The sequence below is a fragment of the Lynx rufus genome, unplaced genomic scaffold, assembly GCF_022079265.1.
Source record: "Lynx rufus isolate CCGP_SWC_20201006 ecotype Redwood Valley unplaced genomic scaffold, mLynRuf1.p SCAF_7, whole genome shotgun sequence".
NCBI classification, from domain to species: domain Eukaryota; kingdom Metazoa; phylum Chordata; class Mammalia; order Carnivora; family Felidae; genus Lynx; species Lynx rufus.
Genome location: NW_025814889.1, coordinates 130,800,460 through 130,940,397, shown reverse-complemented (window position 1 = coordinate 130,940,397; position 139,938 = coordinate 130,800,460). Strand labels below are relative to the sequence as shown.

Genomic DNA, 139,938 nt, shown 5'->3' with positions numbered 1-139,938 from the left:
CTCCGATGAAAATTTCCAGACGAAAAGATAAAATTCCCACAGGAAAGACTCCCTGGAATGTATAAGTGGAGACCTCTGTTCGGTCAAAGGAACCCCTGACTCATGCCGGTGAATTTTTGGAATCTTCTTTGGCTTCAGGGGATGGGGGTTGGGGCATTGCTGGCATGACTGTGCACCTACTGTGTGCCCGGGGTCACTAGGGGCTTCTGCCTACAGTGGCTAATCTTCCCCATGAGCCTGTGACGTAGGTGGGGTTATCTGTCCATTTCACGGGTGGGGAGGCTGAGACTTAGGGATGCAGGGCCTCCTGGCTGCACCCTGCCCCAGTATGTGTCTTCGTCCAGTCCCCTCCCTCCCCCTGCTGCCCACCTTGGTCCTGCTCTGTCCCACGGTCCAGGTTAAGGGGGTGGGGTGGGGGATTTTGGAGGAAAGGGAGCTCCAAGAGGCGCCCAGACCTGCCTTGGGCCCCGCTCCCAGCATCCAAAGACTGCCAGGGTGTGGGGTGCTTGAGGAAGAGAGGAGTGACCTTTGGCATGCTAAGGGTGGGACCAAGGCCTCCGCCCAGACCCCTTTGCCCCACTTGCTGGCTATTCTGAAACCACATTTGGTCTCAGACTCACTGGGAGGGGAGACTGTTCCGGAAGGGACCTCGACCAGCTCAAACCTCCCACTCTGCTCCTAGCCAAGCCTCTCAGGGTTGCTAGGACAGCCCTGCAGGGACCACCCCTCGCTGTCCTCACCTGCCCCCAAGGGAGGCGGTGAGGTGGCGAGAGCATGGGCCTCTGAGGGTGGGTGGGCCGGCCTCAGTAGTCGGGGCCTTACCCCTGACAACAGCCCCTGCCCGTGAGTACTCTCATTCCCGTTCAAGCCCTGGGGGAAACGGGCCCAGAGAAGTGACACTTAAGGGGTCACCCTGCTGGTAAGTGGCAGAGCTGGGATTCAAGTGTACGTCTAGCACCAGGTCACATGTGTTTCCCACACCGGTGCTTAACGGGAACCTCAGGGGACCCGGTGGAATCCCGGGTCTGCCTTCGCCTCTCTGTGTGGCCTCAGCTGAGCCATTGCGCGTGGCCAAGCCTCAGCGTATTCATCTGTAAAATGGAGCGACATTACGTGTAACGAATCACGGGGTTATCCGTTTAGCGTCTGTCTTCCCCGCCTGGCTGTGATCTCCCCGAGAGCCGGCCCATCTCTCCCACCGCTGTGTTCTTCGCCATCAGCACAGCTCGTAGCGTTCGCTTCTCAGCAACCCTACGAGACAGCTGTGTGCCATTGGGCCCATTTTACAGACGAGCAAACCGATTCAGAGAAGCGAAGCGTTGTCCGAGGTAAAACGGTAGTGTAAAGGTTGGTGAGCGGCAGAGGTGAGACTCACCCCTGTCCCCTCAAGCAGGTATGACTTCGGACATCCCTGCTTCAAGGCAGGGTTTGTGGGGGAGAGCACCCTTTGGCTTCTGTCTCAAGCATTGACTGTAGGTTGGGCCAGGAGGAAACTGAGCTCCAAGAAGGGCAAAGGCCTTACGTTCCTTCGTGTAGCTCCTATCCTTATAGCCTCAGCGGGTTTGGGCCCCCAGGCCGCCTTTAACCCTGTCCTTCCCCCCCCTTTGCCTTCTGCTGCGCCCAGGACTGGATCCGGGCCACATCCGAGGCTCAGTCAACATGCCGTTCGTGGACTTCTTGACCGAGGACGGCTTCGAGAAGAGCCCAGAGGAGCTGCGTGCTCTGTTCGAGGCCAAGAAGGTGAATCTGGCCCAGCCCCTCATTGCCACCTGCCGGAAGGGAGTCACCGCCTGCCACATTGCCCTGGCCGCCTACCTCTGCGGCAAGCCCGACGTGGCCATCTACGACGGCTCCTGGTTCGAGTGGTTCCACCGGGCCCCCCCGGAGACCCGCGTGTCCCAGTGGCAGCGCGGGAGGGCCTGAGCGGTGGGCCTCCGCACTGGCCAGAAGCTCCCGTCTGTTCAGCGACCGAAGCCTGACACACAGCGCGTACCTCGTCGGCAAAGGAGACCGACTAGGTTTGAGAACTGCCGGGCAAAGCTCTCCTTTCCTCCCAGACACTGGAATAAACCGCTTTTTCTGAGGAGCCGTGTTTGCCTGCCTCTCTCTGGCTTCCACCCCGGCCCCCTATGCCCGTCTCCTCCGGACTCCCTAGAGCCCATCGGGGCAAGAAACCTCCCGAGCAGCCCCTAGCTGGGGAGGCCGCCCTGAGGGTGCCACTCTATTATTTAGTTCTGGCAGAAGAAGTCGCCTGTTGTCTCCCATGTCCGGTGGAGCACACGGGGACCCACTGGGAAGGGGCCCCAGGAGGTGGAGAGAAGTGAAAGCAAGGACAGCCGGGCACCAGCCCCCTCCCCCTCCCGGTGTAGGCCCAGCCCTCTGGGGGGTGGGGGGAGGAATGGTGGAGGGGGCATCTGGCCTTCCAAAGAAGGGATCGAATGGGCGTCACACAACACAGGCCCTGGGGCCTCTCAGAGGAGGTGATGCTCAGGGGCGCCTGGGTGGCTCAGTGGGTTGAGCGTCCGACTTCGGCTCAGGTTATGATCTCACGGTTTGTGAGTTCGAGCCCTGCGTCGGGCTCTGTGCGGACGGCTCGGAGCCTGGAGCCTGCCTCGGATTCTGTGTCTCCCTCTCTCTCTGCTCCTCCCCTGCTGACGCTAATAAATACACATTAAAAAATTAAAAGAATAATCAGACTTGCTGAACGAGGGGGGGCACAGGCCACCCCCACAAGGTCAACCGGTAGCCCCCTTGGCGTCTGAGCCCCCTCTTGGAAAAGTGAAAGAAAACCCTGTGGTCCTTTTGACTAAAGGTGGTTTCAGCGCACCCACACAGAGGAAATCAAGTCGCAAGATTGATTACTTCCAGATCCCAGCCGTGGGTGGGGTGGGGGCGGTGATGAGCCAGGGGAAGGGCTGGGTCCTCTGTCCCAGGTCCTGCGTGGGCAGGAGAGACGCAGCAGGGCAGCGAGTTCCCATTAACTCACAGGGTGGTTGGGGCGGAGGGTCCTCACTTTTCACGGGCTCAGCTCTAAGTGGTTATTTCAATATGTGCCCCGGGAAAGGCAAAGGCGGAATTTGACACGGGAATCCTAAGCTCAGGTCCTTATCTAAATGTCCAGACTCGGGCTGTGAGGAGGGCTGTCATATTGTCAGCTGTCTTACTGTCTTGGTAGTGCCTCAGGGTGGCTGTTTCCTCCTTCCTTCCTTCCTTCCTTCCTTCCTTCTTTTCTTTCTTCCTTCCTTCCTCTTTCTTTCTTTCTCCCTTCCTTCCTCTTTCTTCCTTTCTTTCTTTCTTCCTTCCTTCCTTCCCTCCCTTCCTCTTCCTTCCTTCCCTCCCTCCCTCTTTCTTCCTTCCTTCCTTCCTTCCTTCTCTCCCTCCCTTCCTCTTTCTTCCTTCCTTCCTTCCCTCCCTCTTTCTTCCTTCCTTCCTTCCCTCCCTTCCTCTTTCTTCCTTTCTTTCTTCCTTCCTTCTTTCCTTCCTTCTTCTTCCTTCCTTCCCTCCCTCCCTCTTCCTTCCTTCCTTCCCTCTTCCTTCCTTCCTTTCTTTCCTTCCTTCCTTCCTTCCTTCCTTCCTTTCTTCCCTCCCTTCTTCCTTTCTTCCTTTCTCTCTTCCTTTCTTCCTTCCTTCCCTCCCTCTTTCTTCCTTCCTTTTCTTTCTTCCTTTCTTCCTTCCTTTCTTTCTTCCTTTCTTCCTTCCTTCGCCCCCTTTCTTCCTTCCTTCCTTTCTTCCTTCCTTCCCTCCCTTCTTCCTTTCTTCCTTCCTTTCTTTCTTCCTTTCTTCCTTCCTTCCTTCCCTCCTTTCTTTCTTTCTTTCAAAGTAGGCTTCATACCCAGTGCAGAGCCCAGCATGGGGCTTGAACTCACAACCCTGAGATCAGGACCTGAGCTGAGATCAAGAGTCCGACACTTAACCGACCAAGCCACAGGAGGTCTGTTTTCTCCTCTCAGCCTCATGAGCCTAGGCCTCACCTCCTGGAGGTTCCCTGCTGCCACTGTGCAGCCTTCCTGGGCAAAGACAGGGTCATGGAGGGCCAGGGGACCGAGTCTGTCAGTGACCTACCGCAGCCCCTAGCCTGACGGTGAGGCAGGTGGGTGCTCAGTAAACGCTGAGGACACTGGGGTGTCACGCTGGGTCAGGCCGGATGCCTACGGAGTCTGCGCGGAAGAGGGCTGGGACTGACCCCTCCCCCCTCCATGCTGTCGTCCTTGTCATGCTAGCTTTGGGTCCTTGATTGGAGCCTCGAGTGACCAGAGAATCCAGCTAAGGCATGGCAGGTGCCCTGACCCACAGCAGCTGCCACAATAAATGTGTGCGAAGCGGCTAAGTTTGTGGTAATACTGTTAGGCAGCCTCAGTCGGTGGAGCCGCGACTTCGGCTCAGGTCATGATCTCACCGTTCGTGATTCGAGCCCCGGGTCAGGCTCAGAGCGTGGAGCCTGCTTCGGATTCTGTGTGCGTCTCTCTCTCTCAGCCCCTCCCCTGCCTGCGCTCTCTGTCTCTCTCTCTCAAAAATAACATTAAAAAAAAAAAAAGAAAAGAAAATACAGGCAGGAGAGCAAACCCAGGAGGCGAGGGAGGAGGCAAGAGGTCTGGACTGGGGGCAGGGAGAGATGTGGAGGTGGCTAAGGGCGTGCGAGTCTGGTGTACTTGGAAGGCCTTGCTGACGAGTGGCTTATGAGGTTAGCACCCGGCTACAGGCGACGTCTCTCTGTGGCGGGCAATGTGCCAGGCATTTCCTGAAAGCGACTTCGCTCAATCCTCACCCTTGTCCTTGGCGGTGAGCTGTCTCTGTTCCACACCTGAGGAAAGTTCAGCCAAAGAACTTGACCAAAGTCACGCTCTTTTTTTTTCTTTTTTTAATATGTATTATTTATTTTTGAGAGAGAGACAGAGAGAGACAGAGCGTGGGAGGGGGAGGGGCCGAGAGAGAGAGATAGAGGGAGACACAGAATCCGAGGCAGGCTCCAGGCTCGGAGCGGTCCGCACAGAGCCCGACGCGGGGCTTGAACTCACGGAGATCATGACCTGAGCTGAAGTCGGACGCTCAACCGACGGAGCCACCCAGGCGCCCCACATTCACGCCTTTAGTATTCAAGTCCCTTCTAAACTGTCAAACTCCTATACATCCCTCAGAGGCCAGCTCAGATGGCCCCTCCGAGAGCCCTGACTCCTTTCTCCAGACAACACTGATCGCTCTACTTAATCCGCTGTGGCTCCGAGAACTTTCTTTCCACCTGATGGCATCCGAGCCCTCCGTGTGTCACATGTGCGGGGCTCGGGAAACATTTTGAGTGGAGACAGAGCAATGCTTGAAGGCCCCTCCTTCCCCTTCAGTACCGGCTTCCCCCCGGCCTCTGTTCCCCTGTGGGGGCGCAGGGGGGTGGGGGGTGCAGGCCCTCTGAGGTAACAGAGCCCTATGTATAGCGGTCACCATGGCGACTCCAGTGAACAGTGGGGGAGGGGGGCCCCCTGGCACCCAGCCAGTGGTCTTCAGGAGCGGGTCTGCCGTGGGCATCTGTGCTCCTGGACTTCAGCTGACATGAGAGAGAGCGGAGAGGTGAGGCAGGGGCCTGTGAGGTGGGCCGGGGGTCTCCCGGGACCCAGGATTTCGCCGTCCCTCTCTTTATTCAGGGCCGCTCGTGAGGGAAGAGTTCCCCGGGCCCAACCGGACCTCCTTCCCCGTCCTCCTCGACTGACGTCTCTTGGGACCTTTCTTTCCAGATCAGAAACCGGCAGGGAGTCCACACTTCTGTTCCAGCCGGTCCAGGCTGCTATGGACTGGGGGTGTCGCTGGGGCAGATAGGACACTGCTGCGGGCACATGGGCGGGGGGAGGACTGGGATGGGGGGTGGGGACGGGAGCAGACGGCTCACTCCAAGGAGGCAGAAGAGGTCGGGCTTGGGTTCGGTACCACTTGGCTGAGGTCCTATTTCTTTTCTGAGCCCCAGTGTCTCCATCTGTGAAAGAGGGTGAGTTAATACTTTCTCTGAACACCTGCTTCCTTATGAAGACGGATTAATCTACTAAATGTAAGAGTGCGTAACAGATGAGCTGTATTAGTTATCCCTTGCTGTGTAACAAATCACCCCAAAACTTAGTAGCTTAAGAACATTTTTTTTACAAAACTTTTTTTTTTTAACATTTATTTATTGTTGAGAGACAGAGAGGGACAGAGCACGAGCAGGGGAGGGGCAGAGAGAGAGGGAGACACAGAATCCGAAGCAGGCTCCAGGCTCTGAGCCGTCAGCACAGAGCCCGATGCGGGGCTCGAACTCACGAGCTGTGAGATCAGATGCTTAACGGACTGAGCCACCCAGGCGCCCCAAGAACATTTTTTTTTTTTTTTTTTTATCTTACAACTCCTTTGGGCCAGAAATGCAGATGCACTCCCATGGCGGCCATCTCTCAAGGTCATTCACGGTATATAATCAAAGTTCAACTAGAGGAGGACCCCTTTCCAGAGCTACTCATATGGTAGGGCTCCGTTGCTCACGGATTCTTGAACAGGCCTCCCTCAGATCCTTGCCAGGGGGGCGTCTCCTGAGGTTAGCTCACAACATGGCCGCTGCTTCTGTCAGAGTGAGCGAGCCAAGAGCCTGATGGAGTGTGGACAAGACGGAGTCGCAATCTTGTACGTTCACTCTCCGAGTGGCATCCCATCCACTATTCTGTTGGTTAGAAGCGGGTCAACAGGCCCAGCCCACATGCGAGGGGAGGGATTATACAAGAGTGTGAATACCCAGGGACAGGGTCCCTCGGAGCCATGTGGACTGCCTACCTCAGTGGCCCCTCCAGGCCCCAATAATATACATGCCTTCTTTTAAAAAAATTTTCTTTTTAATGTTTATTTATTTTTGAGACAGAGAGAGACAGAGTGTGAGTGGGGGAGGGGCAGACAGAGAGGGAGACCCAGAATCCGAAGCAGGCTCCGGGCTCCGAGCTGTCCGCACAGAGCCCGACGCGTGGGCTCGAACCCACGAACCGCGAGGTCGTGACCTGAGCCGAAGTCGGACGCTTCACCGGCTGAGCCACCCAGGTGTCGTCTGAATTTTGGCACCTGAAGAGGATGAGGTGTTGCAAAACCATCAAGTTCTGCCTCTTTTGTGTTTAACGGTGGTTCCTTCAGTGTTTCTTCCCTTGTGATACTTCACTGGAAGCAACAGGAAGAAACCGGGAGGCACCTTCCGTGCCTTTGCTTGGAAATCTCCCTTGCTACCTCTCCTGGCGCATCAGTCACATGTCCCGCTTCCCACCTAACTGTCAAGGACAGTGTCCCTAAGTCTCCTTCGCTACCTAACGAGGACACGTCTTCCTCCAGGTTCGAAGAACACGTTCCTCACATCCTTTCGTACATCCTCCAAGCCCAGGTTTCTACTCATTATCCGTTTCAGGCAACTGAGGCCTTTTTCCATCCCGTTCCTCAAACTCTACCCACGCCCCAACCACCGCTTGGTTCGGAAGCCACTCCCACAGTTTTAGGTTATTTGTTACAGCAGCGGCCCATTCTCGGTACCGGAATCCACGCTGGCTATCTATTGCTGCGTGACAAATGACCACAAGGCGTAGTCACTTAAGACTATGTGCTTGACAAAAGTACAAATTTATTCTCTCACAGCTTCTGGGGGTCTGGATCCGGAGTGTGGCCGGGCTGGGGCCTCTGGCTCAGGGTCTCCCACGAGCTATAATGAACGTGTCCGCTGGGCTGTGTTCTCATATGAAGGCTCAACCAGGGAAGGATTCACGGCCATGCTCATTCGGGTGAAGGGTCAGGTGGTTCTTTGAGGACCATTGGACCAAGGGTCTCCGTTCCTCATGAGCTGTTGGCCTCTCCCCGGGGCAGCTCAAAACATAGCAGCTGTTTGCGGCAGAGCAAGGAAGCCGAGAAGAGCCAGAGAGAGAGAGTGTGAACGAGACAGAAAGCACTAGGGGCCCCCTGGGTGGCCCAGTCTGTTGAGGGTCCGACTTTGGCTCAGGTCACGATCTCACGGTCTGTGAGTTCGAGCCCCGCCTCGGGCTCTGTGCGGATGGCTCAGAGCCTGGAGCCTGCTTCGGATTCTGTGTCTCCCTCTGTCTCTGCCCCTCCCCCACTCATGCTCTGTCTCTGTCTCTGTCTCTCTCTCTCTCTCTGTCAAAAATAAATAAACATTAAAAAAATAAAAGACAGAAGGCATTAATCTAACACCTGCTGTCGGCTCTCCTGTGTTGGCCAAGCCGATTCCCTTTGCTCAGGCTTGAGTGACCAGCTGTTAAAATGGACACGTTGGAGGGAGGCAGATGGTCACCAGGACGGGGGGGCCTGGGGCAAGGCACCCCGCAACCAGGGGCCTTCTGGGGGCTCCCAGGGGAGCACAGGGTGCTGCAGATCGGGGAGAAGTGAAGGAAAAGGCAGCAAAAGGCAAGAGCGAGGCTCGGGGCCTCCAGGCTCTTTGAGAAACGTCTTTGGGGCCCCGGCATTGGACGTGACCGGGCTTTCCAGAGAAGGCAGAGTGGGCAGGGGTCCAGGAGGCAGGCCAGCGGGGATGGGGGGCTCACTGAGTACCAGAGAGCATTGGAAACAGCAAGGAGCGGCCCTTGGGTGGGGGCCGGACAGATGGCCGCGGGCCTTTGTGTTCAGCTCCAGCTCACCTGCCTCTGCAGAGACTGTGTGTCATCTGAGACGACCACATGTGTTTCTTGGTCAACAGGACGAAGCTTGGAATTACTTGTCCCAGAACAAGAGTCCATGGACCTGAGCCGCCGAGCAGGTAGTACAGGCTGTCCTGGGATGAGTTCCGCTCGGGCACCCCGGGGGCAGCAGGGAACAGCCCCTTCTCCCCTCTCTGGGTCTGGGTCTCTGTCTTGCTTGGGTCTCCAGACCCACTGTGGGGCCCTGACTCCCTCTGCATTCTGTTTGAAGACAGAAATCAAAGGCAGGGGGAGGAATATCGCTGGCCCCTCCCATCCACCCCTCTGCTGTGTCCTGTCTGCAGAGCTGGGGGGATGGGGGAAGTGTGCGCCCAAGGGCAGGGCTGAGGGACAACCCAGCAGGGGCCTGGTCGGGTGTCCAGAAAGTACATGCAGGTCCTGAGCGAGCCCCGTCCAGGGAGTGGTATGGCCCAAGGAGGCGAGAAGGGAGTATCCAGGCATGACGAACAGTGTGGGCAAAAGTCTAGAAGTCAGAGGGCTGGTGCTTTGGTGGAACCTAGAGAAGCCGATATGGCTGGAGAGGCTGAGTGGGGGCCTGACCCCTGCATTGGGGGCTCTGCCCTCAGGACAAGAGGAGGGCTTTCAATGCAGGCGTGACTGGGTCGGGTCAGCTCTGAGAGGTGCCCCATGGTGAGTGGCCTTCCAGTGAGATCGGGGAGGACCCACCTGCTGGAAGCTGTCTCCAAAAATCCAAGGACCCTGGCCTTGTTCAGTCTGGCTTGGATTCCAGCCTCTCCCAGCGAGGTTCTGATGCAGGGGCCGGGAGGGCCCTGGAATCCACAGATGTGTAACGAGCGGGGGTGCGATTCTGATCGAGGGCCAAGCTGGGGAAACGAACCACTGACCATTTGACCCTTACTCTGCCCATTTTACAGCTGAAGGGATGGAAGGCTGGTAGAGTTACAGTGAGGTCCCTGAAATGCCAGCGACATTCATTCATTCATTCATTCGTTCCTTCTTTCGTTTGTTCATTCATTTATTCATTCCACAAATACGTAGCTCCAAGAGGACAAGGGTTGGCCCTTTAGTTCACTGCTGTGTCCCCAGCGCCTGACCTAGCACCCGACGCGGTCCGTGCTCCCTCGGTGGATGGTTAGTGAATACCGGCTCTCTGAACCAGGGTCCGGCGAGTGAAGCTCTCGTCACCCCAAAGGGCTGGCAGAGGGTGGGCAGGCAGTTCCGCTGTAACTTGCGGATAGATGAGGCAGTCAGGGGCTCATCCTGGGAGAAACGGGGGAGCCCTGCCCCTTGAGTCCTGAGCTCAGCATCCTGTGCTCAGCCCCAGGCCCCCCACGGGCAGGAGGAGGGGCCGTGGTTGATGAGGTGGGCGCTGAGCGCACCCCATACTCTGCCTCCGCTCTGTTGAGAAGGGTGCCCGTCCCCATCCTCGGCCGTCCCCAGAGGCGCGCCCATTTGTTCGCTGGGGCGGAAGCAGGACTGGATGGAGGGAAGGCCATCTGGTCCGGCCTCAGGAACAGGTTCTCCCTCTGCCTTTTGTGTGGATGACAAAGGAGCAAGAATGGAAGGGCATCTGATTTCACCGGTGGGGGGCAGGAAGGAAGGCAAGCTTTTTCTAAAGGCGCTGTGGCCCCAGAGAAGGGTCTACAGCTCCTCATGGTGGGGGCGAGAGGGGCTTACACGGAGCACCACCACCCCTTGGTGACGGCGCCCCGCGAGAGTGAAATGAAACCCCCAGTGACCGGGGGTCAAAACCCGCTGCTGTCCAGCGGCCTTCTCTGGAAAAGAAGCCTGGAACATTCTGAATGCCCACCCGCGGGGCAGCTGCGAAGTCCTGCCCAGTTAGGTCTGTGTCTGCCGCCGTAAGTCAATCCCCCAGGCACAGTGGTGCGTTTTTTACCAGCAAGTTACAAAGCAACAGGGAGAATCTGGTCTCCTTTGTAAACAAAAGTGAAGCAAAACTATGTATCCTTAGGAGGGCTGGAGGAGCCGTCTAGAATGCTTTGGAGGGAAGCTCCCCGCACGCATTTGCAGCCGGAACCTGGGATTGAAGACTGGGGAGCAGGGGTGAGGCTGAGGCTGTGTGGAGAAAGGGAAAAGCCCAGGGTGGTGAGACGTGTGTGCAGCCTGCGGCCAGGCCAGCCTGGGGTGGGTGTCAGGGAGGATTCTTGGTGAGACAGCATTTGAAGGAACCGAAGGGTAGGGTTTTGACTCCGGGAGAAGGAAGGGCAGGCCTTCCAGGTGGCGGAACCAGCCCGAGGGGGGGCGGGGGCTGGGCGGTGGGGTATCACAAGGTGGGGGTGGGGCAGGGGCCGCCGTTTGGTGGGAGCCAGGGGTGGGTGAAGAGTGCGGGCCTGCGGGCTGGGACTAGAAGTCCGGGCCAGAATGTGCGGCTGCTGCTGGGAGAGCCTGAAATGGTTGGGGTGATGCCACCTGCAGAGTGAAAACAGCAGAAGGAAGTGGGGGTTGGGGGGGCAGCTCTGAATGGGGAGCAAGGACCTGGCCCCTCCAGCTCCATGACTGGGCCAAGCCAAGGAAGCCCTCTGCCAACTTCCCTCTGCCAAGCTGCTGGCTTTCTTCACTGGATCGCTGTGGGGTTCAAAGCCGGGAAGAGAACTAATCAAACGGAGCTAGGTTCACCAAAGCGCGGAGAGGTCAAGGTCACACACGGCCAGGCCTCAGGGCTGCAGCTCCTGTTGTCAAAACCAGTGTGGGTTGGGGCGCCTGGGTGGCGCAGTCGGTTAAGCGTCCGACTTCAGCCAGGTCACGATCTCGCGGTCCGTGAGTTCGAGCCCCGCGTCGGGCTCTGGGCTGATGGCTCAGAGCCTGGAGCCTGTTTCCGATTCTGTGTCTCCCTCTCTCTCTGCCCCTCCCCCGTTCGTGCTCTGTCTCTCTCTGTCCCAAAAATAAATAAACGTTGAAAAAAAACCAAAAAACCAGTGTGGGTTGATCCTGTCCCGTGGGAGGCCTGGCCAACGGAGCCACCGTCTTCCTCAGTCTCTCCTGATTTCTCACCTGTGCTTCCGCCGGCCGCTGTGACCGCTCTCTGTCCCCGTCCCTTTGACCGTCCCTTTGACGCGGGCTGGCTAGGTCCGAGGACCCGGAGAGGTCCCGCCGGGCCAGCCAAGAGGGCCCTTGGCTCTGCACGGGATGGAAATGAAACCCAAGCCGAGAGGAAGTGAGAGCAGAGTTTATTGAAGATGCAGAGAGAGATGCAGAGGCAGACAGAGTGTCCGGGAGGCTCGGAAAGGAGAGGAGAGGGAGCGTCGTTGCCCCAGCGCCGTCTTCCTCCCTGTCCTCCACTCTGCATTTATCTGTCTCCTTCCCTCCCTCCCCTCCCTCTCTCCCCCTGTTCAGGTACCACCACTTTGACCAGGGCCCATCTGAACAACGAGGGAGGCCAGCAGGACACGGACCCCTGGAGAACTGCCTGCAGCCCTGTGGGCACCTCCAAGTTCAAGTACCAGGCCCCAGTCTCCCCACAGCAGAGCCTGTACCGGGGAGGCAGCCCCCTAAGGCAGATCCACTTGGAGGAGGTCCGGCCTCCACCCCCAACGGCCATCAGTAGGGACTCTCTGTCCTCGGGGTTGGACCCACAGTGTGGGTCTCCGAGGAAGGCAGATTACAGACCCTCCTCGAGGGAGAGCAGGGCTTCTATCCGAGAGGGGGCTCCGCTGTGCCAGGGACTGAAGGAAGGTCCCAACGCGGGAGCCCAGGACCAGAAGAGCAGCGTCATTCCTGACAACATCCGTCACAAGTTTGGGAGCGACATGGTGGACGAGCTGGTCTCTGAGGAGCAGGTATCAGAGTGGGCACAGGAGGCTGAGGGCGGCAGGTGGGTTCAGCATGGGGACTTAGGGGGACCCCCAAGGAGCCTGCCCTCAAGTACAGAGTCTCTACAATAATATCATTAACGAGTGCTGGCTGTGCACTTGCCTGTTCTGGCCCTCACGGACTTTTCAGCGTTAAGTCTGGTGTTCGGATTAGATGCTTTTAACTGGGACCAGTCTCCTGAAGGAGACCGCGTTGAGTGGATGGAGAGCACTGGCTGGGACTCAGAAGATTTGGGCTTGAGCCCTGGCTCTGCCCCTGAATGCTGGGTGACTTTGGACAAGGTTACTTCCTGGGTGACTTTGGACAAGTTACGTCCCCTCTCGGGGCTCCGGTCCCTACATCTGTAAAGGGAGGCAGCTGGACGACATCGGGCTGGCAAACGCGTGACACGCATACCACACCGTTCATATCCTGCACACGGCAGACATCGCTAGTCGATGCCGGCACTGTTCCCCACCTGATACATCATTCAGTGGAGTCCCTATTGATCAACTGAAAAGTTGGCATAAAACTGCTCTTTCTGGTCAAACGCTAAGAGCTCTCCTGGTCTGGCGTTTTGAGAGATATTTTCTTTTCTTTTTTTATTTTTTTTAACGTTTATTGTTGAGACAGAGAAAGAGACGGAGCATGCACGGGGGAGGGTCAGAGAGAGAGGGAGACACAGAACCCAAAGCAGGCTCCAGGCTCTGAGCCGTCAGCACAGAGCCCGAGGCGGGGCTCGAACTCATGGACTGTGTGTGAGATCATGACCTGAGCCGAAGTCGGACGCCTCACCGACTGAGCCACCCAGGCGTCCCTTGAGAGATGTTTTTCAAAGCCATCATCTCGACCCTCACATGGTGCGAGTTATGGCTTCTTTTTTGAACAGATGGTACAAGAGAAGTTCAGGGAGGTGCCATGAGCCACTTGGGGTCACAATCAGCAAGCGGAGTTACAAGGATCACAAAGGCTGTGGGCCGGGCCCCCCTCTGCTTTGTCATCACAAGGTGTGGTACCCACACCCACCTGCTAGTCTGGGAAGTCACAATCCCAAGCGTCTTGAGGACCTTGCCCCCACCTGAGGTTGGCTCTATGATCACTACCTGTCACTGCCCCTCTCGGCCTCGGAAAGGCGTCACTTCGCCCTTTGATCATCATTGTCCTGGGCCTGAATAGGGACCTGGCTTTTCTGTCTAGCTTTGACACAACACAGATGTCACTGAGCCAGCAAATATCAGAGCTGGAAGCTACTTCAATGACCATGCAGTTTGGCCCCCACCCCCATTTTTTACAAGTAGGGAAACTGAGGCCCGGGGAGAGGCAGAGACTCGCCCGATGTCAGCAGCTGGGTTATGGCGGAACTGGGACTCCCACCCCGGTTTCCTGGTTCCTCAGCCAGTCTGAGCCTCGGTTCCACGCTACAGGAGGGGGCTGGCCCTGATGAAATCTAAGGGGCCACCCAGAGCTGACCTGGGTGATGCCTCGGTTCTGGGGGCTCTGTGGTTCGCCAACTGTGACAGCAGGGCGAGTCCTGCCCTGAGGCTCGAGTTCCTCACGTATAAAAGGGCAGGAAGAATATTACCTTATGAAGACCTCTCCTGACGGTGTATACACTAGGTGCTCAAAGCAGGGAAGAGGCTCTGTGATCATTACCGTCTCCGATGCCCGTGTGGCACGTGGGGACGTGTGAGTGGTGGAGGGCCGTCAGGTCTCCCAGTCCCTGGCCCCGGGCCTGGTTGAAGGCTGCAGGGTAGGGGTGGGGTAGGAGGTGGCGAGGGCAGGGTGAGAGGGAGGAGGAGTTGGAGGGGAGCTAGGGGGCTGACCCTGCTTCCCCGGTCTCTTCCTCACTCGCCGCGCAGGCTCAAAGGGCCACCGGTGAAGGCTCTGAGGGCCAGAAGAGGGCCAACTCGTGGCCCAGCAGGACCCAGAGTCCCGTGGGAATCAACGCCATCTTCTCAGACTACTATGATCTGGGCTACAACATGCGGTCCAACTTGTTTCAAGGTCAGGTCAAAGGGCAAGGGTGGAGGTTGCCAGGCATAGTGGCAGGGGTATTCACCTTTGGGGTATTCACCCCTTCCCGGACGCCTATGGGCTCTGAGACCTAGGACTCATTCCCAGGGACACTCATTTCACAGCCACCAAGGGCCCTCTCCGGGCCAGGCCCCGTGCCGCGTGCTGGGAATGTCCAGGCTCCAGGCACATCTGTCCTCCCCATGCAGACGACCCATCCCAGTTGGCAAACAGTCCCTCACTCCCTCTGACGCCTCCTGTGTCCTAATCTGGTCACAGTGCCGACAATATCGGGCTTCCTAGGTTCAAAGCTCAGCTCTGCCACTCCCTGGGTGTGGCCTCAGGCAAGATCCTTCACCTCTCTCGGCCTCGGTCACCTCTTTGGCACCGTGGGGATAATAATGATGCTGTGGCCCTCAGTGGGTCAGTGACAGGATTCTGAAGTGCCGCGTGAAGCCGCTTGGCCTGGGGCTCCAAGTGAGTAGCTGGTAGGCCATTAGTTTTCCTTCCAGTGCGGGTGGTGGCAGCACCAGGGGGACAGGGCCGGTTGGAGATCCGGACATCTTACAGGGCTGCTAAGGGACAGCCACAGTCATGTCTGTTGGGGGGCAAGAACTATTAGCTCATTTCACAGGCGCATCGGAAAGTTTTCCCAAGACCTCTCAGTACAGGAGGTAGATCAGAGCTCACACCCACGGTTTTCTTCTGCCTCCAAAGCCCCAGTCTTTCAGGTCCCCTCCCCACCGGGACCCTGTTCCCAAGGGCTAACGGATTGCTCAGACGAGGGTCTGCTCCGCGGCCATTGTGCAGGGGGCTTCTCTCTGCCCCCCACGTTCGAGTTCGGCCTCACTGCCACATATGACCTCTGTCTGGCCCTCTTCTTTCCTCCCTCTGTCACGCCAGGCCCTCTTCAGCGTCCCCAGGGCCTGGCAGACCTCCTCACTTGGCTCCGATCCCCGTCACCCAAGGAACCAGACAGCCACTGGAAGCCTTCCTGGCTTTTTCTTTGAGCCTGGAGGAGGGGTGGTGCTGGGGGAGGGAGAGAGAATACAGCTCAGCTTGTCCTCTGCTCCAGATCTCAGGGTCCCTGCCTTCCATTCGTCTCTGTAACAATAATCACCCATCGGCACACACACCCTTGTGGGGTAATGTCCACACAAAGGGAAAAGAATAGTATAAAAAGCCTCCGGGCGCCCATCACCAGCCTGAGAGACACAGCCTTGGCAGGGCTTGTGCTGGAGCCGCTCCCACCAGCTTGCACCAGCTCACAAGAGTCCCTTGTTAAATTTCCCTTAACTGATTGGCATCGCAGTGCTATTTTACTATTTTATTTATCTATACTCCGGAAATTGGCTAGGGCCGTCCAGTTGGGCTTCACCTTCAGCACCAACTCCCAGTGAGCTTTGCCCGTGTGTCCCTTTCGTTTCCACTCACTCTGTCTGCCTTACGCTAGCTGTTCCAAGTTGTGGTTGAACAAGAGCGAGGGAGAGGAGGGGGCGCCCGGCTGGCTCGTTCAGTTAAGCGCCCGGCTCTTGATTTCAGCTCAGGTCATGATCTCACGGTTCGTGGGTTCGAGCCCCGCATCGAGCTCTGTGCTGACCGTGAGGAGCCTGCTTGGGATTCTCTCTCTCTGTCCCTCCACCAATCATGCTTTCTCTCTCAAAATAAATAAATAAACTCAAGAGAGAGAGAGAGAGAGGACGTCAGAAAGGCAAAGAGCTGGGTGGGGAAGGCCGCCAGAAAGTCTTTCCTCTTGAGGGGTTGGGAAGCCAGGGGAGGGTCTCAAGCAGGAGAATGGCATGTTTTGACTTAGGTTGAAGGACCATTCTAGTTGCCGTTGAGAACTGTGGCAGGGTTGCTGGGGCAGAAACAGGGAGACCGGTGAGGAATTGACTATAAAGATCCAGGTGGGGCAGATGATGGTGGCTTGGTCGAGGGAGTAGGGCTGGGACCCTGCACAACTCGGGAGGCACCATTGTGCAATATGGCGGCCCAGGGAGGCCAGGCTGAAGGTGGCCTGATGTACTAGGTGCCTGGGTATCTGTGCAAGCTAGAGCACGCGGAATATGTCAATAAATGGATTTGGGGTGTAGGAGAGAGGAATGAAGGTGGATTCCAAGGTTTTTGATCTGAAAAGCTGGGAGGATGGAATTACTATTTCCTGAGAGATAGAGTTCCAGAAAGACTGGGTTGAAGACATCCTACCCCGTGTAAGTCTTAAAGAAAATCTCTTACAGAGTCTTCTAAAATATTTAGTTTTGCTTTTCACACTTGGGTCCCTAATCCCCCTGGAGTTGATTTCTGTTGTCAGTGAGAAGTAGGGATTCCTGCTTAATTCTTCCTTTATGTGGATTACCAATTCTCCCAATACCTTTTACTGAATAGTCCCGCCTTTCCCCCCCAGTGACCCACAGTGGTTCCACTGGTGTCCACCAAGCTTCCACATGTGCAGGGTCAGTTTCCAGGCCCTCCGTCCTGCCCACTGTCCAATGTTATGCTTTTAATGACCAAGGATGAGAGGTATTCCGGTATCTGGTTGGGCAGGTATCAGCCCCCCTCTCCATCACGACTACCAGCATTAAAGCCTTGGCTAGTCTAGGTCCTTGATTCCTCCACAGAGATTTTAGAAGCAGCTTGTCTATTTCTACAAAAAACAAACAAAACAAAAGCCCTTTTGAGATCTTAGCTGGAAGTATGTCGAATCTATAGCCTCAAATTAGGGGCAATCATCTGCTTTATGATAAGGTTCCCCCACTCTGTGCTTCATTCTAGTTAATTTCCTTGTCTATATCTTCCCGCTGGCCATTTTGTCTTAGCTGCATTTAATCTACTATTTTCCCTGTCCCCTGAATGTGCCTTTAAACATTCAGATGCTAATTTTCAAACTTAGAAGAAGAGAGAACAATGAAATGGCTACATGTCGCACTCAGAACCCAGCTTTGACAATTCTTAACACGTGGCCAATCTTGTTCCATTGTTTCTCCCACCCACCCGTCGGCCTGCCCTGCGTTATTTCAAAGCTAATCCCAGACCTCTTGTCATCCACTGAACTTAATTTTCAATTACTATATGTTTCATTTTCTGAGGTCCCATTTGCTTCTTTTCCTAATCTATTCTTTCTGGGTAGTTTCTTATTCTTTGCTTATTCTTTTTGTCTCTCGTGACTTGAAACATTAAATTCATGTATTTCCCATCCTGTGACCGATCATTTGAATCCTTGCTATCTTTGGGGATTTGGTCCTCTGTTTGGTGTTTCTGCTGACTTCTGATCATGGTAACTTATTTCTTTTGTGTGTGTGTGTGGTTTAACTGTACGCATAGAAATACATTTTCTGAAAAATGGACATATTGATTGCCCCATGCCAGATGCTCCAATGAATCTCCAGTAATGTGTTCTTCCCAATCTTGCAAGAAAATGTTATTCCTTTGGATAGAGGAAGAGGCCAAAGCTCTGAGAGGTTAAACACTGGCCTGAAGTCACACTCCATGAATGGCAGAGCTGGTGTTTGAACCCAGGCCCGCCTCCTCACACCCCTACCTTCCACAGTCCACCATCCATTGGGGAAACTGACATCCAGGTATGAAACCCTGAGTGCCTGACCTCCGTTGACTTGAGGCTTCTGGGGATTTCTTTATGGGGTTCCACAGGGGCCTCCAAGGAGACGACGAGCCTTATGAAGGCCTCCTACACCCCAGAGGTGATTGAGAAATCAGTGAGGGACATAGATCACTGGCATGGCAGGAAGACGGATGATCTGGGTATGTGCGGGGCTGCGGTGAGGGAGGCGGGCGCTCCCCTACCTGGGCAGGGTGTGTTGGCCCCAAGGTTGGGAGAGAAGCCACAGCAACAGGTAGAGCTCTGGGGCGGGCCTGGAAGAGGCATGGATCACCGCTGGGGCCCCGGGGCACTCCAGAGATCCTGTGGATGATCTGAGCTGGCTCCTTGCCTGCTCTCTGCAGGCCGGTGGCACCAGAAAAATGCTATGAATATGAACTTACAGAAAGCACTGGATGAGAAATACGGAGAGAAGGGCAAAAGCAGAAGCTCAAAGTACTAGATACGACCGAGAAGAGGTGCCTTCCACTCCCGAGAAATGGCAAAGAATAAAGAAAGGCACCCGTCTGAATGTTCTCTTTGTGATGCCTCCCTTTCATGTTGGGGTGGGGGCTGATGTGCGGTGCTGGAGAGGCCAGCTGAGGGAGGAGGGAAGCCCGGAGGGCCCAAACTCACCCCAGACCTTCCCCTTAGACACGCACCCCTTCCCTCCTAATTCCCGGGCAGGATGTGGGAGCCGAGCGGTAGGCACCCATACCCTGTGGGAGGGGCCTCACAGTGGTCCCTGCGGGAACTGAACCTTGGATTGCATCCCTAGCTGAACCCCGATTACTTCCAGACACCCATTCCTCCCCCAGGAGCCCCTGGACTTGAGAAGAATCAGACATGCCCCTCCTCCGAGGCAGGGGTGGGTTTGATTGATCTCAGGGTAAGTCTTACCCCTCCCCCTACACACACAAACTGATTGGCTCAGAAATGGGCGTATGACTCAGTTTGGGCCAATGAGAAGCAAGGAGAGGCGGGAGCGCCCGGAGCCCTCTGGGAAATTCTTTTCTCAGCCCCGGGAGAGCTGGGGGAGCATCCCTCTCTCGAGCTGCCGTGTAGAGGGAGGAAGACGCAGGGCAGACCGCAGCTGGCAGACAGTCTGGGAGCGGGGTGGGGGGGAATCGAAGACGCCGCGGCACAATGTGGGTTGTCCGCGATCTCGCTGAGCTGCCCCATCCCCCTGGCCGGAAGCCGCCGCCTCTGGGCTTCTTATCGTTGGAGCCTGGGCAACTTTGCATTGTTTAAGCCAAAGTCATCCTTAACCAGTCACGATCCCCGGAGGACCTGGGAATTGGGTTCCCAAGGAAGAGTCCCCCCCCCCCCCGAGATGGGGTTGCAGGTTAGACAGTCACGTCTGCCAGCTGATCCTGAAGTTTTTTTTGTTTGTTTGTTTGTTTGTTTTACCTGGTGGGTCCCCAAGCCAGCAGCTCACCCCACCCCGCATGTCACTAACGTGCACTCTCTACACCTGTCCCACTGGGCCATTACTTGCTGTGTTCCAGACCACCCTCAAACCTAGAGGCTTAAAACGACAAGGCTCATCTGTTTGCTTGGGATTGTGCAGTTTGGCTCATTTCTGCTCCGCGTGGCACCTGCTGCGAGATGGCGGTTTCTCTCATGAGCCTGGGGCCTCAGCAGGGATGGGCGCCGTCGCTGGGGGGCCACCCTCCTTGTGGCCAGCTTCGGCTTCCTCTTGACATGGTGACTGCGTTCCAAGCAGCAGCCTTCCAAGAAGACAAGACCCTGATGTGTAAGAGCTTATCGCGTCTTGCACAGGCTTGTTAAGGTCCCTGTGGTCAAAAGGACATATGGTCCAGCCCAGACTCGTAGTAGGAGACTGTGCAGGAGTATTGGTATAGACAGGAGAGGTTCAGGGGGATTCACCACGATACCAGACTGCCTCAGTGATCGTCATGCTTTGGACGAATGCAAAGCAGATCCCTGCCAGGAGGAGCGGGGCCGCAAAAGGGAGAGACTTCTTCAAGATCAGATTGGACCAAGGTGTTGTACCGAAAGTGAACTTGACTTGATTTAATATGATTGGGTACCTAATGATGTGCGCGGTGCTGGGTTCGGCTCAACCTCTTTGCCGGGTACCGAATTTCTACAAGGCACTGCTCTCATGCTGGAAAACCAGACTTCGTTTTTACTGAGTCGCGACTATCTGCCCACCACATGTGGCAGCTGAAAAATACGAGCCATCCCGAGTGTTGCGACGATAGCGGACCCCATACGATTTTGACAGAGAAATTATGACGTGCCAGGTGCCTATGATTATATGTCAAGTGTTTTACACACATGATCTTTTTCATCCCGACACCAGTCCTCAGAGCGATCATCTTTATGAAAAAATGAGGCTTGGAGAGGCCAAGTAAATTGTCTGAACTCAACAGGAAGCTGGAGACAGACACGTTAGTATATGGACGCTTAGCAGTTTTACACAGGGCAGCAAGAAGTCCATACGGGGCAGAGGAAGCACAAAGGAGAGCTTGGGATGGGATGGGGCTGGTGGTCACGGAGGGCTTCACAGAGGAGGTAGCTCTTGAGTCTTGGCACATGAACAGGTACGTTAAGGTGGACTGGAAGAGGGGCGCCTGGGTGGCTCAGTCGGTTGGGCGGCTGACTTCCGCTCAGGTCATGATCTCGCGGTTTGTGAGTTCGAGCCCGGCGTTGGGCTCTGTGCTGACAGCTCGGAGCCTGGAGTCTGCTTCGCATTCTGTGTCTTCCCCTCTCTCTCTCTGCCCCTCCCCCACTCATGTTCTGTCTGTCTGTCTGTCTCTCTCAAAAATAAACATTAAAAAAATTTTTTTAAATAAAAAAAGGTGGACTGGAAGAACCACAGGGTTCGAGACAGAGGGCACAGTGTGAATACAAACCCAGCACGGCGTACTGGGTCGCCCACACACCCTGGGTGTCTTATTAACCTTGGACAGTAGGGCTCCCAAGGTGGGGCACAGAGGCCAGATGGGAAAGGCAGACGGAGAAATCTGTGCCCGGATGGGGTTGTGCCCTGGGGGGAGGGGGGCTCAGATGTGAGACCCAGCCCCTTCCTCCATTAGCTCACAGTCTAGCCAGGTCAGAAGGGTTAATAATGACTGAAGAAACCAGACAGAAGAATATCGCCAGGGATCAGAGAGATACGCACAAAAAGTCCTTGGGCTGGCAAATATTAAAAAGCAAGTGTAAGGGCGCCTGGGTGTCTCGGTTGGTTGAGTGACCGACTGACTCTTGATTTGGGCCCAGGTCATGATCCCAGGGTTGTGGGATTGAGCCCCGCCACACTGAGTGTGGAGCCTGCTTAAGATTCTCTCTCTCTCTCTCTCTCTCTCTCTCTCTCTCCCTCTGCCCTTCTCCCCTGCTTGCACCCTTTCTCTCTCTCTCCCATAAATAAAATAAAATAAAATAAAATAAAAAGCAAGTGTAGGTGAGGTGGGACCCCTCATACACGCAATGAATTGTGAGCACAGAACAGCAAGGAAGAATTTAGCAACATTGAAGTTCTAGCTTACAGCCTAGAAACTCCCATTTCTGTGTAGCCTGGAGAAGCTCTTACATGCACACAAGGAGCCCCACACAAAGACACCCATTGCTGCGTTGTGTGCACATTACACGTGCGCCAGCAGGAGAAATGGACAGATTGGGGGATCCATAGCAGGGGAAAGACATGACCCAGGTCGTCATACGCCAGCGTGGAAAGATCTCCCAGTATGTCTCCGTGGGTTTTGGAAACGACGGTCTGCAGGACGAGCCCTTCAGTATGACATACATCATTTGTGCGACCTTCAAAAGGTACACGCGGAACCGTGTGAGTCCTTGCGGACGGACTCAGCGAAGAGCAGGGGAGGTGGGTTGGAAGGATGCTGCGACTTTAGCTTCACATGGCATTGATTCAGCGCTTTTCAGATGCTTCGCTTTCTGGATAGCTTAACATTTTTTAAGCTTATTTTTCAGTAATCTCGACACCTGAGATGGGGCTCGAACTCACAACCCTGAGATCAAGGGTCGGGTGCCCTTCCAACTGAGCCGGGCCAGGCACCCAGTTTTGCCTTCTGTAATTGCAAGAGACACCCTCCAAGAGAACGCACATGCTAGAAAGTGTGGCGGAGTAACTGAATGCTGGGGAGCTGATTTAAAGTCAAGCTGGCAATTTCAGTTTGGACACAAGTGAGACATTGTAACAGATTTCATGACTTAGCCTCAGTTAAAGATTTCACCTCAGATCAGGAAGAGGAACTCTTTGAAATTAAACATGGAATATTCTGGAGACAGAGAAGCTGTAATACGGGCAAGATCAGACATGCATGGGTTTTCTTAATTTTTTAAAAATTTATTTTTTACCTAAGGCGTTTATCCCACTGGTGCTGTTTCCAACACTGCTCTTTGTGCTTCTGAGGCCCCTAGACGGTGGAATTCACAGTGATTCTTTAAAAAAGAATTTTTTTTTAATGTTTATTTTTTGAGAGAGAGACGGAGCATGAGCGAGGGAGGGGCAGAGAGAGAGGGAGACACAGAATCCAAAGCAGGCTCCAGCTCTGAGCTCTCAGCACAGAGCCCGACGCGGGGCTCGAACCCATGAACTGTGAGATCATGACCCGAGTGAAGTCGGATGCTTAACTGACTGAGCCACCCAGTGCCCCCCATTCACAATGATTCTTAAGTTTCAAGGAGGTACGGGGACCAGGACTTTCATTGCATTAATTTACATGGCGGAAAAGTTATCCATTCTCTAATCCTTGCCGTCTCATTTGCTCAGAGGGATTCAGAACCATCTTCATAATTTCTGTTCTATCCAAGTACAACCTGAAGGAGGACCTAAAAAAGCAAATTCTGAGGCTCTTCACTCCAGAGCCAGTCCGAGACCTCGTAGAGCTATTTTCTTAGTCCGGCCCGCCCCCTGGTGGCAGTTTCTCTAAATTGCAAGCCGAGTCCTTAGGCTTCATAAATCCAGGAACCTAGAGATGATCAGGTTCCTTCCATCTTTCTAACCACGCCTCTTTTGCCCCTACCCACAGCTCCATTCGCAGATGAGGAAACTGAGGCCCCGTTGAGTGGATATATGTCCAATCTGAAAGCAAACCGTCCATGTGGCCAGCTTTGCAAATCCAAACCGTCAGAGGCGGCGCGGGGTGGCAGACAGAACCTTTCCCTTTCTCCCTCCAGGATTCACGGCCTCTGCGGTAAAGGAGGGGCCAGCAGGGACTGCGGCAAATGCAGAGGAAAATCCAAATGCGGGTTTGTAGTCCAGAGGCGACAAGAGACTTTGCAGCCGAGGTCTGTGTAAAGATCACCTGAGAAAATGCACGCCCAGGACGTGGCGTGTAATCAATGCTCGCTCTTTTCTTTCCATCAGGTTCAGGTTTTGGGGAACACAGCACCATGCTGATAGGTGTTCTGTAAAAAGTGTCCCCTTGTCACATGAGTTTGGGTTATGCTGGTTTAAATAACGCTAAACAGGTTTCTTTTGTGCAAGACTTCTTAGAACCTGGAATGCGCTAGAATTCATTGCGTCGCTCCAAATTACTGCAGGCAGGGTTCACTGTTCCCCCTGGTGCCCGGCACAGAAGGAGCAAGCCACCGACACCTGTGACGATAATAATGATTTTATTAAAATTGCAGGTTCAGAAACCCGGGAAGTCAGCCCGGAAAGAGTAACCCTGTTTTGGGGGGGGGGGGGTGGTGGCGGTAAATGGACCGATGTGTGAACCGAGACGCTCATTGTCAAGGTTCCTGGAGAACTGTGGCCGCCTGTTCCGTCTGGCCAACCTTGCAGGCATCTGACCTGTCATCAGGTAATCAGAGTGAGCCTGTCCTCGGGACAAGGACGAGTTTTACAACCGGTGCTGCACAAGGCGGCTGAGTGAGGGCCATCCCAGCCTTCTGCTCACTGGTCTGTATTGCTACCTTCCCTGGTTTACAAGGAAAAGGATGGTCCACCGCAGGCAATGGCCGGGAGGGAGGCCTGGGCCTCTCCTATTCCCAATCTCCTTCCAGTGGGCTGGTATTTGCTGAACACCTACTATGTGCCAGGTGTGTGGCACCATGGGAGAAATGGCTATGAGTTGTCCTTTGTGCAGAGGGCTCCCAGGCTGAGGTGTGATAATGGGGGACACAGATGAACCTATCAGCAGGGAGGGAGAGGGTCAGGACAGGACGAGGGGAGAAGGCGCAGCACGGGCGGGCCCCCAGGAGCTGTGATGTCCTGCTCCAGGCCACAGGACACTTAGGGTGAATATCGCTGGAGCCCTGGAGGAGGGGGTGAGGGTCCTGGTGGGGCAGAACATTCCAGATCTGAGGGAAGGGGATTTGTGACTGCCGGCCTTGCGGAGGTCCGAAGTGAAGGGTTCCACTGCTGCTTATTTGCCCCTGTTAAAAAGAAAACCCCAGGCCCAAAATGGAGTCACTTACGCCAAGTCACCAAGGGGGGGGGGAGGGGACGCTTCATACTTCACTTAACGCCGTTCCAGCCTCCCCCGGGGGCTCTTCTGGTCAGCACCGATGAGGTCATCAGTCATAGGGCCTCTCCATCCCCCGGAAGGAAGATGTCATCTGCGCACCTGCTCTGCTCTCTCAGGGAAGGTGACCTTGTCTGAACTTTTCTTTCTCTTTTGCCAATTGCCCCCGCCCTGTTTCCGCCTATAAAGCCCTTCCGTTTTGTACAGCTCGCCAGAGCTCCCCTCCATCCGGGATGCCGGCTGATCTGTGAATAAAGCCAATGAGATCTTGAGATTTACTCAGCTGAAATTTTGTGAGGTTTATTTATTTATTTTTGAGAGATAGGAAGAGAGAGAGAGAGAGAGAGCAGGGGAGGGGCAGAGAGAGAGAGGGAGACAGAGGATCTGAAGCGGGCTCCGGGCTGTCAGCACAGAGTCCGACGCGGGGCTTGAACTCACGAACCGTGAGAGCATGACCTCTTCGGACGCTTACCTGGCTGAGCCATCCAGGCGCCCCTCATTTTGTTTTTTAACAGGCCCCAGCTCAGTCCCAGAGCTCGTTCCCTCTGGTTCTCTAGGCTCTCAAGCCCTTGTGATTGTACGGTTCTTCCTTCGCTTTCTCTCCACCTCTGGCTCCTAACGGATTTCCCCTAGGTTCTGTTTTGCCTTTCAGTTGGGTCTGTTTCACCCCAGTACCCAGGGTAACTCCCCATTCCCCGGCCCCTTTGCAAATGTCCAGCACAGAGAAGTTGAGTCACTGGGGAGACCGTATCTCCCCCGACTGGAGACTCACACCGCAGGTGGCTCCACTGGGAACAGTAACCGGCACTGATGGCTTTCCTTGTGTTGACTCCCTCACGGCACCCCTGCAGCCTACGTAGGAGCCTTTACTGTCCCCATTTTACAGATCCAGAAGTGGAGGCACAGAGAGGTCCAGTGATTCGCCCCAGGTCACACAGCGAGTAAGTGCCAGAGCTGAGATTTGAATCCGGGTGGTCTAAGCCTGAAGTCGATGCCCTTGGCCACTAGGGCACAGGGCCCGACTCAGTGCTCTGAGCAAGGGTAAACAGTGGCTTTCTCAGAATGAGTACGAGGCTTCCGGAGTGTGCGTATAAGGAATCCAGACGAGGAAGTTCACGCAGAGATTTTCAGTATTTGCTGCTGGTCTCTAAATTCTTCCCGACGGTGACGCGCCAGCGATGTTTTAAAGCTGGGGAAGGAGGAGGAAAACCTGAACAGCCTGTGGTTTGAGCGAGCGCCGGGCAGTGTCTGCGAAGAAAACTCACCCCGGGGGGGCGTTTGGGGGCAACCAGACTGTGAACTGGGAGTCTCTAGACCACGGGCTCCCTCCCTAAACAAGAGCACAGGGCACGAAGTCTGGAAGCCGTCGAGGGACCCCGTGCCTTCTTATTTAACGCATGGGGAAACTGAGGCACACAATAGCCAGTGAAGTGGTATCTCAGTGACCTCGTGACTCTTGCCCTCTCGGCTCGGGTCTGGCAGCGCTGGGACCCGGGTCTCAGGGGTCTCCCTCCAGGTGCCGGCTCAGCCACCGAATGGCTGTGAGGTGCTGGGCAAGCTACTTAAACCTGCTCCCGGCCTTGGGGTCCTCATCTGTGATGGGACAGAGAGCCTCCCGCCCAGGGCGGCTGTAAGGGCCAGAAGTGTCCCTGAGCGTGGCGCCCTGTGGTCGCGCCTGGCACAGAGGAGGCGCCCGATAAATGCTGTTGTCTTATTCTTGCCCACATGCCCTTGCTCCCCAGAAATCATTAAAGACGAAAGAAGTGGGGCCCCTGGGTGGCTCGGTCGGTTGGGCGTCCGACTTCGGCTCAGGTCATGATCTCACAGTTCGTGAGTTCGAGCCCCACGTCGGGCCCTGTGCTGACAGCTCGGAGCCTGGAGCCTGTTCCAGATTCCGTGACTTCCTCTCTCTCTCTGCCCCTCCCCTGCTCGCCCTCTGTCTCTGTCTCTCTCTCTCTCTCAAAAATAAAGAAACATTAAAAAAAATTTTTTAAAAAAAGAAGCAAAGAAAGGAGAAAAGGAAGAAACCCTTTCAGTTGGGAAGCAGAAAAGCCGAGAGAGAGGACGGGAAGGATGCCCGTAGGGTCAGAAATCGGATCCCCAGGCCCCCTTTCTCTGGAGTGTGAACCAGGCTTTGCCTACAGGAGACACATAAACACATTACCCACATACCGGACAGTCCTCGTCCGTCGTCAGCTGGCCGAGCAGAGAGACATTGGAAACAAACAAAAAACCCAACACAAAACACCTCAAGAACAGTCCCTGGGAGCAGAGCCCTGATGGCGGGCATGAGCCTTGGAGGCGGCCTCAGAGTTTGGGGCGAGGATCTTACGAAGCCCCTTCCCGGGAGAGGCCGGTGGGGAAGGGAGAGAGAAGGAAGCCAATGAACAAAGTGTATGTTATCTGGTAAGTTACGGCTCCGACGACTGGAAAGAGCTTCATTCTCCCCAAGGAGCTCTGGATGCCGTGTGGACCCCAGACGTCAGAATCATCCCACCAGGGGTCGTGGGATGGGAGCCCTTCCCAGGGCGCAGGCTCCCTGGCACTTGCAGCCTTCGGCAGGTCCCTGGGAGGCCACGCAGACCTGGGGGCGGAAGTCAGGTCAAGGGCCCGGAATGGGAAAGGGGGCGGGGGTGTGGCGTCAGAGGTGAACAAAGCCAGACATCAGTTAACAGGGGAAAACACAGACTTTGAAAGGGAGATCGGGGGTGTAGGGAAGAGCTCAAATGACAAGTTACAAAGGGCTGGTCAGCGTAAATGCCACCAGGCCAGCTTGTCTGCTGGGAAGATGGGATCCGGTCCTCCCACAGAGACTCGGGGGACAGAGGCTTCTCCTTCCAGATGACTGCATTTCAAAGGAATGGCTTTCAGGTCCCAGAGAAAGACACTCTTGGGCCATAAGAGATCCAGAGAGGTATCCAAGGGGCCACAGAAAGACCTACAAGTCCAAGTTCTTTTTAGTGAATGCCCTGAGAAAATGAGCAGAGGGCCCTATGGTCAGGTGTTGGCTAGAACAGTAAGTTCTGGTGGCCCTGAGCTTGCCCGGGCTGGCATTTCGGTGGGAGCCTGGGCTCAGCCTGGGGACACGGACTGATGCTGCTAGAAGCCACGTGAGAGCTTGGTCAGGTCTCCTAGTGCAGGGGTTTGGATGGAGTTGTTATATGCTGCGAGTTCTTTCTGTTCTAGAACACCTGTTAGGGGTCGTGTCATGGGTGTTCCCCCGGCAGCCTCAGCTGGAGACCTGAGGCTCTCGTGACCCAGAACACAAAATCCTGCTCTCTCTCTCTCTCTGTCACACACACACACACACACACACACCATGCTCAAACATACACAGAATCACCTAAGAAAACGTGTACTTGCATCACACACACGCTTGTACAGGCAGGTACCCATCAACACGACGCATAGTGCAAATGCACATAGTTGTGCACACACACACGCAAATGCACGGCATACGAAAGCATCGCTAACATGCGCACATCCAAATACAAGTGTGCAAGCAGGGGTGGCTTCTTGGGGACACAACCTAGAATCGGAAGGGCCCCACCCCTGGGGTAGGGCTCCACGGGTCTGGTTTTGAAACGCTTTACCAGTGCACACACAGGCGTTCTGTCTTGCTCCGTCCTCCGGTCTGGTCTTTTCACAGGAATTTCCCACAAAGTTCCATCCTCAGCCCCGAAACCAGTTGTCATAAAATGAAACCCGAACACTGAAGCTGGAGGGGCCGTCCCCGCAGATCTGGGTTGAGGTGATGTCCGTCATTGGCCTCAGGGTGGCAGCACCGAGCTGTCAGGAAGGAAGAGGTGTCTGCGTGGGGGTGGTGGGGACAGCAAGGGAGCGGGGTGTCCCTGGGGACGCTCCCAGCATCTGCCCTTCTCCAGAGAGCACGGACGGTTCCCGAAGCAACCCCTATTTTCATCCAATTCACGTCTTCCCCTTGATTGTAAAGATTTTTTTTTCCTTTTTTTGTGGTCCCTCAAAACTTTCTGATTACAAATGCAACGCGTTTTATTACAGAAAATAACACACACGCAAAAGCAAACATCACGCATAGCCTGAAACCCTTTGGTTCTTCCTGTTTTAAGGCTGTGAAAGGAAGTGACAGTAACTCATAACCTGTGAGATGGTGGCCTGAGCCGAAAGCATGAGTCGGACCCTTAACCCACTGAGCCACCGGGGGGCCCCATGAGGCGGATTTATTTTCTCCCATGGTGGCATCCTCATGAGCTATGTGGTCTCTCCCCTTCACATCCCTTAACGATGTCTTGGGCAAATTCTCTAGACCTCTGTCATTTAAAAAAAATTTTTAACGTTTATTTATTTTTGAGACACAGAGAGAGACAGAGCACGAGCAGGGGAGGGGCAGAGAGAGAGGGAGACGCAGAATCTGAAACAGGCTCCAGGCTCCGAGCTGTCAGCACAGGGCCCGACGCGGGGCTTGAACTCACGGACCGCGAGATCATGACCTGAGCCGAAGTCAGATGCCCAGCCGACTGAGCCACCCAGGCGCCCCTCGCTGTCTGTTATTTAAAGGCCACGTCTGCCCAGTCTTATTCTTGCTCCCTGAAGGCTCGAACCCTTGCAGGGAGAACCAGACAGGGAGGGTCTTGGTCCCTTGGTTCCCCTCACCGCTCTCCTCACGCTTCCAGCTTCTCTGACCTCTTAGGGTGGGAGGGCCGGAGAAGGGTGTACCTCTTTACCGGTGTGTGGGGTACACAGACGGATGGTTGGTCTCTGGGACTCGTGGCTGCTTCTCGGGCCGGCTCTGACCCGCTGTTGGGGCCCTCTCTTGGAGTAGGGGTGCATGCTCTGTGGGTACATCTCCACGACACGGGGTCCCGCCGAGAGGATACAAGGGACTCAGTGAGTCCCCATCCCACCTCTGGTCCCGTCCTCTCTCTTAGAATACCCCAGGGCCTCTGCCTGCTGGGGCGTCCTCACCCAGTGGTCTGCCCCCGTGGGTGGGTTCTGGGTGGCCACCTCAATCCCTTCCTAGAGTCTAGGTGGACGTTATCCACCAGACAGGGGGTACAGACAGCCCCACTGCACCCACCACCATCTCTGGTTCTCTTTCCTCCTTGTTGGCGGTTCAGAAGGCAGAGCCGCAAGTTCCCCACCATCTAACTGGGGTGCGACACGTCAGTCTCCCTGTCCCGCAGGCACCCCCAGCCTCAACCAGTGGCTCTCCTGGAGGCATCCTCAGCCGGCTTGCAGTGGTGGGAAGCAACCCCCCTTCCCCACAGGGAGAGAGGGGGGAAGAGCCACAGCTTTTCCAGGTGGCCAAGCACTCCCCCCATGACGATCTTTCCATCCTCCCCCCCCCCCCCCCCCCGGTGTTTCTGGGATGAGGGCGGCAGGCGGGGGAGGGGATGCCAGAGTGCATCGCGTCGCGGATGATTTGGAGTTGCAGAACCCAGAGAGGACATCTGGCCGCCATCGCTGGTGACTCTTTTCGGATGTGGGGTCCTTGATATCTCTCTGTCTACATTTGGGGGAACGAGATGGGATCATATACGAGAGTCAACTTGAAACAGACTGAAGACTTAAATGTGAGACCTGAAATTAGAAAACTGGAAGAAAACATAAAGGAAAAGCGCTTGACGTCGGTTGTGGCGACCATTTTTTGGATCTGATACCAGAAGCACAGAAAACAGAAGCAAAACTAAACAGGGGGGGTGCCCGGGGGGCTCAGTTGGTTGAGAGCCTGACTCAGGTCATGATCTCACCCCACTGAGCATAGAGGCTGCTTCAGATTCCCTCTCTCTCTCTCTCTGCTTCTCTCCCTCTCCCCCTCTCGTGCGCTCTCTCTAAAATAAAATAAATACAAAATAAAATAAATAAAAATAAACAGGTGGGACTACATCAAACTGAAAAGCTTCTGCACAGCAAAGGAAACCGTCCAACATATATAAGGAACTGTTACAACTCGGGAGCAAAGCCAAACAAACAAAAAACCAAAACACCCTCCCCCCCCAAATAACCCAATATAAATAACAAAAACCAATATATAGATTTCACTCCATATATGTTCCAATAAGTAATTATACATGTGAGTGTGTGTGAAAAGGAAAAAGAAGGAAACAAAAAGAAGGAAATTCTGCCATTTTTGATTATGGGATTATGCTGCCAGGAGGACATTATGCTATGCGACATAAGCCAGAAGACGCAGAAAGACAAGTATTCTATGATCTTGCTCATACGTGGAGTCTACAAGAGCGGAACTTCTAGAACCAGAGGGGAGAGCGGTGGCCAGGAGCTGAGGGGTCAGGGCGGGGAGTGGGGGGGGGAACGAAGAGAGATACAAACTTGTCAAAGAGTACAAACTTGCAGTTAGAAGAGGACTAAGGTCTGGGGCACCCAATGAATAGCACGGTGATTGTAGTTAGTAACACTTTCTTGTAGACCTGAAATTTGCTAAGAGCGTAAATCACAGTGTTCTCACCACAGGCGGGCGCACCCACACACAGAAACTACACGAGGCCACGGATGTGTTAACGAACCCGATTGTGGTGATCATTCCATCATGGGCACACATATTGAAGCATCAGTATTTCCACACCTTAAAAACCACCGTGTGCAAGCTGATTCGGTGCGTTTCTTATTTGTCAGTCACAGGTTAATAAAGCTGGGGCAGGACGCAGACGTTGGTGTGATGAGACGCGGCGAGGCTTCCTGAGGATGGAAAAGCCCGATGCCGGCAGTCATCTGGGGGCACGGAGCTGTAGCGCGGATGTGCAGCTGCACAAGACGAAAATATTATCTCATGAGCACGCAGAGTGCTCAGAGAGGAGACGTCTTTAGAACAAGTTCCTAACAGGACGTAATTTGCGATGATGTGCCGCGCTTGGGAACTGACAACACCAGCTGGAGCTTTCAGGTGACCCCTCCCCCCCCACCTCCCACAACCTCCGTAGAGACGCTGGGGGGGGGGGGTCAGGGGCAGGTGCAATTCACCGTTGGAGGACAGAAGCTACGAGACGCTTGGCATCAGCAGCCCCAGAACCCCTTGTTCTCTTTCGTCTGTCTCTGTCGTTTTCCATCAAACAAACCACGTGCTGTAGAGACCCCTGGAAATGTCATTCCTGCTTCGGTGGTGAGAGGGACCCCAGCCTCCTTGAAAGGCTCCGTAGTGGTTCTTCTCTGCAGGCCGGGGACCACAGTGGAAGATGCTGTCTTGGAGATACGCTCCCTGCATTCAGTAGGGGTGGGGGCGGGGAGGGACGGTGGGACTCAGGTGCAGTGGAGGCCGAGAGAAAGAACTTGAAAGGTGGCTGTGGTCAGCACCATGGGAAGCGGAGATGAAACATGAAAAGCATGGTGTGGCCTAAGCGATCTTTAGCAGGAGTTAATGGGTCACGGTGCACTTAGGACTGATACAGCTGGGCGACTCTCAGGGGTTTCGTCTGCATAAGTGACAAAATTCTTAGCGGACAGAGATGGCACGTGGGCCACGTCTCTAGGAGGTCCTGCTCCTTTGACCAGTTCCTAGAAGCGAGCCAGCTCACGGACCCAGAGCCCCTCGAGGAAGGACTCTGCCACATTGCCAAAAATGCATATGGTGAGAGCTTTTCCTTGCCCTTCTCCACAGGCACTGTGCGCTGGGGAAAGGGAGGTACCCAGACATTCTGAAGGTTACCTGCTCCAGAAACAAGGCTACAGTTGGGGCTGCCCTGTCGTACTGGCCCCAAAACTCCGTTCCTGTCCCTGCAGCGTTGGGCTTTGCTGGCTTAGAGATCGTAGTTCCCAGGAGAAGAATGGTTCTAACGGGAAATCAAACAGGGGTTCTGTCGACCTGGAAGCGGAGACTGCCACCTGGCCTTTTGGGGGGAATCTCATACCAACTGAACCCACAGGCAAGAAGACAGGCACTGTCCCCTCGGAGTGATTGGTGGTGATACCAGGGGGAAGAAGATTGTTATCACACAATGCAGACCGGAAGAGGAGGGACCCAGGGTATTGTCCGCAATGCCCCTCAATGTTACACGCCCAGGGTGGCTCAGTCGGTTAAGTGTCCGACTTCGGCTCAGGTCACGATCTCACGGTCTGTGAGTTCGAGCCCCGCATCGGGCTCTGTGCTGATGGCTCGGAATGTGGAGCCTGCTTCGGATTCTGTGTCTCCCCTTCTCTCTGCCCCTCCCTGCTCACGCTCTGTCTCTCTCTGTCTCTCAATAACAAATAAACGTTAAAAATTAAAAAAAAAAGAGAGAGAGAGAACGGCTTGGGGTCACCCTGCTAGGTGAAGAACCGTGTGCCCAAAGGGCTGGCCGAGAGCAAGGAAAACACAGAATGGGTGATGGAAAAGCAAACAGACATTACTAATTCCCGTTATGCTCACATGGCCAGTTGCAGAAAGGAGGACTGTGCAGCCGTTTTTCAGTCCCCCCTCCCCCCTTTTTAAAGGAAACGATACTTCATTTTATTGCTCATGGAAATACTAAGAGTGTTCTGATGCACCTGCAGGCACAAATGCAAGTCAGTTTTGATTGACATGCATTTCTTTTTAAGGGATTCCCCAGAGACAGCTTCAGTTCCAATGAAACACTTGCCTCGTTCAGGGGGAGGCGGCTCTTAAAACACTGGTGCCTTGCTGTTGGAAGTGTTTTTCTCTTTTAAAAAAAAATCTTTCCTTTTTCCGCTCCTCTCTGTCTAACACAAAGTATTTTTGATCCCACATTTATGTGATTGGATATTTAAGGGAGTTGTGACTGAGCTAAGAAAGGATCCGGGATAAATGGGACTTTGGGGGAGAGAGTGAGCGCGGCTCTGTTGGATCGACAGACCGTTGGCTCCTGGTACGTGGAGGCATGACGTCCTCACTGCCTGTTTTTGGAAGTGAAACACGGGTAAAAAGGATATGTGTGTACCCAGGCGGACTGTGCCCGGCCGTCTGAATCACCTTGGCGTCACCTCCAATGCCACTGAGGTGTCTTGCTCCGGCTAGAGAGGTCAGGAACTACAACTCCCAGAATCCCTTTCTCAGGGGTGGGGTCCAGGATTAACGTTTGCCCCTGAGCCACACGAGATTGAAGACAAGGCCTTGCTCTTTGGAAGCAGATGTGAGTCACAGTTTCCGGGAGAACTCTCAGAAGCCATCCCCTTGGTGTTTGAGGCTGGGATCTTCGGTTATAGCTTCTGTGACCATCGCTGTCTCTGCTCTTGCATAAAGTATAAAAGCCTCCAATTCTTGTATTTAATCTTTCACGCTCAAAATGCATATTTTGGGTTCCGTTTTCCTGACTGGACCCCGGAAAGCTTGCTCGTACTGAATACCTACCATAGCATAGCTTCGTGTGCTTTTATGCTAAACATAATCTTTTTTTTTCAAGTTTTTTAAAAATGTTTTATTTATTTTTGAGAGAGAGAGAGAGAGAAAGAGAGAGAGAGTGAGAGCAGGGGAGGGGCAGAGAGAGAGGGAGACACAGACTCAGAAGCAGGCTCCACATTCCGAGCCATCAGCACAGAGCCCGATGCGGGGCTCGAACCCACGAACTACGAGACCGTGCCCTGAGCCAAAGTCTGATGCTTAACCGACTGAGCCACCCAGACACGCCTTTGCTAAAGATATTCTTTGATTGGCTGCAAATCTTCTCCTCCCCAGCAGTGAGGTGGTCAAGGAAAGAAGGTGGAGGCAGGGGAAAAAAAAAAACAAAAAACCTCTCGATCTGCTACGTTTTTATCAGGCTTTTGTATTTCTTCTGTAAGTTGCCTGCTCATCTATTGTCTTCTAGATTTTTGCCCTTAAAAAAAAAATTTTATTTTTAAGTAATCTCTACATGCAACTCAGGACTTGAATTCAGATCCCTGAGATCAAGTCATTCGCTCTACCAACTGAGCCAGCCGGGCCCTCCTAGATTTTTTTCCCTTTTGTTTTTAAATTTATTTTGTATTCTTTTATTAAAACATTTTTAACCTTATTTATTTATTTTGAGAGAGTGAGAGAGAGAGAGAGAGAGAGAGGTAAGGAAGGGCAGAGAGAGAGGGAGATAGAATCCCAAGCAAGTTCCGCATTGTCGATACAGAGCCCGGTGCAGGGCTCGAACTCAAAAACCGTGAGATTGTGACCTGAGCGGGAAGTCAGGAGTCAGACGCTTAACCAACGGAGCCACTCGGGCTCCCTGATGTTTTTCCTTTTTAATTTTATATTGCTTCTTTATTGTTTTGTGGGGATCCTTTCGATAACGTAATTGTGATCTTTTGTGGGCCACATCTATCGTGGAACATCGGGAAGGGGGATCCCCCTCCCCCAACACACACACACACGCACACCCACTCTCTCACACACCCGCTCTCATCCACTGACACACTCACACCCACACTCATCCACTCAGGCACACTCACCTTCACTCACACACTTACTGTCACTCTCTCGCACACTCTAATTCACTCTCATGCTCACACACTCGCTCTCGTCCCCTCACACTCACTCGCACACTCACTCGCTGTCTCACACACATCTCGCTCACACATATACACTCCCTGATGTCCAGGGAGGAGAGGAATCCTAACCCCTCTCCCCGTCATCTCCCTCCATTCGCTCTGTCTTTTTCCCTGGGGAAGAAACGACACAGAGTTCAGGGGAGCCCACGGGGGCCTCCAGTTCCCTGGGGACACCTGAAGCCCCAACTCCCCCAGGGATCTGTTCACGCGGTACAGAGTCCGGGTTCAGGAAAGAGACAACTAGACCTCCCTTTCTATCTACCGTGTGTCATCAGAAGTTTTTCCATTTGCGTTATTGACCAACTTCCGGTCCTTCGCGAGGCTAACGCTTTGCTCTCCACTTGTCCGGATTCTTCATGCTGCCTTTGCTTTTTGGTTTTGTTTTAACTTCCTTCTCAGTGTCCTCCCCCACGACACACGATCGCGTTGGGGCAAAACTGGCCCAAAGCTGTTTTCTCTTAGGGTTTGGGGTTTTTTTTTTTCCTTCAGCCTTTTTTCAACAAGCATTATTTAACCATTCGCAACATGTCGGAGAGAGTTTCTAGCACTGGGATACAATCATGTAACACCCCCACACAGATTCCCTTCCCTCGTGAACTGGACACACCAGTCATATTTAGAAGGACATCCCCATCGGAGGTTATAAAAACAGTTGCCCAGGTGGCCCGGTAGGTGAAGCGTCTGACTTCAGCTCAGGTCATGATCTCAGGGTTCGTGAGTTTGAGCCCCGCGTCGGGCTCCGGGCGGACAGCTCGGAGCCTGGAGCCTGCTTCCGATTCTGGGTCTCCCTCTCTCTCTGACCCTCTTGCGCGCGCTCTCTCTCAAAAAGATAAGTAAAGATTAAAAATTAAAAAAAAATTAAAAACAGTTGTCTGTATTTTCTTCTAGTATTTTCACGGGGTTCCATATTTTTAGATTTTTAGCCGATTTGGAAATTATTTTTGCAGCTGCCGAGGCAGGAAACCTAACTTCCAAATGAGAGCTGACCATCTCAACAATTTGTGTGTGTGTACAATCGGTCTTTTCACTAGGATATGAAATGGCATCCATTGTCTTATAGTCACTCCCCACATACGCCTGGTTCTGTTCCAGACTCTGGCGGGAGGTGGCCTTCTAAAACGGTTCCCCGGGATGCCTGCCTCCTGCTGTTCCTGCCCTTGTGTGACCCCCTCCCCTGGAGGCTGGGCGGGGCCTGGGGACTTGCTTCCCACCCACAGAACACTGCACAAGTGGACAGGGTGTCCCTTCCGAGATTAGGTGATGAAAGGCCGCGACTTCCTCCCACCGGCTCTCTCTTGTTCTCTCTCAACTTGATAACTTTGGTGAAGCCGGCTAAGAAACGAATAGGTGGCCGGGTGGCCGGGTTCTGGCCAATAGTCCGGCAGGAACGGGGGCTCTGGGTCCAACAGTCCGCGGGGAGCTGAATTCCACCAGCAACCACTGAGTGACTTTGAAGGAAATCCTGGCTCGGTTGAATCTTAAGGTGACTGTGACCCCAGCTGACGCTTGACTGTGACCTTGCCTGAGCTGGAGGGTCTGGCTGAGCCATATCTGGTCTGACTCCGAGACCATGAGATAACAAACAACGCTGTCATAAGCCAGACATCCCCAGACTGTCCCCTGTCCTCTGCTCTAAGGGGGGGTTCTTCAATATCTGGGGCAGTCTTAGAGCCTGACTTTGTACCCCTTCTCCTTGGGATGATGGCAGCACCTGGGGTGGGCCCAGGAGACCCCCTGAGACAGCCAGATGGCGCGGTTCCCAGGCCCCATGTGACAGGCAATCACAAGTTTCTGCCATCTCACTTGAGATAATAACGTCAGCACTTCCCTTGTGTTTTTTTCCCCAGTTTTTTTAAAAAAAAATTTTTAAGTTTATTTATTTTTGAGAGAGCGAGAGAGACAGAGCATGAGCAAAGGAGGGGCAGAGAGAGGGAGACACAGAATCAGAAGTAGCCTCCAGGCTCCGAACTGTCAGCACAGAGCCCGACGCGGGGCTCGAACCCACGAACCGTGAGATCATGACCTGAGCCGAAGTCGGATGCCCATCTGCCTGAGCCACCCAGGCGCCCCCCTACTTAATTATGTTTTATGTGCCCTCTTACCCTCATGCACGATCAATCATTAACTTTGCCTTTTTAGCCTTACTTTCTGTTTGCCCGCTGCTGGTAGAAACCTAATGGGGACAGGGCCGTAATATTTGTCTTGATCTATTGGATCCTAGCAGGTCCCCAATAGCGCCTCACTGTCTGGAAGAATACTTACATCCAGACTATTTCAAGCCCCCCCACCGGAGTTTCAAGAAACCCTCCTCTTGAGTATTCACCTCCCTCCCCAAACATACATAAGCTGTCCCTCGGTTCAACAGGGCAAGGCAGCTTCTCACTGGGCGGCCCTTCGGGTAATAAAGCTTTCTTTGCTTCGAAACAGGTGTCTCAACTATTGGCTTCCTGCACGTCTGAGTTCTGTAACCCTTCCTTCTTTTCCCTCCTTCCCTTCCCTTCCTTCCTTTGCTTTTCTTTCTTTAGCCGTTGTCTGTTTTTCTTAAGCGGCCGACGCCATGGGCTTCGCGTTCTTCCAGGAAAAGCTTGCTCATTTCCAAAGAAGGAGTTGTTACATCCTGTCTGCAAGTTGCTCACAGTTGTTTTCTCAAAATGATGTTTCAAGAGACTCTCTGTGGTTGGAATTCTGCTTACTTGCTGTTTCTATATGTGTGTGCTTCTCCTAACCGTGAGCGGTATAAGAAAGTTAAGAGAGGAGATCCTAAGAGTTCTCATCACAAGGAGAATTTCCCCCCTTGTTTCTTTCCTTCTTCCTTCTTATTGTATCTGTATAAGAAATGGGTGTTCCCCGACCCTACTACCATGGTGATCGTTTCACGCTATGTGTAAATCAAGCCATTCTGTCGTTCACCTTAAACTTACACGGTGAAGTGTGTCAATTATTTCTTCTTAAAACTGGGGAAAACTGGGGAAAACTGGGGAAAGGGGCGCCTGGGTGGCTCAGTCAGTCGAGCGTCCGATTATAAAAATAACCTATAAAAAAATCTTTAAAAAAAAACATAAGTAGGGAACAAAACACAGCATGGAGGTAAGTTAATAATGCAACCAACACAACTATAGTTCTGTTTCAAAATACGTCCGGGAACCAACTGTCTTGCCTTGGAAGGAAGAAGGATTCACCTCTTCCCACCAGAAGAACAGAGTCCTGATACTTCGGTATCATGAAGTCTTCTTAGGTTCCATGCAGAGAGTTTTCCCAAGAAAACCTGGAAATGATCCACAAGATGGAATGTTAATGTGGATGAAGTCGTAACTAGGACTCTTTCGGCTTCCATCTTAGACAACATTTTGCACTGAGGATATGAAGGATTTCATGTATTACATAAAGATTATATCAATCATTTTATCCCGAGTGTTTAGAAGCTTTCGTGCTGATCTTGCCCATTTCACGTATTTAAAAGAGAAAACAACAGCATCTAATGTCCAAATGAGAAAAGTAGATGCCATCATGGGGATAGATAGAAAATTAATAGAATTATAAGAAATATTATGTGCAAATTTATGCCAATAGTTTGGAAAATCTCACCGAAAGGCACAGCTATCGTGTAAAATATGCCACAACCAAGGGCGCTTGGGTGGCTCAGTCTGTTAAGCGTCCGACTTTGGGCTCAGGTCATGATCTCACGGTTCGTGGGTTCGAGCCCCGTGTCGGGCACTGTGCCGACAGCCCAGAGCCTGGAGCCTGCTTTGGATTCTGTGTCTCCCTCTCTCTCTGCCCCTCCCCCACTCATGCTCTGTTTCTCTCTGTCTCAAAAATAAATAAACATAAAAAAAACAATTTTTTAAAAACAAAATATACCACAACCAATTCAAGGAGAAATAGAAATGCTAGTGGAAAAGAGAAAAGAGAAAAATCTTTCTGATGCTCGTGTTCACTAGATGCTTGAATTCATACTCTGTTGCAGAAGCAGAAAACGTTAATACTCTGCCGCAGAAGACAGACACAGCTTTTGCTCTGGACACAGATGCTTGAGACGTGAATGCCAGGTGTCATTCAGGGAAAGAACGTATTTTTGAGGCACCTGGGTGGATCTGTCAATTGAACATCCAACTCTCTCTTTTTTGTTTTTAGTTTTTTTTTTAATGTTTACGTATTTACTTTTGAGAGAGAGAGAGAGAACACAAGCAGGGGAGGGACAGACAGAGGGAGGGAGATACAGAATCAGAAGCAGCCTCCAGGCTCTGAGCTGTCGGCACAGAGCTAGCGCGGGGCTTGAACCCACGAACTGTGAGATCATGACCTGAGCTGAAGTCAGACGCTGAACCGACTGAGCCACCCAGGTGCCCCTTGAGCGTCCGGCTCTTGATTTCGCTTCAGGTCACGATCTCAGGGTTGTGGGATCAAGCCCCGTGTTGGGTTCAGTGCTGAGGGTGGAGCCTGCTTAAGATTCTCTCTCTCTCTTTCTCTCTCTCTCTGTCTCTCTCTCTCTCTGTCTCAAAAAAAAAGTATTTTTCAAAAACCAACATCTCCTTTTAAATGGTAAGGTACTAAAAACCAGAATCATGGTAGAAAAAAAGGGAAAAGCACACTTAATAATGAACCACGTATAAACCCATCAGCCCAGACACTTCAACACCCAAGTTCATTTGTGTTTTTAAGTTCTTTTAAGGCAAGTCACTTGTAAGCAATGGTTGATCCTTATGTTATTTAGCTGATCCTGGAGGAAGGGGCAAAGATAGAATGAATGCATCCCCATTCATTCGGAGAAACTATCACATTCCTAAAATGTGGGGAGAGACCATACAAGCCCCACTTTGGACACCACACCTCGGATGGGGGAAGATCCTTTTCAGAATGCAGGTCTGTTAACCGTTAATCAAAAACAGGCTGACAGGCCAGGGTTTAAAACCAAGGAAAAACCCTCAAAGCCATTTTTGCTCTCCCTGAACTCAGTCCTGCCTCCCAGGAACAAATGAGAGCCTCTGATGCCAATAAGCATGTTCGTTTACTCTTTGTTCTTCATATTCAGCCCCTCTGAATAATTTCACTGTTTCTGATGCTGGTGAAACATTGCTCAGGCTAAATTATATAATTCCTGAAAATTGATGATGATTCAAAAATTATGTCGGTAGGCATAAAGGATTCAACCGCAGGCTCAGCAAATTTCTTAAAGAAGCACGAAATTCAGAGACTATGGAGCCTCAATGGATGATTGCAGCATTAAGGGAGGCATCCCTCCATTCCCTTTCTCCTGCCACAGAATTTTAAACTACGTGCTATTTGACAGCTTTTTTTTTAAACTGAAATCCAAAGTTTAAAGCCATGCTTGTTCATTACTATCCTTTAAAACTTTTTCTTCCATGTCCCCGGAATCTGATAAAGCCAGCACAAAAAAAGATCTGTAGATTAGCCTCACTTATAAATGCAGACACAAAATCATCAATAAGATATCGGCATATCAGGTATAGAAATGTTTTAAAGGAATATCTGACCGAGCAGAATTCATTCCAATAAAGCAGTGACCGTGCCCATCAGAAATCAATCAGCACAAAAAATTAAAGCAGGGACCCAAGTGAGTCCTGTGACACTAGAAGTCAGCCCATAATCCAGGGCCATAGTCTCCCTGGTGGGTTTGGGGTTCCGAGGGACTGTCCCACCACTGTGGCTCCCACGTCACCAAGCTGGGAATTGTCAAAGCAAAAATTGTACCAGGCGAAGTTAAACAGACACGGGCGACTTTATTCAAGATTGTTGTAATAGGGAGGAGAGACTAACACTGAGTCAGCACTGAACTCAGTGTTGGTTCTACTGAACCAAGAGCAGTGGTGGTTGGGGGGAGCTGTGTATTAGTGCTGGTGGGAGAGGGAGACCATTAGGCCATCTGTGCTTGCCAATTGGCTTTACCCAAAGGAAAAGCAGACTTGCTTCTATCTTGATGGCAGGAAGTGGTATTACAACTCAGAGCAAGGCGCCCGCCCAAGGTAGGCTCCGACCTTCAACAGAGATGGTGAGAGTGAGACGCCATCTTCCTTGATGATTACCCTTCAAGGCATAATCTCCCAGGCCCTTAAAAAAGACAGTTCTATGCTGTAAAACTGGAGTCTTTTTAAAAAGATCTACATATATCTCAAAGGGGCAGAGAAAGAATTTCCACGTTTTCTAGAGAAAACTCTCTAAGGAAAGGAAGGCGAGAGCCTAGAGTCAAGAAGAAGCCGGTCTAGGGTTTAGTCGAGACGAGGGGAGTGATGCAAAGTTCTCTAATCTGGAAGTGAAAAGAGTGCTAGCCATGACTTTATCCACATTAACATTCCACCCTGGTGGGTCATTATCAGGTTCTCTTGGGAAACCTCTACATGGAACCTAAGACCTCAGGATACCAAAGTATCAAGACATTCTCTTCTGGTGGGAAGAGGCCAATCTCTCTCCCTCTCTCCCTTCCTTTTTGTCCTTCTGTCCTTCTTTCAACTGTTGTCTGCTTTTCTTAAGCAGCCCCTGCCCAGGGCTCCACATTCTTCCAAGGAAAGCTTGCTCATCTCTAATAAGGAGGCATGACATCATATCCATGGGTTCCCTGTTCAGAGCTGCTGTCTCAAAATTATGTTTAAAACCCTCTGTGCTTGGAATCCCGCCTGCTTGCTCGTTAGATGTGCATATGTGTCCCTTAAGAATTAGAGAAGAGTGATTGCATCATTACCCAAGTGAGACGAAAGGAGCTTGTGATTGCCTGTCACGCGGGCCCCGAGAACTGCTCCATCTGGCTGTCGCAGGGGGTCTCCCGGGACACGGGCGAATCCCACTGGTGCTGCCACCATCCCCAGGAGAAGGGGTGTAAAGCCAGGCTTCCCCAGAGGTTGGAGAATCCCACCTTCGAGCAGAAGACTGGGAATGGCGCCGGGATGCCTGGATCGTGTCTGGCAACATAACAAATGGGAAATGAGGAGGAACATTCTTTGCTCGATCCCAGTTTTTTGGTGTTGGGTAACTGCTGCTAGTTCATGGAGATCACCAAGAATCAAAGTCCAGAGAGGGCAGGCGTTCCCAACCACGGCCAGCCCCATGGCACCCAGGAACAACAGAGGCTGCCCACCTTGGCCTCCAGCCCTCTTTGCAAAGGCACATCCTGGCCGGGGGGGGGGGGGTGTCTGCCTGCCTCTGGTCATGGAGCAACCAGCCCTTGTCCCGATCAGAGCCGGGTGCCACCCACACCTGGCTGCCCAGCCCCTCACCGTGTGGCGTGACATGGAATGATATCCTGCTGTTATTAAGTGGCCGTCCAGCAAGGTTTCCACGGACTGTGGGTGAGCTGGACGGTCCAGCCCAGCATTCGGTCTAGTTTGCCTCTGGACTTGCTCACGACAAACTGACATGTTTCTGTGACTTCCACAAATCGGATCTGACTTCCTGGAGTCCGGCCAGCTTCGGGGCCCCCGGAAACAGATGCCCTGGGCCCAGGGAGCGACGGCCAGATATGGATCACGCCCGTGAGGTCACCGAGACAAACACCGCTCTGTAAGACCTCTCGGGAGTGACATTAGCAGTTTCCATTTGTGACTGTGGCTAGAGTGGGTCCCTACCTCTCAGTCAAAAACTTATCAGGCCAGGATACAGAACACTGTGGTGGCCAAGGCAGGTTCCCAAAGTCATTGTAGCAACCAGGATTGGTCCGGGATGAAGTTTTCTGCTGTCCTTTGCTGGAATAAGAAACCCACAGAAAATGAGGGAAATGTAAGGGCCACCTGTCTTGTGGAAACGGACCATCCTGTTATCGGTGATGAGAAACATGCCTACTTCCTTTGTATTTAAAAAAAAAATTTTTTTAATGTTTATTTATTTTTTTTTTAATTTTTTTTTCAACGTTTATTTATTTTTGGGACAGAGAGAGACAGAGCATGAACGGGGGAGGGGCAGAGAGAAAGGGAGACACAGAATCGGAAACAGGCTCCAGGCTCTGAGCCATCAGCCCAGAGCCCGACACGGGGCTCGAACTCACGGACCGCGAGATCGTGACCTGGCTGAAGTCGGACGCTTAACCGACTGCGCCACCCAGGCGCCCCTAATGTTTATTTTTGACAGAGAGAGAGAGACAGAGCATGAGCAGGGGAGGGGCAGAGAGAGGGAGACACAGAATCCGAAGCAGGCTCCAGGCTCCGAGCTGTCAGCACAGAGCCCGACGCGGGGCTCGAGCTCACAGACTGAGAGATCGCGCCCTGAGCCGAAGCCGGACGCTCAACCGACTGAGCCACCCAGGCGCCCCTCTACTTCCTTTGTATTAAAAAGACCTTTTCAAAAATATAAAATGATGTGGGTGGTAAAAATTGTTGTTGATTTAAAAATAAAAAGTTAATATTCTTCTTTTCTTGGTTCCCCCCTCTCCCCTTCGCTCATCGATATCGATGAAAACTCAGTGTCTCGAAACCGCACACACAGGGGTTGGAGGCTAAGCAGTGAACAGCAACAGAGGGGGAGGACGTGTGTCCACTGGTGAGTTGGGGGCACCGAGGGGAGGCCTCTGGTAGGAAGGGGGTCCCACATCCAGCTCGTGGGGTGTGGGACAGGAAGGGCATTTGGGAGCTGGGAAGGGGCAGAACAAGACAGGTCTGTCTCTGAAGGTTTTTAGAACAGAGGTTCCGGCGTGGGGAAGAAGGCAGGAAGTTCAGCCGTCGCGGGCTGACACAAGGTGGCCCTAGATCTCAGGAAGAAGACAGGACCCCGGGATGAAAACAGATGCTCACGGACACCGGGAACGGCCGTGTCCCTGTGCATCGCCCCTGCTTTGGGCCAGGGCTGGTTCTGGGGCTCAGGATGTATCTCAGCCTCCAGCCGGGCAGTCAGGGAGGGACCCAGGTGGCTCAGTCAGGGGACAGGTGGACCCAGGAGCAGGAGACAGACAGGTCACCACTGAGCACGAGAGGGACCTGGACAGACAGATACTGTGAATGTGGCTCAGGGCATGTTGTTGCGAGCGGAGGTGCCGACGGAGGAGGCTGGAGAGGAGGGTGTGGAGCGCCAGGCTCGGAGAAGGTGGCCTGAGCTGGGGCCCTGCACGGTCGCGGGGAGCCTGGGGGTTGGCTCTGGTTGGCGGGGAGCTGGCAGAGGGATGGGAGGAAGCCTGAGGCCAAGGCGAGCTCCTTCCCCATCCTGGAAACCGCGCCCCCCTGCCCCCCGGCCCAGACCACCACCATGGCAGGGACCTATCCTGGCCCCACGGGGTGCCCAGCCTCTGCACCCCAAATTCCTAGTTTCAGACTCATAGACCTGGGGGGCCAGCGTGAGAACCCAGCTTTCCCTGGACTGTGGTGAGTCCAGACTCTGCTCCCTCTCCTTGATGTAATTTGGTTGTTTGGAGTTAACAGTTTTGAACGAGGCACAGGAAATGCTAAGCGTGTGGCTTGAGAGATTAGAGGGGGGGTTGCTTGGACCTCAGGGCTGCCCCAGGCGAAGAGGGGCCTGGGGAGATAAGGGGTTGGGGTTTGGTGTGGACGTGGGGGCGTCGAGTGGGTCCAAGATGTAGGCAGCCGTCAGGTCCTGGCCTGCCCGATCCCCAGGATCAAGGCAGTGGGCACACCTGTCACCCCAACTGTCTCCTTCCTGACGGAAGAGCCAATGCTGACCCACTGCCGGGTCTTTTCGAGGCTCCCGAGGAGGGAGGGGCTCTGGGTTGAGGGCTGTGGCGGGCATAGTGGACCCCCAGCCGGGGTAAAAGCCCGTCAGTGTGATGCCTGGACCACTTCCCTGGGCGTGATCGACTTTGGGGGCCTTTGCCTCGATGCCGCAAGTCGCATCACTCTTTTTTCTATGTGTGGTCCTCCATTTAACAGCCTTTTCATCTTAAAAGGGGATAAAATTGGGGTGCCTGGCTGGCTCAGTCGGCTGGGCGTGCGACTTCGGCTCAGGTCATGATCTCGCGGTTCGTGAGTTCGAGCCCCGCGTCGGGCCCTGTGACGACAGCTCAGAGCCTGGAGCCTGTCTCGGATTCTGGGTCTCCCTCTCTCTCTGCCCCTCCCCGGCCCGCCCTCTGTCTCTGTCTGCTTCTTAAAAATGAATAAACGTTAAAAAAAATTTTTTTTTTGTAAAAAAGAGGATAAAATCACGCAGGAGTAAAATGAACACAGCGTGAAGGGTTTTATGTAACTCGTCATCAATGAGGACACCAAGCAAATGTCACGCTCAGTTCATCGCATCCGGTTAAACCTGATGCAGTATTCTAGCAAGCTGGGGGCAAGAAATAAATTGGATTATAGCCATTTATTCATAAACCAGATGTATCAGGTCCTGGTTTTCACTGCCTCCTGGGCTGTCTGTCTCTTTTTTTTTTTTTTAATTTTTTTTTTCAACGTTTTTTTAAATTTATTTTTGGGACAGAGAGAGACAGAGCATGAACGGGGGAGGGGCAGAGAGAGAGGGAGACACAGAATCAGAAACAGGCTCCAGGCTCCGAGCCATCAGCCCAGAGCCCGACGCGGGTCTCGAACTCGCGGACTGCGAGATCGTGACCTGGCTGAAGTCGGACGCTTAACCGACTGCGCCACCCAGGCGCCCCAGTCTGTCTCTTTTATATGAAGGTGGGAGGGTTGTATAAATATATGCCGAAGGACTGTCAGAGCCTTACTGGCAATCTCTACTGCCCAACTCTGTTTCAAGATGATGGCGTGGCTCTTACCCCTTCATTCCCAGCTCAGGGTGGAGGGGTTTGGGGAGGTACGTCTCCATCTGGCCCACTGGGTGAGGGTTTGCTGGTCTATTTGGAGCTTTTGGATGTCCTGGGTGTTGTGGGGAGGCGGTAACCCCACTTGGGAACCGGACCGTCGCCACGGAAGCCTCCAGGCACAGGTGACAGGTGAACCCCTGTCCTGCGCAGGCGAGGCTGGGGGTCTGGGGTAGCACAGCTCCCTCCTTGGGTCCCCAGCCCTGGCCGCTCCTAAGCACCACGTTCAAGGACAGGCTTAGGCTTCCAGACCCCAACTCAGGACCTCTTCCCCAGGCTCCCACCACACCCCCTAGGGTGTACAGACACGAAAGCCCTTTCCTCCCTGGGCTTCTCCTCGCCTTCAAGGTTGCCCCACATCCGCAGAAACAGCCCAAGGCCTCTGGGCCGTGTGAGTACCCTCATCTCACTGAATCCTCACCGTCGCATTATGAGGTAGGGCAACAGCTAGGAATGTTCCCATTTTACGGATGAGACGTTGGGACTCAGAAGGGGTGAAGTGACTTGTTCAGGGCCACACGGCTCTGTACAGAGCGGGAGTCGCCGCCCTCCCCGCCGCGTGACTGCAAAGCCAGCTCCCCTGCCCCGGGTCCAGGTACGATTCCAGTCACGGGCTCCCACGGGGCTGCTTTTCATAAGCGCAGTCCCCCCACCGGCGAGGGAGGTTGTCAGTCTTCTGAGCCCGACCGACCCCTCCCTCTGTCTTCTCATCTGCCTTTGAGCGGAACGAGTGTATGAGGTCTTCCCTTCCCGTGACCACCGTTTGGGTCCCGGTGTCCCCTCTGCCCCGTGACCCCCCTCCCCCTTGATGAAAGGCATGTGGCTTGGGGGAGGGGTGGCGGGGCCTCCTGTCTGGTTCCCCATTTGGGGCTCCGGCCGTCCCTGCCCACGAGTTGTCAGGTGTCCTGCTCTTCTCTGACCTTAGCGGGGTCCGTGGCCGTGGGCAAGGCCTCGAATTAAAGGGCATCGGGGGGCCGGGCTGAGGGATGCTAACTTCGAGGCGTCTCTGGAACGCCTGAGGGGGAGGTGTCCTGTAGGCAGCTGGCTCCGGGGCTGTGGGGTTTGGAGGAGGGAAGTGATCTGGAGGAACACGTGGGAGAGATAAGAGATGTGGGAAGGCCCGAGAACCCGGAGACGAGCACGACGCGGGAGGGGGCTGCGAAAGGGGAGCACAACCCCGCGCCGTAGGGAGGACCGGGGATGGCCAGTCGGAGGGGGCGCTGGGGAGCTGAGAGGTGGAAGAGAGGGAGAGGTGTCTACGGCTCCGGGACAGGCCGAGTCTGGCTGCCGCGTCTGAGGATCAAAGTGAGTCAAGGGGCAGGCTGGTCAGCGACGCGAGGTCCCCGGGTGACGCTGGCGAGAGATGATGCCGGGGCGTGGTGGGCGGGAGCCAGACTGTGCCGACAGGAAGTGGGCTCTTGGGCAAAGCGTGGCTGCAGGAGGAAAGCGTGGCTGCAGGCTGGGTGAGGGCGGGCACGGTTTCGAAGGTGGAAGAGAGTCGACTGTGTCTTCAGGTCTGAGGAAGCAGACCAGACGAAGAGGGGATCCGCCGATGGGCTGGGGGATACGGGGCGGGGGGGGGCTGGTGTCCTAAGAGGGCCCATCGTGAGAAACAAGGGTGCCCTGAGGTTGGGCCTGGAGAGGCCCTGCGGAGAAGGTTCCAGCATTGCTTAGGTGTGACCAACCATGTGACCGCCCCAGAGCTGATTTCCCCTCCACCCAGCAAAGCGATGTGTCTGAAGAACCCGCGGCCCCTCGGCCTGGAACAAACCACCCGTGTTTGTGCCCGAAAGCAGCAAGCACTTGTCAGCAGCTGTCACCGTCGGGTGGGTGGTTCTGCTCCACGAAGCCGAGGGGGGACGTCCCTGTGGCGGCAGTTAGCTGGGAGCTGGGCTGGGGCAGGAACGCCGGGGATGGCCGCGCTGGTGTCACAGGGACGCCTCCTTCCTCTCCGCGTGGCCGCTCGTCCTCCAGGCCTCCTGTCCCCGCAAGACCTCGATGGCTGGACAGCCTGGGCTGCTTGCCCTCGGGCTGACCGGGGGAGCCAGCAAGCTCCAGCCCTGGCCCGCCTGCCCTTCCCACTCCTCACTCGGCTGCATTCTGCTGGCTGACCCAAGTCCCAGGGGGAGAAGAAATACCTCCCACCTCTTAATAAGAGGTTCCACAAAGTCACGGCCCAGAGGGGCATGCGGCTGGGAGGGACAGTGGCCATCATCTTTGGAAACAACTGGCCACGGCATTCATTTTCTCTCTCTCTTTTTTTAAATGTTTATTTTTGAGAGAGAGAGAGAGAGAGAGAGAGAGAGAGAGAATCCCAAGCAGGCTCCACGCTGTCAGCGTAGAACCCAATGTGGGCTCAATCTCTCGAACCATGAGATCATGAGACCTGAGCTGAAATCGAGAGTCAGGGGCGCCTGGATGGCTCGGTCAGTTAAGCGTCCGACTTTGGCTCAGGTCATGATCTCACGGTCCGTGAATTCGAGCCCCGCGTCGGGCTCTGTGCTGACGGCTCAGAGCCTGGAGCCTGCTTTGGATTCTGTGTCTCCCTCTCTCTCTCTGCCCCTCCCCTGTTCATGCTCTGTCTCTCTGTGTCTCAAAAATAAATAAACGTTTTAAAAAAATTAAAAAAAAAAAAAAGAAATCGAGAGTCAGATGCTTCACTGTCTGAGCCACCCAGGCGCCCCAGCATTTGGTATTTCTTATTTCCAGATTGGCACTTTATCCTGGTTTTGTTTTTTTTTTTACAACTCGTTTTGTAGCACAAGTACCCCAAACCACATGAAACGGTTTAGCTTAATAAATTGTCACAAGGTGAATATCCTTATCATTGCCCCCCACCCCGCGGACAGAAGAGACATCTCACCAGCCACACAGGGCCCTCCACATACTGCTCCCAGGCCAGCCACCCCTCGCCCCCAACCAGCACCCTGACTTCTCGGGCACCACCCATCAGCCACGGTGTGTCTGAACAGCACGCATATTTTGCCTCTTTTAGCCTGTGTTCCTACCTACCTGCTTCTCTCTTCTCTCCTTGCAACGTATTTCCTTACGTGCTTCTCATGCTGGAACTGAATCTGTCCGTTGAAGTATAAATACGTATTTATTATTTTGAGAGCAAAACGCCGCACTAATGAATGATTGTGAAAGCTATTAATTTTACGAAGAAAATCGTAACTAAGAGCTTTACAGGTTAAAAAGGGACATAGACTGATGGTTCGTACAAGTATTAAGACAGCGTGTTTGGGGCGCGTGGGTGGCTCAGTCGGTGAAGCGTCCGACTTCGGCTCGGGTGATGATCTCGTGGTTGGTGAGTTCGAGCCCTGCAGCAGGCTCGGTGCTGACAGCTCAGAGCCTGGAGCCCACTTCGGATTCTGTGTCTCCCTCTCTCTCTGCCCCTCCCCTGCTCACGCTCTGTCTCTCTCTGTCTCAAAAAGAAATAAAAACATTTAAAAAAATTAAAAAAGAGGGGCGCCTGGGTGGCGCAGTCGGTTAAGCATCCGACTTCAGCCAGGTCACGATCTCGCGGTCCGTGGGTTCGAGCCCCGCGTCGGGCTCTGGGCTGATGGCTCAGAGCCTGGAGCCTGTTTCTGATTCTGTGTCTCCCTCTCTCTCTGCCCCTCCCCCGTTCATGCTCTGTCTCTCTCTGTCCCAAAAAAATAAATAAAAACGTTGAAAAAAAAATTAAAAAAAAAAATTAAAAAAGAAAAGACAGCGTGTTTGCTTGATAATTTCTGGAGGACTATTACAGATAGAGCTTATTAGATTTAAATAACAGTAAAAGGCGGAAAATAGAGATTTCGTTATATGACAATTCTAATCTCTGTAGAAATTCGAGAGTGTTAGCATTCCTCACACAGGACAGAATCTCTTTGAAGGATGCGGTTTCATTTTTGAATTCCTTTTAGGCCACAGATCCTTCAAGCAAAGAACCTGTTGGAGATTTGCTCACATCTTGGGAGAGCGAATTAGAAGCAAAACGCCATGCCCAGATTTCCCAGAGGGTGAAGTTCAAAATGCAGCGCGAGCGGGTGTCTTTGAGGCAGACGACGTAAAGGGGAAGAAGAGGGCGGGGAGGACGGAGAGCTGGGATTACAGGGACTCCAGGCAGAGCTGGTTCTATTCTTTCACTCTCAACACAGGAGGCTTCATGCGAATCCCTTAGGATGCTACTCCTCGGTCGGTCGGTCGTTTCGAGTCTTTGGAGGCTAAGATTGAAACAAAAATCTTGCGGAAACCATGGCCCCGGGGCGCCGGCCCGGAAGTTGCAGATGAGGCTTTCAGGATAAGCCTAAGCCATCAATCCTGAGTACGGAGTTCTTTTTGGAAACAGATTGCCAGGAACTTTGACCTGACCTATGTTCTCCTGTGCACCGGGAGGTCAGGGTCACCTCCGAACGGCTGGTTGAACAGGAATGTGCGTTGAGGATCATGGGGCGTCAGAGGGGACACCCAGAGTGACCTGACATCAGCAGTGTTGAGGGCCTGTTGTTAGTGCCTAGCACTTAAAGCTTGGAGACTCACATTTATAATAAAGTTGTAGTGAGGTTTGGCTTCTGGTGAATAGCTTTTCAATTTCTTCTTGGATCCTAGAAACTTGTTCTAGCACGGCGATGCTCGACTCGGACCCTGGGGGTCCTCAGGACCCTGGGCTCTGCTTCTGGGGAACGTCAGCAGAGCGGCGAGGGCAGGAGGGAACTCCAGGCCCACAGGGGCCAGGCTCAGGGCACAGACTGGCAGATGCCATCTGGTCCCCACATTTTACAGCCTGGGAGGCTTCAAAGTGAGGCTAAAGACAGCAAGAGGCACCCCAGGGTGACACAGCCAGGTGGAGGCCCAGTCAAGGTGGGAGCTCTCGAGCTCGGCTCTGGTCCCGGTGAGGGCTTCCTGGGGCGAGGGCGGCCACCCAACGGCCCAAGTTCGCACTGCAGCCTTGGGGCCCAGCGAACAGATCATGGCCCCTTCCTGCGACACGTTGGGTCCTGTTTCCAACCATCATTCTTTTGGCTCGGCATCTATTGTGAGCTCATTATCTGTGAATCCACCCGGACTCACCTCCACGCACCTGCTCGACTATAAGGAGACCCCAGGTTGGCTTTCCTGCATGGGGATGGTTCCATCTCTGTGTCCCGCCCAAGTGTTCAAACGCTCAATCCTTTTCCCCCTTTCCATCCGGTTCCCCTTCCTGACATGTCATATTCTACCAAGGACGCTGCGTGTTCTGATATGGGGCAGCTCCCCGCCTGACCCCAACCCCACCAAAACCAGGACTGCACTTTCTCAGAGAGAAACTGAGAGAGACATCGAAAGCCAGCCAGGCAAATGGGAGGGCGATGAAGTTGGGTTAGAGAGTCACCCACTCCAGAGCGGTAAATGGATTGCACCCCGAATCCACTTCCTGGAGTTTAAATGTTTTTTTTTAAATGTTTATTTATTTATTTTTGAGAGAGAGAGAGAGAGAAAGCAGGGGAGGGGCAGGGAGAGAGGGAGAGAGAGAATTCCAAGCAGGCTCCGCACTGTCAACACGGAGCCCGATGTGGGGCTCGAACCCACAAACCGTGAGATCGTGACCTGAGGCGAAACGAAGAGTCGGACACTTCGCCCACTGAGCCAGCCTGGCGCCCCTCACGGAGTTTATTAGGATAAGTAGCCGGGAGGTCTCTCCCCTCTGGGCTGGCTCGTAACAATTCTGGGGACAGGAGGTCTCGGCTTAGAGCCCAGCTCCCTCCGGGGCTGTCCGAGGACCTCCACCCTGCTGGCACTGCATTCCTGGTCTGTCTACACTGTCCCCAAACTCGCCGTGGTGTCTCAAAGACCCACGGCCCTTCTGTTTCACAGAATTTACCCTCGTTAATGCAACTGTGGTTTCAAACCGCACCCCTCCCCTGACAATTCCAACACATACGCACGAGCGAAGGGTTTTGGTTTACAGCGAACACATTTTATTGCAATTTTTTTTTTTTCAGCTAACAGTATCTGCACATCTCGAAATTCACATCTTGGACTTCTTTCTAACCCACGCAGGCCTGACTGCCGTGTTCATCTGTAACACAGGATTCCGCGTTAGAATATCCTGAAGTCTTGTTGTTAATTTCACCATTGGTGAATTATATACGCTGTTTAGAATTCCTTTCCCCCTGACCACAAACACTTTTGTGATGAACAGGGATTTGGGAATAAAGGTTACAAGACATCGGGTTGGCCGCTTGTTTAAAAAACATTATGAAGCTAGAACATTCCAAGTATCTCAGGCACTTTCTAGATCATAAAAGTAGCATTTCGGTCGGATGGGCGAAGAACGGGTGTTTCGGCAAACGATGGAAAAACACCCAGGCCACTCGTTTGGTGCAAACATACAGGCAGTTCTCCCCTTCGCACGCATCCACTCCAAAGTCATTACGATTTGATGCGAAAAGCTTGAAACTCAGAAAGTACTGGTGAAAATATAAATTAGGACAAACGTGTTTCGAAGTGGCGAAGGCTTTTGTAAATTTGACGTCAAAAGTGGAGCCGGCGACTCTAACCCGAAATGCGGAAAAGTCGACATCGTGTACGTCTACGGGCCTCCCATACGAAACGAAAAGACACACTACAAACTAGGGGGAAAAAAATGTGCACCGTCCGTGAAAGATCGCATGTAAACAGTTTTAAGAACTTAATCAGAAAAGGATGAAGACCCAACAGAGCAAAGTCCTTAGTGGGCTTAGCCCCGTAAAACAAAATAGGAGTGCCCAAGAAATACGAAAACATGTGCAACCTGATAGCTATCAAATAATGCAAATTTAAATGATTTAATGCCTTTTTTTGTTTTTGCATATCAGAAAGGCACAGATTTTTAAGAAGCCATAATCCTCCATGGAGGCCCAGACATAGATCAAAAGCCCCTCGTCCATGGCCAGCGGGGGTGGGGACTGTAAGGTCTTTCTGGAGGGAGGGCAGGAGGGCCACGTTGACTATAAGCCCCAAAGTGTACAAGGCTTTGATCGTTTTCCTTTTTTTCCTTTGCTGAACAGTTTTTCCCAACATTTCTAGAGTGTATGTGGGTTCAGGACTCCCCTCTGCTTCTGAATTTCTGCAGGCCCCACCAGCCCGGGTGTAGAAGGGAGACCGCTGTGGCCAGCAGGCAGCTGGGACATTCCTCACTTGGGCGGGTGGCCTCTACTCGAGGCAGGGGCCTGCATCCCGACCTCCCCAGTCATAGCGGTGGGCCCAGCAGGGGCTCCCACGGGCTCAGAACAACTCTTCTCTTGCCCCATGGCTTGGTGTGACAGTCATCAGTGCTGGTATTTTGCCACAGTGCCTGGGGCCGCAGTGCCAGCCATAAGCAGGCGGGTCCTACACTGCTCTTCCCCACCTCACCCCTCCCCCAGGACCCTCACGGGGTGGGGGGTCTCTTCCCTCCCCATGGGGGAAACGCATTCGCACCTACCGGGGCCAGGCTGCAGACACAAGTCCTTAACACAACCGGACATGTCAACGTCAGAACAGGCTCTGACCGAGACGTGCCCTCTCAGGATGGGCTTAGCTCGGACCTCAAGCTCACTCGAATGATAAGTCAGTGGAAAAAGAAAGAAGACAGTGGCAAAAGCAAGGAAATCTGGGGAAAAAAAAAAAAGTGGGCAAACGGAATGAGTATAGAGAGAGCGCTAACAGTCTGGAGCTTAAGATTAAGTTAACAGGACAGAAAAATGTGTGTGTGTGTGTGTGTGTGTGTGTGTGTGTGTCTGAGAGAGAGAGATCGGGAGGCGGCGGGGGCAGAATTCCTTGGCCGAAGGTCAAGTGAGAAGGTAGGAGGTCGACTAACTTCCGGGTCATCTGTTCCAACACGGAAGCTTCTCCTGGGCTTTGCGGAAGGGACTGTGGGAGGGGCCGGGAGGTGGCGGGAGGGCAGGTGGACCACCCCCTCGGGATCTGGGGTGGCTCAGCACACCTCCCCCGGCCTGCTGACATCCCAGGGGGGCAGCGACAAGTAGTCCTGCTGTTTTAGGGCTTTGAAATGCCTGACGGCCGGCACCTGGGGAATGGCGGGGCGCAGGGCCTTCTTGGCCTGGAACATGTGGTCGTGGTCGCTGATCTCAGGACAGGGTCCTGGGGAAGAGGGTGAGAGAGGGCCAGGTCCCAGGCCAGGCAGGAAGCAGTAGTCGCCCACTTGCTGCAGGACCAGGAGCCCCTCGGGGTGTGGGGGGCTGGGGGCCGCCTCCCCTGGGCTCAGGATGGGGCTGCTGGCTGCAGGAGGGGCAGGACTGCCCAGAGGGGACTTGGGGGGCTGGCCTGGGGTCAGAGGGATGTCCACATAGCCCTCGATTTCTGGCTTCGTGGGGGCTGGGACGCTACAGAGCCTACGGGCCGGTCCAAGACTGAGGCCGTGGTTCTGGTCTGAGGGCAGGTCCAGGGGGTGGACCTTGGAGGCAGATGGCAGCCCCGGGGGCCAGGGAAGTGCCAGGTCTGCGGTGGTGACGTAGCCAGAGGCCGTGACGCCGTCCTCAGGGTCCCCAGAGCCAGTGGGCAGAGCCGTGAGGGCCCTGTCCTTTGGGCCCTGACCGCCCACCGTCAGCCTGTATACAGGAGAGGCAAGGCCTGCCCCTGACTCCGGTGAGGGGTTCCCTTCGGCCTCCGGGTCGGGGTTCCTCTCCAAATCCTTGGCCCGGCCCTGTGCCATCACCTGGGCCAGTGGAACCAGCTGCACCTGTCCTCCCGCGGGCAGACACAGGTACTCCAGGGACCCCGGAGGCTGTGGCTTCTGGCTCACGCCCCTCTGTGGGGGCTCCGGGGGGCCCGTCACGTCAGGCAGGGAGTGGCTGCGGGGTAGGCCCAGGTAGGGGCCGTTGAAGTCGAAGCCGGAGACCCGGCTCTCGGGCCTGCCCGCGGGGGCCGACGGGCCTGGTTGGGGGCTGGGGGGCCGCTCCGTGCACGGGTCCGAAGTGGCTGAAGCTGTGTCAGGCTCACATGGTGATCTGTGCACATCTTTCGGGTCCTCTGTGGTGAGAGGTGACACTTCGCTGTGCCTGCAGTCTGCGGGAAACACCCTGCGGGGAGAACGGGCACAGGGACGTTGGGGTCCCCTGGGCAGCCACTTCAGCTCATGCTGGGGCTAGGGGCCGGGGTCGGGGGGAGGTCTGGCCCCACCCGGAGCTCAGGGAGAGCACAGAGCAGGGCAAGGTCAGGGAGCGGGCCTGGAGAGGACATCGGGTGGCCCTCGTGGGTCTCGCCCCCCCAGCCTCCATGTTCTTGTTCAAGCTCTTCCCCTACCAGGTGTGGTCCCCTCACCCCAGGTTCCTTGATATCCACCCAGCTTCGGGGACCAGGGCTCGGTCATGCCCTCGTCCCTTCATCCCCCACCGTGCCATCAGCACCCCAGTGTGGGGTCTGCCTGGCCAGTAGGGCAGGGAGAGGTCATTGCTCCGGTCTTCCGCGTCTGGTCAAGTCCAAGGTATGGCCCTCCCTAACCTGGGAACCAGGAAAGTCTCCGGATGTCTGACGGGTATGTCTTTTGCTTTAGAGCCACCGACCCCCACGGATCTCTCTATACTGAGCCACAGGCCAGAGGCCACCTCCTCTGAGCCTCCAGTGTGCACGATGGGGCCACCCTCCCACCTCCTAGGGACCCCGTGCCCAGACACTCACCCCTCCATTTCAGGGAAGTAGCTGCCTCTCGGCCCCTTGTGCAAGGGGCTCCTGATGGTGAGTACCGCCATGCTGCCTGGGAGCCCGAGTCCTGCACTCCCGTTCTGGAAAGAGAAAGGACACTTGTGCCGTGGCTGTGTGGGAGCCTGAGAGGCTGAAGGTGGGGGGTGGGGGTGGGGCGAGGAGGCCAGGGCATGACAGGGGATACAGCGAGCCCCCCAGACACGGAAGGAGTCTCAGCAAGGTCAGGACCAGCCAGGGCCCCCTGACACCAGGAAGGAGAAGCCCAGAGAGGGGCTGGGACTTCCCATGGGCCCTCGAGCGTCTGAGGATGGGGACCCTCTTCTTGCGAGTTCACTAATCTGGGGTGTCACTGCCTCCACACTCACACCCTACTTTCCCCCACAGTAGCCAGGAGGACCCCCCCGCCACCGGGCAAGCTGGCCCTGCTGGACCAAAGGGCTCCTGTGACCCATGTGCCACCGCCTGCCTTGCGTCCATCTCAGCATCTGGGATGTGCCCCCGGCCTCGCTGCCTGCCCCCCTCGGCTCCTTTTATGAGGGGGGTCCCGTGCCCATCCTCCACAGGCCTTCTGTCTGCGGTGGCCTTTCCCACCTGGCCCCACCCTGGCTCCTTCAAAGCTCAGCTCTGCTGTCCCATCCTCAGGGAAGCCATTCTGCCTCTTGTGAGCCCACCTGCCCCCGCGGAACTGAGCCCCTCCCCGAGGCCACCCCGACTCCCGCCTCCGGCTCCGGCTCCGAGGGAGCCCTGCACCCTGGGCCAGCCCTGGGAGCCTGCAGGTGCCCAGAGGATTGCAGAGCTGAACCTGCCGGGGCTGGCCTGCCTCTTAGAGCTTCCTGGCACCTTCCCGGGCCACCTCTGCATCACACTCAAAGCCACAGGAAAGGCGGGGAAGACATAGGGACGGGGACGTGGCTGCAGGAGTGAGGCGCCCCTACCACCCTGGCCGCCTTCGCGGTCCGCTCCTACCTGGAACAGGTGGCTCTTGCTGGGGTTTGGGATTTTCTCCTCCCACTTCCGGTTCAGCCTAGAGAGACACCAGGGAGGTGACCGCTGCCAGAGGCCCCATGCTCACGTGCAGAGAGGAAACTGAGGCCCAGGGAGAAGGTGGGAGGTGGCCAGGGCTTCCCAGGGAGCGGGTGCGGAGCGGGGACTAGAGGGAGCCAGTTGTGGGGTCCCTGGCACCCCCTGGGCTCCTGAGTACCCCCCCCCACCCATCATAGAGTCCCCTTACCTGTACCCATAGATGCCACAGAAGCGCAGGACAGGGAGCAAGGCCAGCGTGGTGAACACCAGGATGAGAGCCAGGACCCACGTGGGCAGGACTTCCGGGAAGGAAAAAGGAACATGAGCATCTGGGGAGGGACAGAGCTGGAGGCTTAGGAGGTGGGGAGGAGCGGAGGCCAGGTCGGTGCCCCCAGACCCTGCTCCGTGCAGGCGCGGCGCTCCAGAAACTCACTGCTTTGGCGTGCAGGGTGGGGGGTGGGGAGGCCAGACATAGGCGAAGAAGAGGGCATTGGTCTGACCTCCCCCACCCCCATGTTCAAGTGCTGGGAAGGACACAGAGGGTTAGATTCTTTCCAGCAGCAGAAGGAGTTATGGGGGTGGGGGGTGGGGCCGTGACTCCAGCCCATGGCAATCACAGGGGACTTCCTGTAGGAGGCAGCATATGAACTTGAGCATCGAGGCACAGGGAGGCTTGGAGAGGCGGAGATGGGGAAGGCCGTGCTAGCATAGGAATCAGCAGGTACAAAGGCCCATCAGGAGCCCCAACTTCCTGCCTGCCCGGCAGCCTTGAGCCCTTCACAGGCTGGGCCCCTCCAGGACTTTCTTGGTCTCTTCCCTTAGGCCTGGTGTCCAGTCCTCCTTTCCGCTTGACTGTGGCCCTCTCCCTGCGACTCCCCACCCCCCCCCCCCACCCCGGCAAGGCTGGCTGGGGCTGGGGTCCCTGCTGCTAATACCTCCTCGGTCCTCTCTCTGCCACCACCTCCTGGACCTGGTCTGGTACTTGTCTCCTGGTGGCCGCTATGGCCAACGGTGAGAGACATTGGAAGCAGCAATGGGGGAGATTAAGAAATCAGACCGAACCCTTCCAATCCCAGGCCCCAGCCCATCGCTCCTGATGTTTGCTACCATGGTAACCGGAAACGCATGCTGAGTGGTCACTAGGTGATGGCTGTCACCAAGGCTAATGGAACAAACCGTGGGCCATATCAATAGAGGGCTAAGCGCCAGTCTGAGGGAGGACCCCTCTTCTCTGCTCTCAGGACCTCACCTGCCACATAGGCGTCGCTTTGCAGTGACTAGTGACACGTGGAGGAAAGGACACTCGGGTGGAGTGGGGTCACACCCCTGTGTTCACATCACGCTTGTCCTCTGCCCAGCTGGGCTGTACCCGGAAGGGGGGGCAGCTGGGACACCTACCCCACTCCGTGTCCCAGAAGGTCTCCTCACTCCACTGGCTCCAGACCCCGTTGTAGCCGCTGGGGGTGGGCCTGACCCTCACTCTCGCCTGGTACCTGGTGAAGGGCTCCAGCGGTGGCAGTGACATGACGTGGGAGTTCTGGAGGGTCTCCGTCTTGCTCTCCTGTGGGCACAGGCGAGTGAGCAGGTCTGCTGAGGCTGAGGCTACTTGCCTGGTGCGGGGTCGGGGGAGGCACAGCCGCAACCCCTTCCCACCTCAGCGCCCCAGCTTTTCTGTCCCGTCAGGCCCCGGCCGCAGCCGCATCCCCAGATCTGAGTCCTCCCTGCCCCCCATGGAGGGCTCTGCCCCAGGGCGCACAGAGGCAGAGCACTCTGGACGGGACAAGGGCTGCACCCCTGCGACATAGGACAACACCGAGGCCCAGAAATCCTGAGGACACAGCGTGTGCCACCCTCACTCTAAGCCACCCCGCCCAACCCTGAGCTCTTCGGGGACGGCCTGGACCCCGGTTATGGCCTGCCCAGGAATGCAGGGCAGCCTCGCTGGACCCTGAGACGGGGTTTGCGAGTCGGGGCCCCACTCCCAGCTCCACCGCTGACTGCGCCCCTCCTGGCTTCCGTTTCCCTGCTTCCGGACCTGAAGGTCTGGGGCGGGCTCTGAGGTTGCCGACTGGGGCTGTGGGGAGCCCGGGTGCTGCACACACAGCCCAGGGGCCGTCTGGGGGTGGGGGCCAGAGACCGAACCCTGAGCCGGGGCCCCGCCTGCTTTATCAGAGCAGCTCTGCTCTCAGCAGCTGCACATCTGCGTTCCAGAGATTTCTCTGAAGAAGAATCCCCTCCTGACTTTTGAAAACCCTTCACCCAGCTGCCTCTCAGCCCTCTGAGTCCCGACGCCTACATCCCCTTGGCAAGTCAGGGTCCCATCGTCAATCTGGGCCATGTCACATCACCCCTGTGAACTTTAGCACCTCCGCCACGGGATAGGACAAGGACCAACTAACTGACCACACAGGGCCGCGACCGCGAAGTCTCAGCGGCTTCCTCTGACCGGTCACCTGCTGGGAGCCAGGCCCCTGGCAGGTCGGCGCCCCCCCTGCGTGTTTTCTCCCATCCCCCTACCCCAATCCAGGCCCCTTCCTGGGCATAGGCCCTCACCTTCCATGAGTCTGCGTCTTTCTTGTACTGGATCTGGAAGGTGTGACCTATGTGTTTGTAAAGCATCTCCTCTGTTGTCCAGGACAGGGCGTAGCCATCTCTGCTCTTGGTCACATTGAGGGTCGGGGGAGCCATCTGGACTGGAGGGAGGGAAACCTTTAGGGAACGCTGTTCCTAGCATTCCTCCGATGGAACGTTCTTTTCATCCCATGCTCGTCACAGGCGCTCTCTCTCCCGGTCCACCCCTTCTCGGGGTCCTTGCACCTCACTTTGCCACACTATCCACTTTGATCCGAGCGGCCCTCCTCTTGGGAGATGCTGAGATAGGCTCGTTTTGTAGGGAGGTGAGCCAAAGCACGGGCTACGCCCAGCATTTACGTAAAAACAGAAACATTATTAATTCGTCCTAGTCTAGAGAATTAACTATGTCGCAGGTATCGTCATACATGCTCAGTCTGAGCGAATCCCTCACTCGATTCTAACAGCAACCCAACGTGGTAGGTACTATTAACTCGTCACATTTCACAGACGGGGAAACTGAGCCCCGGAACGATTAGGTAACTTGCCAAGGCCAGGCAGCTAACGAGTGGTGGAGGAAAAGGTGACAACCCGGTGTCCCCGGAGTGAGTGGTGGATTCCAACCCGGGTGAGCAAGACAGATTGGCTGTGGCCTCCCCCCCACACTGAAGTCTGGATGGAAGAGCCTGGGTCCTCAGGAAGCAACGCAGGAGGTTCCTTTGCATGGGATTCTTGCTGCATAAGAGGAGTCGGGGATATTGACCTGCAAGGAGCTACCATTTATTTGCGCATGTTCTAGCCCCCAATTGAAGAAGTAACTCACAGCTCAACTATTCTGAAGCCTGAAAATATCAGTGCGCGGAGGACTTTGGAAATCGGAGAGCGAAAAACCCAATCAGGGGATGAAAGGGAGAGTCTGGGGGGGAGGTCTAGGGGGGTACAGTTGGCAGAAGGGGCTTCAGAGGAGCTGCGGGGTTGGACAGGAACGCAGAGCTCAAGAAATCGGAGAAAACAGGCTTTAGAGATGTGCTCCTGGGAACTATCAGTGGAACCTTCCTTCGTGTTATTTGCCCTTGTCATCGCGGTGTCCTTGCTTCTTGAGAACGTCAAGGTTAGAATGACTTTTGTTCACTTGGCTCGCTGGGCCGCGTTTCGTGGACAGTGACCAACGTGAAGACTGGGCCACAGGGAGTCCTGAGTTTGCGTGGGTTACGCAACGAGACAGGACTGTGGCAAGGGGGCCTGCGCGCAAGGCTTGGGGCGAACTCACTGTGGTCTGAGCTCTTTATAAACTTCTCCTCCTCCTTCACCCGAACAGAGATGGCGTACTGGCTGTGGTTCCTGGGGTCAGGCACGGGAATCTGGCATCGGTGCTGGACCAAGAGGCCGGGGAGCTGTTCCTTCAGCACCGGGGAGCACTCCTCCTCCCTGAGGATCACGGTGCAGGTGAGGGCGAGGGAGGCAGAGGCCACGGGAGGGAGGCAACCTCAGGATGAGCCATGGCTTCCACTGGGGCATCTCAGGGTCAGGGGGAGGTCTGAAGGACACAGGTGGTGACGAGGGGAGGGAAGGGCGGGTTGGGGGGGAGGAGAGGACGCTCACCTTGCACTGGCGCTGGGCTTGTAGAAGAGGGTGAAGGAGACTGAGCTGGCCACCTCGGACCACACTTCCCAGGAGCAGCTGAGCACGGCGGCCCCATCGAACAAGCACTGGAGGTTCTGGGGCTGGGCCTTGTCCCCTGGGAAGGGAGACACTTCCTTTTATCCTCCCCTCCTCCATTACTTCCTTCGCTCTCAGTGGGACCTACCGTGAGCCTCAAATCAGAGAGATCGTGGGGCTTTGGGACCAGAAAAACTAGGGCTTAGCATTAGCCTGAACCTGCCCGAGGTGTGTCCGCAGGTCAGAGAGTGAAATCTGCGAACCCTCTTACCCCCTTGTGCACCCTGGGGAGAGCGTCTGGTTTCAGTGTTGGTGGTGGGGAGAGGGGGGGGAGACGCAACACGATGATGTTGACTTGTCCACACCCAGCATAGCGCTCACGGAAACACAGCTGCTCAGAATGCCACGGCCACCGCCCGTGATGCTTATCCCTGTAACGTGGGCGCAGAAAGTGCGCAGAAGAGGCTGGGGCCCAGCCGTGGGTGGGACGCAGCCACTGTGTCTGGAGAGCCACAGTAGGGATGGAGTCCGCCCTGGGTATTGATCCTGAACACAGGCTACAGAAGATCTGTGGAATCCCGCAGAATGGACCCCTGGACTCTTTCTGTCCGGAAGCTGAATGAGCCGCCCTCCCCTCAGGAGGGCATTGCCCCAATTTTGGCTTTGTTACCTGTCTGGGAGTGCCAGAGAACCTCCAGGCTCCACTGGCTGGGCCGCCCCGAGAGCCCTGAGCTGGGGGCCAGGCGGGCGCGCACTCGGGCCACATAGGTGCTGCTGGGAAGGAGGTGCTCTGGCCCCAGGACAGCCTGGGAGGAGTTGCAGTAGAGGGTAGGGGCATCCTGCGGGGAGGGAGGGGTTAATGGAACAGGTGCCAGCTGGGCCAGGTCCCTCGGCTGGGGCAGAGCCGGCCATGGCCCCTACCTCCCAGGAGTCCTGAAGCCGCTTGTAGACCACCTCGTACTCCAGGTTTGACAGCCAGTGGCTCTGGGAACCTGGAGGGGCCACCCTCCAGGTCAGCAGGAAACGGTCCCCGACAGCGGTGATCTGGAGGTCCTTGGGTGCAGGGGCCTGCACTGGAGGAAGGGGCGGTCAAGGGCTCAGAAGGGGCTGGATAACTATAGGGCGGCACGTTTTGTGGGGGGGGACTGGGGCCCCAGGCTGAGTGCCGTCCTACCCGCTGAGCAGCCTTGGACAAGACCCCTTTCCTCTGTGGGCCTCAGGCCCTTCTCCTGCCAAACTGCGGGGGTTCACTGTGAACGTGAATGAAAGCCGCGCAGATTTCTGGGCGTATATCACACAAGCTCCGTGAAAGGTGCTGCCAGTGAAGTTCCTCCGAATGGAGCCTCGGGTCCCCTCTGCCCACCTCGCGGCCTGTTCGGCCCCTTCCCAGCAGAGGGCGCTGTGGCTCACGTTACTCCCCGCGATGCTGTCCATCCTCCTCCTCTTTCCACCTGCCCAGGATCCTGCTCCTCTCAGAGCCCAGCATAAATGTCTCCTTTTCTAGAACTTTCTTGGATGCCCCCGTCCCCTTGGGCAGAGTCCCTTGCCCCTCTTCCTGTCTCACCACAGCCCGTTGTATGGGCCTTAGAGCCCTGGGGCATTTATGTGTCTCCTTTTCTGCCTTTCCAAGTAGTCAGGAGCTTACGGGTGGCCGGGTTCGGCCCTCCACACCCTTCCCTACCCCCATGGCCTGCGATTAGTGGTCCAGTGAATTTGGGGGACAAAGTGAATGAAGGATGAATGAATCCACGAATAAATACATGTAGGCAACCTTCACAGACTCTTCAAGAAGGCATTCCGTCAACCAACAGCAAACGTGTGTCTGTTGGGCGAGCATAGTCATTAACGAATGGCACGGCTCCCGCCTTCCCGAAGCTTCTGTGTCTGAATGCTGAGGGATGACCTTGAAACACAATCCAATGAGTCCGACCGGGACGTGGCATGTGAGAGCATGTCCGAGCTGGAGCCTCTAGAAAATCTTAAGCCCCGAGTGGCAGATACAGGGCGCCCCCTCTCCGCAGCCACAGCAGACATCACTAATCAATCACTGCACTCCTAGCCCCTGAGCCCCCCGGGAAGTGGGAATCCCTTTCGGCACAGAGCTCTAGAAGCTGCTCCCAACTGAAACGACTGGGAGCCTGAGCGCAAACCTGTTCCTCCAACCTGAGAGATCGTAGTCCACTAGCTCATTTCACAGATGGAGAAACGGACAGAGGAAGGAAAATACCCCAGATCTCCACTCGTGGGAGCCTCAGAGCAGCTCCAACGCACACACCTGTCCCTCCTCAGCACCAGAAGCTTCCCTGATCCATTGCCAAAATGGCTTGGGGTTGGAGCTGAGCTCCCTGCTGAACACAGGCTCTAGGAGACAAACGTCACACTCCCCTCCCTGTTTCTAAGTTGTCCCCATGTCCAGCATATCACCTTCCCTGTGACCAGGCCATATGCTTCACAGGGGCAGGGACACTGACCGGCTTGTTCACTGCTGTGCTGGTGGATGTGGGTGCTCAGTGAGGGAGCAGATGAACGAGTGAAGGGCACGTGTGTCCTAAGTATGATTTGTATGCCCCCCCTGCCCCCCGCTCCCATGCCCTGGCCGCGTTCCAGTAGAATGCTCGTCATTTCTCCGTGGGATGAGCGCCTCAGGTTGCATTCTGGGCCCCAGCCTCCTGCCCCCTCCTGCCCCCTGCCGTCTACCCTGTGCGTCACCCACCTCGGGCATCCTCACACCTGATCAAGTCATGCGCCTTCGATGGCTCTCCATCACCTAGACGTTGGCCCCTAAGCCCCTTTGCAGGGCCCAGCAGCGTCCTCAGGTCAGGCCCCTGCCTGCACCTGCCCCTCTCCGTCTTCCTCACGCTGTCTGGCCCTTTTGATGGTGATGCTTCTGGGCTACAGTCTCTCGCGGTTGCCCCAACCCGCCTTGCCCTCCCCAGTCTCCCAGCCTTGGCACACGCTGTTTCCTCTAGGAATGTTCTTCCTGCTCTGTCCTCTTACCCACCCTTCGGCTCTCCCTGCCAAGCTCTTTCCCCCCCGCCCCGGGGAAGCCTGTCCTGACCCCCCGGCCCCCAGGCTCCTTGCCCACTGCCCCTCAGCATGTGGCACACAGCACCCACTTCTGGTTCAACCTCTGGTATTTCCTGGCCTCTCAACCTGCATGCTCTGAGCCCCACGGGGATGGGGCCCTTTCTCATCCATCAAACGCGTTTAGAGACACTGTTGCAGGTGAATCGGCCATGGCCTAACCAATCCCCTCCTCCGGGCAACGGCTTTGTGCTGCCGTGATGAGAACAGGCAGGAAGCGAAGGCGGGAGTCCCCTCTCCGTGTGACGCTTGCACCTACAGTGGGGCCTGCCCAGCGTTCGGGACCCCGGATGCTAAAGTCACACACGTGTATCTGAGGGGCCTTGGGCAAGTTCCTGTTCTCCGAGCCTCGGTTTCAACATCAGTGACATGGGGTGAAAAAGAAAACAGGGGTGCGCGACACCACCCGTCGTCGTAATGGTTACGTAATATTGGGCAGTGTTTCCTAAAAGCCAGCCATCCGTAGGGTTCTTACCGCATCAATTTCAACTTTAAAAGGTGATGCCCTCGAACATCTCTCGTGTAGGTTCATTGTGAGCACAGATAAAAATTGAATTAATGACGCTGAAGTGTTGGTTATGTTTCTGGGTAACACACAGGCGAACGAAGCCTAGCTAGGTCATCGACACCCACCCAGGACCATTGGCTTTTTGGGGCCGCTGTGGACACACGGGCCACGCTCACTGGAAGCCACTCAGGGAGGGCAGGGAGGTGATGACCTCCATCTCCAGGGCAGGAAGCCCTGGGCAGAGCTGATCCATCACTGGCTTGACTGCTCAGGGCTGGCGCTTTGGAAAAGTCATGTGGCCTCTCTGGGCTTTAACTGCCTCATCTATAAAATGGGTTGTTGCAGACATTGGATGAGGCTATATCGGTGATGGGTGTTCTCAAGCTAGGAAGTTTCTACCCGAATAGGGAGGATGGTTCTCCTAGAAGGGCAGCCTTCACTGCTGGAAGGCAGTATCTTGGCGGGTGCTGGAGCAGTCAGGGCCCAGGGAGGTGCCACCGGCCGGAGGCTCCGCCCCTTGGACCTGCTCCAATGCCTCGGTTGTCGGGAGGCCGCACCCTCCTCTCTCAAGAGACCAGAGCCACCCCCTCCCCCCCTTGAAGACTCTGGCTTCCTGGCCCTTCTGCCGTCTCGCCACCCCCGGGGTCCACTGTCCTCCCGGGACCACCGCCATCCGGGAACCCCAGGCCTTACCATTCTGGTCCAGAGTCACGGTGAGCTGGGCGCCCAGAGGCCTGTCTGGTCGGAATGAGAAGTAGTCTTTGTCGGCGAGGACAAAAATCTTGTAGGGAATGACACATCTTCTGGGCACGCAGCCGGCACAGGGGTGGTCCAATGACAAGCCCGTGTCATTACTGAGATCACAGGACACTGGCACTGGGGGGTTCCTGCCGGCAGAGAACATGGTGAGCCCAGAGCGAAGAAGCATCACGCGTTCAACAAAGGTCCTGAGCGGTCACCATGTGCGAGGCTCTGTCCGGGGCCAGGGTGCTGCCATCCTGGTGGAGGGGGACACGCACGGAAGAACTGGATAAAATACATCACATGTCAGATGGAGCAAACTTTACACGGACAGATACAGCAGGGAGATATGGAAGCCAGAAGGGGTGGGGTGGGGGGGTGCAATCTTAAACAGGGGAGACAGGGAAGGCCTCGTGGCAAAGGTGACTTTTGGGCAGAGACTTGAAGGAAGTCAGGGAGGGAGCCATGCAAATTCTGGGGGAGAAGGTGAGTTCAGGTAAAGGGAACAGCTGGTGCAAAGGCCCTGGGGCAGGCACGGGCTTGGAGTGTTGTATGATTAAAAAAAAAAATTGTTTTTACATTTTTTTTATATATATGAAATTTATTGACAAATTGGTTTCCATACAACACCCAGTGCTCATCCCAAAAGGTGCCCTCCTCAATACCCATCACCCACCCTCCCCTCCCTCCCACCCCCCATCAACCCTCAGTTTGTTCTCAGTTTTAACAGTCTCTTATGCTTTGGCTCTCTCCCACCCTAACCTCCTTTTTTTTTTTTTCCTTCCCCTCCCCCATGGGTTTCTCTTAAGTTTCTCAGGATCCACATAAGAGTGAAACCATATGGTATCTGTCTTTCTCTGTATGGCTTATTTCACTTAGCATCACACTCTGTTTTTACATTTTTATTTATTTTTGAGAGACGGAGACAGCACAAGTGGGGGAGGGGCAGAGAGAAGAGGAGACACAGAATCGGAAGCAGGCTCCAGGCTCTGAGCTGTCAGCACAGAGCCCCATGCGGGGCTCGAACCCACAAACCATGAGATCGTGACCTGCCTGAGCCGAAGTCGCACGCTTAACCGACCGAGCCACCCAGGCGCCCCTGGAGTGTTGTAGGATTAGGCGGTCACCCAGAATGCATGGAGTGGCATCTGTGAGGGTGGGAGGTGAGGGAGACCAGTAGAGCAAGGTGACATGGCGCTTAAAAGGAAACTGAGGAACCTGGATGTCACTGAGCGTGGAGATAATTGAGTTATGAGCAGAGGGGTGACATGTCCTGACCCAAAGGCTTCCTCTGGCCGCTGGGCCGTGGATAGATAGGGGTGGATGGGGGCGGTAGTCTCGGAAGCTGAGAGACCAGATAGGAGGCTCCTGAAATAGCCAAGTGACGGGCTTGGGTCGTCAAGTGCGAACCCGTAGTTCGCACGGGTGGTGGTGTTAGCCTCGGCCAGATTCGCGTCCTGTTCGAAGATCGAGTCTGCAGCATTTGCTGACGGATTAGAGGCGCCGATGGGGAAGGGAAGGTGCTAAAGGAGGGAAGACAACAACGAACCTCCCAGCTGGTCAGCAGGAGCCTCTGGGAGCTCCCATTCAGTGAAGCGGGAGGTGGGGGGTGGGGTGAGCGGAATTTGGTTTAAATCGCTGGGGGTGGAAGACACCTTCGTCTACAGGCCACGTGGGGGGGGGCAAGTGCACCTGTAGGCCTGGAGCTGGGGGTGGGGTGGGGGGAGGCGCAGGGCTGGAGAGCACATGAGAGTCACCAGCGCGCAGCCTGGGGCTGGGTCTCTGCCACTGGGTCAGGTATGAAAGAGCGGAGATCCAAGGAGGAACCCCAGGGCATCTCACCCTTCAAGTTAGAGACGGAAGAAGGGAGCGAACAGGGAGACAGAGAAGGCGAGCTGGGGAGACACAGGAGAGGGGGGGTTGTGGCGGCCAGGAGAGGCAGGTGCTTTCACCACGGTCCGTGGGGCCGGTCTGTGTCAGGTGCTGCCCATGGTCAAGGAGGGAGGAGGCTGAGAACGAGCATTGGGTTTAACAGCAGGGAGGGCTTGGCTGCCTCAGGCCCGAGCGGTCTGGGTGGCCCGGTGGGGCCAGTCATTCCAGGTTCAGAATAACCGGAAAGACCTTGGACGCTGCGGGTCTGGCCAACTCTTTGGGGGAGGGTGGCCTCCAAGGGGAAGCAGAGGGTGGGCTCCACCGGAGGAGGTGGGGGTCAGGAGGCACCCCAGGGCCTCAGGCCTTGCTGGCGTCTGGTGGTGGCCGCGCTGTGTCAGCACAGGAGGAATCGGGCCACAGTTGAGGGCGGGTGGTGAAGGCGGGCGAGGAGGGCGGAGGAGACGGGAAGAAGGGGGCTCCCAGGGACAGAGCGCTGGAGGCCGGTGCTGGGGGTGTGAGGGGCTGGCCTCCGGGGCGATGGGGGGTCCCTCTGCACCTGTGATGCCAGCCATTTAATCATCCCCAGAATGGTGGGTCAGACCATCACCAGACCCCAGAACACGGTGCAGAATCTTCCCAAATGGCACGTCCCCCTGGAGACCATGCGAGGGCAACGGAGAAAACCCACACTCCGGAGGCCGCAGGGCCCCGGCTCCCGTTCGGCCCCACAGCTGCCCCGTGGACCGTGCCACCGCGGCCTCGGGTCGGCTCACCTGTGAACTGGGCGTCACATGCCTGCCCTGCTCACCTCGCAGCGAAGATAATCTAAAACTGACCTTTGCAGGGCGACTCTGTTAAACCGTGATGGAGGACGAGTATCACCACCTCCGTCGTCCACAGCGATGTTCACGTAGGAGCCTCTTCCCCCCCTCCAAACCCCGCGCCGGCCATCAGCACCCGGACCTGGCTGGCCGCCTAATGGGGCAGGAGCTCCTGGGCAGGGGCCTCCCTGTCCCTGCCCTCTGGCCAGCCCCCACCGGGGCACAGCCCCACTCAGCAGCCTCCCTGTGGGCCCTCTGACCCCTGAGCCCTGGTGGCACTTACTCATTCAGCCTCCGGAAGAGAGTCAGGTTGATGAACTTCTGGGCATCCTGAGTGTCTGCCCACCTGCAGGTTATGTGGCTGTGGTAGTCATTATAACACTGTAGGGTCTGCAGTGGGATGGTCTCTGCCCGGGGAGAGGCAGAAAGGGGGTCACATCTGGATGTCCCTTGTCACCCTCCCCGTCCCCTCTGGAGTGCCGAGAGCTAGAGAGGGGTTTTCCGGAGTCCTGTAGGGGCCCCTGGCTGCTAGACAGAGCTCCCTAGGGACCCTGGGCAGCGCGGGGAGGACGGGGGTTCTGGGGGTGTGAGGGCCCTAGCCGTGGGCCCCGCTGCCTGGGTAGAAACACAATATTCTAGGGGCGCCTGGGTGGCTCAGTCGGTGAAGCGTCCGACTTCGGCTCAGGTCATGATCTCGCGGTCTGCGGGTCCGAGCCCCGCGTCGGGCTCTGGGCCGACAGCCCGGAGCCTGGAGCCTGCTTCGGATTCTGGGTCTCCCTCTCTCTCGGCCCCTCCCCTGCTCACGCTCTGTCTCTCAAAAATAAATGTAAAAAACAAATTTAGAAACGCAATATTCTCATAGGGTCACAGCACATTTCCTGAGCCCCTGCTGTGCCCTTGCTCCGGCGCAGGGTCTCTCTCCCACCCCAGGAGAGACGCTTGCATCGGGCATGGGCCCGGCCCCTGGACCCCTTTTGGGACAGCCTGGGAAGAGTGGCAGCATGGCAGAGCCCTCTGGGACCTCCCTGTCCTGGTCTCTTGGTCAGCTGCAGGGTCTGACGGTGGGAAGAGAGAATGTGGTTCTCGGGGTTATCAGAGAAGCCATGCTCTCTGGGAGCCCTTGGGGAGGGGGGTTCGTGCGCCTTAAGAGCCAGAGGAACATCCCAGCAGGGCCTTCCGAGCAGGAGGAGGGTGCTGGGGCTGAAGCAGGGAGAGACCATCAGTCTGAGGGGCCCCGGGAAGAAAGGCACAGAGGAGGGGACCGGTCAAAGCCACCCGAGGCACAGAATATCTGGGGGATCAGAATTAAGGCTGGAACGACAGGCCCGGAGGGGAGACGCCTGGGATGCCACACTGAGAAGGTGGGCAGAGAAGCCACACGAGCAGAGATGGCCGTTCAGGAGGCTGGAGAAGAGGGAGAATCCAGGAGGGGGCGCGGGGCACCAGAGAAGATAGGGAGGGGGAGAATGAGGGAGGGCGGGAGGGGTCTGGGGCTTTCTGGGCACATGTGGGCGTGGCCTTGCTCAAGGGCCAGCTGTGAGGAGGGTCACAGGGAAGGGGAGGCAGCAACGGAGCTCACCTTGGGCCCCCGCCACACCGGGCCCCCAGAACAGAGCCAGCAAGGCAACAGGGAGGAGCCCCCGGGTCAGCACCATCTCTGGGTCAGCTCTGGACGAACGGGTGGCCGGCTCAGGTGGGCCCGGGTCTGGGCAGGGGCTGGGGTCCTCAGTGACCCAGAGTCGTGTATGCTTGCTCAGCTGGAGGCCAGGCCAGACCCATGTCCCCGGCTCCTGTGAGCCCTCTCGCCTGCGAAGGGACTCCACCTGCGGAAGGGACATCAGCTGAGAGTGAGTGACCCCCTTCCGTCCTGCACTCTCTGGACTTGACCCACGTTGCAGGGTGAAGCCGGGAGTGACGCACGGCCTCTGGCGCCCCCTGCCACCTCAGCCTGGCACCCGGGACAGTCCTTTCCCCTAAGCCTCAGTGCCTGGGGCGTGACTTTGAGGGAGTTGCATTTAGTGGCTTCTGAAGAAGTGAGATTTTTCCCACCCCCACCCCCACCCCTCGGTTGTGCATCAGAAGCTCCTATGCAGTCCCCTGGCGATGGAAAAACCTCACAGGGAGGCCTGGTATCTGACTTGTTCTGAGCTCCCTGCCGGCCTCTGACCCGATCCGCTTTTAGGGGTGTGGGGGCCACACCCTCCCCTCCCCTGGGCGTGATCACAGCACACGCTCACTTACACTGCGTGCACACACACTCCGTTTACTGTCAACCCTCCCACACCACCCTCGGAATGCCTGTTCCCTTTTCTCTGCAGAAGGCCGGGGATTTCCTCTTTTCATTCTGTCTGGCCCTGGGAAGTACCCAGGAGAGGAGAACAGGGGACAGTGGTTCCTTTTCTCCCCCTAAGATTGTCTGAAATTTCACTCAAGAGGCACATGTGCACACACACGAAGCAGCAACTTTCTTACTGGGAAAAGCACGGCTCTGGGCTCAGCAGACCTGACCTTCAGCCCAGGCTCTGCTTCTCCCCCGCCAGCGGCCTGTGCTGACCCACCAGTGCTCCCTGAACCTTGTTCTCTGCGTCGGTAATGTGGGCACAAATACACGTATCTCACGCGAGAAGAACCCAATGTGGTGATGTTCATAGACAGGTTAGTCGGATAAAGGCTCCAGAAAGACGAGCAGGCTTGCTTGGAGCTGGTGGGGGGGCGGGGGGGGGGGGAACATATTCATCCCCTTCAGCTTCTGTAGCTGGAGGCCATGCCCTGCGGTAAGGGCTTGAGTCTATGTGTTTGCCTACCTGGGACTAGCCTAAACTTCCAGAGCTTCTATTTGGGTCTTACCTCACGTAGAATACTACGTGTGCTAAGAGAGCAATTCCTCCTAAGATAAGTTATAGGTTTAACACAATTCCAAACAAAATTTACCAACGTGGCTTTTTGTAGGACCTCAGGAAAAAAAAAATCACTCTGAGGACAGTTCCTGAGATTTTTTAGCAATAAGGAGGCTCTCCCCAGTAGCAAAATTTATTGTAAAGATCTGATGAGTAAGCGTGTTGCACACATACACAATACGTCAATGGACGTCCTGACCAGGCAATTCTATCCTGCCCAAGAATGTCCTACGTGAGGAAGGAGGAGTCGTGAATCAACGTGAAGGGATAGATAATAATAATAAAAAAAAACAAGGGCTAAGAGACGATGAATAACACTGTAAAACGTGTCCACCTAAATCTCTGTCCCACACCACACCCAAATATGGGGTTCATTAAAAATTTCAATGTAAGACGTTAAATCGTATTAAAGTTGCAAACCATGTGGCAGATGGTGTGTGCACTGCCCCCTGTTCCCTTGGTCACAGAAGCTCAGGCTTCAGCGGGGCTTGGAGCTACACAGAATAAAAGATTTTATTTCCTACACTCTTCTGTTGCTAGGTGTGGTCATGTCACTAAGTTGTCCAAGGAGATGTGAGCGGAAGCATCGGGTGTGCCTTCCAAAAAAAGGCTTCTTAAAGGGAGTTGGCCAAGGGAGGAGGGGCCCATTTCTTCCTTCTTCCAGCCTACAACTTGGAAGTGATGGCTGGAGCTCCGGAAGCCATTTTGGACCATAAGGTTACCTTGAGGATGGAACCACATACAACAGAAAGAGGGAAGCCTGGATCCTTCTTGTCACTCTGGAGCAACCACACCGGCCTGGGAGCGCCTGCCTCCGGACATCTTTTATGTGAGAACAAAGATAAACCTCCATATTGTTAAGCCACGGTTGTTTGAAGATTTTTCCATGCAACCAAAAAGATACAAATGGAAATAGAAGAAAACTTCACAGGGCTTAAAGGAGACAACAGTCCGCTAAAGGGAAGGACAAACTTAATTTTTAACAGTGCCATACTCAGTCACGTGCTGGTAAATTCTCGGTCATCCAAGAATAAAAGAATACTCCCAAAAGGTTCCAGTAGGAAACAAACATTATTTTCAGTGGAACAAGGGTCAGGTTGGCCAGATTTTCTTACAAGTGACCTTGAACTCTAAGTAGATAGCGATGTCTTGAAAACACTGAGGGAAAATATGTTTAAACCTAGAATCATTAAAAGTCAACCTTCCTTTGACGCTCATGGACAGAAAAACGCAACATTTGGAAATGTAGTAAAGACAAAGAACATTTTCAGATCTTTTCTAAGAAACACAATTGGCTCTGGGATATATTTCAGGGGGAAAAAAAAGAGTTCAAGAAAGATAGCATATGATACTGGAATCAGTGGTGAGAAAAGAAACCAAATAAGACTTACACTAAGTAGAGAAGAATTGTTACTTATAAAGTGAAAGTGAGTTATGTGATAACAATGCAGGTGGTTGGAAGGTGGGAGCTGGCTGTGAGGTGAGGGGGGAAAGCGGAGGAGAACTGAAAGCTTGTTAGGGTTCGTGTCTTGTTTTGGAGGCACAGAAGTGTGTTAATTACGCCCAAATGTTGATGGAAAATACACGTTATGTACATGTGTTAAAAAGGTAAGGGTTAAAAGCCACTAAGAGTGAGGGGTAAGCACAGGAGTAAAAGGCGGACAGGGAGAGGGAAGGGAGAAGGAGGAAGAGGGGAAAAAAGAGAAGAGAAAAACCAAACACCTTTTTACTCGAAACGAACATGCACACCAAAATTCCCAAACTCATGAAGAAATTTACTGGTAGGAATAAAAACTGGAAATGAAAAAACAAACAAACAAACAAAGCAAACCATAAATTCATTCCAGACAAAAAGAATGTCATAGGGCAATCTGACAAAGACTTCTAGAAGAAGAATGCATCATGGCCACCTGGGGATTATTCCAGAAACAGACAAAGAGCCATGAAGCAATCTCTTCATGATTAAAAGAAACAGACCAACAGATTAAAGGGGGAAAGAAGGATCAGCTTATCTTGACAGATGCTTCCCAATATTCAGTAATACAAAAGCCATTCCCAATTAAACACACTGACAGGTGAACCTCGACAAATGAGGCGTTGAAGGGAAGGCTGGTGTTTCTGGGCATCTACTACCAGTCAGTAGTGACGTCAGCGTCGAAGGAGAATGTGTGTGTCGTCCCCGTCAAGGGCACAAGCAGGGGAAGGCCACCCACTACTGCCATCTCCCCCAAATAATCTCTAAATTCAACGCAATCTCAGTCAAAACTCCAAAAGGGGTTTTAACAGGCTTGACAAACCGGTTCTAGATTATAACAAGCTGAACGTGAGAGACGGGTTCTATTAGCCAGAAAAATGACGAGGAGTATAATCGCAGACAGATGGACTAGAAAACAATAAGGAAAACAACCGAATAGGAATTTGGGAGGAAATCGCGGCATTTCTAATCACAGAGGAAAGGATGGGCCACATGCTCATAATTATGATGTTGAGACAATTAGCTGATAATTTTTTTAAAGCTAGATAATTATTTTACACATTGCCTACCCTTCCAAATTCTGGGTGGATTAAAGTTCTAAAAGTCAAAACTAAAATGATAAAAAGCATTACAGGTACTTGTTTAACCTCACGGGTTAACAAGACACCAAACCCAAATTGAACTTGGAAGGCAATTAACATGCTTTTGTATGAAAGTATCTTCCACATGGTAAAGAAAAAGGACAAGTGATGATCTGGAAACATAATTTAAACAGTATGCAAATAAATTGTTAGTGTACTTAATAAATGAGCTACTCCTACAGTAAATATGTAAAAGACAAAAACCCCGGGATATGGACAAAACATTCCTATACGTATCATAAAAGGAGCCCAGGTGGCCAATGAACATATGGAAGAGGAGTAACTTCACCCATAATCAGGGAAAGGAAAACTCCAAGCAAGAATCAGATAATTTTCCTCCATCCATTGCACACAGTTTCTAAATTTTTGTAATTTTTTTTTTAATTTCTTTTTGAGACAGAGAGAGACAGACCATGAGCAGCGGAGGGGCAGAGAGAGAGGGAGACACAGAATCCAAAGCAGGCTCCAGGCTCTGAGCCATCAGCACAGAGCCTGATGCAGGGCTCCAACTCACAAACCCGTGAGATCATGACCTGAGCTGAAGTTGGTGCTCAACCGACTGAGCCACCCAGGCGCCCCGGATACGGTCTAAAGACTGATCATTTTCCTAAAGAAAAATGAGCCTTTTATACACCCCTGTGGGGGTGTATGTTAATTCAGCTGCTTTGAGGATGATCTGACAATATTTATTACATTTTTGGATGCACAATCTCTTGCTCAGTAATTCTTCTAGGCATCTGGGCCGCAGAAACACCTCCACGGGTGTGGAAAAAATGGGGGGAAGAAAAACCCCAACAAAAACAACAAAATGTCTATCAGTATGGGATTGGGTAACTTGTGGTGTGGCCCCTACTAATACATGCTGCCTTATTTTGTAGGGCTAATAAACGACTTAAATCGATATGTGTTATTGTGGAATGTCCCAAATGTAATATTAGGTGAAAATGTAAGTCACAGAACAGTATGTGTATATATATATATTTAATTTTTAAATGTTTATTTTTGAGAGAGACAGAGCACGAGAGGGGAGAGGCAGAGAGAGAGGGAGACCCAGAATCCGAAGCAGGCTCCAGGCTCCGAGCTGTCAGCACGGAGCCCGACGCGGGGCTCGAACCCACAGACCGCGAGATCACGACCTGAGCCAAAGTGGGACGCTTCACCGACTGAGCCACGCGGGCGCCCCGAGCAATGTCTGCTTATACTCCTGTTTATGTACAAAGGAAAGCTATATACTTGCATCGCGCTTAGAAAATGTTTTGGAAGGACACATATGGTATAGAATAGGATGTGAGGCGAGGAGATAGGGATAGCTGGCGCTTTGTCTCTTATGCTACACAATTCCGGATCATTCTAATGGCTGATAAAGCGGATAGCCACGTATTCGCTTAGTATGAAACACGCTCATTAAACAACTGAGGGACTATTCTGTAGTGTTTGGTGTGTATCACACGACATGAGTGAAGCTGGCGAATGAAAAAAAGGCGGGGCCGAGAGCTAACGGGAAAGGTTTCACTCGTGATAAAACTATTAGGAAGCACGAAAGGCGAGAGGTAGAGAAAATCAGGACCCGGTGACACAAAATTTGTAGCAGGATCCCTAAGACTCAAAACTGTACATTTGCAACTTGTCGCCGGGACCCGTCTGGTGGGGCCGCACAGGCTGCCACCCCGGTGGGGACCTTGGAAGCCCTCACGCTCCCATCCACAGGGCAAGTGCACGCACCTGCACACATCCTGAGGTAGATACTCCCTTAGACGCAACCCCCCCCATCCCCCACCAGCTCACAGACTTGGGTGCGGAACACCCACACCTGTGCCTGAACCCAACTGAGCAACGGAGGCTCAGGGTGGGGTGTTGAGAGTAAAACCACATTCTTCGAGAGAGACCGAGCCCTTTCTCGTCTTCCAAAGGGAGCTTCCAAAGCCACACCAAGCTCTGGGCTGGAGCATGACAAAGTTCCAGGTTCCCCCCTCGCCTCCCAGTCTCTCTGCACCCCTGCATCCCCACGGACACCCATGGAAACGCACACACAACCTCACTCTCCAGGTCTCCTTTTCTAAACCAGGACGGCAGAGGGGCACCTGGGTGGCTCCGTTGGCTAAGCGGCCGGCTTCGGCTCAGGTCACGATCTCGCGGTTGGCGGGTTCGAGCCCCGCGTCGGGCTCTGGGCCAACTGCCCGGAGCCTGGAGCCTGCTTCGGATTCCGGGTCTCCCTCTCTCTCGGCCCCTCCCCTGCTCACTCGCTCTCTCTCAAAAATAGATAAACATTAAAAAAATATATATGAAACCAGGATGTCAGGGACGATTGATGTGTTCTTCCCGCTCCAGAGACAAGGAGGCAGAAACCGGTTCACTGCCACTAACACCTCGGCGACACTTTAGCGGCAAAGCCAAGAGGGACACCACGCAGGTAGGTGTGTGACCACTGCCTCCCCGGGAGTCCTCCCTGCCAGGACGGCTGGATCCCGAACGGGAGGCCCTCGCCCTGTTCACACAACACTCAAGGAAGCAGGCACCGCTAGATGTCTGCTCAGCCCCCGGCTGCCCGAGGAGCCTGGCCAATCTTCCCAAGAGACCAAGCCCTGACCCCCCCCCGAGTCCCCTAGCGCGCCCGCCCACCCCACGCCCCCCGCCTCTCCCCGTTCTCCGTCCACAGCCTGGGCCTCCCCCACCGCTCCCCAGCCCGCCCCTGAAAGCCAGGCCGTACCTCTTCGTGGTGGGACAGCAAAGCCTTCTGCTGGAGTGTCCAGGATACAGGGAGCCTGTCACGCTTCCTATTTATGCTGACGTCGTCGTTAGGAAACAGAAGCAGAAAGAGGAAGCGACACCGGCCAGGCCTGTGTCTGCACAAGTGACTCCTCACAACATTGCCCAGCTTCTTAGAACTGTGGACACCGAGATACCGATTTTTTTTTTCCTCTGGGCCTCGCTGACTTTGTCAGTGCTGTTCCCTGTGCCAGCAGCGCCCCCCCTGGACACACCCGCGCATCCTCAGTCAGCTCGGCGACCAGTGGCTTCGTGCCGCCCCCGGGGGAGGCGGGGGGGCGGTGGCTGCGATAACCAGAGCAGGGGACAGCCCAGAGCCAGACGGAGCTGGGCCGGCTCCCACCTGTACTCCTGCTCAGAGTGTAACTTTATGCGAGTTACTGGCGTGTGACCTTGCCGGGCCTCGGGGCCGCCCCCCCAGCAACCCCGTTACTCCCCCGTGAGCATCTACAGACACTCAAGGGCTGTGGAGAGAACCAAATGAGATGCTGCCGACAACCCCCGAGGGTTAGCCCGTAGTGTTTTGATTCCCCCTGGTGACCTGTTTTGCACCTCCCCATCCTGTCCCGCAGTCCTCAGTGCGCAGGGCGGTCTTTCCCCGCCCCCCTCCCAGAATCCTGCGTGTGGCCCGCATTTCTCTCCCCGTCGCCCGGCAGGTGCCCCCGGGCACAGAGGAGGGTCTTGGCGACTGTACGTGGGCTAAACGGACGAACAACCCTGAGCACAGCAGGGCTGGGGCAAAGGCACAGTGAGCGAGGCACGTCCCCGGGCGCAAAATTTAAGGGGCACCCGAACACTCAGTAGCTACGATGAATAACATTTTTGTGCGACGTTGTGAAAAACTGGTGCAAAAAACCCGCAACAAAGTGTGAGATGTTAGTCTGTTTATTTGAGAGAGAGAGAGCAGGGGGAGCGGGGCCGAGAGAGAGGGCAGGACGCCCGTGGTGAGGACCCGGGTTCCTGGTTGACGAGCTGTATGCGACTTGTAGGCCCAGCCGTGGGCAGTTAGGAAGGCTTCCCTAGCAGGCCTGTGGGGAAAGCCGCCCTCGCACACCAGACTCGGGGTACACTGTGTCTTCTCTGAGGGGGCCTCTGGGGGAGCCGCGGTCAAGGACTCAGGGCCCCTGGCGGGCCGCGATCTTTCACATATCTGCATCGGAGGCCTCTGGGAGAGGCCCTCTTCAAAGGGGCACACCCGGGGAACGCGTTCCCCCCCGCCCCCCCTCCCCCCCGCTCTGACTCAGCACCCCATTCTTTCCACTCTGAGCCCTCGCCCTCCCCCAACCCCAGGCTCGGGAAAATGGCCAGAGCCTTTTTTGTTGTTGTTGTTCTGGCCTCCTCGACGGTGAGAGGATCCACGCACCCTCCATTCCACCCTATGGGGGGAATGGAAAAGGCGCTGTCTGCAGGTGTAACGTCCGGCTTCTTCCAGCCGTAAGTGGTTAAGGCTCAACTCTTTCCCTGCGGTCGGTGGCTGTAACTGGCTACTCTGGTACCTGCCTTCTGCGTTCCCTGTCCCAGCTCGGCTGAGCTCCTAACAGCAAGCCGGTCAAACCCCTTCCTCCGGTGGGCCAAGCGCCCCCCAGCCTCTGGGCTCCCTGTGTGACAAGCGCCGATCAGGGTGAGGGAGTGTGTGTGACCGGGACGCAGCAGGGAGGTGGCCTGAATACAGGACATCAGAATTTAACAGGCTGCACCTTTTAATTATTTTTAATGTTTATTTATTTTTGAAAGAGAGAGAGAGAGAGAGAGAGAGAGAGAGCACAAGTGCGGGAGGGGCAGAGAGAGAGGGAGAGGGAGACACAGGCTCCAGCCTCCAAACTGTCAGCCCAGAGCCCGAGGTGGGGCTCGCACTCTCGAACCGCAGATCGTGAGCTGAGCCAAAGTCGGATGCTTAACCGACTGCGCCACCCAGGCGCCCCAACAGCCTGCAGCTTTTATTTTATTTTATTTTTTTTTAATTTTTTTTCAACGTTTATTCATTTTTGGGACAGAGAGAGACAGAGCATGAACGGGGGAGGGGCAGAGAGAGAGGGAGACACAGAATCGGAAACAGGCTCCAGGCTCTGAGCCATCAGCCCAGAGCCTGACGCGGGGCTCGAACTCACGGACCGTGAGATCGTGACCTGGCTGAAGTCGGACGCTTAACCGACTGCGCCACCCAGGCGCCCCGCCTGCAGCTTTTAAAAGAAAGTTGCCAATGGTACAAAACCAGGCAACAAGAACGAGATAAGGAAATAGAACAAGAAAAGCTCGATCATGTTCTTGAGGGGCGCCTCTAAACTAAAGGAAATAAACTAAAATTTCACACTTTGTTGCGGGTTTTTTGCACTAGTTTTTCACAACATCACGCTAAAATGTTATTTATCTTAGCTACTGAGTGTTTGGGTGCCCCTTAAATTTTGCGCCCGGGGATGTGCCTCGCTCACTGTGCCTTTGCCCCGACCCTGCTGTGCTCAGAGTTATTCATTCGTTTATTCCACATACCGTCGCCAAGACCCTCCTCTGTGCCAGGGGGCACGTGCCGGGTGATGGGGAGAGAAATGCGGGCCACATGCAGGATTGTGGGAGATCCCACAAGGCGAGATGGGGTGTGTGGTCACTCAGCGTGGCTCTGACGAGAGGGGTAGGTAATGCACGGATCCCACCTAGCTCCCGGGAAGCTTTTCGCCTTGGACAACTGCCTAGCTCCTCTCTGCCTGGGACTTAGGAAGGTTGGCTCATATAATAAAAAAAAATTCTGTACTGTTTGTGCATTTGAAATATCTTCAAGTTCCATGTTCTAAAGTGCACCAGTCCTAAGTGTCCAACGCAATGCATATTTATAAACCTACACAGTCGTATAACCGCTAGATCAACTATAGAACGTTTCGAGACCCCAGGAGGTCCCTCTGTGCCCTTTCCCCATCACAACCCCTCAAAGGTAACTGTTACTCTGGTTTGTCTCACTGTAAACTGACAGTGCCTGTTTGTTTTTACAACTGTGGTAAAAGATACATAACATCCAATCTGCCGTCTTGACCACTTTGAAGTGCACGGTTCGGCAGCCATTCAGTACATTTCACACTGTTGGGCGAATTGGGTGAATTCCCTTTGACCACCGTCCATCTCCGGAACTCATTCGTCATCTCAAACCAGGAGTCGGTACCCGTGAAACGGTAACTCCCAACTCTCCCTCCTCCTAGCCCCTGGCGACCATCATTCTACGTCTTGCCTTTACGAATCTGAATCATATGAATCTTTATGAATCTCTGGGCGCTTCGTATAAGTGCAATCCTACGATATGCGTCCTATGGTGACTGGCCTATTTCACTCACTGTCATGTCTTCATGGCTCATTTACATTGTTGCATGAGTCAGATTGTTGCATGTCCTTCTTTTAAAGGCTGAATATGGGGCGCCTGGGTGGCGCAGTCGGTTAAGCGTCCGACTTCAGCCAGGTCACGATCTCGCGGTCCGTGAGTTCGAGCCCCGCGTCAGGCTCTGGGCTGATGGCTCGGAGCCTGGAGCCTGTTTCTGATTCTGTGTCTCCCTCTCTCTCTGCCCCTCCCCCGTTCATGCTCTGTCTCTCTCTGTCCCAAAAATAAATAAACGTTGAAAAAAAAAATAAAAAAAAAAAAATAAAAAAAAAATAAAGGCTGAATAATATTCCACGGTATGGTGAAACCCCATTTTGTTTATCCATTCATCTGTTGATGGCCATTTGGGCTGTTCAGCTGTCGTGAGCAAAGCTGCTGTGAACAGGAGTGTACCAACATTTGCCCGAGTCCCTGCTTTCGATTTTTTTAAGAACGTACCCAGAAGTAGGGGCACCTGGGTGGCTCAGTCAGTTGAGCGTCCGACTTCGGCCCCGGTCGTGATCTCGCGGTTCATGAGTCCGAGCTCCGCGTCGGGCTCTGCGCTGACGGCTCAGAGCCTGGAGCCTGCTTCAGATTCTGTGTCTTCCTCTCTCTCTGCCCCTCCCCACCTCACGCTCTGTCTGTCTGTCTCTCTCTCTCAAAAATAAATAAAAACATTAAAAAAAAAAAAAGAACGTATCCGGAAGCAGAATTGCTGATCATATGGTACTTCTGTTGAAATAGCTAGAATTGCCAAATCATTACACTGTATGCCTAAAACTAATATTAACACTGTGTGCTAATTATACTGCAACAACAACAACAAAAAAAAACCTAAACAGCTCTTCCAATAAATATTAAACACGGTACATGAGAAGAATCACTTTGTCAGCTTAACTGGGCATGTTGTTAATTTCCCGGTGGCTTATAAAATGAGAACGCATCTTACCATTGGTGACATCTTAGAGTCTATGAAATTCGGGACAATGCTCCTGGGCTGAGCCTTTTCCCGAGGTGGCCAGACAGTGGGCCCCGTGCTTCACTCACACGATCTCTTCTATTCCTGACAATATCCTTTAAGTAGCCATTATTATTTTCATGTTACAGATGAAGAAACTGAGGCATAACAAGTGAAATAACGTGTCAAAGGGAACATAGCTCATCTATGGTAACACTGTAGTTATTACGGTAATTCTTTTTTCTTTTTTCTTTAATTCCAAAGCAATTTCAAAATACAGAAAGCGTTAAGGGCGGCACAAAACACCTCAATACTCCCTTTGAATGACGTCACGACGCCATTCAAGCCTCAGTGTCTCAGTCACACCTTTTATAACAAAGGATCCAACCCAGGATCCAACACGTCTCCGTGTGTAGACATCACGCCTCTACAGGCTCCTTCAACCTGGAACGGCTGCCCCTCCTCCCTCTGCCATCTGTGAAGTCTGCAGGTCAGGCATTTTGCAGAACGTTCCCTGTTTAGGCTGGTCTGGGGTTTTCCTCAGGATTCGACCCAGGTTATAATTTTTGGTCAGGATCACAGAGAAGCGATGCTGGATTCTTCTCAGGGCATCCTGTCAGCTTTCAAGTTTGCTCTGTCCAGTTGCTGGGGAGGTTCACTCTGCTCACGTGATGAAGATGGAGTTGGCCAAACTTCTCCATTGTCAAGTTAGTCCCTCCTGCCCCCCCCCCCACTCCCCCGACCTTTTGTTTTCGATTAGCAATAATCACGCCTCTGATAAACCTCATTGGCTACAATACTGCCACTGCGCAAAGCTCCCCCGACCTTTTGAATTAACCAATGAGTATTTTGTGGAGAGGTTTTTGGATTGGAGACTGTGTGAAATCCCATCATCCCCCTCCTTCCACCCACTGATTTAGCAAGGAGTGATGCTCCTTAACTAAATTGCAGACTATCATAACAATTGCCCCTTTTGAGTGTATCCTTCCTTCTACGTTTGTTCTTTGGCACTAACTAAAGAAACAACTTTATTTTCTTCCCATGTTTTTAGCCCCTTATTTAATCAATGTAAACCAATGGCTTCCTGCTTTATTAAATGGATACCATCGATCAGTATGATTATTTGTTGGGATGTTTTGATCAGCCCAGGTTTGGACAGTAAGAGCTCCTTCAAAGTGGCTCCTGTGGCCTTTGGACACATCTCCCTTACTCCTCAAGGCCTTCCTGATGTTTGGGCACCATAAGATACGCCCGTCTTATCTTGGACTTCTCCTGCCCCAGCCTTAGGCTCAGGCATTTCTCCAAGGAATTCTAGTTGTTTCTTTCTTTGGTGTTGTGTTGTGTTGTGTTGTGTTGTGTTGTGTTGTGTTGTGTTTAGTTAGTGGAGAATGATAGTTAGGGCTCACTGCTGCTCAGGCCCTCAGGGTGGACAGAGCCAGGAAGTGGATGAATGGATGTATGCACGCATGAACCCTGTTTTCACACCTCTCGTTATGTGTAGATCTATCAGTTTTTGAAAATCCCAAGTTCACATCGACACTCCTTTCCAATGGAACGACACAGAGTCCATTCCAGCCTGCACCTCGCCTCTTGGCTGTGAGAAACCACACTGTTGTCGTCCTCAGTATGTTTACTCAGTTGCTCGCCCACCTGCACACAGCCCCCTTCCCTGCTGGGCTGCTGCCCTGCTCTGATACCCAAATTGCGCCCCTTTCCGCGGAAAAGATATGTTGATGTCCTAACCAACCCCTGTTATCGTACTATAGAGCCTGACTTTACTTGCAACTAGAGGCTCTACAGAGATAACTAAGTGGAAATGAGGTCACAAGGGTGGACCCTAATCCAATATGACCGGTGTCCTTATAAAAAGGAAATTTGGATACAGAGACATGTGCAGAGGGAAGAAGATGTGTAGACGCACAGGGAGTGGTACCCGTATAAGCCAAGAAGCACCAAGGATTGCGGGCCGACACCAGAAGCTAGAAGGAACAAGCAAGGATTCTCCCCTAGAGCGGTCAGAGAGGGCATGGCCCCACTGACACCTTGATCTTGGATTTCTAGTCTCCAGAACCGTGAGGCAGTGCATTTCTGTTGTTTTGAGTGCTCTGTTCCGGCATGTTCTGGCAACCCTAGGAAAAGGATGTACCCCCCTTGTAGGAGTTCTGGCATCTTCCTGCCATTATCAGGCCACCCTCGTGACTGACTGAAAAGGAAGGAAGGGAAGGGAAGGAGTCTGGAATCAGAATTAGAATATAGGCCCAGCCATCTCCAAAGGCTGTGTTCTTACTTAGTTTACTCTTTTCATAGAATAATGGGAGACACCAAAATAAGCCTGTGAGCAAGCAGATCTAAATAAGTCCTATGGTAGGTGTTGGCACACGCTGGCCTGCAGGCCAAATCTGCATTACAGCCTGTTTTTGTTCAGCACATGGGCTAAAAATGGTTTTACATTTTCTAAGTGGTTGGAAAAAAATCAACAGGAAAATAATATTTTGTGGCATATGGAAATTACATGAAATTCATATTTCAGGGTCCATAAATAGTTTTGCTGGGACGCAGCCATGCTCCCTCACTCATGTTTTGTCCCTGGCTGCCCTATGTTTTACCATGATTGTTGAAACAGAGACCTGTAGCCTGCAAAGCCATATTTAGCGTCTGGTCCTTTATAGAAAGTGGTTGCCGGTTCCTGTTCTGTAGTAGATATTCAGAGCCCTTGATGACAGTATGAGGAAAGAGGGTGACTTTTACCTAGGGTGGCAAGGGAGGGTGACGTTGGCTCTGGGTGGTGAGGGAGGATATAAAATGTTGACGTTCAATCATTTATTTATCCATTCAATAAGCATTGAGCACCTGCCATTATCTAACACATGAGGAGGAGTAAAACCTCGCCCTCTTACACACTGAGACCACCCCCCCCCGCCACTACCACAGTGGAAGCATCTCCTGGGAGGTCAGAGAAGGCTCCACAATGGAGGCCCTCCTAGAGCTGGATCTTGGAGTTTACAGAGACTCTTGCCAGACAGAGGAAAAGGGATATCTGGGCCACCTTCTTGGAGGTGAGGGTTTTTGCACAGAACTCATCATCCCTGGGGTCTACTCATTGACATGGCTAGCTAAGGAAGGCACCAGGCAGTCAAGAGGGCCTCCACATAGAACTAGACCCACACCCTCGCTTCTAGGCTCACAGTTAGCGAGAACACCCCAAGGTCACAGCCAGTTAGTGGTTGAGTTGAGTCCAATGCTACCTCTATGACTTTGAGTGCAGTAAGAGATCCTAGGAGCAAATGTGAATTCCTGAGCTTCCTGTACCCTTTCCTGCCCCTGCACACCCCCGCTCCTGGGGCTTGGGGAAGAAAGATGACCAAGGAAAGCCCATCTATGCCTCATCTCCATAGGAAAATTGGGGAGATAAAGAGCCTTAACCCTCCCAAACGTCTGCTTCTGGCCTCCCTCAATCCCCTGCAAACTTCAGTGTAACGTCTTCCACATTCTGTTGTAGTTGCTTTTCTCTCTCCCGTTTTAGCCCAACAGTCAGGAACAGGGACCATCCCATTTATTACTTGTTTCTGACGCTGGGAAGTTGTAGATGCTCAACTGATGTCTGTTGAATGGAATGAAACACGGTTGGATTGAATGGAGTGGACAGGATGCAATTGGAGCCCGTGGCACCAAAGATGACCTCGGTAGGACACAGGTGGCCTCCCTACCTCAATCTCAAATGTCACTGACTCTTCCAATAGCCCCCTTTTTAGGAGAAAGTACTGAATTCCCTTCAGGGGTCTTATCTGGTAATTTATCTATAATCACACTTTAAAAATTGAAGATATCTAAGTGGACTTCCTTCTTTCTTGAGTAACTGCAACTACCAAAACCTCAGGTCATTATCTCCCCAGCACAGCCGTCCCGTCCCCGAGGTCTTTCCATAAACAACCTACGTTCAGTACTTCTCACCCTCTTACTTTCCAACCTGCTATTAGATCTGGATTTGTGTGAATTCTGCTCTGGCAGAAACTCGGCCTCTATGACTTTTGACCCATCCCTTGTGCCATTCCCTCGTCAGGCCTTATTGTGTCTCTAAGAGCTTCCCATCAGACAGTCCTGCCTTGCACCCCTCTCAGTGCCAGCCTTTTCTCACGGGGGTGCCGTGTTGCACAACTTCCAAGGACACCATTCACGTTGTGCTCTACGGGGTTGTGAGTGATGTCTCCTGAGCCATGCAACACAGAGACCCTGAGCGGTCACCACAGTGATCTGTCACTCCTTTGTTCAAAAAGACCATCAGCGCTGGGATTTCCAGCTGACATGAGCTCAGGCTGGCAGATTTGCTTAGGACACTCAATGAACCTACCCTCCCAGCATCACAACTTCCCCAAACCAGATCATTCTCTCCAAGTGTTCTCTGAAATTCATCATTTCCAAGACCTTGAGACATTAATTCCCATTACTCTCTCCTTTGTTTTCAAACTGGAGAGTTTGCCCAAGCCATACACACAATCTGGCTGCCACCATCTTTAAACACAAAACCCTCCTTTGCCTGGGCTTTCTTCTCAATCCCATCTTTATATTCATTCATTCTTTCATTCAACCAACATTTCTGAACGCATCCTGGGTGCCAACTCTTTGTTCTAGGCACTTAGGATTTATCGGTGAATAAAACAGACAAGGGTCTCTGTTTTCAGGACTCTTACAGTCTTGCAAGGGAGATACACACTCAACAAGGAACATAATAAATTAACAAAGGATAGAATACATATAGTATTTTGGAAGGAGGCTAGTGCTATGGAAGAAAGAAGTAGATCTGGACAAGGAATTGGGCGGGCGAGCAGAGGGCAGATTGCGTGATTAAATGGGACAATCAGGGTACATCTCCTTGGGCAGAGGAGATACTCACCATTTATAAAGAGCCTTGTCTACACTCACTGTCACCACTTCTTACCTCCCACTTATTCCTTAGCCCAGAGAAATCTGCTCCCTAAACCTTCCTTTTGACAAGGCCGATAAGGACCTCCATATGGCCAGATCTGGAGTCACCTTCCAGCTCTGTGGAAGCAGAGCTTGATGCTATTGAACGTTCTATGCTCGACACATGTTTGTGCCTCCAGGACATGACACTTCTCTGTGTTCTTCTATTTCTCCTTTATCACTTCCTTTTTCTCTCCCCATCCCTTAAGTGATGGTGTTTCCAAGGCCCATCTGTACCCTTGGCTCATCTCAAGCTGGGTTTCCCCTAGAGAGTTTCATTCGCACACATGCTGTGAAGCCCAAATCTGTTTCAGCCCTGACCTCTGGAGAGATCCACAGGCTCCTTTTTGTTCATGAAAGATGAGGCCTTTACCCTCCTACCAGAAACTTGCTCAGCATAACTAAGGTTCAGGAATCTGGAGGGTCCCTGGGCATAGCAGGAAGAAGGCAGTGGAGGGTTTGGGTTAGGGCCCAAGGTCTGGGGTAAGAGAAGGAACAGAAGGCTTGTGGTGGGTGCAGAGACCCTGGAAATATGGTCACAAGCCCAAGGAAAGACACCATCAATGAGAGCTCCTCGGGCTGAGAATGGCCATTTTTGATGATGCCGGCCTGTTCTGTGTGGACTCGATCTTGGAATTGTGGCAAAGTCAGGATGCCTAGATTGCCTTGAGCCCCAGCACAAGATGTTAGGAGAAAGAACACCTTTCTCTGCTTATCCTAGGTTCCTGCCTTCCATGATTTCCCTTGGGAAGCCATCTGGTAGAAGGAGCACATGTGACAGAGCAGACATGGAACCACGTGACTTATTACAAACACCAACATGACCAATCTTCAGGAGGCACAACGAATCAGCTCAACCCCAAGTGTCTCTCGGGCCCCAAGCTCTAGTTAGGTGTTTGTAGAAAACACCATTGTCTTTGACCAAATCATGTTGATTTTCTACATATCCTTCCATACACAAGCCCATAACTAATTATCACCTAATTCACAAGGAAACAAGCCACCATGGGAGACAGCAAACAGAAACAACAAACAATAGCCATAGATCCCCAAGAACCAAGACTGTGGATCAACCAGATCTTGGATATAAGATACATTCCTGTTCCCAGTCCCAAGAAGGCAGAACTTGATTGGTTTAAACTACTCATGATAATTCTCCTCTTGCCAGCGATTGGCTTAGAAAGGGGCATATGTGGTCAGTCTGCCCAATGAGGCATGTGGGTAAACCTTTCCTTGTGAGGAAAAATATCATTCTTGCATCTGGACATGCCCCCAGGCCTCTGCTAGTGACATCTGGAGCCACCCTAGCCACCATCACCCACATTCTGAGCCGTTAGAGCAGGAGGAGGGGAAACACATGAGTTCATGATGAGGTTGAGGCCCTGAGACCTGTTGAGATTCACAGGGTGCTGCCCAACCCCCAGGCTCTTTATCTTAAGCTTAGCTACTTTCAGTGGTTTGTTTTTTTTTGTTTTTGTTTTTGTTTTTTTGGTTGCTTGCAGCTGACAGGGCCTCACTGCACTCCCTTTACATACTATATATTCTTTCCCCTTCGTGACGTCTTCGTTTGCTCCACAAACCCTCCCAGATCTTCTCCTAGGGTGATGTCAACCAGGCCTTTTCTGCTAAAGTGTGGTTCCTGGACAACCCCCAGCAGCACCACATGGCATCTGGTCAGAAAAGCAGGATCTCAGGCCCCACTGCAGACCCAGGGAACCAGAATCCACATTCTAACGAGATCCTTGGGTGATGCATGGGCACATGAAAGCTAGAGGAGCAAAGGCTGATGCCACATATTGCCTCCCCTTGACAACGGTCTCTCTCATCTGTATTTGACTTTTCTCCCTAAAACGCATTTACCCCAGGGCAGCCAGAGTGGAGCATGTGCAGGGTGGCCCTGAGTAAGTTCGTTGATTCTACCTGGCCAGGCTGGAGCTCTGTTCCAGGGCCCCTCACTCCCAAAGGTAGGAGAATGTAAGCCAATCCTCAATTATTGCCTTGTTTTCTGGCCTCACTGTGTCTTTTTTCTCCAAATGAGATCTGTCTGAAGAGCCAGGCATGACTGAAACTACTACACTTAACCTACTTAAATTAAAATCTTGAGTTTATCTGCTTAACTCTTTGATGTTTTCCTTCCTTGCCTATCACAGATTGCTCCCTCTGATCAATACCCCAAAGCTGCCCCAGCATTTCAGTGTTTCCCGCCTGGGGCTCAGATGCAACCCCTCTGCAAGCCTGAGACCTCCAGCAGTTCTGTCCCCAACACAGCCTTGTGCAAAGGGGGCCATGGTGGCACTACTGCCGGCCCGTGTCCATCCCAGGGACATCCTTTCTCCAGGCCCACTTTCCCCCAAGGATAGATCACTGGGTTGCAAATTGGTCTTTCCCACCTTGGAAGCCTTGTGGCTGGTGTCATGGAGGCACAGACCATGGTTGCAGGTTTCCATGTCTCCAAAGCAGATGTGAAACAAGCTCTCTCTCCCCAATCCACTTCAAACTCATTTCATTCCTCTGTCCTTAATTCCCCACCCAGATATCTTTTCCCGTCATTAACCCTCACAGAAATGTATAAGATGTGGATCCTAGGAATAACATGTTGACATCTGCCCTACATTGTGCTCTACCTTGGAGGTCTCAGATTTAGAACGTTGCACACCAGTGACATTCCCCACCCCACATTTCTCCAAATTATTACAATGACCAGTGGGGGGATGTCAACATCTGTGTGGAGGGGTGGTGCTAGGTAAGAACATTTTCAAAAGCAACTACAGGCCAGTCAGTTCCCTCCTGGGTCAAGGCTGCTCACTTAACTTGCTATCAATTCCTGGTTCTTAAATCAGGGTTGGTATTTCTTCTTCTAGTTCCCTTCCTGGAATGTTTGGTAAATACAAGGAACTATGGGATGAAAAGTCAAAAGCAGTCACCACTCCATCTACCACTGTTGGTTTCACCAGAGAAAGAATGTTGCTGTTTTCAGTGAAGTATATAACTTCAGAATAAGGAATAGTCCTGGGGCACCTGGGTGGCTCAGTAGGTTAAGCAGCTGACTTCAGCTCAGGTCATGATCTTATGGTTCATGAGTTTGAGCCCTGCATGGGGCTCCACACTGGTGGTGCAGAGCCTGCTTGGGATTCTCGCTCTCTCCTCTCTCTCTGCCCCTCCTCCACTCATGCTTTTTCTCTCTCTCTCAAAATAAAGAAACAAGGTTAAAATTCTTTTAATTAAAAGAAATAAAGACACTTCTCATTCGATTCAGGGCCCACTTGGATAATCCAGGGTGATCTCATCTCAAAATCCTTAATTACATCTGCAAAAACTCTTTTTCCAAATAAGGTCGCATTCACATGTTTTGGGAGTTAGGATGTAAACATATCTTTTGGGGGGCCACCATTTAGCCCACCACACTACGTATCCAGCACAAATTCTTTTATTAGGAATAAGTAAGTACAGACACTTGGGGGGCAATGATGGGTGTTCTTTGGAACCCACAGAGCCACGCGTTACCGAACTGGGGAGGCAACAGGGGCACTGCAGGTGGTTGAAAGTCTGAGCAGACTCTGGTTTCACTGTCAGCCACTTAGCAGCAGCATCTACCACCACGGTGACCGCTCCTTCCTTATCTCTGTCCCTATTCCTCCTGTCAGTGCCCATGAGCACCCCCCACCTGATTCCCTGAACTATTATTCATGGTGTCCCACAGGCTCTTCCATCTCAGAGCCTCTGCTGCCTCGCTGTTTATGTCACAGTTTGGGCTCCTCGACAGCCAGATTCTCAGACAGAGTTTGGGGTTTTGCAGGTTTATTAAGATGTGCGCTTGGTGGGGTGCCTGGGTGGCTCAGTCGGTTAAGCGTCTGCCTTCCGCTCAGGTCATGATCTCGCGGTTCATGAGTTCAAGCCCCACATCAGGCTCTCTGACTCTCTGCTGTCTGTGCAAAGCCCACTTCAGATCCTCTGTCCCCTTTCTCTCTGCCCCTACCCTACTTCCGCTCTCTCTCTCTCTCTCTCTTCCACCCTCTCTCTCTCAAAAACAAGTAAGTAAAAACTTTAAAAACAAGATGTGCTCTTGGGAGCAAAACCTGTAAGAAGGAAGGAGAAGAAGCAGGGGCTGGCAGCAGCAGCTGAGCTGTGATTCCTGATCTAATCATAGCCTCGCCCGTAAGTCTATATTTATTCTACTTTTCTTGCAAAGGAAGTGGTCAAATCCTTTGCCCAAAACTCTGCCCACTGGAGGATTTTTCCTTGCCACTGTTTCCAAGACCATTCCTATGTGGGGCTGCAGTACAGCCACAATTTCCTTTCTGCTGGCACCCACATATCCTCTGACCTATATATGAATCAAGCTTAGTGTTTTCTTTCTCCGTTGGCTTGTCCAACAGGGACCTTCCCACCCTTTGCAGTCTTAGCATGAGCTAAGAGAGAAGCATTGGTGCAGACAGACAACCTGTTCATGCAGCTTGCTTATTTTATGCCTCCCAGTCCCGTTCATGCTTGATCCCAGATGGACTGCTTCCATCTGATGATATAATGCCCTGGGCCTGCCCCACATCATGACTTGGTGTGTTTGACAGAACCCAATTCGTGAAGGCCAGTTGTGGCCACATGGCCATGGGGTGTCCCATAATCAAGCAATGTCTCTGCTAGGGCCCCACAGTGTGCAAAAGATTATTTTTCAAAAAACATACAATTCTTCACGGTAGATGGCATAACCTTGCCCAGGACTCCAGGGGTTGCCATTATGATACTCTCATTGGGGCTTGCCACATGCACCTTTCCCCACCATGGATACCTCCAGTATCATAGCTTTTGCTGAACTGTCCCTAAAGGGGCTGCCAGTTGAGCCAACAGCATCCCCAGCCCCTGGGGTGTGAGTCAATTGACAGGGCATCTCAGTGGTATATCAGTGTCCACCGTGGAGTGGTTTTCAGCTTCTGCCTCACAACCAGATCCTCACTCTCTCACTATGCTTCTTTTGTTCAAGGTCATGCAAGAGAATCAAACAGACTCAGTTAATCCAAGTATCACGGGTAGATAGCCACCTGTGGGTTGGGTTGGCTTTTGAGTGTCAGATGTAGAGAAGGCATGCTGAGGTTTGACCCCCCTCATGCTCTCATCCGGACAATGGCGACATCACCACCTATTTGCTATAGTACTGTTGGGAAAAGTCAGTGAAATTACCTATATAGCATGGCTAGCATATAGCAGGCATGAAATGAGCCTAAGCCTTTTCAATTCGTTCCTTCTCTTCCCCTCGAAAACAGGAACACTTCATTCCAACTCATTTCCTTCCTTTCAGTGCGGTTCTACTCAACAAACACACACCGTGGCAACCAAGGTCTGTTGTATTGTCTACAGGTTTGCCTTAGCTGCTTTCATGATCACCCCAATGATGCCCATCTCCTGAATATTATATTCACATAGTCCCATCCCACGCTGCAGCAGGGCTGGTCTGTCTGACTGATGGAAGAGAGCAGGAAATGGCGTGTCATTTCTGATATTATAATAGATACTGCGGTTTCCATCTTGCCTCACTCGTTCTCTCTCACTCTCTCTCCATCTCTCTCCTTATACACCTCCAACCCCCACCTAGATAGATCACTTTGGAGAAGCCAGCTGCCATGTTATGAACAGCCCTATGGAGAAGCCCGCATGACAAAGAGCTGAAGTCGTGCCAGCAAACATATGAACCAACTTCCAAGTGGATCCTGTAGCCCCAGTCCAGCCTTCAGATGAGTGTAGCCCCAGCCAACTGCTTAAGAGATCCTGAGCCAGAACCACACAACTAAGTTGCTCTCAAATTTCTGACTCATAGAAACTTTGAGACTATGTTCATTGCTTTAAGTTGCTAAGCACAATAGATAATATCTATATTGTTTTCACCCTATTTCTTCTCTTCTAACAGAACCATTATTTTTTTAGGTCTCTAAGAGGATCTCTTGTGCTCAAGGAAGGTGGTTCTTTATTGCAACCCTTAAGAAGAACCTTCATTTTAAAAAATAAAATAACGAAGAAGAAAAACGATTTCATAAAGCAGTTCTGGAAGTCTCCTTCTGTTTGGGAAGGGATTAGCCTGAGGATGAGTGTTTGCCCTGTTTTGACCCAAAACAAAAAGGATGGTCTGTGAAGGAGAGCTCCTCTTTACAAATAAAAAGATCAATTTACAAGGAGATGATCTTTTGCCTTTCTCTTCTTCCCCCTCCTTCCATCATTGAACTTGGACTTGAAGCCTGGAGCGTAGCTATCTTCCAACCGTAGAGCAACAGGAATGAGGGAAAAGCCAAGAGAACCATTCACACACCGGCCCTGACATTACCAAGGTACTGGACCAACACTGGTATCCAGATTCATTCTGTATACATTCTGGAAAAAAAAAAAGATATATATATATATATATATATATATATATGTATATATATATATTCTGATTTATTATGAAAATAAAACAATTAAGCCATTGCAAACTAATACAACCCTAACTGAACAATATATTAAACTCCTACAACTTTCTGGGCACTGTGCAGGACACTGAGAACAGAGCACCGAATAAACAGCCATGATCCTGCCTTTGTGAAGCCCAAAGTTTTGTTAAAGACAGAGATAATGAGCAAAAGGATGATGAACATTTCAAAGCTTTGAAAAACAAAAAGCATAGCTGCTATGAGAAGCAGATAGCAGGGCTGTCTGGAGATTTAGGGAAGGCACCCTGAAGGAGGTTTCATTTAAACTGAGGGTGGGCAGGAGTTGTTTGGCGAGTGGGGGAAAGTGTTGGATAAGAGTCTCTGAGAAGAGACATTTGAGGAATTGGGAAGAGCAGGGAGTGGAGCCCAGAGAGGGAGAGGGGAAGAATGGGGAGTCAGGAGATGGGGATATGGTGGCAACTCAGGTTCTGAGGGACTTTGGAACCACACTAGGAATTTGGAGCTTTATCCTATAGGCACTGAGAAGCTATGCGAATTTCAGGCAGAGATTAATATGATCAGATTTGATTTTTGAGCAGGTGGCTCAGGTTGCCATGCTGAGAATAAACTGGGGACATCACTGAGCAGGCGATCGCCAGGAGGAAAATGATGCTGGTTGGGACTTTGATGGTGACAATGAAGAGAGAAGAGTGAGTAGATTTGTGGCATATTTAAAGGATAGGAACACAGTGTCTGGTGATGGTAGCCCCACATTTCTGGGAGGGGTGGCTATCAGCCAGGTGGATGGAAGGAGGGCAGCAAGTCTAGGGGAGACGCAGCCTCAGAGGGCAGTTGCTATTGGCCAGTGCTGAGCCCTACACATGGAAGATGGTCTGTCAGGATTTGTGGAAGGAATTGGCTTTCCTGGCAGGAGAAGCTGGTCTGACATCCTGTAGCTGGAGAATTTATATTCTGAGACCTGATGATCCTACCTCCTCCCTGCCCATGCCCCTCAATGGACAATCTCGGTGGCTTTGCCCTGCACCACTCTTCCAAGGCCAGAAAAGCACCCAACGTACATTTCCTCACCAGCAGGGCATTCTGAGCCCAAGATCGGGAACTGGAGATGAAACCCAAATCTCTGCCCTGAAACCACCTGCTGTTTTTCAAGGGTGGGCAAGGTGGTAAAGGAGATACCAGGAACTGAACCGTGTGGTTTGAAGTCATGAGGAAGATAAGGGCCCGTCAGCATTTCATCTGTGCAGAGACAGATAAAACAACCGTCCTCGAGTGCGGAGTTGCAGGAAAATCCCTGCCTGATAAGCCATGCTCCCTTCTGAACGATGGGTCTGTTTTTCCGGATAGAAGTGTGCAAAGCTAAGAGATTTCAGGCAATTACCGGTGGCAGGCAGTAATAGCTGCCCAAGAAGAGGGGTGTCCCCACCTCAGGCTGATTACAGTGACAGGGAAAGCAGGTTTGTTTGAGGGACAACAAGGGAGTCAACAAGGGGGATGGGACCCATGCCTCTGGGCTGGGGCCTAGAAGCAGCAGGATTATGGGGGCCAGTTGGGGAGGGGCAGGACAAGGCAGGCCTCCATCTTGAACTTAAAAAAATTTTTTTAAGATTTTTTTTAGAGCAAGCTCAGGTTCCCATGAAGACTGGGAAAATACAGAGATTTACCATTACCCCCATACCCCACTCCCACCTCCTCTCCCCACTATCAACATCTTCCACCAGAGTGATACGCTCGTTACAACTGAGGAACGAACTTACAGTGACACGTCATTATCACCCAGAGTCCACAGTTTACATTGGGGTTCACTCTTGGTGTTTTACATCCTACAGGTTTGAATAAACATATAATGATATGCATCTGCTATTACTGTATCATAGAGAATAGTCTCCCTGCCCTAAAAATCCTCTGTACTCCACATATCATCCCTCTCCCAACCCCTTGCAGCCACTGACCTTTTTACTGTCTCCACAGTTTGGTCTTTTTTTTTTTTTTTTTTTTGGAGAAGTTTTTATTCCCCCTTGTCTCCTTTTAATTTTGCCAGAATGTCACATAGCTGGAGTCATACAGTATGTAAACTTTCCAAATGGGCTTGGCTCACTTAGTTTAAGTTTTCCCCATGTCTTTTCATGCCTTGATAGGGCATTTCTTTCTAGAACTGAATGATATTCCATTTGCCTGGATTACCACAGTTTATTTATCCACTACTGAAGGACATCTTGGTTGCTCCCGAGTTTGGGCATTTATGAATAAAGCTGCCACAAACAACTGTTTGCAGGTTTCTGTATGAGCATACATTTTTTTTTTACTCCTTTAGAAGAAACCCTCAGACTGCTTGCTGAGCGGCTGCACCATTCTGCGTTCCCACCAGCAATGAATGAGCATTCCTGTTGCTGCACAACCTCACCAGCATTTGGTGTTATCAGTGGTCTGGATTAGGGTAATTCTAATAGGTGCGTGGTAATACCTCATTGTTGTTTTAATTTGTGTTTCCCTGATGCTATATGATGCAGGCCATTTTTAATATGCTTCCTTGCCATTTGTATATCTTTGGTGAAGTCTGTTAGGGACTTTGGCCCATTTTTAAAATCAGATTGTTCACTTTCTTACGGTTGAGCTTTAAGAATTCTTTAAATATTTTGGATAACAGTCCTTTACCAGAGGTGTCTTTTGTAAGTACTTTCTCCCAGTCTGTGGCTTGTCTTCTCGTTCTCTTGACACTGTGTTTTGCAGAGCAGAAGTTTTTAATTTGAATGAAGTCCAGCTTTTCAATTATCTCTTTCGTGGATCGTGCCTTTGGTGTACCTAAAAAGTCATCACCAAACCCAAGGTCATCTAGATTTTCTCCTATGTTAATTTACAGGACTTCCCTAGTTTTGCTTTTAACATCTAGGTCTATAATCTATTTTGACTTAATGTTTGTGATGAGTGTAAGTGTAAGGTCTGTGTCTAGATGATTCTTCTTCTTCTTCTCCTCCTCCTCCTCCCCCTCCTCTTCCTCCTCCTAGAATGTAAATGTCCAGCTGTTCCAGCACTATTGGTTGAAAAGACTGTCTTTGCTTCGTTGTATTGCCTTTGTTCCTTTGTCAAATATCTGTTGACTATATTTATGTGGGTTTTTTCTGGGCTCTCTATTCTATTCCATCAATCTATTTGAATATTTTTCCATCGATACCACACTATCCTGATTTCTGTAGCTTTCAAGAAGTTTTTATTTTTTTTTAAATTTTTTTTTCAACGTTTTTATTTTTTTTATTTTTGGGACAGAGAGAGACAGAGCATGAACGGGGGAGGGGCAGAGAGAGAGGGAGACACAGAATCGGAAACAGGCTCCAGGCTCCGAGCCATCCGCCCAGAGCCTGACGCGGGGCTGGAACTCACGGACCGCGAGATCGTGACCTGGCTGAAGTCGGACGCTTAACCGACTGTGCCACCCAGGCGCCCCAAGAAGTTTTGAAATCAGGTACTGTCAGTACTTTAACTCTGTTCTTCAGTATTGTGTTGGCTATTCTGGGGTTTTTGTTTCTCCATATAAACTTTAAAATCAGCTTATTGATATCTACAAAATAACATCCTGGGATTTTGATTGATATTGAATTGAATTCGTAGATCAATTGAAAAGAATTGATATAGTGACAATATTGAGTCTTCCTATCCATGAACATAGAATATCTCTCTCCATTTGTTTAGTTATTATTTGATTTTGTTCATCAGAAATTTGTAGTTTTCCTCATACAGATTTTATATATATTTTGTTAGATTCACATCTAAATATTCATTTTTATAGGTTCTAATGTAAATGGTACTATGTTTCTTATTTTAAATTCTACTAGTTCATTGCTGGTTCTAGGAAAATGATTGACTTTTGTATATTAACCTCGTATCCTGAAACCTGTTTAATCACTTATTTCCAGGAGATTAAAAAAATTCTTTCAGATTTTCTACATAGATGATCATGCCGTCTGCAAACAAAACAGTTTTATTTCTTCCCTCCCAATCTGTATACCATTTATTTCCTTTTCTTGTCTTATTGCATTACCTAGAACTTCCAGTACAATCTTGGAAAGGGGTAGTGAGCAGAGACATTCTTGCCTTGTACCTGAGAAACTTCAAGTTTCTCGTCATTAAGTATTATGTCAATGGTAGGTTTTTGTAGCTATTCTTTATAAAGTTGAGAATCATCTAGAGCTTTTTAGGAAAGGGACTCTGGCATGGAGAGGTATGTGGGAATTCAGCTACCAGGCATAAGTGGGCCCTTGCTCTCAAAAACAAGGCTAGACCCAGGGGTGAGAACAGAGTCTCAAGGAGGGTTAAGGAACAGCTGTGACCCTGTGAATCCCTCCTGTCTTATATCAGCTCTAGTCCTAGGGCTGATAATGGATCTGAGCCTCCAGCTGGGGAATGAGCTCCAGTGGCTCAGCCATGGGAAAGGAGGACCTAGGAACATTATTGAGAACTCTGTTCTGAGGGGTTGAAGGCCATGCCCCAGGCAAGAATGCAAGGACCTCTGGGAGGCATCTCAGAGAGAGACCTAGACAGACAGATCCTCCTAGTGTGACTCAAGGCCTGAGACTGCCTCTGACTGAGCACAGTCTGAGGGTGGAGGTGCGGATAGAGGAACCAGAAGAGGTGGGTTTAGAGTGCTGGGTTCAGAGAAGGCAGGCTGGGATAAGAACTTGCACAGTCATGGTGAACCTAGAGCACTAGCCCTGGTTGGGGGAGCTGACAGAGAGATGAGAGGGAGCTTGAGGCCCACATGGCCCCTTTCTCCGCCCTGGGAATTGCTACCCCACCTGACCGTTGCAGGGATTTGTCTGCAACTCATGGAGTTCTCAGACTCTGTTCTCCATTTCAAATGCATCTTCCTTGCATGAGATTCTCCTGCTCTCTAGACTGCTCCCCCCACTTCTTGTGTAACTGTTTCCTTTGAATTGACACATTCTTGAGTATGACAGAGGAAGTGGTGAACATGTGTCTTGGGGTGATTAGTATGTAAGTGGGGGTGCTGACTGGACACACGCATTCTCTCACACCAGACAGTCTCAAGTGACGAAGCAGGGAGAGGTTGGGATTTGGTGGGGAGGTAGATGAGGACAGCTGAGTAGATTCAGCCTGTATGGGGTCAACAGCCCTGGGGTCCAGGGCCATCCGTCAGCCCTTGTGTTCAAGGCAATCAGGGTCTCCCCCATCTGGGAGCTGCCCCAGAAACCTGACCCCAAGCATCGCTCCTTCCTTCTAGCCCAGTCTTCTCCGCAAGTGCTTCTTTTGTAGGTTCCTACTCCCTCTGCAACCTCAGGGGTTCCTGTTTCCCCAACACCCACTAAGTCAGGATGCTTCAAAACTTCCATGATGACATTCTACATTCTTAAGATTTTTGTTTTCCTGATTATAAGAGAAAAGTGGGTAATAATTCTGGTTCATTGAGGGAATTCACAAAGGTTCCAGAACTTACATACACCCTGCCCTTACCCTGCACAGAATGGTCAGTGGTGCCCAGTGATGCTAATTCTGCTTTGATGGCCTTGGGGGAGAATTCCTGTTCTTTTGTTTCCATGAGGAGGAAACCCACTCACCTTAATGATTCTTGAGAGAGCAAGCTGCTAAGGAGGCTTTCCCTCCCCACTTGGCACTGAACTACCGAGAGTGGAAGAGGGGGTGGCTGTCTGGTGGTCCTAAGCTAGTTGGAACTGGTTACCACCTTCCCCAAGAGACCATTAGGGTAAGCCCAACACATCAACTTCCTGGGTCACCCCAGTCACTGCCAGAAGTCCAAGCCTTTATCTCAAAGGGCTCTGTATACTTCCTAATCATATCTCTGTCTGACCCCTCAGCTTTTCTAAACACCTCCCTGTATCCATGGGGACTCATGGTCTAGCAAGGGCCCACTGTCTCTTGGTCTCTTTGTTGACTGTTCTCTTTACTCTTGCTATGGGTTGGATTGCATCCCCTCAAAATTCATATGTTGGAGTCCTAACCCCCAGAACCTGATAATGTGACCTCATTTGGAGATAGAATCCATACAGAGTTAGTAAAGTTAGACTGGGGTAATTATGGGTCAAATGGGCTTCTAATCCAATATGACTGGTGTCCTTATCAAAAGGGGAAATTTGGAGACAGACACACATACAGAAATCACCATTGTGAACATGAAACATGGCCTTCTGCAAGCCAAGAAGAAGAGAGAACAGACGCTTCCTTCACAGCCCTCAGAAAGAACCAACCTTGTTGACTCCTTGATTTTCAACTTCTGACCTCCAAAACTGAGACAATAAATTTTAGTTGGCTAAGCTGCCCATTCTGTGGTACTTTGTTGGGTCAGCCCCAGGGAACTACTATAGCTTGACCTCTGACTCGAACCTCTGACCCCTCCCCTGAGGACATGGTAGCTCTCTCCAGCGGGGGATGGTTTCTCCCCATTCCTTCCACAATCCCAGTTCGTTTGAAGTTCATGACACAGAGTCTACTGTGCCCTTCTGTGTTGCTGGCATCGCCAGTGCTCCAGTCAACCCCCGCCAATCACTGCTGACTCGAGCGCGTGGCTCACTCCTGCCCCCACTGACTCAGGTCACCATTTCACAAGATGGAGCCATCCACCACTTGGCTCCCTGGCCATTCCTTCCTTTGGTGGCAGAGCTGTGACTCAGAGCCTGTTTCTTTCCACAACACTGCAGCCAATAGTTGAAGCACATGGATTCTGGAGTCACCAACTAGGGAGTTGATTTCTGGCCCTACCACCTAGAGCTCCGAGTCCTGGGACAAGTCTTTTAACCTCTCTGAGTGGGTTTCAGTGTTTGTCTATAAAGTGAAGGTGATACTCATATCTATTTTATGGCGTTGTTTTGAAGACTAAATGAGAAGTGCAAATAAGGAGTGACATGGTACCTAATACACTCATAATATGTGCTATCTTCATTATTATTATTTCCTGGAAATAAGGGCAGTTGAGCACAGAGCACTTTGTAACCCAAGAGGATGGGAGCAGAACAAGAGAGGGAAATCCATGGGATTGTCTACTTGATCACTTTGTATGTTAGTGGTAGACTTCGCTCTGGAATACTGACTCTCTAAGTGCCAGACAATGACTTCTAGGTCTTATACAGTAAATGTAATTAATATAATAATTATTATAGATTATAATAATTATAATCCAGAGACAGAGATTACACCGGTTATTTGACCTGAGAGATCTGAACATAAACAATTGTTAATTAAGCATCTGGCTTTATATGGTTTCATCCTTGGATCACCCCTAACAGGGGAGAAGGCTAGCAGTCATGGTGCCTACCAGATGGCCTCCTTCTTCCCGGGACATAGGGACAAGAGACACTGCTTCTGGGCTTTCCCAGGTGTCTTTCTACTTCAGGCTTCAGAAATGCTCTGTCCTGTGTGAGACTTTGGTCTCTCCATCCCACATTGGTTTTGCTTTGGTATTCTCTGCCCTCCTCTTACCCAACACACACACACACAGACACACACTGATCTCCAAAGTTTCTGTAATTTGGTCACGGGGATTCTAGGATTCCAACTGCCTTGGTGATAGAGGTTATAAAACTTAAAGATCTGCAACAACAAACGTTGCTTCTCAAAGGCCCCAATTTCCAAGAAGGAAGGACCTAAGGCCCAAACCAAACATCCCAGCTGGTGCTATTAGGGTCCAAGTGTACATTGTTTAAATGTCATATGGGTGAACAAGTCAATCTTGTCTTACAGGAAACTCACCAGTTCTCGTCAGGCATGGGAGGGAAAGCACACAGCTTGTAAAAGCCCAGTTAACAATAATAACAGTGCCTCAGCATGGTCCCTGGATGGTCTTTGTGTTCCCTTACAGGAACTGTTATGGGACAGGTTGGGCAGGGGGTGCTGGGAGAGTGTGATCTGGCCCCAGCGTCTGGAATTGCCTCCAGCTCCAGCCAGCTCTCCCTGTGCCCCTATTCCCTGCCTTGCCAGTCCCCGCCTCAAAAACTTTGTTTCTCCTTAAATTTCTTTTTAGGTGGTCTTTTTATTAGGTCTGCATTTATTGGGTGGCTGCTATGTGCCAAGCAAATGAACAAGATATATCTCCTCATTCTTTTTTCTTTTAATGTTCATTCATTTTTGAGAGATGGAGAGAGACAGAGCACGAGTGGGGCAGGAGCAGAGAGAGAGAGGGAGACACAGAATCTGAAGTAGGCTCAAGGCTCTGAGCTGTAAGCACAGAGCCCGACGCGGGGTACAAACCCCCAGAGCGGACTGCGAGATCAAGACCCGAGCCAAAGTCGGAAGTTTAACCGACTGAGCCACCCAGACACCCCAATATATCTCCTTATTCTCACAAAACCCTGTGACAAAGGAAGATACTATTATTATTAGCCCATTTCACAATGAGGAAACTGAGTCTCTTACCCAAATTACCCAGCTAGGAAGTGATAGAGAGGGGACCCATGCTTTCACCCACATACCACAGGGTCCCCCTCGCTTTCCTATTCTTCACAGAGGCCTCTAGGCGGAGAGCTGCCTCCCTTTCCTTTTTAGCATGAACTTCCCTTCCCCCACCCCCACGGTGCCCAGCAGCACCCGCCCTTCCTTCCTCTACTCCCATTCGTCTTTGCCCCTAAAGACAAACCTCTAAGCCGAGGCCATGGTCAGGGTTTACTGCGCTTGCTTGCAGGGAAATGGAACATTGACCAGAACTGCAAAGGTGGAAAGTCCCAAAGTTTTCAGCTTGGGAAGAGCTTTGAATCCCTCCCAGACACCAGTGCTGACTTGGACTCCTGCCCGGCCTTTCTTCTCCAAGGCCAGCCTCCCCAGTCTACAGCCTCCCCCTGCCCTATCTTTCAGGAAAGCCTCCGCTCCATCACACCTGTCAGCTGGAATGTGGAGGAAACATACTGTCATTCAATATGTTCTTAGATGGCCTATTGCAGCCTTAGGCACTCCCTCTGGGAAATACTGGCATCATCCAACCATTGCAGAGAAGGGAAATGCCATCCTCACTCCTGACCCATCAGGAGCCAGGAAAGAAAGAACTGATCAGTGTCACGTAACATCTAAAAAGGTACAAAGTGACCCAAGGCAGGGAGGGAGTGAATGCTCTTAAAATAATTTAATTCACACAAGATGAAGCTTAAGTTCTGAAAGCTGCAGAATATGAACTTCCCATGGAAACCAATTTTTAAACTTTTAATCTAAATTATATCTTTAATGTCATACTTGATGCATAGATAAGACTGTGTAATGTTTATGTAAGCTATAAAGTATAATAAACCGCTGAGAATGTATTGCTCAAACCCAAGTACTAGAACGCAGAAACAGTCATTTGTATCTTTCTGTCTTCTTCCCTCCCAGAAGTAACCACTCTCCTGAATTTTGTGTTTGCTATTTGTGGTTCATAGGTTTTGAGCTTTATGAAAATAGAATCATATCTTTGGAGACTAGATTTCTTCTTTCAATTATGTTTCCGAAAATCATTCACGTATTTAACATGTGTTTCACCATGGTGTTGTAATTAATGGATGAAACTACTGTTCTCTCTGGACTGGCGTTTGGGTTGTTTACATTTGTAGGGGTGGTTTGCAAAGTCATCTTGCTTATGTCTCCTGATCACATGCAACAGATCCTTTTGGGGTCACAAAGTACATGAATGTTCAACGTTATAAACTAACGGCAAACAGTTTTCCAAAGTGATCGGATTGATTTACACTCCTCTTATTTCTACTCAGTGTCTTTTCATATATGTATTGACTATTTTCTCTTTAGTGGAATACTTATTTATGTTTTTTGCCCATTTTAAAATATACTTGTCTGTATTTTTCTTATTGATATGTGGGAAGTCTTTATATATTCTGAACACTAATCTTTTGTCAGTTATATGTCTTGCAAATGTTTTCTAGAATTTGGCTTATGTTTTCCCTTGTGTTTTTGATGAGCAGAACTTCCTAAGTTTAATGTAGTCAAATTTATTAATATTTATTCATTTTTGTTCTGCTTAAGAAATCCTTCCCTACCCCAAGATTAGGTAAATAGTATCCTATATATCTTCTCAAAGTATTGCTTTTCCCTCTTATGATTTAATATATCAAGAATTGCCTTTTGCGATACTTTGAATTAGGGATTTAATCTCTTTTGTGTTGGGTTTCTATATGGTTGAGCAATTTGTCTATGCACCATTTCAAAATTTTGTTCCTGGTTTCCCCCACTGATTTGCAAAAGTACCTCTTTCACATATCAAATACCATATGTGCATGGTATTTCTGGGCTCTCTATTTTGTTCCACCGCTAAACTGTAAATTCCTGCACTAATATCACACTGTTTTACATTTCCATTGCTTTATAAGAAGTCTTGCTCTGTGGAGGGCATGTCTCATCACTTTATTCTTCTTCAGGAGTGCAGTGGCTATTACAAGTCCCTTACTCTTCTACATAAATTTTAGAATAAATTTATGAAACTTTAAACAAACCAACAAAAACAAACAAAATAATTATTGGAGTGTTTTTTCTAATTGCATTCAACCCATGAATATCTGTGGGTCAATGAGAAGAAATGACATCTTTGTATGCTATTAGCTTCCTATCCATGAACATGGGCTGTCTTTCCACTTATTTTAGTCTTTAATCTTTCAGTTGAGTTTTGTAATCTTATACATACAGGTCTTGTATACCTTTAGATTTATTTCCAAGTAGCTTAAAGATTTGGTTGATGTTGTGAAATTCTTTTCAGATTGTTTATTGTTGATATGTAAAAAGGCAATCAACTTTAGTATTACTATAATCTACCACATAGATAAACTTTATTATCAGATCTAATAATTTGCCTATACATTTTATTGGGTTGTCTATAAAGACAATTATATCAAATGTGAATAATGACAGATATGCTTTTGCCATCCAGTCCTTATACTTTAATTTCTTTTTATTGCCCTACTGAGTTGGCTAAGACTTCTAGTGTTGCATAGATGGGCAGCAATGGGTGTTCTTGCCTTCTTTCTGTCTTTTGAAGAAACTGCTGCTAATATTCCAATATTTTCATATTAAGAATGATGTTTGCTGTAGGTTTTCTTGAAGACAGGCTTATGAGTTTAAGAAAGTCTCTTTATTCCCAGTATACTACGAGCTGTGCAAATATGTGAATACTCGTGTGATTTAAATCGTGAATGGATCTCCAAAAGTTTCAGTTTCTTTTTCCCACATCTGTTGGGGTGCCCATACAGTTTTTGTCCATTAATGTTAGGCAGTGGTGAACATGTATAGAGATTTAAATGCTAGACCTCCTTCATATGCCTGACTTAAACCTAATGTAGCCATTTGTGTTCTCTCTTTTTTTCTTTTTTGCACCCTGCTGAATTTCATTGCTAAAATGTTTATCTATATTCATATATGTGATTGGCTTATACTTTTTACTATTTGTACTATCTTTGTCTGTTTGGACACCAAGATAATTCTGGCTGCATAGATGAATGGGGAGGTATTTTATCTTTTATTTCCTGGAAGGTTTTTTTTTTTTTTCTTTTCCAAGTAGCATGATCTGCTCCTTGAATGTTTGGTAGAATTTGCCCATTAGCCTGGAGTATATACCTAGTGAAGCACAATACTTCTGCTTCAATTTATTTAACAGTTTTAAGGGAAAATTCAGGCTTCTAGTTCTCCTGAAAAAATTTTTTTTGCCAAGATATACTATTCTAAGTATTTGTTTTGTCTAAAATTTAAAAATTAGGATTATGGTTTTTGATGGATTTCTGTAAGTTTCTTTTAAATCTCTGTTTTATTTGTCATTGTGGTTCTTTTTTATTCCTAACAGTTTTCTTTTATCCCTTCTTTTGCTTTTTATCAGTCTTGCCAGTCTTTCCAAAGAACCCATTTTTAAAATCTTTTTTATCTTTTTTCCCCATCTTTTTTTTTTTTATCATATTTGCTGTTGCTGTTGACGTTGACTTCTGTGCTTATCTTTGTTATTTCTTCCTTTTCTCACAGTAATTCTATTGTTCCTTTTTTAACTTCTGCTATTGGTAGCTTAGCTTATTAATTTCCAGGTATTTTTCTTTTTCTGCACTTTCTGTATTATTATATTTGACCATTAACATATTTTTAGAGCTCCACACATTTAGAAATTTAAAAACACACTTCTGAGTCACTGATAGCTCAAAGAATAGAATCATAGTTGAATTTAAAGAACATTTACAATTGAGTAACAATGGGGGTATTGAAACTTGGGGGTTATGGTAAAGTCACATTTTTAAAAACCAGAGCCATTTAAGGCTCCTTGTGCCAGTGAGCCAACAGGCAGAGAAAGGAGTCACTGTAATGAGTGGGGCTGTTGATGCCTATTGCCTGAGGGGAGATTAAGTTGTTTCTACACAAAGGAGGTGATATCTGGAAGTACAGTGATTCATGTGTGTGCTTATATTATTTCCTTACCCTCTAGTCTTGGACAGTGGAATACTGAGGCAGCTCAATAAAGACAAGACTTCCAAGAACTCAAATCCCATAGAATGAAGTGTTGGGTCATTCCACCAAATAAAGGCCCCTATCTGGCCAGTGTGCTGGCAGAGAGTAAGGGAACAATGAAATGAATGGTGGAAGGAAATAGTTTGAGCTACCAGTTTAGAACCTATGACCTATGACTGTAACAACCACATGTGTGTTATTTAAACCAACACCCCCCCCCATTTTATATAAAGAATACCTGTGTCAGTGAATGTTTTAGGTTTTAGTTGGGTGTATGTCTGTGTTGATAATGCCCTACAGTGATATTGTGGCTGATGAAACTTTCCACATTCCCCATCCAGGGGGCATGGAATTTTCACCTGGGTGAAGGAAAAGAGAAATAGGAAGCAAAATAGGTAGATTGTGCCAGACATCTTCATTTGCCCATTCCTCTCTACTCTGTGTTCTTCTCTACCCTGCTTTCTGCCCTAGGGACCTTACCTGAGTGGATGATAATAGCCTAGTACTCTGACTTCCAGGTAGTTCTGGCCATGGGGAAACACTCTCTCTGGGGGAGATCAGAGGGAGGGAGGGAGGAGGAAGAGGATAGGGTATTTATTTCTCTGATTCTTTCCCTGAAGGGTTACTGTGGGTTATGTCCACCAAGCAAAGGTCACTGTGCCTCTCAAGGTGGCCCTCTGCACACAACTCTCTCCTTCCAAGTTTTATAAACACTTCCTCCTTTTATTCCTATGGACCCAGGAATGTAACAGGTCCGTAGTCCTATCTCTGGGATATTGAGCCATTCTTTCTGGTTTCCCACATACTGCATCTACCTTTTTAAGTAGTTCCTTTATTAAACACTCCTTGGATCGTCCTAATTTGAGGATGCCATCATTTTCCTACTGGATACTTGATGAGTCAGGAATAGGATTCTCAAATGAAGAAGCAGCATTGCAATTGATACTCTTTTTAGTGAGTATCCGTTAACTTCGATTTCTTCCTAAGAAGTCTATTTCTAGTTGGGCAATTTGCCATTTTACCTTCTACACATTACTAATTGCAGAATGTTCAAGGCTATTCCCCGATCACAAATATTCACCACCTTGGCAAGGGGCATGATTTCATCTGTGTCCCTCATATCATCAGCACACTCATGGTCACAGTCAACTCTTATCTGTATGTAACACCACTTCAGGAATTTCCCCATCATGCCAAGAATGAATGATAGATGAGCCATAAAGTTTGCCATTTCTTTGACATCACCTCCTCATTTCTTCCATTTTAGGCTGATAAACTTCTTGTGCAGGTACGAAGTCTGATATTACCATCTTCTCATCAGTCACATAAAAAGTCTCCCAAGACTTTAAGGCAGGTTCATTTTTCAAATACTGCTGTAGACAGCAGTTCTGTCGAGTATCTGGGAATTGTTGATTTGTGATCATCAATGCAAGCACGGGCAACTGTGTAAATAACATTCTTAAGAGTAAATTTTTTTAAAGAAGTCATGGAGTCTTAGGCTCTGTGATTATAACAAGCGCACAGCACAGTCTGAAAAAAAAAAGTGTTTATCTTTGCTCTAAAATTCTTTGTACTCGGGCACATCTCACTGGGGAGACATAAAAGCTGAAACAGTGGTTTTCGTGAGAAGCTCAGGAAGGAGGCGTGCAGAGCAGTTTTCCAGAAATGATGATAACATCTTATAATTCTTTTTTTCCAATCCAGAATGCCTGTAGTGAGTTTGCACCCCTGGTGCAAAGCCGTTACTAGTCAATCAGAAAACAGTTCTTTGGTTACCCGTGTTGCCTTGTTTGCATGATAATGAACAGCAAGTTGTATATACTTTTCCAAGATGGCACATGTTGGCTTTTTCTCGGTTAGTTCCAAAAGTATCCTGTGTGTACCTATAGCCCTTTGCATACCAAGAAAAGTCTATAGGGTGTAACCAACTGGTGGGTCGTCATCAGTTTCCTCCCCACTGTCAATTGATCAGTGTCAAAGTTCCAGTCAGTTAATATCATAGCAACCCCCCTAATGCAGTTTTCAGCAGCTTGGGTATCAGCAAAAGTTTTTTTACCTCCGATTTTGACATTTTGGTACTTCAGTTAACATAAAGTCAAAAATAAAGGAAAAAAATCACACCTCCTCTCCAAAGCAACAAAGTATACCAGTGTGGCTGGTAAGCATAACTATCTGTTTAGGGTCAAGGGCTGTCACTAAATTTATGCAAAAATAGACTGTGGGTCTGTAGAGACATCCCCTTCCCTGACACTAAGCTGTCTTTGGCTTGGCAGTTGTCAAGAATATCTTCTTGTATGCTTTTGCTTTTGACGTTTCCACATCCTTAGATTTTATGTGAGTCTCTCATGTGTATGACACTTACATGGACTTAGTTTTTAAAAACTCTAATCTGACAATCTCTTAATTGGTGCATTGAGTCCATACACGTTTCAAGTATCAAAACGATGTATTTGGACAAGTGGCTTTTGAAATCCACCTCTTTTTTCCTCTTTCTTGTCTCGTTTTTTTTTTTTTAAGGTTTTCTTTTTAAGTTATCTCTACACCCAACACGGGGCTTGAAGTCACAACCCCGAGATCAAGAGTCCCATGATCCCTTGACTGAGCCAGCCAGGCGCCCCATTTCTTGCTTCTTTTAAATTGATTTCCTTTTTTCTTATTCATTTTGATGTAAATGAAATACATATGTTCTCTTTCTAGTCTTTGGATAATTTTCATTGAAATTTTACCATGCACGCTTAATTTGACAAAGCCTAATGTTAAACAAATTTTAACTCTGGTTATGGATAGCGTAAGCACCTTGGAACGCTTTAATTCCACCTCTCCCAGTGCATGTATGATTATTGTCATCCAGTATTTTAATTCTGTCCTTTTTTAACCATGGAAATGAGAAGTTATTTTTCACTTATATTGAGAACACTTATTTGAATTTATATGCATGTGTATCTCAGGATTCCATCAGAGAAGCAGGACCACTAGGAAAAGGGAATGAGAGATTTACCTTGAGGATTTAATCTCCTTCAATCATGGGAGCTGGTTAAACCTTAAATTTGTTTTATTTTTAATTTTTTTAACGTTTATTCATTTTTGAGAGACAGAGAGAGACAGAGCATGAGAGGAAGAGGGGTAGAGAGAGGGAGACACAGATCCGAAGCAGGCTCCAGGTTCTGAGCTGTCAGCGCAGAGCCCGACGCGGGGCTCGAACTCACAAATCGCAATTGTGACCTGAGACGAAGTCGGACGCTCAACCGAGAGAGTCAGCTGGTGCCCCTGGTCAAACCTATATGATGCTGCTGTATCTGTGTCCGGTCGAGTGACGAGGGCTGTCAAAGACAGAAGATGCATATGCCATGAGAGAAGCAAGGACAAACAGGACCCCAAAGAAACTGGTGCCCTGTGGCAGGGAGCGAAACACACACCCAGCCTGGGATCGGGAACCTGACACTGAGCGTGTTACCGAGAAGCCTGTTATCGTTTTCAGTGTTGTTCTTTTGTGGCCATTGCAACATTCTCTCACTGCTTCCGGGATCTTCTCTTTGACTTCTGTGTCCTGAAGTTCCAAAGCGTGAAGCAGCACAGAAGGACCCGTGTGCATGAACGGCAGTGGCATCTCTGGACTAAAAAGAAGTTCCTGCTGCTTTGCGCTCCCCTTCTGAATCTCTTGTGCCACGTGTCTTAGGGGCCGCACCGTCTGGATCCACACGGTGGAAGGACATTCTGGGAAACACGGTTTCAGCTTGGCTCAGTCAACCCAAGACGAATCCACGATACTTATCGCTGCTTTTGCTTATCATGTGTTCATGCAGCTCAGCCTGTCCCTCGAGGATCCGCTGTCTTCTTCCTGAGGAATGTACTTTAAAGATACTTTGAGGGGCGCCTGGGTGGCTCGGTCGGTAATGCGTCCAACTCTTGATCTTGGTTCAGGTCATGGTCTCGCGGTTCCTGGGTTTGGGCCCCGTGTTGGGCTCCGTGCTGATAGTGCAGAGCCTGCTTGGGTCTCTCTCTCTCTCTCTCTCTCTGCCCCTCCCCTGCTTGCTCTCTCTCTCTCTTTCCCAAAAATAAATAAAGATACTTGTATTTATTTTTAAAGTTTATTTATTTATTTATTTATTTATTTATTATTTGTTTAGTCCCCATCAGCTCAGGGGACAGTATTGTAGACTTTGTAGTCATCCTTCTGGGTGACATGTAGCTTCCAGGAGAAGAGGCGCTTCTGGGAGGGGAGACCTTGGGCCTGTCTCACCATGAGCGCCACATCCTCATCTGAAAGCAGCCGAACCAGGTCCCCCTCGGCATCCCGGTAATTGAGGGCGATGTCCTCCCTCTGGAACTCCTGCCTGGGTGGGAATGGTCACGGTTAATAAGAGGTCCAGCAGCCTTAGGCCGAAGCGTAGGGACAGAGAGAGGGGGCTGACGGAGGTTTAAAGCCAGGATCTAAGAATCCGAAGGGGTCAGAGGTTGGCACAGGCCTTATCATCCATGGGGTCCAACCTCCCACTGCACAGATGGGGACACTGAGACCTACAGGGGAGAAGAGGCTTTCGCCACAAATTCGTGGCACAGCCTGAAGTGCCTTGTGTATAAACGTGAAGAGTTAAGGACCAACGTGAGGCCGAGGGGTGGGTTTGGCCGGGCACAGAGTAGAGAGAATAAAGCCCCCAAGAGCTGTGTGCCACCGTGGAAGAAGGTCGCTTGAGGGACTGGGACTGTCTGACGTGGGGTGGACCTGGCTGGCGAAAGTGAAAGGTGATGTAACCTTTAAAAAAATATTTTTAATGTTTATTTAGTTTTGAGAGAGACAGACAGACAGAGCGTGAGCAGGGGAGGGGCAGAGAGAGAGAGGGAGACACAGAACAACCCGAAGCAGGCTCCAGGCTCCGAGCTGTCAGCACAGAGCCCGACGCGGGGCTTGAACTCACGTAATATAACCTTCTTATGGGGAATACAACAAAGGGATGGGAGACCTAACAGACTTGCAAACACCTTAATTCCGAAATTCCACCCCTAGACACTCATCCTGAGGGGACTATCGGGCAGATCACCAAACGCGAGAACCACAGCATGATTTATGGGCGTAAGGAAGCGGGGGTAACATAAACAGCCGAGGAGGGGTGGCTGCATTCATTCTGGCGCACCCCCAAAATGACACCACGTGGCCAGCTAACGCCACCTTTACGGGGTGGCAATGTGCCCTGGAGACATCTGGATGCGCGCCTAATGATGAGCGGAGCGATGCCCGAGGTGATTCTGCTTCTTTATACCCCCTCCTGCCATTTCTGACGTTAATTACATGTATATGTATATATATATGTATATGTATATATACGTACGTATATATACGTATATATACATATGTATATGTATATAAATACATATACATGTAATTAACAGGAATGACTCTCACGGTCAGGAATCGACCAATGTTATTTCCATGTTATTTTCCAACGTTAATTACATGTATATGTATATATATATGTATATGTATATATACGTACGTATATATACGTATATATACATATGTATATGTATATAAATACATATACATGTAATTAACAGGAATGACTCTCACGGTCAGGAATCGACCAATGTTATTTCCATGTTATTTTCCAACGTTAATTACATGTATATGTATATATATATGTATATGTATATATACGTACGTATATATACGTATATATACATATGTATATGTATATAAATACATATACATGTAATTAACAGGAATGACTCTCACGGTCAGGAATCGACCAATGTTATTTCCATTCTGTAAAAGAAGGGTCCGTGGACACGCTGGACCTTGGGAGGTGGTGGTCCTCTCTGTTGGTGGAGGCCCCAAGCCCCCAGGTCTTTTGCCAGCTGGCTCTAGCCACAAATCTGCACTTACAGGCCGTGTGACCTCGTGTAAGGCCCCGTACGTCTCTGCGGACCCCGCTCGGCTCTGTCATGGGGAGCTGACATCTGCCCTGCGGGGCTGGGCTGGGGCCGAAACAAGAAGGCAAAGCAGATGAACCTTAACGCACTGCGTTTGCCCCTCTGTTCTCTCCTCCGGGGTCTCTGACGCCCACCCCCCCCCCCCCCGCCACTCCGTCCCCCTCCAGCCACTCACCTCATGAGCCGCAGCAAGTCCTTGAATAGCGGAGTGCTGCTGAGGTCTTCCTCCACCGCGATGTCCCTAAGGGGACAACAGGCAGCGGTGAGGGGGCATCAGGCCGGAAGAGGGACATGGGAACGAGGCTGGCGGGACCCCTCTGGGTCTTGGCATCCTGTTACCGAGTCATGGCTTATCTGGAGCCCCTGGAGGCTCTCAGTTGGGTCAGGGGAGGTCTCAGAGCCCAGAGTGCGATGCGGGGGGCTGGGGTGGCGGGGGGGGAGGGGCAGGGAGGGTGGACAGGCCACGAACTTGGTGGTGCTGATGGTGTCCTCATAGTAGTAACAGCGGAGCCAGTTGGTGGGGTCGTCTTCCTCCGGGAAGTCCTTGAGGATCTTCACGAACGACTGTGGGAAGATGCCCGTGGCTCCGCGGATGGTGCCCTGAGGAGAGAAGAAGGGGCCGCCTTGACAGCGGGAAGGGAGACAGCAGCGCCCAACTTCGAGCCCCCCCCCCCCGGCACCCTTGTCATTATGCAGACGAGGTCACATGCAAAGGTAGAATAAGTGACCCAGGTCACCGTGCTGTTGACCCCAAGAAGACTTCTATTTCTGTCCCAGAACAGAACAATAGTCAAGATCTCGCTTCATCTGGAAAGCTGCTTTCACCTAATTCGGTCATTGGTTCACAGACGTCACCGGCACCAGCCAGGTGGCACACTCTGGGCACTCAGGATGGATGGCGGGTTCGGGGCGCCTGGGTGGCTCCGTCGGTTGAGTGACCGACTTCGGCTCAGGTCACGGTCTCACGGTTCGTGAGTTTGAGCCCCGCGTCGGGCTCCGTGCCGACAGCTCAGAGCCTGGAGCCTGCTTTGGATTCTGTGTCTCCCTCTCTCTCTGCCCCTCCCTCACTCATGCTCTGTCTCTCTCTGTCTCAGAAACAAATAAACATTAAAAAAAAACTTAAAAAAAATAATGGACGGTGGGTGCTTGCCCTCCCTCTGGGAGCCACATCATAATGGGGGGTGACAGTCAACGTGCAGGGAGCTTGGTGAGCTCCGCGCTGAGCCAATGGCCACGGGTGTTAAGGAGGAAAACAGAACAGAGGAGGGAGATCAAGGGGTGTGACTCTCTTCGCTCATTCCTGCACCGAGCGCCTGCTCTAGATCAGACTTCCAGAACTCTCTCTCCGGCCCAGGTTTCTCTCCTGAGCTCCAGGCCAAGACCCAGCCACTGCCACATGTTCTCTTAATCTTGACAAGCCTTTGGAAGAGACATCATCCACATCCCGTTTCACAGACATGTAAACTGAGGCTCCAAGCAGTCCCCCTCGCTCCTCCCCTGACCCTCCCCTTGACCTGAGGCCAGAAGTCGGCCAGCATACTCACACACAGAACTTTTCAGAAAACAGGAAGGCAACAGACATTTTCTGGGTCTGGAGAGTGGCCAGCAATGCCCAACAGCTGTAAGAGCCGCTGAGTCCCGAGACACGGCTCCAGGACGGGGGTTAAGATCAAAGCTGCCAAGTCGGCCAGACCAACGGTCCTTGCCCCTGTCTAGCTCCTGGACACCAGCGACCCTCCCCTCCCCCTCGAGAACCCCCGGGGCCCGTTCCACAATCTCCTTCAGATGCCCCCCGGCCTCAGGAGCCTCGACCAAAGGGAACTTTGTTTAAGGGCAGCAGGATCCAACCGGAATGGCCAGAAGCAGGCCAGGACCTCCCATCTCCATCCACCAATCACCCCTGGGGGGGGCCCCACATGCCACCTGCGGGGATGAAGCAACAGTCAAGACGGACTCTGGCGTCAGAGTCTCATTTCACTTTCCCAGCAGCCCCGGCACCGGCCAGATGCCACACACGGAGGCCCTCTGCGGGCCAAGCCCCGAACAGCCGCGCCTCGGCCGGCCCTCCCAGGACCGCTAGGAAGAAATTGCCAGCTCTCTCCATTTACGGAAAAGGAAACCACAGGGTTGAGCAAGGTTCCCAGGGACGCAAAGCTAGTTAAAAACAACTAGGAAAGGACACCAGGCAGGCCGACCCCGGAGCTTACGCTCTGTATCACTCTCTTCTTGCCGCACGACGGTTAGGACAATTCTCCCAGATGACCCACTAGCCCATCCCAGTTGCGGCTGATTTTGCAGCCTCCCCCACCCCGAGCCAAATGTCTGGAGGGATTTGACTGTCAACTGCAGGGGTGCTGCCGGCATCTGGTGAGCGGAGGCCAAGGATGCGGCGGAACGCCCTGCAGGGCACAGGATGGCCCCACGCCAATCTGGCCCCAAATGTCAACAGCGCCGCCGGGGAGAAACCCTGCGATAGACCAAGATAGTCGGTTCAGTAGGTCAACCGACTGGCCTGGAGCAACTGTCCTTTGGGGTCAGAACCGAAGGCAGGTGTGGTCTCCGGGATCTTTTGTTCCGCTCACACACCTGCCTCCCCCTGGCTGTATTCCTCAGGCTGCCTCCACCCAGCTGCTCGGACTTCCCGGGTGACTCTCAGACGGCATCTCTTCCCTGGGGCCTTCCCTGACCCTGCCTCCCCTGACCCCGGCCAGGAGACCCGAAACAACATCATCTCCAGTCTCACCTCCAACCTCACCTCCAACCTCACCCCTGCCTCACCTCAAATCTCACCCCTGCCTCACCTCCAACCTCACCCCCAGCCTCACCTCCAGCCTCATCCCATCTTCACCTCAACCTCACCTCCGACCTCACCCCAACCTCACCTCCAACCTCTCCTCCAGCCTCACCTCCAGCCTCACCTCCAACCTCACCTCCAACCTCACCGCCAGCCTCACCCCCGCCTCTCATCCAACCTCATCTCCAACCTCACCCCTGCCTCACCTCCAACCTCACCTCCAAACTCACCTCCAACCTCATCCCCATCCTCACCCCCATCCTCTCTTCAAACCGCACCTCCAACCTCTCCTCCAGCCTCACCTCCAGCCTCACCCCCAGCTTCACCCCTATCCTCTCCTCCAACCTCACCTCCAGCCTCACCCCCAACCTCTCCTCCAGGCTCACCCCCAACTTCACCTCCAAACTCTCCTCCAGCCTCACCCTCAGCCTCACCGCCAACCTCACCCCCAGCCTCTCATCCAACCTCACCTCCAACCTCACTCACAGCCTCTCCTCCCTCACCTCCAATCTCACCTACAGCCTCTCCTCCAATCTCACCTCCAACCTCACCTCCAACCTCACCCGCAGTCTCTCCTCCAACCTCACCTCCAATCTCACCCCTGCCTCACCTCCAACCTCACTCCCAGCCTCTCCTCCAATCTCATCTCCAACCTCACCCCCAGCCTCACCTCCAGCCTCATCCCATCTTCACCTCAACCTCACCTCCAACCTCACCCCAACCTCTCCTCCAGCCTCACCTCCAACCTCACCCCCAGCCTCACCTCCAGCCTCATCCCATCTTCACCTCAACCTCACCTCCAACCTCACCCCAACCTCTCCTCCAGCCTCACCTCCAACCTCACCCCCAGCCTCACCTCCAGCCTCATCCCATCTTCACCTCAACTTCACCTCCAACCTCACTCCAACCTCACCCCAACTTCTCCTCCAGCCTCACCTCCAACCTCACCCCCAGCCTCACCCCTATCCTCTCCTCCAACCTCCCCTCCAACCTCACCCCCAGCCCTTCCTCAACCTCACCTCCAACCTCATCCCATCCTCACCCCAACCTCACCTCCAGCCAGTCTTTATTGATCCGACTGAGAAGGATGATCACATCTCCAGCTTTGAAATTCAGCTCCAGTTTGCTGTTCCCAGTGAAGTCAAACAGGGCCTGGGAGAAGAGTGGAGTAAGGCAGGACGGAGAAAGCACTCCATGAATTCCTACTACCGTGCTCCACATGCCTCAGGGTCCCAGTTAACGGTTGAGGAGACTGGCTCAAGGAGGATAAGTGACTTGTCTGAGACCACTCATTTGTTCGTGGAGGAACCAGGATTAGAAGCCAGGTCTCTCTGACTCCAGAATGTGCTCCTTCCAGACCTGGTGGGATGAGCACAGACAGGCAAGCATCCAAACTCCCGGGGTTGAGCACCTTCCTCGGCCCCCCAGTGTGGGCCCCAGTCCACACTGTTTCCACACGTGTGTCCTCAGGGAGCTGTGAGCTCCTTGAGGGCAGGGCCTTGTGTGAGTCATTTCTGAGGCTTTAGTCCCCAGGGTGGGGCTGGTCTGGAGGAGGCCAGGAAAGCTTGCTGAATGGATGATGGATGGCCGCATTCCCCTCATGCTCCCCACACCAGCTCCTGTCAGCTGGGCTGACAGGAACACACAAAGGCACACAAAGGGCACCCAGAGTGGGGGCACAGTGGCCAAAGGTGGAGCCCAGAGGTGAGATGGGAGGCCTGGCCCCAGGGTCGGGGGGTTACCTCTGCTCTCGGAGCGGCCATGCGGTCAAAGAGGGCGCCTGGTGGGGACTCACTCTTTCTGTGGAGAGAGAAGGGAGGCCTGTCAGCCCTCCTGGTTCTCTCAGGGCCTGGCTCCCTGCTTCTGTGCCCAGAGGAGCCCCTCATCAGGGGTGGGAAAGGCGGGGGAGGGGGAGGATGTCAAAAATGCAGCTACAATTGCTCCTCTGACCATCACACTCACTCCCTGGTTCCCGCTGTCGCTGGGGGAGGGATTGTATCTCCTTTTGTGGGCCAGGAAACAGAGGCTCAGCAAGGAGGTGGGGAGGAAGACACACATTTGCTTAGTGCTCTAACTTACCAACGCTTTCACATCTGTTCTTCCTACTACTCCCCACCCCCAACCTCTCATTTTTCAACCAAGGAAGCGGGTTGGAGAGGTGCACTGCTCCAGGGCTCTAGGGGCAGGGCCGCGCGGCTCAGGTGACATTGAGACCATGCCTGCCTGCATGCGTGGGGAGATGGCCAGGCACCAAGAGGACACTCAGAGATACTGGCCTGAGGAGGGAGGGAGGAGCTGGGAGGGAGGCCAGGGCTCAGGAGCCCTGTCCCTGGAATTCTTAGCAGCAGCAGAAGCCTGGCTTTCGAAACCCAGCCTTATTTCAGTGGCTTGGATTCTCCATGATTATTTCCTGCTGAGGAGGGGGCTGGAAGGGAGTAGCGGGCTGTTTGGAATCAGAGAGGGAGCAGCAGCGCCCCCCTGGGGACCAGTGTGATACACCAGGAGCTGCAACTGAGTGTGTGTGTGGGGGGGGGGCAGGGCATCCCAGGAAAGGCTCTGAGAAGGTCTGCAGAGAGAGCAGCTCCCCCTTTCCCTCCCTCTCCCCACTCTCTCCAGGCACCCAGAGCCCTGCGGCATCCCCCGTGGGTGCTGTGGCTCCAAACTCTCCCTGTCAGTGGTCCAGCCCCTGTCCTCCGGTCCGCCCTGTCACACACATCAAAATGCACCCGCCTCCTATCCCTCCAGGCCCGCGCTTGGTTTTCCAAGCTCATCTAACCACCTGAACATCCTGGGGTGTTCAGGGATAGAACTGATCTCTGGTTCTTCTCTTCCTCCAGGGAAAAGAAGTACCTTTACAGCAGGGGCATCTGGGGCAGAGATCCTGGTTAAGAGGAGGTGGCCCAGGGCTCTGGCCCAGAGAGCACAGGGGCTGGTCACTTACACTTTCCGGGTGCGTGGCCGGAGCCGGCGCAGCGCCTGGGGCACCTGCTCCGCGTCATAGGATGACTGGTAGAAGAAGATCCGGACGTCCTCGTCCATCAGCACCCAGATGGGAAGGCTGAGGAGGCTCTGTGTTGGAGAGAGGAGACAGCACAGGTGGGGGGTCAGCAGAAAGGTCTAGACATCCCAGCCTATCTGCTCTATCCCCGTCCCCCACACTGGTCCCCCCCCCCTCTATTAACGCTGGCTCCGCCCAAGCACGGCAACAGGACACATTTCATTTCGTCCAAGACGTGTAACATCTCATAAGCTTTACTCCTGGGCTTGAGATCAGGAGGGGACCAGCTGGCTTGAGAACAGTTCATTCGGAAAGACCTTAAAGGCCTCCAGACACAACAATGGTGACGACAGGTAAGATGACGTGGCGGTGACTGTCCAGGAACTGCACTCAGTGCCACACCACATGGCTTCGCCCCATCTCATAAAAAGCCTGAAAGTTAGTGTCAGGGAGGTTAGGGGACCTGCCCAAGGCCACCTGGCCTGGCAAGCGACAGAGCTGGGGCCCCCAGAGCTATCTGCCACCGACACCCATCCTCGAGATGAAAATGAGACAATAGTGGGAGGAAGGATACCTCAAATGACCCAAACCAGCAACGGTTGGTGGCATTACAGCCTAAAAAATGCTTTCTGATACTTCATCTCATTTCAGAGTTGGGGAAACTGAGGTTTGGAGAAGCAAAGTGCCTGACCCAGTTGGCAGAGCTGGGAAGGAGAGGAGTCGGGACTCTCACTCCATCTGATGCTGGGTACACTGGCCACAACGCAAAGGTCCTAAGGCTGTGAGGACGCAGAGTACCCAGAATCTGGCAGGGTCATCCCCTCCCAAGCTGGACAACGCATAGGTCCCCAGGAGCTCTGTGGTCAGCTTTGGGTGCCATGGCTCCAGAGGCACCCAGCCCCCTCCCGAGAATCCCACTGAGGCAGCAGGATGGGGAGGGGCCAGGAGGAACCAGGAACCAGGTTCCAGAGGAACCAGGACTGCAGAGCGTAGACAGGACACAGCTGTCACATGGGGAGGGCTGGGAGGCGGCCCAGAGATGGGTTTAAGGGTACAGACACTGAGCCAGGCCACCCCTGGGATCAAGTCCCACTCACCAGCTGGGTGACCCTGGCCAAGCATGCCTCCATATGCTCATGCATAAAAGGCGGATGCTAATAGCACCTGCCTCGTGGGATGGTGTAAGGATTAAAAAAGTGAACAGGTGCACAACGCTTACAACACGACCGGGCATCTAGCAAGAGCCCCATCAAAGTTGGACATGATCATCGCTGCTGTTACTTCTATCACAACGTAGCACGGAGGGCGAAAGCGCAGCCCTGGCGTCCCAGAGACGCGAGTTCAAATCTCAGCCCTCCTCTCTGGCGGCTCTATGGCACCCAATGCGTGGCTACACCTCCCAGTGCGTCCACTCCCCCATCTGTAAATAGGGATAATAGCATCCAACTCACAAGTAACTGAGGGAAGTAAGTCAGCCTGTTCGTCTACCCTACAAACGTATATCAAGAGCCTTCCAGGCAGGTGTCATTATCACATGATCCATATTCCCCACGCGGACAGTGGTGAGACAGCGGTGCAAGTTACAAGGAATCGGATTTTTCTAATAACTGTCCAAGGAGATGAGCAGGGAAGAGTGGTAGTGAGCTCCCCGGCCCTGAACCGTAGCAGAGATTCCTGCACTGATGGGCCTCTGGGCTCTAAGGAACCGAATCACACAGAGATAGGCAGAGAGGGGACCCTCCAGCCCAGGTATGCGACCAAGAGGCCCAGCTCCACAGCCTCATCCCTACCCCCCAACCCTACCCTGCAGGAAGACAGGAGCCTCCAGCCACCCTGAGGGAGCAGGCGTCACAGCGCCCCCTTGAGGGGAGATGCCTCCGGTGCGGCAGCCTAGGGGCTTCCCACCCTCCCTCTTCTCTGCCCAGAGCCCAGGATTCCTGCAGCCACTGGAGAGGGCAGGGGTCACCTCCTCCTGCCTCCCACCTCCTCTGCGCTCCTCCTGCCGCTCACTCCGCTAGGAGTTATGATCTCTCACATTCTGGAAGCTCCCAATATCACTCCTCCCCCAGGAGACCAGAGAGCTGGAGGCACCGCCACATTTCACAGGTGAGGAAACCCAGGCCCAGAGAGGATGAGTTACTTGGCCCAAATCACCCAAATGGTCAATGTCAGAGCGAAGACTGAAGACGCCTAGTTCCGTGCTCTTCAGCCATGAGAGTAGAAGAGGAGGGGGAGGCCTCACTGACTGTGAGGGGGCCTCTGTGCTAGGAGGAGGGCTCCCCTCTGGAGTTTCCTAAGGTTGCCATCAAGCCGTGGCTTGGATGCCTCTAGTGACAGGGTGCTCACTACCTCATGAGGAAACCTGCCGCTTTCTTGCACAGCCCTGATTGGTAGAAGGGCTTTCCTAACCAGCCTGGTCTCAGTCTTCAAGATGCTTCTTTCTCTTTGCTTCCATCTCCTAGGGATGCAGAGAATTTAAAGGTTGGGGAGCAACCAAGGGCACCTGGGCAAGGCTCGTGAATGCAACTAACACAAGCCCGTGCCTTGGCAAGGGAGGGCCTTTCTCCAGTTCATACAAAGGGGCCATGTGAGAGAGCTGGGGCCCCGGTCCCTCACGCCTCCATTACACAGGCCACGGTTCTGTGATTTCGTGACCCACTTCTCCGTGTCCCCCACTGGGCAGCAGGTACCTCGGGGGCACACACTCGATCCTATTCAGCTCGCTATCAGGACACTTGGCACAGACATCAGATTGGTCGATTCACAGTGCGGTTCCTGTACCTTCTCCACTGCCTCTGCCCCACCCCCTGGAGCTCTGAGAACACAACCTATTTCTCCCCCCAGGCCAGGCCTTTAAGGATTGAAGATGGGGGACATTGGAGCAGGAGAAGCAACTCCACAGCTGTGCTCAGGGATGGTACATGGGCTGCTTTCCTCTCTGTGCCCTTCCAGATGCCCTCCCAGGTGCCCTTCCAGATGCCCTCCAAGATGCCCTCCCAGGTGCCCTCACAGATGCCCTCCAAGATGCCCTCCCAGGTGCCCTCACAGATGCCCTCCAAGATGCCCTCCCAGGTGCCCTCCCTGATGCCCTCCCAGATGCCCTCCCAGGTGATCTCCCAGATGTCCTCCCAGGTGCCCTCCCAGGTGCCCTCCCAGGTGCCCTTCCAGATGCCCTCCCAGGTGCCCTCCTAGATGCTTTCCCAGATGCCCTCCAAGATGCCCTCCCAGGTGCCCTCCCTGATGCCCTCCCAGGTGCCCTCCCTGATGCCCTCCCAGGTGCCCTTCCAGATGCCCTCCCAGGTCCTCCCAGGTGCCCTCCCAGATGCTCTCTCAGGTGCCCTCCCTGATTCCCTCCCTGATGCCCTCCCAGGTGCCCTTCCAGGTGCCCTCCCTGATGCCCTCCCAGGTGCCCTCCCAGATGTCCTCCCAGGTGCCCTCCCAGGTGCCCTTCCAGGTGCCCTCCCTGATGCCCTCCCAGGTGTCCTCCCAGATGCCCTCCCAGGTGCCCTTCCAGATGCCCTCCCAGGTCCTCCCAGGTGCCCTCCCAGATGCCCTCCCAGATGCCCTCCCAGGTGCCCTCCCTGATGCCCTCCCAGGTGTCCTCCCAGATGCCCTCCCAGGTGCCCTTCCAGATGCCCTCCCAGGTCCTCCCAGGTGTCCTCCCTGATGCTCTCTCAGGTGCCCTCCCTGATTCCCTCCCTGATGCCCTCCCAGGTGCCCTTCCAGATGCTCTCCCAGGTGCCCTCCCTGATGCCCTCCCAGGTGCCCTTCCAGGTGCCCAGGCGGCACGGCCCCACGGTTACCTTCATGTAGGCGTTGAGGGCAGGAATCCGCATCTCAGCGATCTCCTGTTTCACACCCACGTACACTTTGGCTGAGGAAGTGCAAAGAGCTGTCCTGGGAGCCTGGCCCGAGCACGCGGTCTCTGGGCCCCGAGCTGCACCGCCCCCCGAGGCCAGGAACCCTCCCCACTGTCTCAGCGGCGCTCAAGAGGCCCCTCCAGTCCACACCGCCTTTCAGCTTGCTTTCAGCTGGGTTGCACTGTTTCCAGCTGATATTTTACTTGTTTCTTTACTGCCTGTTCCTACACACACACACACACACACACACACACACATACACACACACACACACACAATTCCTGGCTCCAAGAGGAGGGGAACTTTGCTTAGTTCTTAACTGGATCCCACGACCTAACACAGGGGTCCTCAACCCTGGCTACACATCGAAGTCACCCGAGGAGCATTTAAGAATCTCATTGTCATAGGACTCGCCCGGGATTATTAAATCAGGGGCTCCGGGGGTGGGACTCGGGCATCAAAATTCTTGAACTCTCAGGGGGCTCCTAAGATGCCAACGAGGCCCAAATCAATCAATATTTGTTGGGTAGATGAAGGGGTCATTCCTCAAAAGCAAGGCAGCGTGTTTAGGGGGAGAGGGAAACAGATGATGGCTGACCCAAGACACATGTCCTCTCCAGGCGCCTTCGGTGGGGCCCCCCCGGTAGAACCGTCTACCGGAAGAACTCCCACCGGAAGGTGACTGTCTGGGTCCTGCCACCCGTGAGATGGGCAGGAGCTGGTGTCCAGCTAGTAGGAGGGGGACAGTGACTGAGGTCTGGGGTCGGGAGGCGGCTGGGACTCAGCAGCAAGAAGGGAGCAGTTAAGGTCAGAGTTCAGATTACCTGGTTCGGGGGAGGGTGTCTGGAGGGGAGGTGGTGCCGCACAGAAGGCCCACCTTCCAAGGGGCAGCAGGGGGGACAGATTCTGTAAGGAGCTGGAGGAGCAGGGGTGAGGTTGGAAGTGAACTGGGAGAAGGCGAGAGTACCAGGAGGCCACGGATATGCTGTCAGGGGAAAGCCACACACAGAGAGGGGGACAAAGCGTGCTGGAGCCTGGGGGGGGGGGTAGGGAGCAGGAGGGTCCCTGTCCCTGGCAGCCCCAGAGAAGTGATGGGCCAGGCGTGAGCAGAACTGGCTCTGAAGGAGGAAGAGAGAAGCCGGGGGGCCCCTGGGGGACAGCACCCAGCACCCTACACCCCTGCAGGGCTCAAGAGGGCAGGTGCCCCGTGGCCAGAGATTTGCGCCTGCCCGGGGTGCAGGGTGCGTGCTCGGACAGAGCCGGGGAGAAAGGCCAGGAGGCGAGGGGGGAGGGGACTGTCCAGAAGCAGCGATGAGGTGCCCACAGCCTCCGGGGAGGAGAGGGGAGGGGGAGGGAGCGGAAGCTCCGGGAAACGCGCCCCAGAAGGGGCCTGTGGTCAGAGGGCAGCTCTCGGACCGGGCGAGAGGGGGCGCTCGCGAGTCCGTGGGATGGACAAGGAGGGGATGGCTGAAACAGGGTGGCCGCGAAGTCATCGGAGCACAGGAGGGCGAGGGCCGTGAGGCCGGAGGGGGCAGGCCGCGACTGCCGGGAGGGGCCTCGGACTGAAGGGTTTGCGTGGGGGCTGAATGGAGCTGGAGGGATCGGGGGCGGGTGGCGGCTGTGTCGCGGGGCCGGGCTCCCAGCTCCGCAGCCAGGGGCCTACCCGGAAGTGTGGGCAGGCTGCAGGTGAACGGGCTGGTCTTGTTCTCGGGCCCGAAGCGCTCCTCCAGCTTGCTCTGCAAGGCGTAGAACTGGCGGTAGCGGCGGTAGATGAGATATTTGGATCCTCCTTTAGTCTTCACCTCGATGACAAAAACCTGGAGAGGACACAGGCCAGGGTGGAGGGCGGCCAGGGCCAGATGGGGGGGGGGGGGAGGGGGCGGGGTTCGAAGGTGCTAGGATCAGAGCAGCGTTGCTCAACCTCGGTATCACACTGGGGGCCACCCTTCTCTGTGGTGGGGGGCTGTGCTGTGCACCCCAGGGTGCTGAGAGGCCTCTCTGGGCTCCGTCCCGCCGGTGGCACCCCCCACAAGTGGCAATCATCAAAAATTTCTCCAGGTATTTACTACCAGGGGCACCCGGGTGGCTCAGTCGGTTAAGCGATCGACTCTGGGTTTCGACTCAGGTCACGATCTCAAGGTTTGTGGGATGGAGCCCCGTCCCCGGCTTTGCGGGGACAGCCAGGAGCCTGCTTGGGATTCTCTCTGTCCCTCTCTTTCTCTCTGCTCCTCCCCTGCTCGCGTGTGCGCACGTGATTTCTCTCCCCTTCTCTCTCTCTCTGTGTGTATGTTTCTCTCTCAAAGTAAATAAACTTGAAAAAAAAAATAAAAACTAGTCTTACAAAAAGACATTTACTACCAAATGTCCCCTGGAGGCAAATCACCCTGTTGCAAAGCCCAGGGCTAGAAGTTAAGGGATGAGAGTTGGAGGTTTAAAGGTCAGAGGCCGAAGGTCAGGGTCTCTCTTACAAAGTAGCTGGTGAAGCCCCTCTTCTCCTCGATGTCAGCGATGTTGGCCGAGACGGCTACGTCATCGGGAAGCTGTTCAAAGTCGCTGAGGGAGGGGGGAGGGAAAGAAAGCCTGGTTAGCACCTGCAGCCCGCCGGCCCGTCGCCTGTGTCAACACCCCTTCCGGGACCCGACCTTGAGAGTGAGCCCGTTTGGAGAGGGGACCATATGCCAGCAGCCATATCATAGTCTAGCAAATTGCTCTGTGGCTGCGCTATTCATCCAGGAGCCGCGCATCGAGTCACGTCCTCCGGGTCTAGGCCCCGGGTCACGGGAGTAAACAAAGTCAGCACGTGTCCCACAGGGAGAATGGTTCATCCTGCCCAGCCTGGGGAGGAGGTGACGTTTGAGCCAGGTCCAGAAGGTCGTTGAAGAGAAGGTCGAAGGGGAATCCACCAGGGGAGGGCCTTCTAGGCAGTGGGAACAGCATATGCGAAGGTTTCAAGGCCCGAGGAGCGGGCTCGGGGCTTGTGTGGGTGGAGTCAGCTGTGTGGAGAGGAAAAGGACAGAGGCCGGAGGGACAGAGCACCACTGTGAGGCCCTGCAGTGCCTCAGTGCGATGGAGGGACGATGGCGACAGAGCCAGACAGCGGGGACAGGCGGAAAGAACAGTCGCAGAGACACGACCCTCGGCAGACGCTGTCTCATTGCTGTGTCCCTTGCTTCCTCCTGCTAATCAAGCCCCAATTCTTTAGGGTGGCGGTGGGCCTGGCCTCAAGGTGACGGACCATGATTGGTCTGAGCCGCACCTCATAACCTCCTTCCTATTTTCCCAGCCTCCCTTGCAGCTGAGACCAGCCACGGGACCATTTCTGGCCAATGAGACCTAAGAGAAAATCTGGGGCAGGGGCCTCTCAGAGAGCGTTCGCTTTCCTGATCCAGAGGAAGGGACGGGCCGGCAGGGATTCCTCTCCTTTCCCCTTCCGCCTGCCCTAAACACAGATGTGCCGTCTGGACCCACAGCAGCCATATTGCATCCATGAGGCAGAGACCCGAGGAGACCAAAGGAATTCTGGGATTCTGGTGCTGGGTCACCGAGCAGCTGTGGCCTACCTCTGGACATCTTGTCATGTGAAAAAAAAATAAGCCCCTGTGTGTTTAAGCTACCCTCGGTTTCTCTGTGCCCAGCAGCCTCATACATTTCTAACAGACACACTACCAACCCGTGAGTCATTCCTGGCATACGGCCAGCAGGGTTTGGGGACTATTTGGATGCAGAGGTGAACGAAAGGGCAGGGTCAAGAGTGACGCCCACGTGTCACCCATATTCTGACGAGGATGAGTGGGAGGGGAGCAGGGTTGCTGGACTCAGTTCCGGGCACGCTAACGCGGGACTCTCTTGGGCTCCCAGGTCAAGGTCTGGCAAGAGCCGCTGTGGTTCCGGAGCTCAGAGGGCTTGAGCGTGGGTCTCTCTCTGCTGCAGCAGGAGAGGTTAAGAACCGCGTGCCCGTGACTCGCGGTAAAGATCCCCCTGGAAGAGCAAACCGTGAGCAGAGGGGGCCGAGAGGGACGTTGGAGGAAGAGAAAACAGCCAGCCAAGGGGACAGAGAAAGCAGCCAGGGGTCACAGAGTTCAGAACAACTGGGAGACAGGGTGGGAGTGGGAGCAGGGCGACTACTTCCGACGCCCTCAGAGGAGGTCGGTTTCTCAGTCTGCACACCCAGTCGCAGCTGCTGCTGGTCCCCATGGGGCCTGGGCTGCGTGGGACCTCCGGCTACCTCGGGACGCTGATGGCTGCCACCGGGGGTGGGGGTGGGGTGACTCAGGGTGACAATGGGCAGGCAGAGGAAATCCCCGCCACTCTCTGAGCAACTCAGTGACCACTGACAGCCCCTCCCCCCCACTCACTTTCCACACATGCCCCCCCCCCCCCGCGGCCAATACCCTTGGGAGAAGCTTCTTCCTCCACTTTCTCCCTTGAGGCTGTGTGCTTCATGGGTAATTCATCTGCAATGCAATGGCAGGGGGACAGGAAGGAACCAGAGCATAGAAATGGCTCTGGGCAGCAAATCGGGAAGGTTGGGTAACAGTTACTACACTTAACTGTTTCCTGAGCGTGTGCTACGTGCCAGATATTCTCCTGACACCTTTTTACAGACAGGGAAACTGAGGCACACACAGAGGCTATGGAACCTGCCCAAGGAAATCGAGAGGCTGGGATTTGAGCCTAAGCGGTCTGGCTCTAGAATTCTGTTCCCGAACGCCGCCACCCTGCCCCTCATTTGCTGCCCCCGCAGCTCGCTGCAGGTACTAGGATAAATCCCAGCCCTCCTCCCAGCCTCAGTTTCCCCGTCTGAGGTACTAATCACAACAACAGTAACAGCAACGATAATAACAGCACACCCTTGTCGGCACTGAGGGGAGCTCAGACAGTGTCCTAAGCACGTTAGGACGTGGCTTCTGGCTTCTGGGTCTCATGGACCCAGAGTTGGACACGGAACGAATGATGATGTCATTTCAATGGTCAGAGAGGCCGGGAAGGAAAAGCACACGGTGTTTTGAGCTGTAACAGAGCCGGCCATTATTGTAGTCCCTCCGAGAATCGGCAGGGAAGCAGGCAAGAGAGCTTGGCAAGCAGGTGCTTCGAAGATGGGACTTACGTCCACCAGAGAGAAGAGCAGGGCGCTCTACCCGTCGGAGGGCTCTGCTCGCGCAGACTGAGGGTAGTCAGGGAGGGCTTCTCAGAAGAAGTGGGGCTGGGCCAGCGGGAGACGAAGACCACAGGCAAGCTACAGGACCACAGGCAAGGGAAACTGAGTGCAAAGGCTCCAGGCAGGCAGGAGGGGGCAAGTTCAAGGAACTTCGGGGCAAGGGGCAGTTTGAGCACCGTTGGAACGCACAGCGAGAGGCAGAAAGGAAGGAGAGACGGAGCGAGGGAGACAGGCAGGGCCCATCACGAAGGCCCTGTGCCTTGCGCTGGGGGCGGGGCGGTGGGGACGAGGAAGGGGTTACACTGGGACAGTATGGGCATCAGAGTGGGAAGGCGCGGGGGTGAAGGTGACCCCCGAGTCCCTGCTCGGCCATTGCCAGCGGGGACCTTGGGAAGACTCCCCTCTGTGCCTGGGCTCCTTCCTCCCTCTGTTAAACGGGGACCCCTGGAGGGTCAGGAGGTCTCATCTGTGACGAGTCCAGCCTGAGAATCTCCACGAAAGCAGGGACCCTACTCGCTGCTGCACCCCCAGTGCCCAGAACAGCACTGGACACATAGCAGGTGCTCACCACGGGGCCGCTCCCGTGTCTGTGTTTTAGCAAGTGCCCTGGGGGTCAGCATGGGAGTGACCCTGCTGTGTGCGGGGGGCTGAGCCAGGAAGCTGTGCACCAGGGCAGAGTGGGGGGGGGAGCAGCGATCCTGACTGGGAGTCACCCTAGAAAACCTGCTCTCCCGGAGACCTCAGCCGGGACCCCTCAGAGCTGAAGTCAACCCAGGGCCTTCTGGGGCCGGGGGATGCTCCGGGTTCATACGCACTCGTGTCATTTGCGAAAAGTCCACTTGGGATCCCGGATGGGAGGGGGCTGAGGCCTGGACAGACCTTCAGGGGGCAGCTAGCTCGGGTTTTGTGGCTCCCGCACTCAGGAAGTGGTTAAAACATGTTTGTTGGGACCCATCTCACTACCCCAAGGCAGTCCTCTCCAACTTTGGATGTCTCAAGTCTTAGAAAGCCCGGCTGTACCCTCGCTTTCCCTTCGTGTCCTCTGCTCTGGCCTCAGGCACAGCACGCCCAGGGCATCCGAGGGGCAGGGAGGCCCAGGACCTGGCTCCATGGCCCCGAGAAGGGAGGGAGGCGGGCGCCCCTTCGTCCTCTGGGGACAGAAACAGAGGATGGGAGGAAGGGAGCACAGTCTGGGGGGACCAGCTCTTTGGGGGGCGTCCTGTCTTCTGACACACGTACCCCAAGAAACAGGAAGTGCCACGAGCTTCACGCTGCAGCCACTTCCTGTGTGTTCAGCTTCCTCTCCAGTGAGAGCCGTGGAGGAAGAATCTGGAATCCGGTGGGAAAACCCAGCCCTTGCACCACCCTCCAAGCCCTTGCTTCTGCGACCCCTCCTTCAGCACACACACAGACAAGCTTTCTTCTGACCTTCAGCCTTTGGAAATTCCACCTGTAACCCCAGACGCCGCCGTGGACCCTTTGCTGCCCGCTTTGACCCCAAATAAGCCCGCCCCATCACCGCCACCCAGCGTGCTTTTTTTCTGATGTCACCTGCTGCTCCCATCGAGGGCAGGAGCCACGCCCTGTGTCCTCGGGTCCCCCACAGCTCAGAGCACAGGCTTGCTGAGAGATGAAGCTAAGCCCTGATGAGGCCGGGCTCCATGTGACCCTGAGTAAGTACTTTATCCTCCTTGGTCCTCATCTTTTCTCATCTGTGCAATGACAGCAACTGGACCCGAAGGATCCCGGGACATTCTCCAGCTCAAAGGTGGTACATGCTGGGGATACGAGAGTGACCAGGGGACAAATACTGTCACAGAGCCTGTTTCTAATGGGGATGCCAGGGAGACAGAAGCAAAGGAGTGAGTGTAGAATGTCCTGCAAGCAGTTTAAGGACTGTGCGGAAAAAGGAAACCAGGCCGGCGGTCCGAGAGCAACGAGGGGGCTGTCAGAGAAGGTTTCTGGCATTTGAGCCAGGCCCTGGGTAAAGAGGAAGAAGCCAGATTCTGTGATTCTGTTTGAACAGAAGATGAAAAGCCATGCAAAGCAGTGAGCCCGGCCTGGGCCCCAGGACACCTGATCCTGTCCAGATGCGACACTCCTGTGTGACCCTGGGAAAGTCACTTCCCCTCTCTGGGCCTCGGCGTCTTCATCTGCGCCTGAGGGAAGTGAGCAAAAACTGGAAGGTTCCTTGAAAAACACTTCTAAGAATCTGCGTGGCCGAGCACTTGGGTTCTGACTCAGTTCCAGCCTCGTAACTTTTGACCTTGGTAATAAAGGGCTGCAGGAGGGTCGGCCTCTGTCCCCCAAGGCCTGCGAGGAACAGCGAGGAGGCCCGGGGAGGGCTCCGCCCCTGCACTCACCTCTCAGCCCGCAGCTGCTGGGCCACGGCCATGGCCGCCAGTGTTCCCAGGGCGTGAGTGGCAAGGGTCTCTCACCCAGGCAGGCCCAGGCCGCGTTCACCTCTCTCGCCTCTAGCCACCCTGCGTCTCTGCTGTGGTCCCAGGCGGTCCCAGGAGACGGCCCTGGGGAGGCCTCGCCCCTGCTTCTGTCACTTAGAAGAGGCTCCGCCTCTAGGCTCTCTAGGTCTGGCCTGGGGCCCACACTTCCCCTTCCCCGCCCCATAGCTTCACTGCAATTGGGGAAGTGCCCACCCTTGGATGCTGCGTTCGCAGGAATCCACTGACTCTGGGGCTTTGAGAACTTCCTTGATAGGATTTCTTGGTGCCAGGCCTCCATGGGGCACCGGAGCGCTCCCTTCCATCAGAGACAGGGTCCCAGCGCTGACTCAACCACCAAGGGGCCTCATGAACTTGGAGAGTGACTTCTCCTCCTCTGGCGCGTCACGCCCAACCCTCTCACCTTCACTGCCAACCCTTTGCCCAGACTATTCCTTAGGCCTGGGATGCTGGCTTCCACCTTGCCTGCCATCCCTCAGGCCCAGGGCAAATGCCACCCCCTCCAGGAAGCCTCCCTGGGTTCCCCCGCAGAGCACACACTCACAGTTACCTGTCCTCTAGAGGGTGAGTGTCGGTTTATGCTTCTGTCCTCTCCTTCCCCGGGGAGCTCTGGGCTATACTTCCCTCATCCCTAGATCCCCGGGCCTGCCACACAGCCACAGTGAGCTTTATGTTACCTGATCACGTCTTTCCCTGCTTAAACTCTTCAACTCCTTCATCTTGCACTTGAGGAGAAAGTCTGGACTCCTGGCCCTCTCTGCCTCCCAATCTCTGAAGGCCTTGCTGGCTTCCCAGTCCCCGCTCCCTGGCTCTCTCCTTCCCACACCCCCACGCTAGAGCATCTAGAATGCTCCATGGTGGCTGCCCCTCAGGGCCTTCGTGCATGCTGTTCCCCTCCTGGAATGTTCTTCCCTGCCTCCTTTGGAACTTGCCTTGGAAGCCACCTCTTCAGCGAGCATTTCCCTGACGCTTCACCTAAATTAAGCCCCTTGCGTCATATTCTTTCCTACACCCCTGTCCTTTTACTTCAGAGTATTTGGAACGATTACGATTTCGTATTTACTTGCGTGTTTATACATTTAACGACCGCATTCCCGGCTAGCACGGCACCAAGCACAAGGCAAGCACTCAGCGGATATTCAGGGGACGAATGGAAAGCTTCCAGTTGGCGATTCTGTGGCTCCTCTAACAGGTGTGGCTACTGGAGTCTGAGGGGAGCTCTCTGGGAACCCCAGCCTGTCCCATACACACACACTCGCATTCACGCCCAACTCTCACTCATGTGCTGCCGACACAAAGCAGAAAGACAGCAGAGAGGGGGTGTAGATGGGAAAGGGGCCGTGCCCGGCCATCCACGGGCATCACAGAATGGGCCCTTCTGACTCCATCTGTCCCAAACCCATGCCACATCAGGGCCCCTAGGACTGCGACAGGGGTCTGTGGGGGCAGAGCCATCTGCGTGGACCCCAGAGCCAGGATCGTCTACAACAGCCCCTTTGTTACCTCCCAGACAAAGGGACAGGGGACAGGAGCCCTTCTCAGGATCCCAAGTGCTGTCTGGCTGCTGCAAGGGAGGGCAGCTGGTAGCCTCGAGCCTTCCTCTGAACCTTGTCCCTGCCCCACCCAGCCACCCCAAGGGAACTTCTGCCCCAAACAGAGCTCAGGGCGGAGCCAGAGTCCCCAGGAGGGAACATGCTTTGGGCCCAGCTCCACAGCCCTGCCTCAGTGAGAATCTGCCTCCCTTCACCCAGCCAAGAGCTCTTCTGAAACCAAGGTCCCTTATGGACTGCTTGGGAGGCAGGGGCAGTTGGAGGATGACAGAGGAGAGGACAAGAGAGGGGAAAAAATAGAGACGATCAACAACGATTTATTGAGCAAGGCATTTGGAATAGAGATAAGATGGCAGAATGAAACCAAGTTGAAATTTCCCATCCTACTCCAGACATATGAAAAAGGCTGGGGAATATTTTTTTTTTTTTTTTTTTTTTTAGTATTTTAAACATATGGAGCCCAGCTCAAAAGCAAGAAGGTGTAATGTTCAGGTTCTAAGAGAGGAAGTAGCTACGTCAGAGAGAGGGGCTGGTGCCTCCCACTCCATGGGAAAAGTAAGGGTGGATATGGGTTATCGGGGCGGAGATTTTAATGCCTGATCTGGGATGAGGTCTGGGCTGCATTTCCTGCTGTTACCAAGAAGTCAAATCTGACTAGTGTGAAACCAGGTGTCAGAACTGATTCAAGGAACAGAATTGCTCAGCTCTCAGGGGCACCGGGTTAAGCGTCGGTTGAGCGTCCGACTTCGGCTCAGGTCATGATCTCATGGTTCGTGAGTTCAAGCCCCACATCGGGCTCTGTGCTGACGGCTCAGAGCCTGGAGCCTGCTTCAGATTCTGTGTCCCGCTCGCTCTCCACCCCTCCCCCACTCGCGCTCTGTCTCCTTCTCTCTCTCAAAACATAAAATAAAAAACATTCAAAAGAAAAAAAGAATGTCTCCACTATCAGCCTGGGGTCACCCTAGGAATAGAGATACTCTCCCAGGTCATGGGTCGAACGAGGGATACGTACGCCAGATCAGAGCCTCAAGCCGGAAACGTGCACCGGCGTGAGGCCCAGACCCAAACTCCCCACCCGGCGTGGAAATCCCAAGCTGAGGAGTTACATCATAATATCCTGGAGCCCGTGAACCTGTAGGAACAACAACAAAACTGCCTGTGAGCTCACAGGTCAAAAGTACAAATTATGTAAAGAACACCTACACTGCGAAAGACAGCTTGTAGACTCAACACACGGAAGAATTCACACCTGCGGAACTAGAAATAATATAAACAACGACTTCGACCCAGGCACTGATGTCTTAGGGCTTCTGGTCCGCGGGACAAAACAACTAAATGTGACGTGGGACCCACGACGGGTGTCTGTAAGCACCAAGAGCTGCAAGCATTCACCCATGGCTGAGGTCAGGAGGAAGCTGGCCAGGAAAGACGGGAAGGGACCATTTTAGCAAGAAAGTGCGACGCGGCACTGGCATGATGACTGTAGGTATCATCACATGTGCGTGATGGGAAACACATAGCGTTGCCTATGAATGTGTATGTAAACGCACCCAACTCCGGGTAGGGAAGTGTTAGTGCGTTTATGTCGTGTCCACACAAAAGCATGCAGTGTTGTGGCGCCTGGGTGGCTCCGTCGGTTAAGCGACGGGCTCTTGATTTCAGTTCAGGTCATGATCTCACGGTGGGTGTGTGAGTTCGAGCCCCACGTCAGGCTCTGCGCTCACAGCGCGCAGCCTGCCTCGGATCCTCTGTCTCCCTCTCTCTGCGCCTCCCCCACATGCTCGCTTGCTCTCTCTCTCTCTCTCTCAAAACTAAATAAATTAAAAAAAAATTTTTTAAGGCATGCAGTGTAGAGCATAGTAGGGAGATTATATGAAAGGCTACATCAAGATGATGGGATCTAAGTGGGCACATAATGAGCATAGACATGAGTGCATTTGTAACACATGAACTTGGGCAACCAATGTGCCCTTTTGATCTTCTTTACCCATCTGTAAAACAGCCTTACTGAACAGGGTGGCATTAAGTATTAATGAGAAACATGTATGAAAAGTACCTAGACACATGGGAATTTCTTATTCTCGTTCATAGTTTTCAGTGTGTGTGTGTGTGTGTGTGTATGTTTGGGTGGGGGGTGTGTTTCGGGAAAGGCAAGCCCCTCAAGTTCACTTTCCCAGGTTTCTCAAGGTCTTGGCTTCCCATGCCCCACTCCCTCCACCCCAAGAAGCCTTCTGTGGTCCTGACTCAGCCGCTGGGCAGCAGCCTCTGCAGTAGGGGGGGTGGCAGGGAGAGGGAGGGCAGTGGAGTGGCGGTGTGGGGGGTGGGGGGAGATTGTCCAGGGAAGGCCCCGGGGCTGTGGGGGGCCAGCTCTTCCCGTGGTCCTGCTGAATGTGGGTATTTCTCTGGCTCCTCATACATTACCTGCTGCTAATTTTATGCCCAAGCTCTGATCCAGTGTAATTTGAGGCCAGACATTCTGTCAGCACTAGACTCCCGTCCTGCTGCAAGGGTGGAGAGCGGAGAACGAGGCAGAGGAGTAGCCAGGAAGAGGGAGCCAAATGCTTCACACATTCCATGAAGCAAGTATTTATGCGGCCTTGCTGGGGAGGTACAAAGAAACGCCTGACGTGACCTCTCGCGTATCCACAACTGACTTCTGATAACCTCCGCTCCCCCCACGGCCCGTGCGTAAACAAGCCAGAGTCATTGAACCATCCAGATTGGTAGCCTCCTGCCCCGGGCACCGAAGCTCAGATATTTCATTCCTAGGAGAAAGCAGCCACGGGCCTTCCCTCCCCCAGGTTACTCTGGGAGCAAACCCAAACCTAAACAGCCCCGAGATTCTGATCGGGAAGAAAATTGCTGGGGGCGGTGGGAAGCAAATGACAGTCGGGTGACCGTCTGACAGTGACAAAGAGGACGAAATAAATCCTGGAAGAAAGCAGCTTCAAGAACTCAAAAACAAACGGCCGGGGCCGCTCCAGAAGGGGCGTCGCTGCTTTACGAAAGACGGCCAGGGTTCCCTTCAGATCCACATCTCCAAGGAAGGGTTCGAGACACTCAGGCCACCCCCGAGGGATTCCCAGAGGACTGGATGGGACCCAGGGCTGGCTCTAAAACTCCCAAAAAGCACAGCACTCCCAACCATGGCGGATTCAGGTGCTGGCGTCTACAGGATAAAGCATAGCCCTCGGCTTAGAGACGAGGCACGCCTCCTCCGAGGAGCCGTGGTCAGGCCTGAGAGCTCTGGACGGTGGGAAATGGGGCACAGTGACAGCCAGGGGCTGGGGAGGAGGCAGGACCAGGAGCTCTTGAGGGGAGCTCCGCAAATGCCCGCTGCCTGAGTCAGCGGCGCTCCTAGGGAGGACAAGGAAAATCCCAGATTAGACTGAGCGAGATTCCTGGGGATCCCTCACGCACTGAATTCCCCACTCTTGACCCACATGTGTCTCTCCTTATAATTTACGAGGGGAGCTTCACTGGCCCTCCTCCCTGAGCCACGAATAGTCACCCGTGGCAGGCCCTGGGGAGAGGTATTTGAAGACAGAGGGTGTGGGTGAAACCAATCAGACAGCAAGCTCCCTGAAGGCAGAGGGTTCTGCCTTCTCTTTGGCGCAAAAGGGCTGGGTCTGGAGCTCAGGTGCCCTGGCTCTGGCCTGTGGCTGACTGGCAGTTCATTTTCCTAAGTGGAGACGACACCGGCTTCCTAGGAGTGCTCTGTTAATCATTTTTTTTCCGAACGGAGTGAGCCCCTCTTCCGCGCCAGACTCCTAGCGCATGCCTGGCTCCAGATAAAAGTAATTGTTCTTGTGATACACGCTCGCTGGAGGTGTGTTCCAGAAGATCACGAATGCCAAGTGCTTAGTCCAAGGCCGGCGCGTAGGAGGTAAATCCGTAAAGTAACGACTGTTAATGTTGTTATTATTGGTGACAATGTGCTTGGTACGGATTGGACCCCTCTTGGTCTAGCTCTCCGTGCGCACCTTTGCTTCTTTGTGTCTCAAAACTTATCACACTGAATTCTAGTCCCCCCCCCCCCCCACGTTCATCTAACCCACACCCTCGCTGCGCTTGACTTTAGGGAAACGGCTTTGCAAGTTAGTCAAAGTGTTGACGGAAACGGACCACCAGGGGGCGCCGCGACCCAACATCCCGGTTCCCGCTCTGCAGCGCCACCTTCAGGAGAAACGTCCAAGGGAGCAGTAGAGGGAACCGAAGGCCAAATTGTGATCGAGCCGCGAGCAGCGCGCGCTGCGCGCCGGGTCCCGCAACCCCCTCGCCGGAGGGACCCATCGTTCGGAATCTGAGCAGGACTCAGGAGAAGATACCCCCGGAGGCTAAGGATCCGGAACCTCCTCTCCACTGATCGGGAATATGCACTGAGATGCCCCGAGTTTACGGTTTACCCCTCCGTCCACCCTAAAATTGCAGGACATGGGTTAGCCCTTGCGAAGCACCTGGCCCGAAGTCCGGCTCAGGACACATCAGCTCCGGTTATCGCTGCTTAATCCTCACACCCACCCCCATAAAATAGGTCATATTTTTATGCCTGGTCTGGAGATGTGGAAACCGAGGTTTCTGAATTAGGAGACTGAACCAAAGTGACTTCGTGAGTGGCTGGCAGGGTGAGATTTTGACCTCAAATCTGATGACCAAAACATACTGTTATTCGCCCCCCCCCCCCCCCCGGGTGGCTCAGTCGGTTAAGCTCCCACTTCGGCTCAGGTCATGATCTCGTGGTTCCTGAGTCAAGCGCCCTGGTCGGGCTCTGTGCTGATAGCTCAGAACCCGGACCTGCTTCGGATTCTGTCTCTGTCCCTCAAAAATAAACATTAAAAAAATTTTAAGAAACAACACACTGTTATTAACTGTGTTACACTGGGCAGTCTTTCCTTTGTTCATTCCATGGGCATTCAGTTAGCGTCCACTCTGCACAGGTATGAAGGATACAAAGAGGAATCTGGTGCAGTTGCTACCCTCAGGGAGCTCACGCCGCTGTTGAAATGCACACATAAACACGTATGCACGCCTACACACGTGCTCACACACAGACATGCACACACATGCAGGCACGTGCATGCACACGCGCGTACGCGGACACAGGCATGCATACACGCACATGCCCACACACGCCCACACGCACACACACATACATGCCTGCAGATCAAAGCACAATTTGGGGAGAAGCTGGGAGATACAGAAGAATCCAGTTTCCCTGGCTCCGTGCCCAGCGCTGTTTTCAGCCCCCAGGGGGTTACAAATGCAAATGTCCCCAGAGGCCTAGCAGGGACCCTTACAGGTTCGATGGAGCGGGGAGGTGGGGGGCGAAAGAAGGAGGGGAGACTGTGGCTCAGGGTTGGCCTCCCCATGCCATCCCCTCGGGCACAGAACTCCAAGGACCCCATGAAATTTTAAATTTGAAACGCCTTCCAGCTTTTCATGAGACTGTGCCTGTCAAGGTAGGACGGGACTTGTTGTAGTGGCGTTTGTTGGCTTGCTCTCAGCTTTAGGTGTTTAGAGACACCGTACATGGGCCTCCATTTGTCCCGTGGCTCTGGTCCCTTCAAGTGTCGGGGTCCGTAAGGAGGGCGGAGGGATGCGAGGCCCACAGTAATCCTCTGGAATCTGTTCAAAGAGGAAAGAGAATCCATTTACAGTGTTTAAATAAAGAGTGTGGTAATCTGATTAACCTTTTTTAAAGATCTCTTTGCCGCTTGGGCCGTGGTTCACAGGAGGTAGCATTGGGGGTAAATAGACTAAAGCTTTCTGATTCAATTTTTTTTAATGATAATTTATTTTTGAGAGAGAGAAACAGAGCACAAGCAGGGGAAGGCAGAGAGAGAGAGAGGGAGACACAGAATCAGAACCAGGCTCCAGGCTCTGAGCCTTCAGCACAGAGCCCGATGTGGGGCCCAAACCCACGAACCGTGAGATCACAACCTGAGCCGAAGTCGGACGTTCAACCGACTGAGCCACCCAGGGGCCCCTCTGATTCAGTTTTTAAGAATCAGCTTTATCAAGTGTCATTTGCCTATGCTAAAACCCACCAACTTATGGTGTACACGTCAGTGGGTCTTGACCATGATGTAGCCACCACACCTTGATGTAGGTCACTTCCGTTATTCCCACGGGGACACGATTCGCGCCCCTTGCAACATTCACTCTCCTCCCTTCCCTGCCCTGGGCTCTGGCAACTACCGATCTGCCTTCTGTCATTCTGTGTGTCATTTCCGAAATTTCATACAGAGGGAACCAGACTGTGTGGTCTTCTGAGTCTGGCTTTTTTCACATAGTAGAAGGCTGTTGAAATTCATCGATGTTTGATGGGTACATCAGCAATTTATTCTTTTCAGTGCCAAGCAGTGTTCTATTCTATGGCTATGCCACAATTTCTTGTCCTTTTCACAAGCTGGTAGACATTAGGGCTGCTTCCAGCTTAGGGTTATTAAAAACAGAGCTATCACAGGGGCGCCTGGGTGGCTCGGGCGGTTAAGCGTCCGACTCTTGACTTCGGCTCAGGTCACGATCTCACAGTGCTTGTGGGATCGAGCCCCGCATGGGGCTCTGCGCCGACAGCTCGGGGTACTGCTCGGGGTTCTGTCTCCCTCTCTCTCTGCCCCTCCCCCACTTGCTCTCTCGAAATAAATTTAAAAAATAGACTTAAAAAAAACCACTCAAGCCTTAAGGCTTGTGTGGACGCGCGTTTCATTTCTCTTGGGCAAAGATCTAAGAGTGGGGTGCTGAATCATATGGTAGGTACGTATTTGACTTTATAAAGAAAACTCTTTTCCAAAGTGGATGTACCGTTTTACATTCCCACCAGCAGCTGTGCCTAGTTTCTAGGTCTACACTGGCTCAGAGACGGTGGCTCCAGGTCTGTAAACACTGGGGGTCTAAATGCAGTCGTGGTCTCTGGGCTGGTTATTAAACTATCTCGTCTCAGCTCCGGACCTTCCGTGCTCGGCTTCCTGGTGCTGGCGTTGGGCCTCCAAATGACATTTCTGCTTTATCGACTGATTCCCATTCATTCCTGCCAGTCGTGGCCACTACCTGGAGACCAGAAGGATGGAAAGGAGGAAGGCATTCGCTCCTTTCTATTTGCTCACCGCACCCAACAGCACTGCCCTGGAAGCCACGGTGGGTTCCAGTAACAATTCTAATTTTTTCCACATCCCCAGGATGAGCCTCGCCCCACCCCTTCCTCAGAGGGCGGAAGTTCTGAGTCCCAACTCCGTGAGGGCCCGTCTCCAAGCTTCTGAGGCACCCATGCCAACTGAGCAACAGCCTCTCCATCTGCTCTTCCTTCAAGCTTCTAGGTTGTGATAACCCCACTCTCTTCCTTCTGTTCTCATGGCCATAGGAAGCTGTTACTGTCTCTGGTGACCTCAATATCCCCTTTTGCTTCTCAGTCCTTCAAGATCTATTCAACCAATCCCCTCTATTAAATTCTCACTGCTAAAATAATCTGTGCACTTTCTGTCTTCCCAACACCCAGCCAGCCTAGTTGGACACAAGGCCAGCTCTGGGCTGGGGCATCCCGAGGGCAGCAGGACCACCAGGCAGGAGGAGCCCATGCTGGGAGCAGAAGGATGGGCCCTTGGGCAACTCACCCAACCACTCTGACTGGCAGTATCTTTCTCTGTAAAAGGCATCCAGCTAGAGCCTGATATAATTGAGGACTCAGTAAATATTTACAGAAGGAACTGAGAGAAGGAAGCATGCTATATTAGTTACTGACACCCACTCATTTGGGACACGTTGCAAATTTTATTCCCAGAGAGAGTGCAAATTCCTCCCCCTCCTCACTCTATGCTTTTGTTCTTCTGTTAAACACCCCCTAGAATTCATGCTCACCATGTTCTTTTGATGATAGAGTCCCAGAGTGGTGGTGGATTTGTGGACACCCAGCTAAAGGTAATATTTCCCGGTCTACCTTGCAACTCCATGTTGCAACTCCATGACTGCATGACCAAGTGCTGGCCAGTGGGATGCGAGGGGACTCTGTGGACCCAACTTCCTGGCTGCATCCTCAAAGAGAGAGGGCATGGTCTCCATCCTTTGGTCTCTTTTCTGCTGACTGCAGAGGCCAAGGATGGAGAACAGTGAAAACAACAAAATAGAGGGACTCTGACCCAACCCCGGATGACTTACATTCAGGTTGTTTGTGGAAAAGAGAGAAATCTCTTTTGTGTTCAAGCCACTGGTATGTTGACCTTTGTTACAGCAGCTGAAACTGTGCCCTCGTCCATACTGTAGAGCACGGGTTGGCAAATGTTTCCTCTAAGGAGCCAGATAGTAAATATTTTAAGCTTTGCGGGGCATTGGTCTCAGTCAAAGCTACTGAAGTCTGCTTTGTAGCACGAATGCAGCCGTAAACAATAGATAAGTGAATGGGTATGGCTGTGTTCCAATAAAATTTTATTTATAAAAATAGGCAGCAGATGTGGCCCTCAGCCTGTAGTTTGCAGACCCCTGAACAAGAGTTAAGAGCCAAGAGTCCCCCCGGTAACAATTCACAGAGACTGTGGGTAAGAGACTCTGTGAGGAGCTCAGGAGGGTGACTCCTTGGTGGGGACGACACTGAGCCACTGGCCCAAGGTTATCTTCTCCTTGGGTGGGTCTACCCCTACTTAATGCTACTACGATGCCACTGCCTGCAAAACTCTGCCCTGGGAAAGGAGCCCATCCACCCCCCACCCCCCGACTGCAGTTTGCACAGCCTAGACTTGTCAGAACTTGACTTTGCTGAAGGCACCAAAAGTGGGAGGTTGGGGGGTAGGGGGTGGGGCGGGGATGGAACCAGCAGAAAAGCCGTGGCTCCAGGGGCCCTGTGTCTGCAAAGGGCTCTCTTTGGAAACCAGTTCTGTCTCCGTGTAGGAACTAAAAGGGAATGCCAACCTTCCCTTCTCATAACCCCCTTCTCCTCCCCGCTCCTTGCCACCCTGCAGCCGCTCTGTAGCTCCTCCACACTCTCCCTCTAGCCCCAGCCCCCAGGGCATGACTTCCTCCTCTCTCCTGCCTGTTCTTGATCCCATAGATCAATGTGGCCTCTCTCTCTCTCTCTCTCTCTCTCTCCTCTCTCTGCATCTCAGTGCTTTCTCCCTGCTGTCTCCCCACTTTCACGATTCTACGGGCTTTCTTCACCTTTTGGATTCTCTGCACCACCTAACATGCGGAACTGGTCAATGGCTCTTTGAAGGCTGGGGTTGGCCTCTAGATTGTATGGGTTGGGAGTCCCCATCAGAGCGTCTTCTAGACTTTCTACCCCTTCCTGCTAAAGGATTATGTACCATGAGCACTTGTGAGTCAAGGACTGCTACTTGCGTCTATGAATCTCCAGTGTCCAAAATGGGACCAACGAGTGTTGGTGGGGGGGTGGAGAAAGGACTCAGAGAAGGGGGTAAAGCAGGTGAGTGGGCTTGTAGACTGCATTTCCTCCTCAGGGGCTCTGCCCCTCCCGGGTAAGGAAAGAGCTTCCTCTCTCCCAGACCACAATGAGCAGTAATTGCCCAGAATGCCCCATAGCCACGGAATTGCACACCCAGGAACCAGAGAGCTTTGCAACATGAGATCCTGGAAATTCTGTAATTTCCTTTCCATCCTGTCACCCTTTGGCAATCTGCTCCCACCCCTGAGGCTCTGAGACCTCCTGCCCTCCATGCACCCGGCCCCAGCCTGCCCCTGGGGGATCTTCTCCAGCCCCAAGCTCCACTGATGGCTTCAGTTCCCCCACACCACTTGCTCCCCCGTTCCCCCTCCACATCTGGGAACCCCTTCCTGGGCTCCTCTTTATCTACTTCCTCACCCCCCTTTCCCGCCCCCCGCCCCTACACTCTCCATGGCTGCGCGTTTCATCCACTCCTATGTCTCCATTACCAGCTGCACCCCAATGCTCTCCCAGGCCCGTATGTCCAGCCGCCTCCGGGCCCCCCACTGCACCCAGATGCTCCCCAGCTCTGCAGAGCACCCCTCCTTCTGCGTTTGCTGTCTCCACCATCATCAGAGTCAGAGACCTGGGAGTCACTGCGGTCTTCTCACCCTCAGGAATGTGTTTCACCTCCAAATGCTCCCCCCCCCCCGCCGCCTCCAGCTGCCCCCTCTCTCCATCCCTACAGCCTGGTCATAATTCAGGCTTCCCTCCTCTCTTGCCTTCCCTGCTCCAGCAGCCACCTAACCAGTCTTCCCGTCCCACCTCAGCCCTGCAGGCTGTCTCGCACACTGACTGCAGGCGGCCCTTCCTAAAAATAACCAACTCTGAGGCCTCTAACCCTCCAGGCCATCAGAGAACCAGAGTCCAGATCGTTCTCATTTAAGCCAGGCTCCAGGTTGATCCTGATCCCGGTCCTCTCCTCTTCCAACTCCAGCCCATGTTGCAGGCCATGATGCCCACCTTGTTTGCTTGACCAACTCCTATTTGCTCCTAAAAGACCATCTACCACCCCCTGGAAAGGTGTCACAGGATTCAAATATGTTATCTGCCTGGCACACAGTAGGTGCTTAAGACCAGCAGGTTATGTGGGAGCCCCTAGAGCCCCAGGGGACACCAGCCATGATCAACGTGTTGCTTTCATGCAGGCCTCAGGGTGGGCTTTACCCTCATGATGGCATTTGGTGCTCAGACCACTCAGACCAGTTTAGCAACGAGAGGAGGGGACATCCTTTCCCATTTCACTTAATAGAAGGATCTAGACTCTCTCCAGCATCCTCTTTCCTCTTGTAAGAGGAGGAAGAGGTGTCCTCTCTCCTCTACAGCCATACCCTCCCACGGGAACCCCCCGGCTTCCCTGAGTCAGGCAGCATGCCACGGGGGGCATGGCCCCACCCCTCAGTCCCCCCAGATCACATTTACAGACTTTCAGGGGAGAAGGAAGGAAGGTGGAAGCAAAAGGGTTCTACCCACTCTGGCTGCAGGAAACTGCTCTACAGGGGCACCTGAGTGGCTCAGTCGGTTAAGCGTCCAACCCTTGGTTTGGGCTCAGGTCATGATCTCATGGTTTGTGAGTTTGAGCCCCGCATCTGACAGTGCAGAGACCTTGGGCTTCTCTCTCCCTCTCTCTCTGTTCCTCCCCTTCTCTCCCCCTCCCACCACCTCAAAATAAATAAATACACTTTAAAAAATTCTAAAATAAAAAAAAGAAACTACTTGCCAGCTTTGGACTCAAAGCACGGCTCATTACACGACCCTTCCTTTCCAACTCTTCACCCTATCCAATGGTTTCAACTACACCTGGT

General features: G+C 52.9%; 4 protein-coding genes and 1 pseudogene across 9 annotated transcripts in view; 2 read left to right on the top strand and 3 right to left on the bottom strand.

Annotated features, from left to right (window-relative positions):
• Nucleotides 1-2,053, top strand: part of TST (thiosulfate sulfurtransferase) — a 12,095-nt gene extending 10,042 nt beyond the window's left edge. Inside the window, exon 2 of the mRNA XM_047067118.1 lies at nucleotides 1,625-2,053. Coding sequence (XP_046923074.1) covers nucleotides 1,625-1,923 — 299 coding nt within the window. The 3' untranslated portion in view covers nucleotides 1,924-2,053. The remainder of the gene's footprint in view (nucleotides 1-1,624) is intronic.
• A 3,437-nt stretch (nucleotides 2,054-5,490) lies between these two features.
• Nucleotides 5,491-18,529, top strand: TEX33 (testis expressed 33). Its single transcript, XM_047065136.1, has 6 exons — nucleotides 5,491-5,559; nucleotides 8,687-8,746; nucleotides 12,003-12,445; nucleotides 14,318-14,462; nucleotides 18,120-18,230; nucleotides 18,432-18,529. Exons 2-6 carry the CDS (start codon nucleotides 8,725-8,727, stop codon nucleotides 18,527-18,529), a joined length of 819 nt encoding a protein of 272 aa, XP_046921092.1. The 5' UTR covers nucleotides 5,491-5,559; nucleotides 8,687-8,724.
• A 33,056-nt stretch (nucleotides 18,530-51,585) lies between these two features.
• Nucleotides 51,586-75,915, bottom strand: CSF2RB (colony stimulating factor 2 receptor subunit beta). Of its 4 annotated transcripts, none has more exons than XM_047066007.1 (14): nucleotides 75,814-75,915; nucleotides 69,173-69,416; nucleotides 67,877-68,000; nucleotides 64,853-65,046; nucleotides 61,489-61,640; nucleotides 61,238-61,406; nucleotides 60,511-60,646; nucleotides 60,179-60,336; nucleotides 58,891-59,030; nucleotides 57,736-57,898; nucleotides 56,546-56,666; nucleotides 56,281-56,338; nucleotides 55,291-55,394; nucleotides 51,586-54,692 (listed from the first exon to the last, which is right to left on the bottom strand). In XM_047066007.1, exons 2-14 carry the CDS (start codon nucleotides 69,246-69,248, stop codon nucleotides 53,588-53,590), a joined length of 2,700 nt encoding a protein of 899 aa, XP_046921963.1. In that variant the 5' UTR covers nucleotides 69,249-69,416; nucleotides 75,814-75,915; the 3' UTR covers nucleotides 51,586-53,587. The 4 variants fall into 4 exon arrangements, with proteins under 4 accessions (XP_046921963.1, XP_046921965.1, XP_046921964.1 ...); XM_047066009.1 differs by having other exon boundaries at nucleotides 56,546-56,636; XM_047066008.1 differs by lacking the exon at nucleotides 75,814-75,915 and adding an exon at nucleotides 71,213-73,487.
• Nucleotides 75,916-80,901: 4,986 nt separating this feature from the next.
• On the bottom strand, nucleotides 80,902-80,984 carry LOC124502716 (uncharacterized; annotated as a pseudogene).
• Nucleotides 80,985-108,033: 27,049 nt separating this feature from the next.
• Nucleotides 108,034-127,255, bottom strand: NCF4 (neutrophil cytosolic factor 4). 3 transcript variants are annotated; one of them, XM_047065175.1, is made up of 11 exons: nucleotides 127,061-127,251; nucleotides 122,008-122,092; nucleotides 121,203-121,356; nucleotides 119,483-119,553; nucleotides 115,623-115,750; nucleotides 114,424-114,481; nucleotides 113,735-113,833; nucleotides 110,357-110,487; nucleotides 110,063-110,128; nucleotides 109,841-109,932; nucleotides 108,034-108,293 (listed from the first exon to the last, which is right to left on the bottom strand). In XM_047065175.1, exons 1-11 carry the CDS (start codon nucleotides 127,090-127,092, stop codon nucleotides 108,196-108,198), a joined length of 1,014 nt encoding a protein of 337 aa, XP_046921131.1. In that variant the 5' UTR covers nucleotides 127,093-127,251; the 3' UTR covers nucleotides 108,034-108,195. The 3 variants fall into 3 exon arrangements, 2 of the variants coding, with proteins under 2 accessions (XP_046921131.1, XP_046921130.1); XM_047065174.1 differs by lacking the exon at nucleotides 109,841-109,932 and having other exon boundaries at nucleotides 127,061-127,248; XR_006959720.1 differs by lacking the exons at nucleotides 108,034-108,293; nucleotides 109,841-109,932; nucleotides 110,063-110,128 and adding an exon at nucleotides 111,432-112,354 and having other exon boundaries at nucleotides 110,398-110,487; nucleotides 127,061-127,255.
• Nucleotides 127,256-139,938: the final 12,683 nt, after the last annotated feature.

What these genes read in the sequence shown, in the direction of transcription:
- TEX33 (XM_047065136.1), top strand. Translation starts at nt 8,725, where the DNA reads ATGGACCTGAGCCGCCGAGCAG. An exon ending in GCGGTCCAACTTGTTTCAAG is followed by an intron (nt 14,463 to 18,119) that starts GTCAGGTCAAAG and finishes GGGGTTCCACAG; the next exon opens with GGGCCTCCAAGGAGACGACG. An exon ending in CAGGAAGACGGATGATCTGG is followed by an intron (nt 18,231 to 18,431) that starts GTATGTGCGGGG and finishes TGCTCTCTGCAG; the next exon opens with GCCGGTGGCACCAGAAAAAT.
- CSF2RB (XM_047066007.1), bottom strand. Translation starts at nt 69,248, where the DNA reads ATGGTGCTGACCCGGGGGCTCCTCCCTGTTGCCTTGCTGGCTCTGTTC. An exon ending in CTCTTCCGGAGGCTGAATGA is followed by an intron (nt 65,047 to 67,876) that starts GTAAGTGCCACC and finishes CTCTGCCGGCAG; the next exon opens with GAACCCCCCAGTGCCAGTGT. An exon ending in AAGACGCAGACTCATGGAAG is followed by an intron (nt 57,899 to 58,890) that starts GTGAGGGCCTAT and finishes CTGTGCCCACAG; the next exon opens with GAGAGCAAGACGGAGACCCT.
- NCF4 (XM_047065174.1), bottom strand. Translation starts at nt 127,092, where the DNA reads ATGGCCGTGGCCCAGCAGCTGCGGGCTGAGAG. An exon ending in TGGCCGCTCCGAGAGCAGAG is followed by an intron (nt 113,834 to 114,423) that starts GTAACCCCCCGA and finishes CTCTTCTCCCAG; the next exon opens with GCCCTGTTTGACTTCACTGG. An exon ending in GACACCATCAGCACCACCAA is followed by an intron (nt 110,129 to 110,356) that starts GTTCGTGGCCTG and finishes TTGTCCCCTTAG; the next exon opens with GGACATCGCGGTGGAGGAAG.